The sequence below is a fragment of the Megascapheus bottae genome, chromosome 2 (genome assembly GCF_031878675.1).
Source record: "Megascapheus bottae isolate mThoBot1 chromosome 2, mThoBot2.hap1, whole genome shotgun sequence".
In the NCBI taxonomy this organism is placed as follows: Eukaryota; Metazoa; Chordata; class Mammalia; order Rodentia; family Geomyidae; genus Megascapheus; species Megascapheus bottae.
In genome coordinates this window covers 45,460,589-45,599,725 of record NC_143510.1, presented here as the reverse complement: position 1 = coordinate 45,599,725, position 139,137 = coordinate 45,460,589, and the positions used below count along the sequence as shown (strand labels likewise).

General features: G+C 47.2%; 5 protein-coding genes and 1 pseudogene across 10 annotated transcripts in view; 4 read left to right on the top strand and 2 right to left on the bottom strand.

The window, feature by feature from the left end:
- The window catches only part of Hdac7 (histone deacetylase 7), a 43,335-nt gene extending 16,872 nt beyond the window's left edge, over positions 1–26,463 (top strand). Inside the window, exons 2-26 of one of the 4 annotated variants that reach the window (XM_090324747.1) lie at positions 2,365–2,415; positions 6,685–6,893; positions 7,024–7,111; positions 7,325–7,436; positions 8,522–8,637; positions 8,863–8,988; positions 9,258–9,349; positions 9,540–9,650; positions 9,776–9,956; positions 10,120–10,310; positions 10,532–10,705; positions 11,581–11,716; positions 13,768–13,901; positions 14,052–14,172; positions 14,384–14,433; positions 15,747–15,854; positions 16,886–16,941; positions 17,094–17,181; positions 19,284–19,403; positions 19,624–19,721; positions 21,407–21,525; positions 22,134–22,267; positions 22,572–22,656; positions 25,146–25,281; positions 25,441–26,463. In XM_090324747.1, coding sequence (XP_090180873.1) covers positions 2,365–2,415; positions 6,685–6,893; positions 7,024–7,111; positions 7,325–7,436; positions 8,522–8,637; positions 8,863–8,988; positions 9,258–9,349; positions 9,540–9,650; positions 9,776–9,956; positions 10,120–10,310; positions 10,532–10,705; positions 11,581–11,716; positions 13,768–13,901; positions 14,052–14,172; positions 14,384–14,433; positions 15,747–15,854; positions 16,886–16,941; positions 17,094–17,181; positions 19,284–19,403; positions 19,624–19,721; positions 21,407–21,525; positions 22,134–22,267; positions 22,572–22,656; positions 25,146–25,281; positions 25,441–25,486 — 2,882 coding nt within the window. In that variant the 3' untranslated portion in view covers positions 25,487–26,463. Of the gene's footprint in view, positions 1–2,364; positions 2,416–6,684; positions 6,894–7,023; positions 7,112–7,324; positions 7,437–8,521; positions 8,638–8,862; positions 8,989–9,257; positions 9,350–9,539; positions 9,651–9,775; positions 9,957–10,119; positions 10,311–10,531; positions 10,706–11,496; positions 11,717–13,767; positions 13,902–14,051; positions 14,173–14,383; positions 14,434–15,746; positions 15,855–16,885; positions 16,942–17,093; positions 17,182–19,283; positions 19,404–19,623; positions 19,722–21,406; positions 21,526–22,133; positions 22,268–22,571; positions 22,657–25,145; positions 25,282–25,440 lie in introns of all 4 variants that reach the window. The other 3 variants (XM_090324733.1, XM_090324741.1, XM_090324754.1) reach the window with 3 other exon arrangements.
- Positions 26,464–27,598: 1,135 nt separating this feature from the next.
- On the bottom strand, positions 27,599–37,376 carry Slc48a1 (solute carrier family 48 member 1). The gene is made up of 3 exons (XM_090324720.1): positions 37,160–37,376; positions 29,460–29,627; positions 27,599–28,611 (listed from the first exon to the last, which is right to left on the bottom strand). Exons 1-3 carry the CDS (start codon positions 37,293–37,295, stop codon positions 28,475–28,477), a joined length of 441 nt encoding a protein of 146 aa, XP_090180846.1. The 5' UTR covers positions 37,296–37,376; the 3' UTR covers positions 27,599–28,474.
- A 15,107-nt stretch (positions 37,377–52,483) lies between these two features.
- On the top strand, positions 52,484–78,715 carry Rapgef3 (Rap guanine nucleotide exchange factor 3). Of its 3 annotated transcripts, none has more exons than XM_090324687.1 (28): positions 52,484–52,886; positions 53,367–53,579; positions 60,680–60,733; positions 60,841–60,947; positions 62,270–62,391; positions 62,542–62,713; positions 63,194–63,278; positions 63,784–63,844; positions 63,941–64,017; positions 64,186–64,332; positions 64,943–65,055; positions 65,380–65,468; positions 66,357–66,435; positions 66,629–66,788; positions 66,873–66,955; positions 67,841–67,880; positions 70,581–70,665; positions 70,963–71,109; positions 72,997–73,094; positions 73,541–73,666; positions 73,757–73,938; positions 74,202–74,292; positions 74,416–74,466; positions 75,974–76,061; positions 76,734–76,798; positions 77,391–77,445; positions 77,560–77,631; positions 78,305–78,715. In XM_090324687.1, the coding sequence occupies exons 1-28, from the start codon at positions 52,881–52,883 to the stop codon at positions 78,421–78,423; spliced, it is 2,787 nt and encodes a 928-aa protein (XP_090180813.1). In that variant the 5' UTR covers positions 52,484–52,880; the 3' UTR covers positions 78,424–78,715. The 3 variants fall into 3 exon arrangements, with proteins under 3 accessions (XP_090180813.1, XP_090180821.1, XP_090180808.1); XM_090324695.1 differs by lacking the exon at positions 52,484–52,886 and adding an exon at positions 53,215–53,233; XM_090324682.1 differs by lacking the exons at positions 52,484–52,886; positions 53,367–53,579 and adding an exon at positions 58,287–58,505.
- Positions 66,057–66,251, bottom strand: LOC150066743 (translation machinery-associated protein 7 pseudogene; annotated as a pseudogene).
- A 4,479-nt stretch (positions 78,716–83,194) lies between the features above and the next one.
- Positions 83,195–103,750, top strand: Endou (endonuclease, poly(U) specific). The gene is made up of 10 exons (XM_090324670.1): positions 83,195–85,049; positions 90,244–90,366; positions 91,559–91,618; positions 91,993–92,130; positions 92,550–92,721; positions 93,286–93,485; positions 98,574–98,687; positions 99,298–99,404; positions 100,746–100,888; positions 102,348–103,750. The coding sequence occupies exons 1-10, from the start codon at positions 84,995–84,997 to the stop codon at positions 102,466–102,468; spliced, it is 1,233 nt and encodes a 410-aa protein (XP_090180796.1). The 5' UTR covers positions 83,195–84,994; the 3' UTR covers positions 102,469–103,750.
- Positions 103,751–110,027: 6,277 nt separating this feature from the next.
- Positions 110,028–137,900, top strand: Rpap3 (RNA polymerase II associated protein 3). The gene is made up of 17 exons (XM_090324659.1): positions 110,028–110,111; positions 113,713–113,889; positions 115,873–116,013; positions 118,041–118,163; positions 119,177–119,304; positions 123,340–123,461; positions 124,799–124,869; positions 126,522–126,647; positions 127,778–127,905; positions 130,093–130,214; positions 131,616–131,686; positions 131,794–131,895; positions 132,602–132,834; positions 134,473–134,659; positions 135,719–135,816; positions 136,262–136,362; positions 137,231–137,900. The coding sequence occupies exons 2-17, from the start codon at positions 113,740–113,742 to the stop codon at positions 137,314–137,316; spliced, it is 1,989 nt and encodes a 662-aa protein (XP_090180785.1). The 5' UTR covers positions 110,028–110,111; positions 113,713–113,739; the 3' UTR covers positions 137,317–137,900.
- The last annotated feature ends 1,237 nt before the right edge of the window (positions 137,901–139,137 follow it).

The following is a 139,137-nucleotide window of genomic DNA, read 5'->3' as shown; positions in this document are numbered from 1 at the left end:
ACCAGGAGACTAAGGAGGTTTTTCCCAGCCTGGCAAAGAGAGGGGTGGGTGAGGGAAGGGAGGGGAGGGGGAGAGAGGGAAGAGGGAGAGAAAGAGGGAGAGAGAAAGAAGAGAGAGGGAGAAGGAGGAAGAGAGAGTTGTGTGGAGGTTTCCAATCTTGGGCAGTATTCTAAGTTCCTCAGGGTCCATGTATTACTCATTTTATTTGGGTTTGACCACACATTAGTGGTCACAGCCCTCTGAAAGACACAGGGAGTTTGATGAGAAGAGGGATTCCCCACATTCATGTAGGATGGTCACTGTTTCCATTCAGCCACTGACTGAGTGCCAGGAAATAAATACCTTTCTGCTTCCTTATACCTAGGAGGTACAAAGAGAGCTGTTCCCAAAGTCTGATTGCCTTAGGCTACTCTAAACTCCACCATCCTCACTCAGCACACAGCCAGGGGGGAGAAGGAGAAGCCAGTTTTTTTTTGTTGTTGTTGGTTTTTTTAATAGGAAGTACTTTTGGAAGTAGCATCTTTGTGAACATACACATGTACATGCACCTGTGTATCTCAAATCATCACCACAGAACATCGCTTTGGGACCTAATAACAAATTATCACAGAGTCCAGGGACATTAATTTTCCTCTCCAGAGGGTGCATGGTGTCCAGACTCTGTGGTTACCACAAGAGCCCGACACAGAGAACCTGGCGATGCTCCCAAGCATGAAATCTGTTGACCAAGCCTTGGGCAGGGACTGAGAGGAGGTGGGAAAGAATTCTCGGGAGGCAGAGGAATAGAGGCCTGACATGGTCACTGGGAATACATCTGGAACCAGTTCCAGAAACTTCTTTGGGGGGGAGGGGAACCAGGTCCCACCAAAGAAAGAAACAGTCCTTAAGACTATCTTCAACACCCCGAGTTTCAGTATCCTCAGGAAAGGAACCCTTCCTCTGTCATTGAGGGTTCTTGGGGCTCACAGATCTTGCTGTATCTTGTGTTTGGTTTACAGAGTCTACTATGTGCAGGGTGTCAGGTGGGGTTGACTGACAAAAGGATAATCTTGGAGACCTGACTGATTTGGTGTTGAGGTGGTTGGCAGAAGCACTGGAGACTAGAGGACAGGAGGGGTCGTGCGAGGATCCACTGGGGGCTGACCACAGATTATGAGTAGAATGAACAGGGCCATCTCTGGTGACTTTCATCACCCAAAGCTTTGGGGTGCTACTGTTTAAAAGCCATCCATGGTGGAGGGGTGGGGGAAAGGGGTGTCCCCAAGTGCTTGGGGCTGAGCCCTCTTTATTCAGTGACCACTAGTAGGGATTTTTCTCCCCTCAGCTTCTGGAAGAGAAACGGTTTCAGGGTCCTGAAGCCCAAGGTTACAGAACAGTGCCTGCTACTTGTCTTTTAGAAGATCCCTTCTGTCCCTAGGTGTGGCCTGAGGACTTCTATGTGTCTGCCAAATGCCCCTTTCCAGTTCCTTTCTGGCCTCCTGTGCTTTGGCTTGGATTTGGGATGGCAGGTTGGGGAAGACATCCTATTTGGATCGGTGGCCTCAAGACTCACCTCCCACCCAGCCTTGCTATCAACCTCCCACCCCCACTCCCTTGCCCCAGGCCTTGCTGTAGGCGGATCAGCCTGGGGCCCTACTGAAGTTTGATGGTTTCTGAGTGCAATATGAGGCCAGCCAGCCTGAGTTTTATGAGTTTTATGTTGAGAAAGATGGCCTTTTTTTTTTTTTCAAGAGATTTAGGGGGGCCTGAGGCTGAGTGGCTTTCTTCTTTGGGGCCACCGAGGGAGGAGTTGGAGGAGAGGGGCCGTTCTAAGATGGGCTTCTCAGGCTGTGCATTCCAGATCTCCTGGCCATTTCACAGTCCCTACCAGATCTAGCCTGACCTCCAGGCTGTGACCCAACCCTTTCTCATGAGAAATTTCTCCATTCCTTTCTGCTCTTTTCTCTCTCACCCCTCTCCAAGCCTGCTCTCCTCAGCTCCCTCCTGACCTCCCTAGCCTAGGACTCCCACCTCTGGCCCCACCTCCCCTCCTTACCTGCTTCTTTCCCTTCCGGCTATGGGAGCCTGGTTTGGCTGCCCACGGAAGATTGTATCTGATCACATCAGGGAGGGCTGAGGGTATTGGTGGGTGAGCTGGGGCCTCCTTAGGTTTTTGCCAGTGACTTTGTCCAAGGCCTGAGTCACAGAAAAGGGAGCCAGGGATTCTTCTGGGCCAGCAGGGAGCCTGGGATTCCTCTCAGCCAGTAGGGAGCTTTTTCTGCTTGTTCGGTGGTGTAGGTGTAGCCTGGTAGCCGCTCTCCTCCCTTACCTCCTGCCCTGTCCTAGCTCTGCAGCTCCGTCACTCTACCTCTCTTCTCTCTACAGATGGGATCCAGGTGAGCCCACGTGCTCACTGCCCTAGTCCTCTTGGCACAGGTAAGATTCAAACTGGAGGCCGACCACAGTGGAGGAAAGGTGGCAGAGTGCGAGGGATGGAAGGAGCATAGGAAAGGCAATCTAAAGGGTTGGAGAAACAGTGAACTGGCTGGGCCAGAGATGAGAGGTTATTTCTGTTTCAGGAGAGGGAAAATCTTTGGGTTTCCTGGGGCGAGGGGAATAAAGAGAGACACCTCTGGATCCAAGGCCATCCCCCCATGCTAGAAAGCACTACAGAGAAAGGAAAACTAGCATGCTTTTCTTGTCCTGGCTGTGTTTAGTCAAGCAGGACAGAAAGGAGGATGCTAATATTTATGCTCAGACCCCTACCCGTGATAGACATTGAGTCAGTGTTTGATCAGTGTTCTTGTTTTTGATGAATCCAATTCCTTTTTTTTTTTTTTTTTTTTTGCTGGGGTGCTGAGGGGGAAGGGGGGCGGTCCTGGGCCTTGAACTCAGGGCCTGGGCACTGACTCAGCCTCTTTGTACTCAAGGCTAGTGCTGTACTCTTGGAGCCACAGCACCATTTCTACTTTTCTGGTGGTTCACTGGAGATAAGCATCTCACTGTCTTTCCTGCCTGGGTTGGCTTCAAACCATGATCCTCAGACCCCAGCCTCCTGAGTAGATAGGCCACTGGCTCCCAGCCTTTATCTAATTCTGATAGTTACTCTGTAGGGTGGAAAAATGTCTCTTGGTGCTTTCATAAAAAGGTTGGAGAGGACCTTCCTGCTGCTGTTTAGGTTGCAACATGATGTAGGACTAGACTTGGGAACTAGACTTGGGACTAGATCTGAGGGTTTTTTTTTTTTTTTTTTTTTTTTTTTGCTGGTCCTGGGCCTTGAACTTAGGGCCTAGATATTCTCCCTTGAGCTTTTGTGCTCAAGGTTAGTCCTCTACCACTTGAGCTACACTTCAGCCCCCCCTTTTTTTTTTGGTGTCAGTTCTTGTCCTGGGACTAGAGCTCAAAGCCTAGGCACTGTTCCTGAGCTTCTTTTGCTCAAGGCTGGTGTTCAGCTACTTGAGCTACAGCTCCACTTTGGCTCTTTTGGTGATTAATTAGAAACTAGAATCTCACAAAACTCTCCTTCATGGGCTGACTCTGGTTCTCAGATCTCAGCCTCCTGAATAGCTAGGATTACAGATGTCTGGCAGCTTACACTTTCAGTTTTTTGGGTGGTTAATTGGATATAAGAGTCCTATGGACTTCTCTACCCACACTGTCTTTGAATCACAATCCTCAGTTCTCAGTCTCCTGAGTAGCTAGGACTATAGGTATTAGCCATTGGTGCCCGGTCTTCTCCTTTCTCCATCCAGTGCCCCCGTGAGAACTGCTGAGTACAAGACACCCAACCTAACGGCCTAGAGATTCCATGTGCAAGGGGGAAATGGAAGGCCAAGTGTCTCTGTTGCAGACAGCTGTCCAAAAGTTGGAGAAACAGGACATATTAGGAAGTGAGGACACTCAAACAAGAGAAAAACCAATAGGATGAATATGTGACCAATGCTAAATAAGAGGGACCTGATTGATGAGGTTTTGTTTTTTTTTTGCCAGTCCTGGGCTTAAACTCAGGGCCTGAGCACTGTCCTTGGATTTTCTCAAGGCTAGAGCTCTACCACTTGAGCCTCAGCACCACTTCCGGCTTTTTTCTGTGTATGTGGTACCAAGGAATCGAACCCTGGTCTTCATGCATGCTAGGCAAGCACTTTAACCACTAGGCCAAACTCCCGGCCCCCTGATTGATGAGTTTTATCCCAATATTCAAGGAATGATTTTCTGTGCTAGGACACTTTTGTAGGCATTTTAGGAGGGAAATGGAGATTTGTCCACTGATCCCATGTTTGTGTGGAGTATCTGTCATGTGCTAGGTGGTATTCTAGGTCTGGAGACAATGAACAATGGACAAACTAATCCCGACCTATATAGACATTGTCGGCATGTCCAGGTGTGGTGCTTCTTCACGCAAAGTACTTGTCATACCTTGGAATGTGAAGTCTACTAGGAAGGGATGGTGGGTGCTGGGTGCTGGCCTGCATCTGGCTAGGCTTGGGGCAATGAGTACAACTTGGAAAAGTAGAATGGTAGAAACAAGGGCAAAGTACAAAAGGTACTTGAACCTGTGCTAGGGCATAGGAAGCTGATGGTTGGGGTTAGTGAGGTTGTGTTCGGATGTAGGAGACCAAGTTGAGGGGAGCCAAGTTACCACCAGCTTGTTGGAGCACATCACCTCATTTCCCCCATCTACAAACGTCAGGTCACTCTGATGGACCTTCCTGGGGTTTCTGGTAGAGCCTCTCTTTTGGTCCCTATGGCTCTAGACATGGCGTCCATGCTGAGAGGGAGAGAGGGATCCACTGATAAGGAACTGTTCCCAGTCTGTGTGTGGCTAAAGCTGCTGGTTGTAGGTGTGGTGACTCACTTTGAGTTCCACTGGATGTATATGATCTGAGGAAGGACCGAAGGAATCTAGTTATTAGGGAAGACAGAGGCCTTTCATGGGCCAGAAGTGTGTGGGCATCGGAGGCCTACACTAAGAGCAAGGGCATGAAGACCATGCAGGGTGTCTCTGTGGCTGCATGTGAATGGACAACCATCTCCTCAGGTCCCTTGACATTGAAGGTTTAGTATGCACCAGTGTGTGTGTGTGTGTGCGCGCGTGCGCGCACGCACACACCAATCCTGAGGCTTGAACTCAGAGCCTGGATACTGTTCTTGGACTTCTATGTCCATGTTTTGTTTTGGGGTAATTCATCAGAGATAGAGTCTCTCGGACTTTTTTGCCTAGGCTGACTTTGAACCATGAGCTTCCAATCTTGGCTTTCTGAGTAGCTAGGATTATAGGTATTGGTCTACCATTACCCAGCTTGGTATTCTTCTTATGGTCAGTGTTGGAGTGATGCTCCGTAGCATCAAGCCTATTGTCAAGTCCAGCCTCCTTTACACAGTGAAGAAATCCCTTCCCGGGAGGTGACCTCCTGAGGTTAATAGGAAAATAACACAGGCCTCAGTGGGATTGGAACTCATGCTCCCTCTGCCCTTTCACCTTTGAGCTTTGTGTCCTCATTTAGGATAATGGAATAATAATGACCACTTCCTAGGGCCAGTAAAAGTGATGAGATGAACGGGCTTTGCAGTCTCCTGTGCACATGTGCTACAGATGTTAAGATTATGATTGGTAGTGATTGCACTGGGCCTGGAGGCTACATTCCCTGACTTCCTCTCTGGTATTCTGTCAGGATACCTTTCCAGTCACCCTCAGGACCCAAAGGATAATAATGGCTGATCCATTGAGAGAGGCTTCAAGGAGGCCTTGAAGCTTTCCCTACTGTGTCTCCTTTTGTGGGGGCCAGCTTCTTCTCACTCCCCTCTTGCTCCCCCTTCTGAAGGGTAATCTCCCCCCACTCCTATCCTTGAACATCTCAGTATCTCTGTCTGCTCAGTTCAGCCTGGCCAGCTGGCTGTACTAGCATAGCCCCTGGTCTGATGGTGAGCTATAAATAGCTCCTGCACCCACGATCTTGGCAGGGTGCTTCTGGCGTGGGTGCAATGGACACTGGAGAAGAGACAGCTGAGCCTGCTGGGCTCACTAGGCCAGGTCCAGAGCTGGCTGGGAGGGAAACTGGGAACTGGGAGCAGGCTGCCAGGAGCACCTGGGCTCTGGGTTCTGGTGAACTGAGGATCCTGACAACCTCCCCCCCGCCCCCCCCCCCCTCACCGCCCCAGGAACAAAACAAAGTTCTGCAGGCTCAGGGGTGGCCAGCTAAGAAGGCTGTGCGTTTAAAGAATCATTTCTAAATCCCAGGCTTGGATGGGACAGAGCCTGGGACCAAGGGCTGGAGGTTGAACAGAGTGAGTTTATTTACCTGTCTGATCACTTGCCTTTGAGCCTGGCTCATCTCATTCTGAGGGGTAGGGGGAGGGGGGAGGGTGGAACCTGGAATGTACCAACATAGATAGGATACGGTTACTCTGTAGTCCTCAGCCCCAGGCATGGGGAGGAGTGTATTTAAGGGAAAGATTCTATTCTATGAACTGTCAAGCAGCTGGCTGGGTTTGAGCCACTAGCAATGCAGAGTGCAACTGACAATTTTGTGACCTCCTTTCTCACAGGTAAAACAGAAACACTGGGACTTATTTGCAGGACTATGGCTAGGCTTAAGTGAGGCAAAGGCCCCTTGAGGGAGTTTTGCTGTTGTTGAGTCAGCCTGAAGAGGCTGATTAGGTTGTGACCAAGCTTTCCGCCTGACCATCTTCCTTCTGTGTCCTCAGGCTGCCCTGCTCTCCGTGCAGACGTGCCCGGCCCTCAGCTGCAGCCCATGGACCTGAGGGTGGGCCAGAGGCCCCCAGTGGAGCCCCCTTCTGAGCCCACACTGCTGGCCCTGCAGCATCCCCAGCGCCTACATCACCACCTCTTCCTAGCAGGCCTTCAACAGCAGCAGCAACAGCAGCAGCAGCAGCGATCGGCAGAGTCCATGAGGGTAAAAACAGAGCTCCTGGACCACACCCAGTCTCCCTCCCTACTGCCTCTCCAGACTCTTGCCCCAGCCCTCCACTCTTGCCCCGTTTTTGTATTTGTATTTTCCCCTGAGCTAATGGCCCTGCCCACAGCTCTCCATGGACCCTCCGGTGTCTGAGCTGCAAGGACAGCAAGAACAAGAACTACGACAGCTTCTCAATAAGGACAAGAGCAAGCGAAGTAAGGATGGAGGTCTTGCTGGGTGTCCCGCTGGGTCTACCTGGGCTCAGAGGAGGGTGTGAGGCTTCACAGGAGGGGTGGGGCCACGGGCTTGGTGCTAGCCTGAGGGAGTCCTTAGGACATTGTGTGCTGGAGATGTGGACGGGGCAATGGGCAGAGAATGTGCCCAGGAGGCCATCTATCCAGCCTACTCTTGGCTTTCTGACCCTGCAGGCGCCGTGGCCAGTAGTGTGGTCAAGCAGAAGCTGGCCGAGGTGATCTTGAAGAAACAGCAGGCAGCCCTGGGGAGGACAGGCCATTCTAATAATTCCAGCATTCCCTACAGGTAGCTCCCTGTCCCTTGTATGTCCACAGTGTCCCCTTCTCTCTGGACACTAACCTGCAGTTGCCTGTGTACTGATCCCTTTCCTTCCTATTGGTGGTCCCTTAGTCTATTTACCCTTTATCTAGACCTAGTCCACCACCCCCTTTCAATGTCTCGCTTTTATTTTTATTTATTTATTTTTGTGCTAGTATTATGACTTGGACTCAGGGTATGTGTGCTACCCCATAACTTCGTGTGTGTGTGTGTGTGTGTGTGTGTGTGTGTGTGTGTGTGTGTGTGTGTTATTGGGCTTAAACTCATAGTCTGGGTGCTCTCTTAGCTTTTTTTTTTTCTGCCAGTCCTGGGGCTTGAACTCAGGGCCTGAGCACTGTCCTTGGGTTTTCTCAAGGCTAGAGCTCGACCACTTGAGCCACAGCACCATTTCTGGCTTTTTCTATGTATGTGTTACTGAGGAATCAAACCCAGGTCTTTGTGCATGCTAGGCAAGCGCGCTACCACTAGGCTAAACTCCCGGCCTTCTCTTAGCTTTTTAAATCAAGGCTAGCACTCCACCAGTTGGACCACAGCTCCATTCAAGTTTTTGGTGATTAATTGGAGATGAAAGTCTCAGACTTTCCTGCCCAGGCTGGCTTTGCACCCTAATCCTCAGATCTCAGCCTCCTGAGTAGCTAGGATTATAGGCCTTGAACCACCATAGCTTGGCTGTCTTTTAGCTTTTTTTGCTCAAGGTTATTATTGTTCTACCATTTGAGCCACAGCTTCACTTCTTCACCTTCTCTTTCACTTGAGGTACTTCCTGTGTCCTTCCTACACACACACACACACACACACACACACCACAAAGCAGGTTCCTACAGTGGGAAACAAAGTTCCCAGTGGGCTCCAAGACCTGCTTACATTAGATCTCATTATGGCTGCTGGTAGCATGGCTGGCTCACTGCTGCCCCCTAGAGAGCGCTTCTGCTCCTGCCTAGCCCCACCTGGGACTGCCTTCCTTCTCAGGAAGATGCCTGCCCAGAATGTGGTTTCTCAGGGCTTCCAGGCTTCCCACCCATCTCGAAGCAAACCTGACCTTCACCCCACAGAACCCTGGAGCCCTTGGACAGGGAAGGAGCTGCTCGCTCCATGCTCAATAGCGTTCTGCATCCTGCTTCCAGCCTGCCCAGTGAACCCCCAGAACACTTTCCCCTGCGTAAGACAGGTGAGCTGGACAAACAGGTTGGGGAACCTCCTGTGGGGATTAGGCACTGACATGGCCTCAAATTTGGGTGAGGATGAGAAGAGCTGGACTTGGGCTCCTCCGTCTTTCACCTTTGACTACTGAATGAAGGGGGTGTGGTGGGGGAGGTGGTTTGGAGACGAGAGAGGGCAGAGAAGACAAGAGAGACTGGCATGGAGCCTGAGTCACCCTAGAGCCTCCCCACAGTGTCTGAGCCCAATCTGAAGCTGCGCTACAAGCCTAAGAAGTCTCTGGAACGACGAAAGAACCCACTGCTCCGGAAGGAGAGCGCTCCCCCGACCCTTCGGAGGAGACCTGCAGAAACCCTTGGAGGTGAGGTCAGCCTGGCAGATGGCACCCTGGGCAGGGTAGCTCTCCTGGAGCCAGAGTGCCCACCAGGGGGGTAAATGAAGGCTACAACCTAATCCCTGCTCAGTTGGTTATGCTGATATTTGCCCAGAAAAGAAAAGAAACAAACCTTAAAAATCCCTGAAGAGGTGCTGTGGGCCATACCTGACATCCTGCACCTGGGGGAGTTGGCTACACCTCCTGGCCACCCATGACCCCCCTAACTATGCCTTCCTTTCTCCCCCAACCTTCAGACTCCTCCCCCAGTAGCAGCAGCACGCCTGCATCGGGGTGTAGCTCCCCTAATGACAGCGAGCATGGCCCCACCCCCGTCTTGGGCTCAGAGGTAAGGCCTTTCAGGGCCTGGGTTCTCCCTGGGGCTTAGCCTTTTTATTCCAGCAAATGGCCACCCTAGACTGAGGCTGACTATAGGGCTTGGGTTGCCCCCTCCTGGGGCCTTCTGGGTCTTCTGAGGATGGGGCTCCAGGGGTTCCAGTTCTGGGACCGGTGACTCGTCACCCTGCTCCCCATGGCAGGCGCTCTTGGGCCAGCGGCTGCGGCTGCAGGAGACTTCTCTGGCCCCGTTCGCCTTGCCGACAGTGTCCTTGTTGCCTGCAATCACGCTGGGGCTGCCCGCCCCTGCCAGGGTGAGTGGCCGGGGCACCTCTCCCCGACTTCAAGCTCCTCCAGCCTCTGTCATGTCCCATCACCTCCCCTTGTCTTCTGACACAATCTTCTTCCTGCTGCTGATTTGTCCCTGCCTCTCTCCCAGGTGGATGGTGACCGCAGGACCCATTCGACTCTGGGACCTCGAGGTCCAGTCTTGGGGAGCCCCCATGCTCCCCTCTTCCTGCACCATAGTCTGGAGCCCAAGGCTGGGGGCACCCTGCCCTCTTGCCTGCAGCCCATTCTCCTCCTGGATCCTTCAGTCTCTCACACCCATCTGCTAACCAGTGAGTCCTACTGTGGCCCCCAGAAAGGGGCTGGATTTCTACACCCTGGCAAGTGCCGGGGAAGGATCTGCCCTGCCAGCCCCACCTTTGCCTTCCTCCTATGCCCTTGTCCTTGTGTGGCTTGCTATGGCCTCTTCCTCATGCCCTGCTCCATTCTTTCCAGTGCCCGGACTTGGGCCCCTGCCCTTCCACTTTGCCCAGTCCTTACTGACAACGGAACGGCTTTCTGGCTCAGGCCTCCACCGGCCACTGGGCCGGACCCGCTCAGAACCTCTGCCCCCTAGTGCTCACCCATTGTTGGGGCCTCTGCAGCCACATCCAGAACGGCTCAAACCTGAAGTCCAGGTGATCAAGGTGAGGGGAATTGGGGAGATATACCAGAGGTGATTCCCTGGGCCCCTGTGGCCTGAAAGAAGAACGGTAGAGCGTCTTAGGATGGCTAGATTCTGGAGGACACGATAGAGGAGGTGGTTGCTGGAGTCCTGGCAAGATGAAGGCCTTCTTGCCCAGACCCACCTCTCTCCCACTGCGCTCTCTCCACTTGGGCTTCTTAGCCAGGTATGTCCTCTCCCTAGAGACCAGCCAAGCCCAGCGAGAAGCCCCGACTGCGACAGATTCCCTCAGCTGAGGACCTAGAGACCGATGGTGGGGGAATGGGGCAGGTGGTGGATGACAGCCTGGAATTCAGGGATCCAAGCCATGGGCAGTCTGAGGGCAGAGGCCCTGTTCCTCTTCAGCAGCATCAGCAGGTATGACTATACCCAGGGGCCCCTCAGCAAGTACAGTCAGAAGACCTGAGGCTTGGCATTAGGTGGGAAGGGAGGAAGATAGGCCCTCAGTGCAGCGGGTAACTCGCCCTGGTGGCAGACCCCGGGCAGGGTGGAACCAGTGTGTTTGCCCAGTCATGAGGTTGGTTTTTCACAGAGCAGGGCACACTCCCTAGACTGTACAGATAGGAGGCCATTGAATGCATTGAATGACAGAACCTCTGGAATCTGAGATCTCTAGTTAAGTTGTTGTAAGGGATGTTGCTTCTGAGGGCTGTAAGGGAAGGCACCAGCCTATTTCCCATGCTTATAAGTTGACATCTCTCCCCTCTCTGTGTCTAAATAGACCCAGAGCTCTAACTAGAGCTCAGGCTAGCTAGCCTCCGTTTTTCTGCCTCAGCCTTCCAAGAGCTGGGGAATCTTTTTTTTTGGTGGGGGTGGGGGTTGGGAGGTTGCTGTGGGTTTTTTGTTTTGTTTTGGTTAGTCCTGGGGCTTGAACTGTGGGCCTGGGCGCTGTCTCTTAGCTCTTCAGCTCAAGGCTAGCACTCTACCACAGTCTGGATGTCCATCTGCAAGGGGGCCACTGGGCTCAGGGGAATTCAGGATCAAAGAACCAGAGCCCAGATAGAAAGCAAAAAAAAAAAAAAAAAAATACTAGGCACATCCTCAAATCTCTCCAGAAAAGGGAACTACCTAGAGGCTTTCAAGACCTTGGACAGAAGCAGGTAGAGCAGATCAGAGAACCTTGAGACAAAAGCCCCTGTTTCCTGTAGGCATTGCTCTGGGAGCGTCAGCGACTGCCTGGGAAACCCTCCCAGGGAAGCACTGGAGACTCAGTGCTTCTTCCTCTGGGTCAGGGAGGACACCGGCTCCTATCCAGGACTCAGTCTTCCCCAGCTGCACCTGCTTCACTGCTGACCCCAGAGCCCACTGGTCAGGCTGGAGTTCTCACCAGCTCAGAGACCCCCACCAGGACCCTGCCCTTCACCACAGGTGAGACGGGAGCAGAGGCAGGGGGAAGGGGCTGGAAGCCTGGGTCTATGTCTGTGCATGGTGGAGTTCAGGACAGCTCCAAGTGGATGAAGACACCGAGGCTTTGAACAAAGCATGGGCCAAGCATGTGGCTAAATGACAAGCTGACAATCCGACCAGGATAGGAATTCAAGTCTCCTGTCTCTATGGTCAGCCCTTTTTTTGGGGGGGGGGGCGGGGGGAGGAAAAGTATGTCAGCTACCGTGCTTGTAAAAGTTTAGAAGCACTTCAGACACTTTGAAAACATGAAAAATGAGAATCCAACAAAAATTCCCCATCCATATCCCATCATCCAGAAGTTTCTATCTCAAATTCTACTCTCATTTTCCCTTTCTTCCTTTCACCTTTCTTCTCTCCTTCTTTTCATCCACTGTTCTTCCTCCCTCCTTCCCTTCCTTCTTTTTCCCATTTCCTTTTATGTGCCAGTATCAGGGCTTGAACTCAAAGCCTCTCTCTCTGCTTGGCCTTTTTCATTCACAACTAGTACTCTACCACTTCAGCCATACCTCCAATTCAGCTAATTTATTTATTTTTCCAGCCCTGGGCACTCTCAGGGCCTGGGCACTCTCTCTGAGCCTCTTTATGCTCAACAGCAGTGCTCTACCACTTCAGCCACAGCTCCACTTTGGGCTTTTTCTGAGTAGTTTATTGGAGATAAGAATCTCACAGACTTTTCTGCCTGCTCTGGCTTTGAACCACACTCCTCAGATCTCGGCCTCCTGAATAGTTAGGATTATAGGTGTTAGCCACTGGCACTGGCTTAATTTATCTTTTTGCTGGTTAATGAGAGATAAAGTCTCATGGACTTTTCTGCCCCAGCTGACTGCAAAGTTTGATCCTCAGAGCTCAGCCTCCTGAGCAGCTGGAATTAGCAGTGTTCAGCCACCTTGCCTGGCTGAATTATTGTATTTCATTACAATATTTTGGTTTTTTTTATTATTTGGATGTTAAGATTGTTAGTTTCTTTCCCTTATTTTAATTTCCTTATGCAGAAGCCTTTATTTGTATCTAGTATTATTTTCCAAGGCAATAGCTGGCTGCAGTGGTTCATGCCTGTAATTCTAGCTGCAAAGAGGCTGGGAGCTAAGGTTGTGGTTCGAAGCCATCTTGGGCAGGGAAACCTGTGAGACTCTTATCTATAGTTAATCACAGCCCTGGAAACAGGGCTGTGCTTTAAGCAGTAGAAAGCTAACTGGGAGCACAAAAGCTTAGGGACAGTGTTCAGGTCCTGAGTTCAAGCCCCAGGACTGGTACCAAACAACAACAACAACAAAATGTGTGAGAGAGAGGCATTAGATACAAGTATGAGTCTTTTGAAAGCCCTCAGTGTTGGAGGGCCAGCACAGGGTTGGTTTCAGGAACCCATTCCTACCTCACAAGGGTACCCAAATCCACACTCAAGCCCCTGTGTAAAATGCCATAGTATTTGCATATAGCCTGTGCACTCACTTCTGTATCCTTTAAATCATCTCTAGATATGGTTCCTAATACAATGCAAATGCTATGTAAAGAGCTGCTTTTTTTTTTTTTTTAACATATAGTTTAGGGAATAATGGCAAGGGAAAGAAGGAAACAAATGAATTTTTCTTGAGTAAGTTTCGTGTGCAGTTGGGAAGCCAGCTCTATTTGTCTTATCATACTATCCAGTAGCATCGTGGGGCTTCACATCTCCCTGGAATTGTTTCTCCTTGCACTTCCCTCTGGATTGGTGACACCCAGAAAGGCATACCAGGAGTTGGACCTTGTTGTATTTAGGCTCTGAGTCCTGGCGCATACAGGAGATTTGCTGGGCCTGTGTGTCAGGAAGGTGGCCAGGTGCTACCTAATGCCATCTGGGCAAGCATGTGGGCATGCACAGGACTGGGGCTCTGCAGTGTAGTCGGGGAATTACAGGCCTATTTGGGCAAGAGGAGTGTGGGCCGTGTCATACCTGGCTCTAGGTGGGTCTCTGTGGGTATTAGCCAGGTCAGGGGTCTCCCTGGGTTCCCAGTTGTAACCTCTGCTCCTGACAGGGCTAGTCTATGACTCAGTAATGCTAAAGCACCAGTGTTCCTGTGGAGAAAATAGCAGACATCCAGAGCATGCGGGCCGCATCCAGAGCATCTGGTCCCGGCTGCAGGAGCGAGGTCTCCGAAGCCAGTGTGAGGTGAGATGACAGGGTAGGGGCTGTGGGAGCCAAGGTGGTTAAAGTGATGAGATGGCGGCCCTGTGCCAGGGAGAGGCGAGAAGGAAGGAGGAGGTAATGGTAGGGCAGGTGTGATCATGGGCTCAGGAGCTCTGTGGGCCTCTTTCTCAGTGTCTCCGAGGTCGCAAGGCCTCCTTGGAGGAGCTACAGTCAGTGCACTCGGAACGGCATGTGCTCCTCTATGGCACCAACCCACTCAGCCGCCTCAAACTGGACAACAGGAAGCTGTCAGGTAGGGGATGGATGATGCTTGCCTCCAAATCTCCACTGATAGGCATTTCAGCCATGCCCTGCCAGCCTCACTCGGGCTTGCTGCCTTCATCCCTGTGCTCCCCTCCTCCACTTCTCCCTGCACCCCTACTTCAGTTCTTTCTCAGGGATCTACCCTGGTCAGGCTGAGCCAAGAGCCTCCCCATTCATTCAGGCTTGGCGTCTCTCCTCAGGGCTCCTCGCACAGCAGATGTTTGTGATGCTGCCCTGTGGTGCGGTTGGGGTAAGTGTGCCCAGGGATTCCCCCAGTGGGCATTGCCAAGGGCTCTTGGCTTTCTTCCCTTTGATTCTCCCAGGCTCGGCCCCTTTCTGCCTATGCTTTGTTCTGCCAGACCAAGTGGGCTAGGGATTTTTCCCAGGATGCCTCTCTGCTGGCTAAAAGTTGTGAGGGGGAGCAGGTGTATGCTAGGCCCTGCAGTATCCCCTTACCAGTGTGGATCCCAGGGCCTCACACTTAGAAGGTGTTTAGTACGTGTTAAGTGAGGCTCAAAGAGGCTTCTGCTTATCTCCCTTCCTAAGACTCCAGTGGCCAGGCCATTTTATGATGGCCCCCAGGCTTCTATGCCTGCCCAAGAGTGGATTCTCACACATTCTGGCTCCCAGACTGTGTACTGCCTGGCATGGGGGCTGTGGTGTGACCTTGAAGAATGAAGATTTTCCTTCCCTGGACATAGCAACCCCTTCTCCCGAGCAGTTTTCTCCCTGCAGTTTTTCCTCACCCCCTTCTCTGTCCGGGTGGGTTTCTTGCCCCCTCTGACATGGCAGCTCTCTGCCTCAGAGGTCCCTGTAATGGTTTCAAGCAAGGTGAACACCAGGGATGGAGGCGAGTTCACGAGGGAAAATACGAGCTCTAGTGGGGTACGGGGGACTGTGGGAGCCAGGCAATGCCCAGTTCACAACCCCCCATTTTCTTGCCACTTTCTGGTTTTCCAACTGTGTTGCTTCTGTTTTCTCCTCCCTCTTCTCCCTCCTCTGTCCTTTTCTCCTTCTCTCTCTCTCTCCAGCCTCTTGAGACTCTCTCTGCCTTCCTCGCCTCTCTCGGTTCGCCTCGCCCTTCCCATCTCCCCATCATGCCCCCCGGCCCCTCCCTAGCCTTGAGGCCCAGGGACTGGGTTTGGGGGGCCTCCCAGCCTGGGCTAGGGGCCCCGAGTGGAAGACAGTGGTGCAGACGGCCCCTCCAGCTCCGACCGTCCCGCAGGGCCTGAGCAGAGTCAGCTGGGGCTTAACACCCCTCTCCCGGCCCAAACCCCAATCCCGCCCAGGTAACGCCATGCCCCCTCCCCTGACTGGGGAGGCAGGTGTGATGCTGCCGGCAGAGTGCTGGCCACAAATGGGCTGGTACTGGGAAGGAAAAGTCCTGCTGGGATTGGGGGCACAGGAGGCCTTGCCTTTGGGCGGTGGGGCACTGGGGAGGCAGCATTGTCTGCCCAGCTCCCTGCCCCTGGGGTCCTGGCCATAGGGTGGGTCCCGCTGCTCTGGGCCCTGGCTCCTGTGCAAAGCCCTGGATGATGCCGGCCTTGGCTCTGGCCCCCACAGGTGGACACGGACACCATTTGGAACGAGCTGCATTCTTCCAATGCAGCCCGCTGGGCGGCGGGCAGCGTCACCGACCTCGCCTTCAAAGTGGCTTCTCGAGAGCTGAAGGTACACAGGGCAAAGGCTTTCTCTCATGCGTGGAAAGTTAGATGGAAATTAGAACTATGTGTGAGCAGGTACAGAGTCCTGTGCACATATACACAAGCATGTTGTTAGCCTAAGTGTAGTAAATGCAAGGGGGAATTCCTATTATTATTATTATTATTATTATTGCCAGTCTTGGGGCTTGAACTCAGAGCCTGAGCACTCAAGGCTAGCTCTTGAGTTCAGTACAAGGCCAGCAATATGTGTGTGTGGTTTTTGTTTCTTTTTTAATTTTTAACGTAGCAACCAGTACTTGTCATCACTGTCAAGTGATTACAGCCAGACACACCAGCAGAGAACACCTAGCCTGGAGACAGGCCTAGACATGGGCATGCATAGGTACTGGTCTTGACCTTAGTACCTGGGTGCTGGCTCAGCTTTTATTTTTATTTATTATTTTTTATTATTGTTATAAAGGTGATATATAAGGCCAGGAGCATGGCCTAGTGGTAGAGTGCTTGCCAAGCATGTATGATACCCTGGGTTCGATTCCTTGGTACTGCATACATAGAAATAAACAGAAGTGGTGCTGGGCTCCAGTGGTAGCTCTAGCCTTGAGAAAGTCCAAGGACAGTGCCCAGGCCCTGAGCTCAAGCCCCATGACTGACAAAAAAAACCCCAAAACCAAAACCAAAAAAACAAGGTGCTATACAGTTACACTAGTCAGATAACAAGTACTTCTTTTTGGATAATGTCATCCCTGCCCCCCCTCTCTCCCAGTTTTTCCCTCCCATCCCCACCCATGAATTCTCTAGTTCATTTTGCACATAGGGACTAGTGAGTACCACTGTTATATTTGTTTCCCTTAGGCTTTTTGGCTCGAGACTAACATTCTACCATTTGAGCCAGAGTCTCACCTCTGGCTTTTTGGTGGTTAATTTAGAGAGAAGAGGCTCATGAACTCTTCTGCTCAGGCTGGCTTTGAATCTCGATCCTCAGATCTCAGCCTCCTGAGTACCTAGGATTATAGAGATTTTTTTTTTTTTCCTTTCCAGAATGGTTTTGCTGTGGTGCGGCCCCCAGGACACCATGCAGATCATTCCACGGCCATGTAAGACCTAAAGGGTTGAGGGGATGGAGGAGAGGAACCCCCAGCGCCTTCCTGTAGGCCAAGGAGCCTTCTGGGTGGAGGAGTAAGGGACTGGAGAGGTGGAACATGGAGTCAGGGTGGATAGGCAGAGCCTTCTCTCCTCCTTCTCTCAGGGGCTTTTGCTTCTTCAACTCGGTGGCCATCGCCTGCCGGCAGCTGCAACAGCAAGGCAAAGCCCGAAGGATCCTCATTGTAGACTGGGTAGGTCCTCCTTCCTGGTATCTTGGGAAATGTAGAAAGAGCCAAGCACTGGTGACTCATGCCTATAATCCTAGCTACTCCGGAGGCTGAGATCTGAGGATCACAGTTTGAAGACAGCCCAGGAAGGAATGGCTGAGAGACTCTTACCTCCAATTAGCCATTAGAAAAGTGGGAGTTGGAGTTGTGGCTCAAGTGGTAGAGAGCTAGCCTTGAGCAAAATAGCTCAAGGACAGTGCCCAGCACACAACACAACACACACACACACACACACACACACAATGCATAAAGAGCCAGGTGTAATCCTAGCTACTCAAGAGGCTGTGATCTGAGGATCGAGGTTCAAAGTCATCCTGCACACTAAAGTCCATGAGACTCTTTTCTCCAGTTAACCACTAGAAAATTGGAAGTGGTGCTGTGGCTCAAGGGGGTAGGGTGGTAGCCTTGAGCTGGAGAGCTCAGGGACAATGCTCAGGCTCTGAGCTGGTCTTAGAGACGTGCCTCCATGTATTGGGGCTGTGCCTCAGTTTTCTATTGTGCATCACAGAGCTTTTGGGAGGCCAAGAGGATATGGGGTATGGGAAATGGTTTGCCAGAACAGATTCCTGCAGTAAGTAGGAGCTCTCATTGTCTCAGGCTCTTCTTTGAGCAATTCTAATAATTTCTACATTTCCCATATGTATAGTAACAATCTAGATAGAGGCAGTTGTATGTCTAATCCTGACTGTAGCCCACTTCATAGGTAAGCAGAGAGATTAAATAATGAATAACCTAGAGATTAAATAACATGGACACTCACTTTGAGAGTGAGACTGGGATTTGAATTCAGACTGTTAGGTCTAGAGTATAAACATTTAGCTACTAAACAGTATCTGATCAGCATTGACAGCTATGGAAAAGACTCATTCGTGTGTGTGTGTGTGTGTGTGTGTGTGTGTGTGTGTGTGTGTGTCAGTACAAGAGCTTAAACTCAGAGCCTGAACGTTGTCTCTTACTCAAAGCTGACATTCTAATACTTGAATCACAGCTCCATGTTAGGCTTTTTGCTAGCGAAACTGGAGATTAAGACTCTTGTGGACTTTTCTGCCTGGGTTGGCTTTAGACTGCAATCATTAAATGTCAGCTTCCTGAGTAGCTAGGTTTACTAGCATGAGCCACCAGAAAAAAAGGATATTTCTAAGGACAAACTGAGATCAGTGAGGAACATTTGCACATATGAACCCATGCATGGTCCTTCATATCCGGAGGGGTCAGGAGGAGGGGAGTGTGGCAGGGTCTCATATACCCCATGGTCCTCTGTGGCCAAGCTTGGTTTCCTGACCACCTGAATGACTTCACGTTGAGGATGTAGTAGAAGTGCCCCTGACTTGTATGAGTTTGGACACTGCATGGTTCTGGCCACCCACCCGTGCTCTCTGTGACCTGAACGACTGTGGCTCACCTCTTCATAGATTGGGGGTGCCTCATGTTACAGTCATCTCCATGTGCTATGGCACTTGTATTTATCATAAATAGATCAGTAGATAAAAATACTCAGATGGTCATATGATAGGTAGATGGCAGATAGATAGATAGATAGATAGATAGAATCTAGATATGAGAAGAAACTGCATCTTCCCATGAGGCTCAGAGCAAGGCAATAGATTATTCAGGGCCACTCAACCATGTGGCTCTAGGAAGCCCAGTTTCCTGACCTTTTGTGTAGTATCTTAACATACATAATAGTTATTGACCTTGACGCCCCCACTCCTCTGTGGCTTTGTGTGTGTGTGTGTGTGTGTGTGTGTGTGTGTGTGTGTGTGTGTGTGTGTGTGTGTATGCCAGTGCTAGGACTTGAACTCAGTACTTAGGGGCTATACCTGAGCTTTTTTGCTCAAGGCTGGTACACTGCCACTTGTGCCACTTCTGGCTTTTGGGTGGTTCATTGGATACAAGAGTCTCCCCGATTTTCCTGCCCAGTCTAGCTTCGAAGCAGGATCCTCGGATCTCAACTTTCTGAATAGCTAGGATTACACACATGAGCCAATGGAGCCTGGCTTTGAAACCCTTCTAATATGTCCTGACTTCTATCTGTGTTCTCTGGACCTGCTCACCATCTGGCATAGGATGTTCACCATGGCAACGGCACCCAACAGACCTTCTACCAGGACCCCAACGTGCTCTACATCTCCCTGCACCGCCACGACGACGGCAACTTCTTCCCGGGAAGCGGGGCTGTAGATGAGGTAACAGCAAGCAGAACCTGCATCTGCCAGCCCCACTGACTCTCCTGGGGCATACACTCTGACCTGTCACAATGAGATGTGTGGTCATGGGCAGAGTAATTAGCCCCTGTGCTCCTCAGTTTCCCTATTGGAACTGTAGAAGGGTGGATTTACTGATCCTGTAGTGCTGGCATCTGGAGACTCTGCTGTTCGCATGTTCTTTTTGCACCCTGTTTTCCAGGTGGGGACTGGCAGTGGTGAGGGCTTCAATGTCAATGTGGCCTGGGCCGGGGGCCTGGACCCCCCTATGGGGGACCCTGAGTACCTAGCTGCCTTCAGGTAAGTGCTCTTGGGGCCCAGAGGAGGCCATCTCAGTAAGGCTACACTCTCATGCCCTGTCTCTCACCCCAAGTTGGAGATGGTTACTGGACTTGGCAGGCCAGCCTTAGTGGGAAGTCAGGACATATACAAGAATAAGAAAGTTGCCAAGTGTTGGTGGCTCACGGCTATCATCCTAGCTACTTAGGGAGGCTGAGATCTAAGGACTGTGGTTTGAAGTCAGGCTGGGAAGAAAAGTCTCAATGAGACTTTTATCTCCAGTTAATCAGAAAAAAAAAAACAAACAAACCCTGAAAGTGGAGCTATGGTTCAAGTAGTAGAGTGCCAGCTGTGAGTAAAAAAGCTAATCTAGAGTATGAAGCTCTGAGTTCAAGCCCCAGTGCCAGGGGAAAAAGAAAAACAAAAGTCAAAACGTGCTTTATAAAGTCACACGTTGTCAAGAGCCAATGCTGAAGAGACTAATGGCAGGACCAAGTGGACAGAGCTGACATATGCATTTAGTGGAAAGCAGCTTCCTGGGAGGAATTAGGCCTTAATCAAGAGAGAGGAAACTTGTCCTTAAATTAGGTCTACCATCAGCTAGATGCTGGTGGTTTCAGGCCTGCAATCCTAGCTCCTTCAGGAAGCTGAGATCTGAGGATCACAGTTTGAAGCCAGGTCAGACAGGAAAGTATAAGACTCTTGTCTCCAATTTACTGCCCCAAATAGTTGGGAATAGAGCTGTGGCTCAAGTCGTAGAATGCTAGTTTTAAGCAAAACAGCTTAGGGATAGCAATCAGATCCTCACTTAAAGCCCCAGGACTGGCACCAAAAAAGTAACAACAAAAAAGATGTCTATGGGCCAGGAGCATGGCCTAGTGGTAGAGTGCTTGCCTAGCATACATGAAGACCTGGGTTTGATTCCTCAGTACCACATACATAGAAAAGGCTGGAAGTGGTGCTGTGACTCAGGTGGTAGAGCTCTAGCTTTGAGAAAGCCCAAGGACAGTGCTCAGACCCTGAGTTCAAGCTCCAGGACTGGCAAAAAAAAAATAAAAATAAAAATAAAAAAAGGAAAAAGAAAAGACCAGGTTCTGATGCCTAGGCCCTGAGTCATAAAAAGAAAAAAAAAAAAAAAGATGTCTGTGGTTACTTCAAAAGCCACTCTAGGAGTTCCAGGCTGTGCTCAGGAGCCCTTTCCTCCTTTTATCCCCATTCCCTGCATTCCATCTGGGGACTAGGAACCCTAGAATCTGATCTGCAAACCATGGTCTCCACAAGTGCTAATTGTGCAAGAGCCCTGAATGATCATTCAGTTGTCACTGGCATCTGTACCTCTCGCCCAGGACTTTGAAGAATGGCAAAATGGGCCTCAGCTCTAGCAGGAGGAAGAGAATGAGAGGGTGGAGCTTGGTGGCTCAGGCCACCTGCTTTGGTCAGCTCTCAGGTAGCGCATAGTAGGGCCAACTCAGTGCAAAGTACCCAGTATTTTTTATCTCTGAGGAGAGCACCCAGTGGGTGGGCAGTCAGAGGTCAAGGGGGTGGGTCAAAGGATCTTCTCACCTGCTGGGAGATTGGGTCCTGAGAATGAGTCTCTACCCCTCCCCCAAGCAAGTTGACTGGGAAGGGCTGGCATAGGTCCTTGACCACCCCCTGCTATGTACTGGACCCTATGTGGTGACCTCTTTTTCTTCTGGAAACCTCAGGTTAGTGGTGATGCCCATCGCACGAGAGTTTTCTCCCGATCTGGTCCTGGTGTCTGCTGGGTTTGATGCTGCTGAGGGCCACCCAGCCCCACTGGGAGGCTACCATGTTTCTGCCAAATGTAAGGGGACCCCGTGGGAGGGGAGGTATCAGGAATGACAGCTAACCTGTAGAAGGAGGAGGTGGAGGAGGAGGCTTGACCAAATCCAGTAGGGGAAGGTGACAGTAGCTAGACCACTGCTGAATGTGAGGCCGGAAGTGTGGCAGAGACAATCCCCTGGGATTCCCAGCCTGGCACAGTTCAGGCCTTCTCCCTATCAATCGGTTGACCAGGAAAGGCTGATCTGGCCCCCAGGACGTAGCTAGAAGCTTTGTTCTAGAATTTCCCACCCTGTCATGTGGTTTCCAGACTGGGCTGACAGCTCTTGAAGGAGGAGGGGCCAGAGGGCAACTTTCTCAGAACAGAGGATGCCCAAAACTCCCAGGGCCACAGGGGAACAGACAAAGAAGAGGTGGGGTGGCCCCAATGGGAAAGACTTAGACTAGAGTCGATGCCTGGGTTTGAGTCTCCCCTAGCCCTGCCACTTGGGCATGACCCTTCATTTCCCTGAGCCTGGAATAAGCAGGAGACAGGTTTACATGGGATCGAGTCACTTGTTTCCAAGGAGGAAGCAACAGGGCTAGGAATCAATCTGCTTCTTCCCCCTGACCCCCCTCCTATTTGTTTAGGCTTTGGGTACATGACGCAGCAGCTGATGAACTTGGCAGGGGGTGCGCTGGTGCTGGCCTTAGAGGGCGGCCATGACCTCACAGCCATCTGCGATGCCTCCGAGGCCTGTGTGGCTGCCCTTCTGGGCAACAAGGTGAGCTCCCTGCCCCAGGCATCTATGGCAACAGGTGAACCTGGCTCTGACAGATCTGCTCCATAGAGCAGGCATATATTGGCTTAGCCTGAGTGGAAGAAGGGAAGGTAGGACATGGAAACTGGAATGAGGCGGGCACCAGAGATCCCTTCCTAGGTCAAGGTTATTATGGCTAATATCTCCTGAGCTCACAGAGCCGGTAGCTCTTGCCTGTTTATGCTTGAAGGGCTGTGGCCTTTTTGGGGGAGAAAATGAAACCTGTGGGTACCTGAGAGACTAGGGGCTGCTGGGTTGTTTTCTGTAGGTGGATCCCCTTTCAGAAGAAGGCTGGAAACAGAAACCCAACCTCAATGCCATCCGCTCTCTGGAAGCTGTGATCCGAGTGCACAGTGAGTTCTGGACCCACACTGGTGGTGGGGGCGGGGTGGGGGGAGAGGGGGAGGGAGAGGAGGGCAGAGGGAGGGGAGCGGGGACAGGGGGCAACCTCAGGAGCTCACTGACTGGTTCCTAGGGGCTAAGGGTTAGCTGCTGGCTTGTCAGATTCCATGAGTCACCCCAGCAGTAATGAGCCAACCCCATCCCAAAGTGTAACCTCTGAACCCTCCCGATGGTCGCCACACAGAGATCAGGAGACAGGGGCCTTCTTGATTGTAAGGACTGGAGGCAGAGCACGATGCTCAGGTCTTTTGGCAAACAAGAACAGCTTTGCATCGCTCTCTTCAATACTGGTCCCAGGCAGAGCTCAGTTAAGAGCCCAAATTCCAGCAGGGCACTGGTGGCTCACGCCTGTAATCCTAGCTGCTCAGGAGGCTGAACTCTGAGGATTGTGGTTTGAAGCCAGCCTGGGCAGGAAAGTCAGTAAGATTCTCATCTCCAATGAACCACCAGAAAACCAGAAATGGCACTGTGACTCAAAGTGGTAGAGCACTAGCATTGAGCAAAATAGGTCGGAGATAGCGCCCCGGCCTTGAGTTCAAGCCCCATGCCAAATTCCACATGTGAAAAGCACACCGAAGTCTTAACTTGAACTTAGCATTTGTTGAGTGCTCTATGTAAAGACTCGTGATGTATTCTGCAGATATGGAAAGAGGTAAAGTAGGTCATTCCATCAATTCGGTGTAGCAAACTAGATCCATGACTCCTGCTGGTGGGGGATGGGCTGGTTGGTAACCCCTGTTTTCTCCCTATGGTGTTCCCATGGTCCAGGTGGGCTGTGGGAATGTTCATACCCCTCCCTCTACCCCCCCTTTCTTCTAATTATTTTTGTGCTGGGGCTTGAACCCAAGGCCTTGTGCTTGGGTGAATCACCTCACTATTGAGCCATACTCTCAGCCCCTGCTGTGGCTGTTGGTTGTGGTGATTTCTAGAATATGAACTCAGGGTCCTAAGCTTGTTAGACAAGGACTCTACCACTTTAGCCATGTCACCAGTCTAGTCATGGAGCTTGAACTCAGGGCCTGGGTACTGTCCTGAACTGTTTTTGCTCAAGACTAGTGCTCTACTACTTTGAGCCACAACTCCACTTCCAGATTGTTAATTGGAGAATGGCAGGTTTTCCTGCCATCCTCAGATCTCAACTTCCTGAGTAGCTAGGATTACAGACATGAGACCCTAGCATCCAGCCCAAGTTTTAGGTTTTCTGTTTTTACTCAGGTTCTAGGTGCTGTCCCTTAGGTTTTGTTTTGCTTTGGTGCCAGTCCTGGGGCTTAAACTCAGAGGCAGGGCACTATATCTCTGAGCTTTTTTTGCTCAAGCCACAACTATATTTCCAGCATTTTGTTGTTTCTGATAGTTGACTGGAGATAAGAGTCTTATGGACTCTCTTGCCTGGGCTGGCTTTAAACCCCTATTCTCAGGTCTCAGCCTTCAGAGTAGCTAGAATTACAGGCGAGAGCCACCGGTGCTCAGCTGGTCCCTTAGCATTTTTGCTTAAGGCTGACACTAGACCATGTAATCCAATCTTCACTTCCAGCTCTTTGCTGGTTAATTAGAGATGAGAGTCTTACAGACTTTCCTGCCCAGGCTGGCTTCGAACCATGAGTTTCAGATCTAAGCCTTCTGAGTAGCAAGGATTCAAGCATGAATCACCAGTGCCTAGCCAATTGTTTCTATTTTATTTCATTTATTTTTTTGTTGGTCATGGGGCCTGAACTCTGGGCCTGGGCACTGTCCCTGAGCACTTCAACTCAAGGCTAGCACTCTACCTTGATCCACAATGCCACTCCCACTTCCGGTATTCTGGTGGTTCATTGGAGATGAGTCTCATGGACTTTTGTGCCTAGGCTGGCTTTGAACTTCGATCCTCAAATCTCCGCCTCCTGAGTAGATAGGATTACAGGAGTGAGCCACTGGTACCTGGACCGAGATCTTGCTCCAGCTTCCCAAACAGTAGGATTATAGCATGTACAACCATGCCTGCCTTGAATTCTCCTTTGAGTACTGTGAGAGACTACATGAGTGGATGCCTGTGTTCCAGGAGGCCGGAGCTCAGGAATGTGTGAGCAAGTTGGATCCAGACTCAGTGCAGGGGCAAAAGAGTTCCCCCTCCTGTTCCATCCCCATACCTACAGGAGTGGCCAGAGTTAGTCTTTCATCCAGATGAGATAGCAGAAAGGCTGAGCACCCCCCCACACCCCACCCCCACCCCCTCCGCTTCTCCCAAACCTGTTCTGCCAGCTGTTCAGGGCTGTGGGCAGGGAGGGACAGGCTGAGAGAGGGTGCTGGGTTAAGGGAAGGTGAGGAGAGCTGACCCACAAGCTGAGGATACACCCACTGTTCTTGGACTCGGGGCCTGAATCTCCAGCTTCACTACAGGTATAGGATGCAGGGCCAAAGGGCTTGTTTTTTCTAACCTTTCTGACCTGGCTTCTTACCCTAGGTAAATATTGGGTTTGCATGCAACGCTTGGCTTCCTGTCCAGATTCCTGGTGGCCCAGGGTGCCAGGGGCTGATGCAGAAGTGGAGGCTGTGACTGCATTGGCATCGCTGTCTGTGGGCATCCTGGCTAAGGACAGGTAATGCCAGAGTCTTAGACTTGGGGGGCAGGGGTCTGTGAGCTTCCCTAACCCCCCAGATCCCAGAGTCAGACTCTGTGAAGCCACACCTAGTTCTCTCAGGCTTCCTAACCAGGGGTGAGCGGGGGGACCCCACTGAGACCCTTGTGCACCCCCCAGGCCCGCAGAGCAGCTGGTGGAGGAGGAAGAACCTATGAATCTCTAGGCTTCAGAGTTGTCAGCCTGCTCTTCTGATTCGGCTGTCCTAACGTCTGCTACCAGCCCTGCGTCCAGGTCTTCAGAGATCTTGTGGGCAGGTAGTCAGGACCAGAGACCAGCCTGCTTTGATGGTCACCCAGGGAGCTTGAGGAGGCCCTTAGCTCTGGGATGGGAGTCAGAAAGGACCTGGAGAGGAGGTAGGCTGGGCAGCAGGTCCCAGCAGGGCCCTCCCCAGAACAGATTGCCCCCTCCCATGTCGAGGCCCTTAGCTGTGACCTCCATCCCTCAGGACTACACCGAGAATGGCCCAGGTTGGCTCACCTTTAACCACTATTCTTGGCTCTGCAGATCCATAGACTTTGCACACCGCCCCAAGCTCCATGCACAAATGTGAACTTGGCCACAGCCAGGGTGGCCCTTCTTGGGTTTGGGGGAGTGGGGGGGCAGGGGAGAAGCCAAGGGGGCCCCCTGAGTGCAGGTGAGTTCCTCCTGTCACCTGCTTCCTCAGATGCCTCTAGAAGCTTCCTTGCACCACTGGGCTCTGAGAGCTGCTCTGAGCCGCTCTGTCACTGTGAGAACAGTCACCTGCAGGCCTCTGATCTGGTCACTGACTGCTGGGGACCCCCTTCGCGGACCATCTCAGTGCCCTGGTGTAGACAGGTGCTTCCTGACCCCAAGGTGCCAAACCTTCATCTCCCCTTCAGAAGCACAGCATGACCCTCCTGGGGATCCCTGGTCACTGCCTATCCCCCCTCCACGAGCCTTCTGGTTTCTGGGGTCTCCCCCATCCCAGCTCTGACTTCTGCCCCACATAGGACTAGCTTGGCTGAAGGGAAGAGGGTGGGTGAGGAGACACATGTGGGTGGGGGTGGGAGGCTACCCCCACAAAGTCTTCAAGGGTTCTGGAGTCCAGAACCTGGGGCCAAGAAGAGGGAGGAGAGAGAGAGAGAGAGAGAGAGAGAGAGAGAGAGAGAGAGAGAGAGAGAGAGAGAAATGAGCCTGTGTGTGTGAGAATGTGTGTGTGTGTGGACCCACAATACCTTGTGTACGTATGCATGTTTTTGTAAAAAAGAAAAAAGTGGAAAAAAATCTGAACAATAAATGTTTTATTTGCTTTAATGTCTCTGTGAAATTTAATGTCTCACACTCTCTTGGGTGTGAAGCTGCATTGTGTGACATGTGGCTTTGGACTGGGGACGTGGCTGGGCTTGGCTCCGGCCCTCCTGAACCCACTGCTGGCACACAGCCATGCCACCCCTGCCCCAGCCTTCCTCTCCACTAGTAACAAAGGGAGTCCCAGGAGGCTGATGGGAACATAATGCTTATTCAACAGAGCACCCCAAAAGGTCATGAAATTGCCACACCTGGACTTGTTCCAGCTGGGAGCTGAGTTTGGTCTCATCACCTCTTGGGGGGCCTCTGTTATCAACAGAAGTTTCTAGAAGTGGACATTATTTCTGCTTCCTTTCTGCTTTCAAGTGGTACCGCTTTTTAAGCATGTACTGAGGCAAGAAGACTGTGTGAGGCAAGCTGGGACAAGTATGCCCAGCGTGAACAGCCAGGTGCCAGCGCCTGCTTTGCTGGTTCCATCCGTCAGGTTTTCCCAGTCTCATTCCCATAGTCCTGGCTCTGAGCCCTGAGCAGCATGGCAGGGGTGGAGGGAAGAAGGGCTTGGGACACTGAATCCTTTGGGCATGGTTAGGGTGGTACTTGTGGGTATCCCAACTCTGGCTAGGCAGAGGTGGGAGAGAGCCCAGGAGCTGGGGCCACCAAATTCTTGGTGCCGATAACCCAGAGAAGCTGTAGTCCTGGTGGACAGACCTTGTCCCTGCTCTCCAGACTGTTTCAGGGAAATGGTTTATTGCGATAGCTGAAGGACTCGCCCTCCCCTGCCCGTCACTCCTACAGTTTGCTCGCAAGATCCCCACTCCCCTAAGAAACATCCTAAAGGCTGTCTGATATAAATGCCTGCTGCATTTCTGTTAAGGTGACAGGGACACAGATAAGGCAGAGCTGGGGGGCAGGACAAGTGGAAAAGGAGTACATATGCAAAATGGCAGCCTGAAGTAAAGAGATACAGGGGAGTGGTGGGACTGGGGAAGAAAAAAACAAGCTATACTTCATGAGGAAAAAAATTGTTTTAAAGATCAAGCTCTAGTTGAAGGCTTGTAGCAGGGCTAGTGTGTGTGTGTGTGTGTGTGTGTAAGGCAGGTGTCCATAAGTGAGGGTGGAAATGCAAGATTGGAAGAAGAGCAAACTCAGCCTCCAGGGTGTTGGCCCCTTCTCTCAAAGCCCTTCTGGGGGAAAGAATGTCCTCCCCATGGGCCTTAGGTTAGGCTCATTTGGAATCTGCTCAGGTGTGTGGACTTGTGACACACAGATAGACTGGCCCTAGCATACTCATAGGAGATCAGATCTGGGTGGAAGAGCAGGAGAAGGGCTACAGGTTCTCTCCAGTCAACTCTTCTTCCTTGGGGACAGAGCCAAATGTTACCTTTCTGAGACATGACTAACTAGATGGCCTGTGGGGATACCAGAATGGGGAAGAGGAGGCTGGGAGGCCTTTATTACAGGTTCCTCACTTGATCTGAACACCCCAGCTTCTCACTCCAGCCTCAGTGAGAGTGCCTGGGGCAGCAGGGATCAAACCTGTCCATGCCAACCAGCCAGAGGTGAAGACTTCAGTCTTAGCCCTTCCTTCCTCACTCCATTGCTCTATCGTGACTTACAAAGTGCTGACAGAGCCATAGAAATAGGTCTGAGCTGCCTTTCTGCTAGGCTGAGGAGTTACTTGTGAGGACCCCTCCACTATACCAGGTCTCCCCCCAAAAGGAGATACATAGAGTTTCCTGGGAAACTGTGCTGGTCCTGCTGCATGTCTTCTGCCACAGTTCTAGGGTCTCCAGGGCATGGGGTCAGGCCCACTTGATATCTCAGAGAATGAGTTCAGGTCCTCAGGCCCACCCACCAGGCCGCAGTGACCTCACTCCCTGGGTCAGAAATCACTGAGGATGCTGATGTCGGCAAAGTCAGCCCGGTAGCGGTGGGCGTAGAGGCTGAGCAGGAAAGCCCACTTGAAGGAAATGAAGCTCCAGATACAGGAGAGGTAGTAGCTGCTGGGATCCAGGAGGCCTGCAAAGGGAAAGAGGCCCAGTGGTTATTCAAGGGGCCCAGTGATTATTCAAGAGGCCCGTCCTTGACCCAAGAGCAGGGCACAAAGCCCCAGGGCCACCCTCTTGACTCAATATCCCTACAATCTCCTGGCTGCTGAGGCATTCCTACAGAGACTGGAGCAGGACATGAGTTTTAGCATATCCCAGAGTTTGCAAGCAGGAAACCATGGGAGATAAGGGAAAGTTAGGGCTGGCCAGACACAAGTCTGGACCATCCCTTCCTTTTCTGTTTTGTTTGTGGCTGTCATGGGGCTTGAGTTCAGGGCCTGGCACTTTTTTTCTTTTTATACCCAAGATTAGTGCTCTACCACTTGGTCACAGCTCCACTTCCAGCTTTTTTTTGGTACTTAATGGAGATGAGAATCTCACAGACTTTCCTGCCTGGGCTAACTTTGAACTGTGATCTTCAGATCCCAGCCTTCTGAGTGGCTAAGATTACAGGTATGAGTCACCAGGACCCAGCCCATTCTAGCTTTGTGACTTCAATTTGCATCAGACTCCAGGGGGCCAGAAGGGCCTCTGGGTACTTCCTGTTATAGCCACCAGAGGGCACTCTCAGAGCTAGGCAGAAACTACAAAACACCAATCACTCTTGGGGGTACTGACCTGGACCACTCACTGTGCCCAGCACATCATACCAGTCACACAGAAACCTCCACCTTAGGGGGGTGGAGCCTGATTCTCCCTGTTTGGGCAGCAAGAAATTCCAGGCCCAAAGGGATCAAATAGTTTCTCCAGTCCCTTGGACATAAGCTGGAGTCCTAGGGAATGCTCCCTCTCCATAACTTCACTCCCCAGTGCTCTTACTCTGGTGTTGGGTGATGGCCAACGTGAGGAAGGTGCAGAAGGCAGCAATGGAGACTGCGGAGAAGAGAACGCCCACGAGGAAGAAGCCACGAAGCCCCTTGAGCCAGGTCCTCCAGTAATCCTGCATGTACATCACGTGGGTGACCAGGACCCACAGCGCCAGTACACCTGTGGGAACAGACATGGTCAGCAGGCCCTCGCCACCCCCTGCCAGTCATGCTGCAGTCCCTCCTCCTCCTCACCCTGCCAGGGACTGCAGGGTCCTTTCAAGTCCACATGAAAACACTGAAGAGACTGTCCCTCATCACTCCCCCACCTCATGACTCAAATGAAACACGTGAGGCTCAAGACAAATGAGATTTGTGAAAAACATGCCACTCTTCTCCTTAATGTGTGTGTGTGTGCGCGCGCGCGCGCGCACACATACTGGGGCTTGAACTCAGGGCCTTGCCCTCTTGCGTGCCCTTTTCTGCTCAAACCTGGTGCTCTATTAGTTGAGCCACACCTACACTGCAGCTTTTTGTTGCTGTTCATTCTTTTGGTTGGAGGCTGGCGCTTGAACTCAGTACCTGGCACTTTTCCCTCATTGGCTATCATTCTGCCAACCGAGCCATGCCTCCAACCCCTACTTAAGTGTTTTGTTGAGTAGCCAGATAGGAATCTCACAGATTTGTCCATCCCAGATGACTTCAAACCTCCATTCTCCGATTTCAGCCTTCTGAGTAGCTAGGATGATAGGAATGAGCCACCAGCACTGCTCCTAATCTATTTATTTATTAAACATGGGCATCTTTTCTAAAATTACTTTTAATATGCCTTTAAAATGCTTAAAATGTCCTTGGTTTTCATTTTGAATCTGCCTGTCCTCGGGGACAACTATCTAAGTTTTGGGGTGTGTGGCTGAGCTCTGGCAGCAGAGCTCTTCAGGACGAGAGGCCCAGCCCCGGTGCTCCAGGTATCAGGCAGCACCAAGTAGCCTCCGTGTTCTTTGCTACACCTTATGCCCTTCCCTCTAGCTGGTGACAAAGGGCAAGCAGCATCTCCAAGGTTCTATGCCTTGTGGGTCTGGTGGGCACTTCCTTAGGCTAACAGCTGCTCTCTGCCAATACAATAGAACAGAATTCAACTCTTGGTGCCAGGCACTGCCTGCTCTCACAGCTCAAGCAGTGAAACAAATATGAGTGCCGTTGGCAAGGGCTGGAGCAGGGGCCATGGGAAGAACAAGGAGAAAAGAGGCAGAGGCAGCTGCAGACTCTTGGCTGCAAAAGCATGGGGTGTGGGCTCTACAAGCTGCCACGACTGGGGGGAGGTGTTGGGGAGGGAGGCAAGGGGATTTTCCAAAAAGCTGCTGTGTCCCCAATGTACACAGGGGCCTGTTACCATGCCAGGAAGGACACATATCTGGCTGGAAGGAGAGTTAAGTATTGGAAGCTTCCACGAGAATCCAGCAGATAATGATATTTCTTAGGCCTGGTGGAAAATCTTCCATTATCTGCTGGGTTCTTGTGGCTCATGCCTGCAATCCTGGCTACTCTGGGGATCTCAGTTCAAAGCAACTCTGAGTAGGAAAGCCTATGACTTTTTTTTTTTTTTTTTTGCCAGTACTGGGCTTGAGCTCAGGGCCTGAGCACTGCCCTTGGGCTTTCCTCAAGGCTAGAATTCTACCCTGAGCCACCGCACTACTTCTGGCTTTTTCTATGTATGTGGTACCAAGGAATTGAACCTGGGTCTTCGTGCATGCTAGGCAGGCACTCTACCACTAGGCCAAACTCCCGGCCCCTAAGAGACTTTTAACTACCCCAAATGCCAGAAGTGGAGTTATGGCTCAGAGGTAGGGCACTAGCCTTAAGCAAAACAGCTCAGGGGCAGCACCTAGACCCCGAGTATAAGCCTCAGTACTCGCACTAACTAGTCTATTTTTTCATATCTGAAATGTCCCTTTTTTTTTTTTTTTTTAAGGAAAAACATGGCGGGGCGGGAGGAGGGAGTTTCGTGGACCAGCTCAGCTGTCACAGTTGAGGGACAAAACCCCAACAGATTTTAAGCTGGGAAATCTGAGGCACAGCACTGCTATGGGCCCTTGGTGTTTCTACATCAAAAAAAGGCGTGAGGTCACTGAGGTACTACCAGATTGCATAACCAGGAAGCCCGGAGCCGAGCTGAGCCCATCAACTCTGCACTGGGTGTCCTCTCCACCCTCTGTGGCACTCCCCACCGCCCCACTCTCTAACATTTTACTGTCTATCCTCAACCTTTTTCTAGTTTTGAAGGCCTGGAACACAGACTTCCTGAGATCATGGTGGGCCAAGACAAGCCTGTCTCCAACTCTGCCTGGCAGGACAGTGAGGCAGACCCATGGTGGGTAGAATAATAAGCTGGGGCTTCTGCTTTGTCCGGCATGGCCTGGATTTTGTGCCAGCCACTCTCCTCAGAAGTTTTTCCAACTTCCTCCCCAGGCACTGTAAGTTTTAATTTGGGGGTTCTGTTTAGTGTTTTAGTTTCTTTTGAAGAGGGAACTAAGGCTGAAGGTTGAAGCTGGGGATCTAGTACATGTCTGGCTTTTGCACTGCCCCAGATCCCTGTCTGATTTTTTTCCCCTTCCTTCTTTTTGGAGTGGTGGTGGTGGTGGTGGTGGTTTATGCTAGTTTCAGGGCTTGAGCACTGATGCTGAGATTTTTCTGTTATTTTTTGCCCAAGGCTACTGCTCTGCCACTTGATTTATTTTCCTCACTTCTGTATATTTTTTTTGAACTCTGGGCCTGGACACTGTCCCTGAACTTCTTTGGCTCAAGACTAGCACTCTGTCACTTGAGCCACAGCATCATTCCAGCTTTTTCTGCTTATGTGGTAATGAAGAATGGAATCCAGGGCTTTATGCATGCTAGGCAAACATGCTATCACTAAGCCACATCTCCAGCCCCTTTTTTTCCCCACTTCTAGGGGTTTTTTGGAGGTTAACTGAAGATAAGAATCTCATAGACTTTTCTGCCTGAGCTGGCTTTGAATAGTGACCCTCAGATCTCTGTCTCCTAAGTAGCTAGGATTACAGGCCTGAGCCCTGGGGGCCTGCTTGATTTCCTAACAGGCCCTTGCCTGTAGTCAGGAGACACCTGTTGGTGACAGGTCCATTTGCGTTCTTTCTGCCTGCCATGTGGGGATTGGAGTTGATGAGCTGTAAGATCTTTCTCACTTGAAGATTCTAGAAGCCAGCTTAGGAGAAAAGTAAGTCCCTCTGTGACTCAGCAGTTTGTGGATTAGGAAATGCTTAAAATGGAGCCCTGTGAGGGCATCAGCTCAGACCACGGCCTGTGGATCCCTGAAACTTCCGCTCCCACATATACCAAAAGGGCTGAGAACAGGAGGAGGCAAAGATGCCTCCCCCACCCCACCCCTTTTTTTTGTTCTGATCCTGGGACTTGAAGACATGGCTTGAGCTTTTCTACTCAAGGCTAGCACTCTACCACTTGAGCCACAGCTCTACTTCTGCCTTTTTGGTGATTAATTGGAGATAAAAGTCTCACAGACTTTGCCGCCCAGGCTAGCTTTGAACCATAATCTTCAGACCTTAGCCTCCTGAGTAGTTAGGGTTGCAAGCACGAACCACCAGTGCCCTGCAAGATGCCCGTTTTGAGGGTAAATAAGTCTTCGTTCTTTGTTGATATGCAAGCACACCTTTACACACCTGTCACCTCCCCTGGGCTGTGGTCCAGCCTCTGCACACAGGCCTCCTCCAGATATACACAGCCAGGTTCGGAAGCCTTGCACCTACTCACCCTGGCCATTCCCTCAAAACCCCTAGGTAGTCACTGAGCCACCCCTTCCCAGTACCCTCCCACACCACCGGCAGGAGGCAGCCACCCTTATTTATCCAGTACCCTTCCTTAGGATACTGTGGAGCCCCAGAGAACCTGATCTGCATCAACTGGTGTAGAATAGGCATGTCCGAAGCCCTACCTGGATGCAGCCGTGACAGACCTCACCCTGGCTCTATCCACCTGCCCTCTGCACCCACAGTGTTGGTCAGCGGAAATGCCAGCATTGAGTCTGGATGGAGCCAGGAAGTTTCCAGAGGAGCCCAGAGGGGAAAAGCAGATATGGAGGACATGTCCTGGGCCCTAATGTGTATGCACCCCAGTATTTTCTCTCCTTACACTTGGGGGTAAGAAAGGTTGGGAGACGCAGGGAAATGGATGGCCCAGAACAAATCATGTTAAGACAAGCTCAGAGAGACAGCATGTGTTTGCTCCCATATGCAGAAGCTAGACCTAAAATACAATGCGGGAGGATAAATCATACAGGACTCTAGGCATTCACACATAGTGAGACCAAAGGAAGATATTCTTAGGGGAGGAACATAAAGGCACATGTGCCTATGTGCCTCGGATCACATAAGATATTTATCAAAATGAACTCCAGGAAATGGAAACAAGACATTTTCTCCCCTTTGCTGCTGTTTTCAGAAATGGAGGGACAGCTGGGTCACTCTATTTGCTCATGCTTGTAATCCTAGTTACTCAGGAGGCTGAGATCTGAGGATCACAGTTTGACACCAGCCTGGGCAGAAAGTCTGAGATACTCATCTCCAATTAATCACAAAAAAAAGCTACAAGTGGTGCTGAGGCTATAATGGTAGAGGGCTAGCCTTGAGCAAAAGGAACTCAAGGATATGCCCAAGCCCAGAGTTCAAGCCCCAGGACTGGCAAAATAATAATAGAGGAATAAGGGGTGAACAAATGCAGCAGTGGTACCCACTAGACATTATGTTGAAAATGTGTGTCGGGATTGGGGGGAAGGACTGGAAGGGAGCGGGGTAAGAGGTGACATTGTCCAAAAAGCAATGTACGTTTACCATGTAACCGTAACCTCTGCACATCACTTCCATAACAACACAAATTTTAAAATTTTATAAGGTGGGGGGCTCCTCTTCTCAGCTCAGGCGAGAAGAACACAGCACTGTGTGTGTGGGGGGGGGGTGTGCCAGTCCTGGGCCTTGAGCTCAGGGCCTGAGCACTGTCCTTGGGCTTTCTCAAGGCTAGAGCTCTACCACTTGAGCCTCAGCATCACATCTGTCTTTTTCTATGCATGTGGTACCAAGGAAATCAAACCTGGGTCTCTGTGCATGTTAGGCGAGCACTCTAACACTAAGCCCCACGGTTGGGTCTTAGAAGACAACTGTACTCTTCTTTCATTGGTCTTCTAGACCCAAAGCAAGACTGTTGCACAAAGCAAAGCCAGAGTTGGGATTCAACATGATCTCTCCAGGAAACAGTCTGTCCTCTACCACTGCCTTTCTGCACAGCCACTTCTTCCCTTCTCACAGATTTATGTCCCCCTTTCCCCCCTCCATCTCATCCGGGGATAGAGCATGTGCCATCACGCAAGGTGCCTGGCCTCCGGGGCTCAGAAGTTCCATGGCTGACCCAGCTCAGAGGCCAGCATGTCCAGCAGTCCCACATGGCCTGGCACAGGAGCAGAACAGCCCCTGGGGTTGCCTTGCAGTGACTCAGCAGCTTCTAGGCTGCAAAATGCAGAGTCAGAAGTAGCGTGCTCACAAGATACACACGTGCTGACACGGCACCCAGAAGAGGAAGAAGGAAGGCAGGCAGGCTGCAGACCCCTGGGACTTCTCAGAACTGGATAAGAGTTAAGACACACATTCCAGTGGCCTCACTGCCCACTCCTTCTGGGAAACTGAGGCCCCAGAGGCACTGACATGCCTAGGGTGATGTGTGGTTAGGGAGAGTTCACCCCTAGCAAGCCCTGCCAGTCTTTGAACAGACACAAGCTCAAGGCTTTCTCACCAGCCCTCTTATCTGTGGTCTCAACAACTGTAAACCCTAGGAGGTGTTTTGTTGTTGTTTTTGGGACTTGCAGGGCCTGAGCTTCTCTGTGCTCAAGGCTAATGCTCTACCACTTCAGCCACAGTGCCACTTCTGCTTTTTCTGAGCAATTTGTTGGAGATAACAGTCTCACACACTTCCCTGTCTGGGCTGGCTTCAAACCGTGATCCTTATATCTCAGCTCTGAGTTGTTAGGATACAAGGTGTAAGCCACCGATTCCCAGCTAGAAGTAATCATCAAAGGGGAAAGCCGATAGAGCCAATAGAAAGCAAGGGAAGGGGTGGTGCAGGGAGAATGGAGCCAAAGCTATGTCCTATGTCCACAGGTGTGGTGGGGCCCCCAGGAAAACCTGAGAAATTCCCAACCAGGAGCTCTGCCTGCTCTTTCTTGATGACCCCCAGTGCCTTACTTGACGTTGCTTAGGCTAGGGTTATATCTTTTTTTTTTTTTGCCAGTCCTGGGCTTGAACTCAGGGCCTGAGCACTGTCCTTGGACTTTCTCAAGGCTAGAGTTCTACCACTTGAGCCTCAGCACCATTTCCAGCTTTTTTCTATATATATGGTACTGAGGAATCCAACCTGGGTCTTCGTGCATGTTAGGCAAGCACTTTTACCACTAGGTCAAACTCCCAGCCTTATATGTCTTTCTTATAAGGCACAAAGCCCACCTGATGCTCCTCTACACAAGTAAGGATGGGACAATGGGTAAATTAGTTTTAGTTATTCTAGTTAAGCATCTTTTAGGAACGGAATAAGATCATGCCAAAGTATTATCCTTACATGTACTTTCTCCCGCGTCCTATCCCTACATATATTAAATGCTGCACAAGTTACTTCCTGTAAAGCCTGGTTTTCATGTCTGGAAACTTGGCATCGTAATAATACTTACTCCTAGAACTAAAAAAGGACTAGATGAAATAACTGAAGCTGTCTCCTTAACACAGTGGCTGACATTAAAAGAAAAAAGAAAAGAAAGTTAGACTGGGCATCCATGACTTACTCCTGTAATCTTATTTAGGAGCCTGAGATCTGAGAACGATGGTTCAAAGCCAGCCTGGGCTTTGAAAGTCCATGAGATCTTTCTCTCCAATTAACCACTAAAAGGTAGAAGTGGAGCTGTGGGTCAGGTGGTTGATCAAAACAAGGGAACAACAAAAACCTCAAATAACTCATGGGCAGTGCCTAGCTCTGAGTTCAATCTCCAGGACCGACACACACACTCACACACACACCAAACACAAATCCTATTTTCCCCCTTTACACCAATTTTTTGGCACAGAGATGAAACCATGGACCCAAAGTCACCCAGCGAGTACTGAAAGAGAGTTCTGGCATTCCAGGGAGCCACAGCAGCCAGGCAACAACGTGAATGAGAAGTAAATACATGTCCAGTTAACAGCTGATCCTCTGGTCTTGGCTGAGGCTTGCTGGGGTCGGGGGAGCCACACCAGTGGCCAGCCAGGTCGCCCTATCCCCATCCCAGCTCTCTTCCTTTCCTGCTTGTTATCCAGGACGCTTGGGCAATCCTCTCCCCAACAACCCCGCAAACAAGAGTGAGTTAGGAGAGCAGGGGCGCCCAGCAAAGCCGGGCGCAGCGGGGTGGGCAGGGTGCGGGCAGCAGACAACCCCGGGCGGTGGACCAGAGTTGCTCAGAGAGGGGGGGGCGCTGACACCCCAGGTCAAGGTTCATCAGGGTCCCGGAGGCCCCGGACGCCTACCGTGGCCTGCGCTGCCGCCCCGAGGTGTTGGGATAAACACCGGAGCAGCTCCGCGGGGGACGCCGCCGCCGCGGGGAGCCGCGCGCAGCAACTGCCGGCCCCGCGCGCCCCGCGCCCCGCGCCCCGCGCCCCCCCCGCCTACCTGCGAGACCCCCCATAGCCGCAGTCCCCGGCTGTCTGTACACCACCGTCCAGACGAAGAAGATGGAGAAGCCCGCCGCCGAGCTGATCCCAGAATAGGCGGCGCGGAGGCCGAGCTGCATCCGGGACGGGGCCATGGGGGCTGCGGGGCGGGCGCCCGGCGGGCGGAGGACGAGCGCGGACGGGAGTCACAGGTGCAGGGCCCGAGTGGGAAGCCCGAGCCCAGCCCCAGCCGCCGGCCCCGCCCCCCGCCCCGCCCCGCCCCGCCCCCACCCGCGCCGCCGGTGCAGCGCCCTCTCCGGCCGGAGGCCGCCGGCGCAGCGAACGGGCTGGCACCGCGCCCAGCCGTGCCAGGCAAAACAGGCCCAGGCCTTGGGAAGGGCCGGCGGCTTGGGCTGGCATCTGGTAGAACTGCAGCAGGTTCCTGTGCTCTTCCCCAGGCGGATGCACCTGCCACTTGTGGCGATGGCTCCTCAAATGTAAATTTTAACTTTGAATAGGAAATATTAAGTATATTCATATGTATGTGTATATATACACACATATATAAACACATATGCACATGTATACATATATGTGTATACACAAATATATGCACATGCACATATAAATATAGCATATATTGTAATATATGTCATATATTGTAATATTATTTCTAGCGTATATTGTGAATCTATTATTGTAATTCTTTCCATCCTTACCAACAATTCTCTTTTTTATTTTTATTTATTTTTTGCCAGTCCTGGGCTTGAGCTCAGGGCCTGAGCACTGTCCTTGGACTTTCTCAAGGCTAGAGCTCTACCACTTGAGCCTCAGCACCACTTCCGGCTTTTTTCTATGTATGTGGTACCAAGGAATCGAACCCGGGTCTTCATGCATGCTAGGCAAGCGCTTTAACCACTAGGCCAAACTCCCGGCCCCAAGTCTCTTTTTTTAATTTTAATGTTTTTAAGTAGCATAAACTCATTTTCTAAGGTTTCACTGTGATATTTACATTTCAGCATTTATTTTTAAATAAATCCTGGGGGTTTGAACTCAGAGTTTCTTGCTTATTATGCTGGCCGTGTATTCCTTGAACTCCACTCCACTCAGTTGTTGGTTTTTAGTGGTTATTTTGAAGAGGGAATCTCGAGGACTTTCCTGCTCAGGCTGGCTTTGAGCAGTGATGCCCCGAATCTCAGCCTCCCGAGTATGGGGGGTTACAGGTGTGAGCCACGGGCACGTTCCTCTCTTGCACTTTCTTTATGTACACTTCAGAAGTTTTCCCTACACTCTAGTCACTTGCAAAGCACAAAACACTTTGTCCTGAAAGTTCCCCCTTCCTTTCCTCTTCATGAACAGGCCCCATCCCTACCACACACACCCCAAACCTCAGAAAAGACTTGAATCTGTAAGCAGGAATATATGGAACTCTGGGCACCCAGCCTCACTGGGGAGCTGGAAAGAAACTTCAAGTGGGGCTGTGCCCTCAAGAGGGCAGAATGGGGCTTGTGGACACAGCTGCAGCAGTATTGGTAAGGAACAATACTCCTACTCATTTTCTCTTACTGCTGTAACACATCCTCATGCATTTTAAACAATATATATATATATGTTATCATACAGTTATGTAGGTCATGAGGATAAACATAAGATCTCTGGGCTAAAATCAAGGGGCCATCAGGGCTACCCTAGTCTAGGAGGAAAACCTGTTCGCTTGTCTTCTCAGAGGCTCTCCACAGGCCTGGACTTGGGGTTCTCTTCTTCTCCCACTTCTCTTAGAAGAGCATCTGTCATTAGGGACACTGGTAAGGACAGGGAGATAATCTCCCCATCTCTAGCTCCTTGACTGTATTCTATCAGAGAAAGCTCTTAGCTCAGCAAGGTCCTATATCGGTAATTTATGCAGTCAGGATAATGCATGGAATGGCGCCAATTTTGCCATTTTGTCTGATGCCTACAAGAGTGTCTGGCACCTAGAAACACAAACATCTTATGCAAAGATAACTGTGAGTACACTGAAGTAAGAATTAAATAAGAATACAGAGGGTTAGACACAAGGAACTTTGGTAGCACATGCTAAGTTACCAAACGTCTGATGTAAACTATATTTCTCTTGCTTCAAAATATTCTGAGGAACTTCTTTTAAAAAAATGTGGTGAGTGGTGAGTGCCTAGCTACTCAGAAGGCTGAGACCTGAAGATCCCAGTCCCAAGATAATCCAGACAGAAAAGTCTAAGAGCCTCTTATTTTCAGTTAACCACCATAAAACCAGATGTGAAGGTATGGCTTAAGAGGTAGAGTACTAGTATTCAGCAACAAAATTTAGGAACAGTACTCAGGCCTTGAGTTCAAGCCCCAGTACCAGATAGCAAGAATACCTATTTCAAAGGGTAGTAATGAGAAGTGGGTGCTTCAAAACCTGCATAGCCTAATGTAGGTGAACTGGAAAATGTGTAATTAGGAGCAACAGAAGGTAGCCACAACAAGAAATGCTTCAGGCAACTGTGAAATGGGAGTGATGGGCAGGGCAGTGAGGGAGTAGATTCCAGAGATATTTAAGCCATTTAAACCTAAGGGCCAGGTACAAGTTCATTAGCAGGGCAGACCAGAGGAGGAGAAGAAAAATATTATGAATATTGGAAGGTGATGAGCAAAGTCCTACTGAGAGAGATTGGGCAAGAAAAATAATGAGACACAATTATGTAACAGGCACTTAGGCCCAGGTTGTACTAGAAGATCAACACTAACACTGTTATTTTTTTTTCCTTAAGATTTTTCGATAGCATATATAAGTTGTACAAAGGTGTTTCATTGTGACATTTCTGCTCCTGTATACAATGTATCCTGATCAAGCTCACCACTCTTATCACTCTCCCTTATCCTCCTCTGCCTTTTAAAAACAATCTCAACAGCTTTCATTGTTCTAGTTTCATGCATTTGTATAAAGTAGTGGTTCATTCCTATAATCCTAGCTACTCAGGGGCTGACACTTGACAATTCAGGTTCAAAGCCAGCCAAGCAGACAAATCTAGAAGACCCTTATTTTCAGTTAACCAGCAAAAAACCAGAAGCAGAGCTGTGGTTCTAAAGTAGAGTGCCAGCTTTGAATGGAAAAAGCCAAGAGTGCAAGATCCTGAACGTGCGCACGCACACACGCACACACACACACACACACACACACACACACACAGGCACACACACGTCCTCACACCACTGCTAGGATTTGAACTCAGGGCCTGAGTGCTATCTCTGAGCTTTTTCGCTCAAGGCTGGTACTCTACCATTTGAGCTACAGCTTCACTTCTGGCTTTTTGTGGTTAACTGGAGATGAGTTTCAAGGACTTTCCTAATCCAGTTGACTTTGAGCCACCATCCTCAGATCTCAGCCTCTTGAGTAGCTAGGATTATAGACATGAGCCACCAAGGCCCAGCTAACTTTTGTTTTAAAATAATTATAGAAAAAAAAGGCTACTAAAGGGCTCTCTACTGGGATGGAAGTCCAGTTTCACTATTTATTCAGTGTACTTTATATCACAAGGGAAGAACTTTATATCACAAGGGAAGTTGTCTATATCTGTGCTAGTCCATGTGAGTTCTGGGTGCTCGCTGTGTCCCGAGCATGAAACTGAATTTTTGTGTGTATTTAACTTTAATTTAATTTAATTAATTCATTTTTTTCCAGTCCTGAGCTTGAGCTCAGGCTCTGAGCACTGTCCTTGGACTTTCTCAAGGCTAGAGCTCTACCACTGGAGCCTCAGCAACACTCCTGGCTTTTTTTCTATGTATGTGGTACAGAGGACTCAAACTCTGGTCTTCGTGCATGCTAGGCAAGCACTCTACCACTAGGCCAAACTCCTGGCCCTAATTAATTTTAATTTAAATAGCTACATGGGACTGAGTGGCTGGCTATCGTATTAGCCAACACAATTTGGAACTCTCTGGTCTACAGGGAAGAATACCTATCAGCTCAACATAACAACTGAGAAGCCCTCAGAGAAAATACTCAGCAGAGTAATTCCACAAATTATTAACGCTGCTGTCAAAACTGTTCATTGTGATAACTGAGCAGGACTAGCACAAGATACTCTGTGTCTTAGGAAGATTAATTGATTGTAGCAGTCAGGTTAGATCTGGTGGGAAAAGAAACATGTAGAAGAGAAATAATTCATAAGACTTCTTTTTCTTTGTGCTAAGCCTAGGGCTTGAAGCCTGGGCACTGTCCCTGAGCTTTTTAACTCAAGGCTAGCACTCTACCACTTGAATCAAAGCTCTACTTTTGACTGCTTGGTGATTCATTAGAAGTAACATTCTCCCAGACTTAACCATCAGGGCTGTCTTTGAACCACTATCCTCAGATCTCAGGCTCCCGAGTGACTAGGATTACAAGTACCTGTCTGTCATTGGTACCCAGCTGAAGTCATTTTTGAACTAGGTCTCACCAGGTCAGAACTCCCATCAGCAGATGTCCAGACTCTGAAATTCCTTCCTCATTCCCCCAAAAGGCACATCCTAGGGCTCTTTCTCCTGTGGTTCTAGGTCAAAGCTCTACCAACTGACCTATCTCCCAACAGATTGGGGCGTGTCAAGACTTCTTGACTTAATCTGAACTGGAATGACTTCTACTGTCCTCTGGGCCATGTCTTCATTTATTTTGAATTGTGATTCCAGATCCAAACCTACAAGGTGTTTGTTATTCCTGAATTTTCACTTCCCTTTACCTCTTCCCCATTCATGTGGTTCCTTCACAAATCCAACTGGACTTGCCCTGTCCCCTCTCTCTATTGCCAGTGCCATCCTTATCCAATCCCCACTGTCACCCCCTTGCTCCTAAGTGGTCCCCCTAGGCTCATTCCTTCCTCTCTGGTCCCTTCACCATCCACGAGCTGACCTGGGCCTCATTGTTTCTAGACAGGTGCTTTACCATTTGAGCCAGAGCTCTAACCCCATTTTGTTTTGATTATATTTGCTGTAGGGTATTGCTTTATGCCCAGGTGGGCCTGGGCTTTGATTCTCCTACTTGTGATAATTCTCTGTGACAATAGCAATGGAAGGCAGTCATCACATTGCAGTCAGCCATTGTGCTTTCCCTATGGCTGGGACAACAGGCATGCATCACCACGTTCAGTCATTGATTGAGATGGAGTCTCACAAACATCTTTGTGCCCAGGTTGGCCTTGAACCATGATCTCCCAATATCAACTGCCCATGTAATTAGGATTACAGGATTGAGCCCCTGTACCTGACTGGCCTGATCTTTTTATTATTATTATTTTTAATGTTGATACTAGGGCATGAAAGTAGGGCCTGGACATTGCCCCTTAGCTTTTTTGCTCAAGGTTGATACTGTAACACTTGGTCCACAGCTCACTTCCAGCTGCTTTTGTTCTGTTGGTTTGTTTGTTGATGGTTACTTAGCAATGAATCTCAAGGACTTTTCTGCCTAAGCTGGCTTCATCCTCAGATCTCAGCCCCCTGAGTAGCTAGAATTAGAAGTGTGAATAACCAGCACCTAGCTTGATCTGGGTATCCTTAGGCCATGGTACACCCACAGTCAATCCTTACAGAGCTGTCCATAGGTCTTTGGGTAAACTGATGAGAGTCTTTCTTGCCAACTGTAGCTAGCATCTTCAGGTGCCATGTTTATTCCTGGCTCAGAGTCTTTGCACTCTGTGTCTGGAAAGCTCTTTAATCCTCCATCAGATTCCTCAGCTCAGATATTTCTTCCTTGGAGAGTCAATCTCTATCCTCAGTATCTGAGGTAGGAACCCTTTGGATGTCAGTGGCTCACGCCTATAATCCTAGCTACTCAGAAGGCTGAGATCTGAGAGTAGCAATTTGAAGTCAGCCTGGCCAGGAAATTCTACAAGACTCTTTTCTCCAATTAACCACCAAAAAGCCAAATTGGAGGTATGGTTCAAGTGATGGAGTGCCAGCCTTGAGCAATAAAGCTAAGTGCCAGTGCCCAGGCCCTGAGTTTAAACCCTAGTATTAGCACAAAATAAGCAAACAAATAGATAAAAAGTAAGATTTCTACATAACTGTTACCATGCTGAAATGGACTCACAAATATATATTCTGCACATGGCTGTGCTGTTCTATCAGAATGAAGCTTTCAGTAGGACAAGGGCTTTATCTCTTGTCCTGACTTGTCTAGTATGTCCTGTCACATCTCCCTCTAGCCCAGAGCAGACCATAGTGGCTCGTCTCCTTGCTATCTGCCTCTGTCACTTCTGTCTTTCTAGGACCCAGGTCATGTCAAATGTCTAGGTAGGAACTACACTGGATAAAGAATGGCTGAATGTCCATAAAGAAGCCACCTGCTGAACGCTACTGGCTCACACCTATAATCCTAGCAACTTAGGAGACTGAGATAGGAGGATTGTGGTTCAAAGCCAGTCTGGGCAGAAAGATAAAAGAGACTCCTCTCCAATTAACCTTAAGAAAAAGAGCTGTAGCTCAAGTGGTAGAGTGCTAGCCTTGAGCACAAAAGCTCAAAGAAACAGAGAGAGCTCTGAGTTCAAGTGCCAGGACTGGTATAAAAAGAAAGGAAGAGGAAGAAAAAGGAAAGAAGGAAGGGAGGAAGGAAAGAAGGGCAAGATGGAAGGAAGGAAAGAAGGAGGGGAGGTAAAAATAATATTCTGCTCTTGGCTCTAGGGGGCAGCCTTCCCCAACTTTGTGCCTTTAGCCTCAGCTGTGCTGGTATTGGATAATGAATTCTGTAAGATTCTTTTTCTAGACCTTTATTATCCAGAAGCCCAATTCTCTCTCAGATCTTATACAATTCAAAGCTGAGGACCCTGAATATGACATCCTAAGGCTGTGCCTGAGACAGAGGCTCATTTGTTTCCCTTGCCCTTTTCTCTTCTATCTTCCTTCTAAAGCCAAGCCTGTAAGACCCCAGAGCATTCAGGGCTGACCTAGGTGGGAGCAGCAGGATTCCAATGGCAGGAAGATCTCATCAGTGCACACCCCCCAGCTTCTGAGGTTGCAGGAAGGACTCTCATATAGAGGCAACTTGGCCTCAGAATGTTGTTCCTTAGGTCCGGGGTTTCCTTCTACCCCCAGAAGGGGATCTAGTCACTTCTCAGAGCTAGAGTAGAACTGCTTGAACTCTGTATTCTCACTAAGCCTCCATATCCTCTGACTTGCCCCTGACTGCCTAGATGAACCCCATCCCCAGCTCTGAGGACAGGATGGCTAGGATAAGACTCTGAGTACAAGCAACAGGCCTTTGAGTAGGGAATAAGCAGCATCAGAGGGAGAGGATGCCATCTTCTGGGGCTCTGTGCCTAGCTAGAACAGCACAGGCCAGCTCCCTTTTCCTTAATGTCCTCTGGAGACTTCTATCTCCTGGACTGAGCTTTCAATGACAAGTATTTCTTTCCCTTTTCTTTCAGTGTAGGTTCTGAGGCTTAAACTCAGGGCCTAAATGCAGTCCCTGAGCTTCTTTTGCTCAAGGTTAGTACTCTACCACTTGAGCGCTACTTCCGGTTTCTTGGCAGTTTATTGGAGATAAAAGTCTCATGAACTTTCCTGCCAGGGGTGACTTTGAACCACAATTCTCAGATTTCAGGTTCCTGAATAGCAAGGATTATAGGTATAAGCCACCAACACCCAGCTTGCGTCTGAAGTTTTCATGTGGAACCTGGGGCCTCGATTCTCCACTTGCAATGAAGATGAAGAGTCTCGAGAAAGATCCTGAGCCTGGGGAGTAGGACAAACTTCCTGTGTCCCTGGGGTGGGAAGTCTGAGTAGCTGGGGCTGTCTTGTCCAGCCCAGGTGAAGATGATAGGGCAAGAATGTATTTCTTTTTTCTGGTAGAGATTCCAGAATTCATCTCCCATCACTCCTTTCTTCTCTGGACCAGCCCACCCTGCCCCTTTTCATTTTATTCCTGGCTCCCCAGCTTTGTTCTCTCCCCTAGTCTTGGATTAGGTTCTTTCCAAAGGAGGAAATGGGCAGTGCATTTAATGCCAGGAAGTCTTTGGACTATGCAGCTTCCTCTCTGGCCCCAGCACTTCCGGAGTGAAGGGGTGGGGCTGGGGGCTGCTCTGATTCTGGGAAGGGGCTCTTCTTCCTGGCTTGATTGCTTGGTTGCAGGTCCTCAAACCTCATCCCACCCAGGGCTCTACATACAGCTTGAGCATGCAGGTCAGAACTGGGTGTCTCATGAACTAGGAGCCAGGACACTGCCAGGACCCTTTCCTTAGGCTTTACAGCCACACTTGACAAAGTCAGTTCAAGATCTGGGAGGACACAGGGTTTGAGGGTTCAACAAACATCATGGACAGCCCAGTGCTGGTGGCTCACACCTGTAATCCTAGCTACTCAGAAAGCTGAGATCTGAGGATTGAGGTTTGACCTCTTCCCTGGGGAGGAAGATCCATGAGTACAGCGGAGGCTCAAATGGTAGAGTGACAGCCTTTAGGAAAAAAACGAAGGGACAGCATCCAGGTCCTTAGTTCAAGTCCTAGTACTGGTACACACATACACACACACACACACACACACACACACACACACACACACACACACACAGCCATGGACTTGAGTCTAGGAAGGGCATGAGATATATGACAGAAGGGAAAGAGAGTCTGAAGGAAGTAATCATAACTGATACTGAGCAGCCATTTCTGAGCACTGAGAACTCAAGGTCATAGGCAGAATCTCCTGGGTATTTGGTACAAACAGACAGAGAGACAAATAGATACACAGACAGACCCACATACACACACATTCCTTGGGAAGGAGAAGCTGCTGGGGGAGGTCATGACTAATTTCTATGCATTCATGTGACCCTAAATTTGCAAGGTGGAATACAACAGGTTCTCTACCTCTCGAGCACTTCCAGATCTGGCCCTGTGTCTTCTGCTTTCCAGTCTTCTCCCACCTTCTCCCTGCACTCTAAACACCACCCTCACCACCACAGACCTGTTTAGTGATTACTTCCCTGCCCCCGTCATACATGAGGAGCCTGTGCCTCTGCCAAGAGAATGTTTCCTTAGGTAAGTACAATGTCCCTACTCTTTTCTCCTCCTCCCCCTCCTCCTCCTCCTCTTCCTCCTCTTCCTTCTCCTCTTTCTCCTCCTCCTCTCTTCTTTTTTGGTGCCGGTACTGAACTCAGAGCCTGGGCACTGTCACTGAACTTTTTTTTTTTTTTTTTGCTCAAGGCTAGTGCTCTACCACTTGAGCCACAGCTCCACTTCTGGATTTTTGCTGGTTAATTGGAAAGAGTGTTGTGGATTTTCTTGCCCAGGCTGATTTTGAACCAGAATCCTCAGCTCTCATCCTCTTGAGTAGCTGGGATTAATGGTACGAGTCACCGGTACACAGTTAATGTCCCTAGCTCTTGTCCAAGAAAGCTCCTTGCTGATCTTCAGACCTATTAGCCACAGGAAGCCCCTATGTGGAAAAGGCAAGAGCTTGCTGGGCTCAGTGGCTCACGCCTATAATCCTAGCTACTCAGGAGGCTGAGATCTGAGGATCAAGGTTCAAAGCCAGCCTGGGCACTAAAGACAAGGAGACTCTTATCTCCAATTAATCACTAGTAAAGATGAAGTGGGGCTGTGGCTCAAGGAGTAGGGTGGTAGGCTTGAGCTGAAGAGCTCAGGGACAGCACCTGGGCCCAGAGTTCAAGCCCCATGACCCACAAAAAGAAAAAGAAGGAGAAGGAGAAGGAGAAGGAGAAGGAGGAGAAGAAAAGGCAAGAGCCTAGCTTGCTTCTACCCCCATCAATGTCATAAATGGCTCACGAGTGACTGGATGAGACCTGTTAGTCCTAGGAAGGCTTGGCTTGGTGCCTAGCAGCATTCCAGTGCCCTACCTCCGGCCCCCACCCCAGGAATGGGCAGGGGAGGAGACAGGGAACTGAACTGGAACCACCACTGGGAGAAGGACCATGGAAGGGCAAAGTTGAGGGACTCTGACCTCCTTGCTCCAAGAGGTAGAATGCAGATGAGGAGAGCTGGGGTCTCATCTCAGTCTCTCCCCATTCCAGATCGGCCATGGCCAAGGTAAAAGTTTCCCTGCCTTATTTCAGGTTCTGCCCCTAGGTAGGCTCTTTTCTACTGTCCTATTGAAGACCTATTAGTTACAAACTTCCTACGATGTCCAACAACATGGCTGTTTTTTTCCGAGGATCACCCTGTAAATGAACTGATCTGATAAATCCCTGTAAATCCTAGCACTTGGGAGACTTAATGCAGGAGGGTCTCAAGTTTGAGGCTAGGCTGGCTTACATACAGACTGTCTAAAAAAAGGGGGAGGTAGAGAGGGGTTGGAGCATGACGGTACACCTCTATAATCCTTTTGGAGGCACAGATAAGAGGGTCTGAGTCAAAGGGGAAAAATGGGAGACCTTAAACATGTGTTTTTGTTTTGTTTGGGGTAGTGGATTTTATTAGGGGGGTTTATGGGGGGTACAGAAAGGAAGGAAGGGTGAGCAAATGCAATCATGCAATGCTCTGTGGGAAATGAGCTCTGTAATTTGTGGGTAGGGCTGGGAGGGAGAAGCTGGGGGAAACTGAAGGATGAGGTGACATTGTCCATAAAAAAACAATATTTTCATTATCTGATTTATAAAATGATAACCCCTCTATATAATACCTTAATAGCAATAAAATTACATTAAAATGTGAGACCTTATCCAATAGAAGTTAATAGTAAATAAACACATAAATAGAAGCTAAAAAGAGCTGGCACATGGCTTAAGTAAGTGGCAAGCTCAGTCCTTGTTCAAACCCTGTACAAGCAAAAACAAAAAACTCACTGGGCACCGGTGTCTCCTGCCTGTAATCCTAGCTACTCAGGAGGCTGAGATAGGATGATCACAGTTCAAAGCCAGCCTGAGCAGAAATGTCTATGAGACTCTTATCTTCAATTAGCTAGCAGAAACCTGGAGGTAGAGGCATGGCTCCAGTGGTAGAGTACTAACCTTGAGTGAAAAATCCAAGGAGGAGATCGAGGCTCTTTGAGTTCTAGCCCTAGTATAATAAAGGAAAGAAGTGGAAAACGAATCCTTTTCAACCTACTCTTTCCTGCTCCCTGCAGGAAGTAGGCCCATAGCTGGCCCCAGCTCATTTCTACACTTATTCATTATATCACCAAGCATCTGCTTTATGCTGGGTTGAGAGACCCAGGCAGATTAGTGTTTTGGGGAGATAATTAGTGTGTCTGAGAGGTGATTCCTTAGGCTCTATATTCCTGCCACTTTGGGACATCATCTGCTGCCCAAGATTTCCAGTGGAGTGCTTGCTACCTACAGTTGATGGCTTGGGATGAAGCTGAGACTCTTTGGAGATGCCCGTGACATCACATGGGAAGGACAGAGTGACAGGAGGGAAAGTTGTAATAGGAGGCAGCACTTGGGTCTATGCACTCTGTAGTTCCACTGTCTGAGCCTAAATCTTACCGCTATGCTAGCAGGATAAGTTTAGGCAGCCAGTTGACTTCACCTTTCTGGGCCTCAGTTTCCTTACTTGCAATTAAGAGTCCTTGGGAGCATAAAGGATAACTATGAGCCACTGTTGGCTCACGCCTGTAAGGCCTAGCTACTCAGAAGGCTGAGATCTGAGGATCCAGGTCCAAAGCCAGCCCAGCAGCAAAGTCTATGAGGCTCTTATCGTCAATTAACCAGCAAAAAAAAATCAGAAATGGAGGTATGGCTTAAGTGGTAGAGTGCCAGCCTTGAGGAGAAAAGCTAAAGGATAGTACCCAGGCCCTGGGTTCAAGCCCCAGTACTGGCACAATAAACAAACAAAAATGAATGAGTAACATCAATGCAGTCATGTTGAGCACAGTAAGTGCTAGAGATCATGCTAGGGCTCTAGTATTTGGGGGTGGGTGGGGGGAGAGGGGATAGAGGGACACAAGAGATAATACCATTAACTGAACCAACTAGGCTTGATGCCTGATTGGATGTGAGAGAAGGGACCTACCACACAGGTGTCTTCCCTCCTTCCCTCCTTCCCTTCCACCTTCCTTCATTCTATTTTTTTCATAAAACAAAGTTCACACTTCTTTCTTTCTTTCTTTCTTTCTTTCTTTCTTTCTTTCTTTCTTTCTTTCTTTCTTTTGTGGAACTGAGGGCTGAACCGAATACTTCAACACCTTAGACAAGTGTTGTTCCTCTGGGCTATAGCCTCTTCCCCTTCCTTTCTTTCTGTGCCGTTACTGGGACTTGAACTTGGGGCCTCAGTATTGAGTTCCTTTAGCTGTTTTTCTCAAGGCTGATGCTCAAACCACTTGAGCCACAGCTCACTTGCAGCTTTTTCGTGGTTAATTGGAGATAAAGAGTCTTATGGGCTTTGCTTCTCAGGATGGCTTCAAACTGCAGTCCTCAAATGTCAGCCTCCTGAGTGGCTAGGATACAGGCCTAAACCACTGGTACCCTGCTTTCCTTCTTAGTGTCCTTGTTTAGGCAATGGGTCTCCTCCATTATGGAGGCAATGCTCTCCATGAGAGCAATCACAATCGCAGTACAGTCTGACATTAAGTGGAGCCAGACAACTTGGGGAGTCCAGCAGCCCAAACTCTATCATTTACTTAAATACTTCTGAGCCTCGGTTTCCCCCTGTGCAATGAGAAGATCACAGAAGTGCCTATTTCATAGGCTTATGGTGGGGATGGAAACATGGAAAGCACTTGGCAAAAGTGCTAGACAGAGGATTAGCCCTTGTGGCTCTACAAAAATATCCCCAGGTAAGGAAATATTCATGATCACTTTGCCAGTATTTCCCCCATCTGCTTACCTGCTTTCTCCAAGAGAAGGCAACAGGAACAGGAAGTAAGAGACACTTCCCATCCCACAGCCCTTCCCAGGAAATTCTCCTGAGAGACTTTCTAGGTCAAGTCACTGTCTCCCACAACCTGAAACTTCACTGCTCCATCCTATACACCCTCCAAGCATACCCAAGACTCCCCACTTATCTTTATATTCTTCCCTACCAGTAATCACAACTATTCTTCTACATGTTAGGAACTTGGACCAGGCTCCCCTCCTTCTCTGGACCCTCTAAACACCCTACTCAGTGTTACTTCAAATGTTGACTCAGCCCGTAACCTGGATGGTCATTCAAAGTACAAAGTTTTGCTGTGCACTGGTGACTCATGACTGTGGTCTTAGCTAGTCAAGAGGCTAAGATATGAGGATTGAGGTTGAAAGCCAGCCCAAGCAGGAAAAGCCCTAAGATTCTTATCTCCAATGAACTAAGAGCCTTGAGTAAAAAATCTGAGAGACAATGCTCGGGTCCTGAGTTCAAAGCTCCAGGATTGGTGCATGCACATGAGCATGAGTGTGTGCAAGCAAGCATGTACGAATGCATGCATGCTCGCACTCGCTCATGTGCACACACACAGAGTATAGAGTCTCCCTTTTGTGGCAGTAAGATGGAATTTGGGGAGTTGGAGCATGTATTTGTGTGTGTGTGTGTGTGTGAGAGAGAGAGAGAGAGAGAGAGAGAGAGAGAGGGCTGATAACTGGGACTTGAACTGAACTCAGGGCCTGGGTGCTGTCCCTGAGCTTTTATGCTCAAAGCTGGGGGTCCACTTGAGCCACAGCTTCACTTCTGGGTTTTTGATGGGTAATTAGAGATAAGTGTCTCAGGGACTTTCCATCCCAGGCTACCCTTGACTCACAATCCTCAGCTCTCCGACTCTTCAGTAGCTAGGATTACAGGTGTGGTGAGTTACTAGTGCTGGATTTTAATAAGCTCCTGGCAGGGGCTGGGAGTTTGGTCTAGTGGTAGGGTAGAATGCTTGCCTAGCACGCATGAAGACATGAGTATGATTTCTCGGTACCACATACATAGGAAAAGCCGGAAGTGATGCTGTGGCTCAAGTGGTAGAGCTTTAGCCTACCAGTGCTAAGGCCAGTGCTAAAGCCCTGAGTTTAAGCCCCAGGACTGGCAAAAAACCCAAACAACAACAACAAAAAACTCCTCGGGGAAGAGGAAATTTAGATACATAGATACTAAAACTAGGATTCTAATGACAATATTCTCCTCCCCCTTCCAAAAAATACTCGTAGATGGAACAGGATGGGGGCCTAATGTTCAAAGTGGAAGGAATCTTCCCATTAGTGAGATATTTTCTTCCCTAACCAAGCAGGCTTAAACAGCAATGGGTAAACAAAAGAGGAGGGGAAAAAATGAGTCAGTCCTACGGTGCTGGGGAAGCCTGGTGCCTTCTTTTAAGCCCTCGTTATCATTCTGAGAAATTATGGGGTGCCAGGAAAGTTGCTGTCCATCGGTCACAGTCTCTGACCTGTTGGAAGAAGGAGTGGGAAGAAGAGGGCTGCACTGGCCTGACTGTGATGGAGTCTGAGGCCCAGAGAGTGGTACTGGGCCTGAAAGCAGGATGCTAGAATCCAGGCCTCGGCTGCACCTATTCTTGGGGGTAAGGGTCATGGCCTTCTAGCATCGTGTCTGTCCTCCAAGGGTCACAACTCTGGCCTTCATCCTCATCCATCCATCCATCCATCCATTCCTTCACCCAAATGTTCATCCATCCATCCATCCATCCATCCTTTCACCCAAATGTCTGTCCATCCATCCATCCATCCATCCATCCATCCATTCATCCCTTCACTCACCTGTCCATCCATCCATCCATCCACAAACCTACCTGTCCACTCTTCTATCTATCCATCCATCCACCATCCATCTTTCTCTTCCTTCCTTTCTTTCTTTCTTTTCTTTTCCTTCCTTCCTTCCTTCCTTCCTTCCTTCCTTCATTCCTTCCTTTCTTTCTCTCTTTCTTTTTCTTTCCTCCCCTCCCCACCAGAGCTGAGGACCAAAGGCAGGGCCTTGAACTTGTCAGGCAAGTGCTCTTTCACTGGGCCAAATCCCCAACCCCCTCCATACTTGTATTGGCACATCCATCCATCCATTCATCCACTCACCCATCAGTCCTATCCATTTACCTATCTGTCCACCAGGTCCTCCCCTCCTGCCTCAATCTCCCCTCCCTGGGAAGGCTACAGTGGGGAGGCTCAGCAGCGGGATTCCCCTCGGGAAAGCTGCCCAGTCCCTCCCTCAGGCTGCTGGAGAGACCCTGAACTGAAACAGGAGGCTGGACGTCCCTGGCCGGGAAGTGGCCCCAGCCCGGATTTCCCTCCCGGGTGCGGCCCCCACAATGACTCACCCCCTCCCCGCTTTCCCCTGATTTCCTTGTTTGCACTTCTCTTCCCGGCCACGTGGCGCCCCTCGCCGCCCCTACCCTGGGCACCCCAGCTGCTGCAAGCACCCTAGGGCCGCTCCCACCCACTGGGGTTTCTCGGAGATGCGGGGTCGTACGCACTCGACGTACCCGGGACTCTGGGATCCCAGCCCGTGCCAGTCCTTCCCTTCCGCCCTCCTCCTCTGTAATGCCGGGCGCTTCCTCCCCGCCCCCTCGCTGGTCCGGGGAGGGGCGCGGGGCGGGCAGGGCAGGGGGTGTGACAGCTCCCGCCCGGACCGGTGCCAGCTGCAGCCTCGCTTGGGCGCCTGATGCCAGCTGGCTCTTTCGTCTGGGCCAAAGGCGGAGGCTTGGGGCTCCTAGTTACTGGGGAGTGTGTGTGGGGGTCCCCCCCACGTCCCCCCAAGCCCTCCACTCATCCACCACGGGCCTCCTCCACCCAGCCCTGCAGCTTGCTTTGTGGAATTCAGAACTGGTTCTGTTTGCTGCCCCCCTGGATGTAGGCGACACCCCTCCAGTGTCCCCTAGTGGAGCGGCTTACCAGGCTGTGAAGCTTAAGAAGAACCATGAAGGTGGGTATGGTGGGGGTGTGGGGGAGGGGGAGCAGGGGAGGAGAAGCCTCCCTAGTGAGGAGTTTGGGTGAGTGTGGGAGAGGCAGGAGGGGAGGGAAGTTAGAGGCAAAGCTGAATATCTTGGGCATCCAGGGAGCCCACAGCCTCCTGTGGATGGGGGAGGGAGGTGTGCAAATTCTTGCCAGAGACTTGAGCAATGGAAAGAGGCAGAATTCTAGAGAAGTCTGAGGAAAAGGCCTGGTCTTCTCCTCTGGAAGTCGGCTGGAGACCCCCCCTAATTGCACCAGGCCTGCGGGCTCCACTCCAGCAAAGGTCTTCCTGTCCCTCCTCCTTGGACTGCTGGAAGGGTTTGTAGCACCTCCGCCTGACCAGCCTGGAGGCTTCTAAGGAAATCTATCTGCCCCAGACAGCTGCGAGGAGATCCTGCTCTCCCCAATCCCCTATCTATGGCTGTTCACCGTCATTCTCTCCATACTGCAGGTGGGCTGGCCAGGTGAGAGCCGCTGGCAGGTGGGCCTGGCTGTGGAGGACAGTCCAGCGCTAGGAGCACTGCAAGTCGGGAGTCTTCCTGACGTGGTGCCGGAGGGGTCACTGCTGGAAATGGTGTTGAAAAGAATGCACCGGCCCAGGAGCTGCTCCTATCAGCTGCTACTCCAGCATCGTCGCCCCAGCCGCATCCAGGGGCTTCGCTGGGTGAGTGCCCCACCCCACAGTGCTAGGCCAGACTGAAGCTAGAGGAGTCTGGGTGGTGGTGGGCCAGCTTGTTCTGGCAGCACTGAAATGCGTGTGTGTGTGTGTGTGTGTGTGTGTGTGTGTGTGTGTGTGTGTGCTCCTATTCTAGTATTGGGGAAGAAGAAAGGGCTATTGTGCCCATCCTAGGGATTTGAACTCAGGACACGGTTGCTGTTGCTGAGATTCTTGGCTCAAGGCTAATGCTCAACTACATTGAGCCCCACTTTTGGCTTTTGGGAGGTTAATTGGAGATAAGGAGATAAAAATCTCACAGACTTTCCTGCCCAAGCTGGCTTTGAACTCTGATCCTCAGATCTCAGCTTCCTGAGTAGCTGGGATTATAGGGGTTATTGGCTCGTTGCCTCTGTGTGCTAGGCACTGAGTTAGGGGATTATGTGTTCTTTCTGGGTGGAGGTAGGTGATGGGGGGGGCGTCAGGGCAAGTAAAGAGGGAAGTAGAGCTTAGTTACTGTTCTTGACACGTCACCGTGGCAACGTCCACTTTTCATAACAATTGAACAGAGCTGAATCTGCTTGTGAGTCTTGGGGTGAGGTGATCACGTGGATATTTCTTGTCCTCTGACTTTGTGGTGGGGTGTGGGGACTCGGAGGGTTCTGATATGTTTACAGAAGGGATCATGACATGGACTCCCTTTGCCTAGAACTGAAAAATGGAGATGGGGGCAGCAAGAATGGGGGTGCTAGGAGGGAAGAGGACTCTTATCACAGGGCTGTAGATACGAATCAGCAAGAGCCTCTTCCGGTCCCAGTCAGCAGGCTTAAGAGTTGCTTTCCCTGGAGTCAGGTATGCTCTGTGCCCACCCATGTGCATTTAGGGGATGAGGGCACAGAAGGGGAGGCAGGAGCAGGTGACAAACTTGAGAATTCATAATTCAAGGAACAAGTCGTGTGTGTGTGTGTGTGTGTGTGTGTGTGTGTACGCACACCCTCGTGCACACAGGCCAGGACTGAGGCTTGAATTCAGGGCCTGGGTGCTGTCCTTTATTATTATTATATTTTCCTCAAGGATAGCACTTTACCACTTGAGCTGCAGCTCTACTTCTGGCTTTTTGCTGGTTCATTGGAGAGAAGAATCTCATAGACTTTCCTGCCAGGGCTGGCTTTGAACCTGGGATCTCAGCTTCCATGAGTAGCTGGGATTATAGATGTGAGCCACCAGCAGCACCCAGCTAGGCAAGTCTCTTTGAATAGGAAACCTTCCTCCTTCCTCGTCCTCCTCCTCCTCCTCCCCATGGCTGCAGCAAACAGAGCCTTTCAGGAGGAAGACCTTTGTGGTGGGAATTGAGGGGGAATCTAGGTGTGTGTCTCGCCTCTCTGCAGTCTTCTTCTCTAGCGTCTTCCTGACCAGAGCCTCTGTAGCCTGGTCCTGCTCCCCAGTTGAGGCTCAGGGTCATGGCTCTAACCACTGCTAGAAGCCAATCGGTTGGAACCCTCCCTCCCATCTTCCCTCTCAGGCTATAATTACTTGTGCACTTCCTGTCCTCTTCCCAGCCTGGGGAGGCAAGGTAGCTGGAGGGAGGGGGAAGGTCAGGTACCAGGACAATGAGGTCACTGGAGGATCTCCAGGGACCCAAAGTCTGGAGTGGGGAGGTGGAGGAGGCCGCCTGGCTGTCTCCTGGCTTCTCTGAGCTCTCAGAATTGAAGGGCCAATTTGGAGTAGGAAGCCGGAAGGGTGGCGGTAAAGGTTGCTGGATAGTAAATGGGGTCAAAGGCACAGAAAAGAGGCTCCTCCCCTGCCAGGTGTTGGGGAAGTAGAGGTTTTTGTGTGTGTGTGTGTGTGTGTGTGTGTGTGTGTGTGTGTGTGTGTGATTTTGGTTTTCTTTTGGGTGGGGGGGGTAAGGAGGAAAAGCTAGAGGCAAGCTGGGGCACAGGGGTAAGATTATTTCAGCCATTGCTCTTGTGTTTAATGAAAGGACTGTGGGTATCGGTGAGGCTTCACCTTTTACCTTTTTGGGGGAGGTCAGCTGTGGGGCTTGAACTCAGGGCCTGAGCTCTTTTGCTTAAGGGTAGCACTCTACCACTTGAGCTTTACTTCTGATTTTCTGGTGGTTAATTGGACAGGTGGCTCATAGACTTTCCTGCCTGGGCTGGCTTTGAACTGCAATCCTCAGATCTCAGCCTCCAGAGTAACTAGATTACAGGTATAAGCCACTGGCTCCCAGCTTACCTTTTACCTTTTGAGGCCTTTTTGTCTATAAAGGGCTCCCAGGAGAGAATGAGCATGCTAAAGGAGGTGAAACCAGAGTCCAGGAGGAGAGGGCTGGGTTGGTTTTTTTGAGACCATACCTACCCCTTAGACAACTCAGTGGTATGCTATCAGTCTTGTAGACTCCCACATCTGAAGTGTTTCTATCCTAGACCAGGATAAGAGAGATGAAAATGAAAACAAAAGCCAGAGAAAAGTGAAAACAGTACAAGAAGAAGGCTTAAAGTTAGATGTAGAAAGGGACTGAACCAAGTAGGGCCAAAATAGCCTTAGAATGGGATAAAGAGCATCTGTGGAATCTCTGAGGGGATGGGAGATCTCATTTGATGGATATTTAGGGGCAGAGGAAAGATCAAAAGGATCTCAGTGAGCACCACATGCTCAGGAGCCTAACATTCTTCGGGTGACCATTTTGAAAGAAATTGACCCTGTCCCCTAAAATGGAAGATATGTGTTCATCCAGTCTTTCAAAATAATGGCGGTAGCTAATACCATAAGACTACGTAGATCCCACATACTGTTTGTTATGAGAGCTTCACTCTAGCTTAAAGAATAATGGCTCTCAGTGGTGGGTTGGGATAGGCCCTAATATCCGACTCTCCATTTTATAGCTGTGAAAATAGAGGTTAAGTGAGGGTTGCAGAGCTGTTAAGGAGTACAGCTTGGCTTTGTCCCATCCCTGGAAGACAATCTGGCTGTGAAGTTCAAGCTTACCCTACTCCACTGTGCTCTCTGTTGTTGTTTTTGTGGGTTTGATTATTTGTTTATTTTTGCAGGCCACAGGCTTGAACTCAGGGCCTGAGAACTGTCTCTGAGCCTTTGTGCTAGAAAAGAGTGCTCTACTCCTAAGCACAGCTCCATTTCTTGCCTTTTGGTGGTTCGTTGCAGATAAGGGTCTATGGGCTTTCTGCCGAGGCTAACTTTGAACTGTCATCTTCAGATTTCAGTCTCCTAAAGAGCTAGGATTACCAGTGTGAGCCCCAGGCACATGGCTTCACTGTATCCTCTGTTGCCGACCCCCAGGGCAAGTCCGTGCAATGCCCTGCATCCTTCCTCTGTCCACCATACATAGCCTAGCCTGGGCCTTTAGCCATGACCAAGGGAACTGGTCTGACAGGTCCCCATACCATCTGGCGCTATGCCTGTCTCTCTAGCCTGGCTGTGACACTCGCTGACAGGTTGGCAAGGTGGGGCTGGCCACCTATAGCACGTCCTCTTCCACCCGGAATCCTTCTTGTCTGGAAGTAAGCCACCTTGGCCCGTACCAGTTGAGAACCTTGAAACAACCTCAGGGTTATTAGCACTTAAGTTATTTAACACGTAAGAAGCATATACTACAAAACAGGCAGGCACCACGATCTCAGCCTCCTGAGTGATTAGGATTATGTGTGAACCACAAGCATCCAGCTATTCTGACCCATTTGATCTTTACAGTAGCCCTGTGGGCTATGCACTGGAATTTTCCTTCACTCCCCTTTTACAGAAGAGGAAAGAGACGCCAGGCTGGGAACTTAAATCATCTTCTTAACGTTGCACAACTGGGCTGTAATAGGCGAATTAGAACCCAGGCTTTTGGAGCCCATTGCTGCTAAACACTGGTCTCTCTCTAGCCCATCCCCAGAGTCCCAAATGGACAGGAGCATTCTAGGGGTCCAGATAGACCAAGCCTATCTAATTCTGTTTAACCACTGGTGTTCCAACTGACCTCGCTTATGGAACATTCCTGAAAGCAGAACACCTGTGTTGACACTCTGTGTATAGGGATTGGTGGATCCTGGCGGGAAGATGCCATGGGCGTTTGGGGTAGCTAGGAGTGTGAGTTTTGGAGTCAGACAGGCATGAGTGTGAATGCTGTTTACCAATGGTCAGGACAGTTATATAACCTCTCCTTCCAGCTGTGAAATAAGATACAAACACCTATCCCGGCTCAGCATGGGTAGCAGTCAGGAAGTAGACTCTTCCATTTCTAAGCCATCCTGGGACTCTGGCAGCTACTTCAAGTCCTATGAACTTCTGCTTTCCCTGGCAAAATAAGATGACTTTAGGTCACATCCTCAGGCCCCCTTTCTCCAATACTCTCATGCCCATGCTTTGGGATGGGACAGGAAATGACCAGCTTGGCCACTTGACCCAGCACCTCCCCTTCTAGGTCACAATAATACCAGGAAGGGAGCTGGAGCTGAAAGCCTGGGGTTGTAAGGCACCAGCTGGGAGCTAGGGCAGGGACTGAGGTGACCTGGGCATTTTGACATGAGCAACAAGAAGTCATTAGCACTCACAGGCACTGTTTGTTCTGACACAGGGGGCTGGCTGGGTAGCATTCCTGCCCTTCCTCCCTTCCTGGCTCCTCCTCCTCCTCATTTCCTGTCCTCAAGTCCCCAGGGCTCTGTATCTGGCACTGAGTTGGGCCCCATGACCCGGGCAGGGATACCCTTGGGACACCTACTGATTTCCTCCCAGCCCTGGGCCAGGAGCCCATGCACACCAGACCTCAAACTTCTGCTTGGGCACGGTGGCATGATGCCTGCCATCCAGGGGCCTGCCAGCCCTAGGGGTGGAGACTCAGGCTCCAGCTCTACAATCAAGTCCATTTGCAAGGCCTTGAGTACACAGAGGAAATCAGGAAAGGAGAGAGGAGGAGAAGCTAGAAGAAACAGACAGGTAGGGTAAGAATGCCACAACTACAGGGAGAAATGTAAGGTTAATGAGGGCTCATGGCTGAATTCCCAGGACCCTTCATCTGACTTGTTTCTCTCTGTGTCACAGAGATGAGACAATACCTGCTTGGCTTATTTCAGACCTGAGTCCTGTGTGTGTGTGTGTGTGTGTGTGTGTGTGTGTGTGTGTGTGTGCATGTACACAGTACATGTACACATGCATGCTGGGGCTGGAGCTGGAACTCAGGGCTTCACACTCTTGCTTGGCATTTTCACTCAAGACTGGTGCTCTACCACTTGAGCCACCGCTCTACTTCTGGCTTTTGATTGGTTAATTGGAGGTATGTGTCTCATGGATTTGTCTGCCTGGCATTGACTTGATACCGAGATCTTCAGATCTCAGCCACTTGAGTAGCTAGGATGACAGGTGCAAGCCACCAGCTCCCAATTTTTATTTTTCAATTATGTATATATATATATATATATTATAATCTTTTAAGTAGTTGTACAAAGGAGCTGCCATTCAACAATGAAGTTGAGGCTTGAACTCTGGTCCTGGGCGTTATCCCCTGGGCTCCTTTTGCCTTCTCTAGCTAGCACTCTACCACTTTGAGCCACAGCATCACTTCTGGTTTTCTGGTGGTTAATTGGAGATAAGCGTCTCACAGACTTTCCTGCCTTGGGTTGGCTTTGAGCCTTGATCCTCAGATCTCAGACTCTTGAGTAGCTGGGATTATGAGCATAAACCACCAGCACCTGGCTTCTTCACCTCCCTGCATCATTCTCCTCCATCCCTCCCACCCCAACCCTTCTCCCAGCTTTTAAAAATATGTATTAAGCAGTTGTACCCAGGGGTTACAATACCGTAAGTCACTGATGAGTATAGTGTTTCTTGGTCAATGTCAGTTTTTTTTTTTTTTAATGCAAGTTGGTGAACATGTTTTACAAACTGTGAAGTGCTCTGCCTTTCCTAGGCCTGTGGAGGACAGGTTGTTCTCTGGAACTGTCACCAAACTCCATTATTCTCAGGTGACTGTTAAAAAGGAAGGGGGGGGACTTTTATGGATCTCTGGTGGCTGGTGCTCTCCCTCTCCCCTAAACCTAACCAAGTTGTTACTGTAATAAACTCTGTCTTCCTAAGTCCATCCTGTAGGCTGTCAAGGCCTTACTCACGCTTTCAAGGTTATGGACTTGCAGCATCTTGCAGAAGAATTAAGTTTCCAGCAAGTAGCCCCACCCCATGCTTCCCTGATGAATAATAATAGCCACATGTATACACAGCCATACATCAGGCAATGGTTTAAATAGTCAATATGTATTGACTCATGTGCCTCCCTTCCAGAAGCTTATGGGTTGACATTGTTAGAGCTTTACAGGTCTTCTACATGAGGAAACTGAGGTCGGGATAGGGTAAATTACTTGTTAGGGCCATGCCATTAGAAAACAGAGGAGCAAAGATTTATATAGGAGCCTTTGAAATTTGTGCTTTAAATGACCAGACTGAACAAAGATTCAATAGGGGGCACAAAACTCTTATACGTCCATGGTTTGGTAGAGAAGCTAGCCTCCTGGGGCCTATGCCTGTATTCTCACCCTAGGAGTGGGTGTCCCAGCCTCCTCTTGTGTGGGGGTCTTTGTGTGTGTGTGTGTGTGTGTGTGTGTGTACTGTGCTTGAACCCAGGGCCTGGCCACTATCCTTTAGCTTTGTCACTCAATGCTGCCACTCTGCTTTGGGATTTTTGGTGGCTAATTGGAGCTCAGGGTCTCTCAGATTCCTGGGCTGGCTGTGAACTGTGATCTCCTGATCTCAGTCACCTGAGTAGCTACGATTATAGGCATGACCCTCCAGAACTAGCTGGGTATTCTTATCTTTCATCCTCATACTCTTTCCTATGTTGCCATTCCTTCCTCTACATTGGGGCATTTCTCTGGCAGCATGGGCACCTCGGTGCTGTCACCTGAAGGGACAGCGTATGTAGGCATTGAAGGAAGGGAAGGGTCAGCTGAAAGGGGTAGAGAAGAGGGGATGCCTGCCACACAGCATACACAGCAAGTCTCTATTTGTCACATGGTGGGGGGCAGGAATTGGGCAAGGGTGGGGGTGAGTGGGGCAGGGAGAAGTTCTGAAGCTATATTGGGAGGATTGGAACTGACCTAAACCTTCTCCCTGCTGCCTAGACACCACTCACCAGCAGTGAGGAGTCCCTGGATTTCAGTGTGAGCTTGGAGCAGGTAGGGGTGAGCAGAGGTGGAATGGGGGGAGGGGGTGGGGGAAGAGGGGGAGGGCAGCAGGAAGAGGGCTTCAGGATCTGAGCCAGCATGCCCTTCCTCCTTCTAAGGCCTCCACAGAGAGGGTGCTCAGGGCTGGGAAACACCTGCACCGGCATCTCCTAGCCACCTTTCCGACACTCATCCGTGACCGGAAGTACCACCTGCGGCTCTATCGGTGAGTGGGGGAGGGTCTCCCTGCCTCTGCTCACCCTCATTATTAATTTATTAATTAGTGTGTGTGTGTGTGTGTGTGTGTGTGTGTGTGTGTGTGGGCGTGCACATGGACGTGCCTGCTAGTACTGGGACTTGGATTCAGATCCTTGCAGGCTTGCTTGGATTTTTTTTTTTTTTTGCTTTTGCTTGATTGGTGCTCTACCAAGTGGGACACATTTCCATTTCTTGCTTTTTACTGGTTAATTGGAGTCTCACAGACTTTTCTGCCTGTGCTGGCTTTGATCTGTGATCCTCAGATCTCAGGCTCTGGAGTAACTAGGATTACAGGGGTGAGCCAACTGGCCTGTCTCCACTGTTTTCTCTTCTTCGTACTATTCCAAGTACCTATACTTAGCCTTCTCCTGGACTTAGATCTGACATTTGCCTTTTTTAAAAAAAATTAAGTTTCTATCATTATAAAGGTAATATACTAGCCAGGCACGGTGGCTCATACCTGTAATCCTAGCTACTCAGGAGGCTGAGATCTGAGGATCATGGTTCAAAGCCAGCCTGGACACTAAAGACTGTGAGACTCTTATCTCCAATTAACCACCAGAAAATAGGAAGTGGGGCTGAGGCTCAAGGGGTAGCTGAAGAGCTCAGGGACAGTGCCCAGGCCCAGAGTTCAAGCCCCATGACCAATGGAAAAAAAAAAAAAAAAAAAGGTGATGTCCTGATGTCCTGATGGGTTAGTTACATAATCCAGGTAAAGAGTACATTTCTTTTTGGACAGTGTCACCTCTTTCTTTAGCTTCTTCCAGATTTCCTCTCCCTTCCCCACCCACAAGTTTTGAGTTCATTTTCCACCTAGTGTCCAGTGAGTACCACTGCTGCATTCGTTCACCCTTTTCCCTCCATTTCTGTGACTGCCTTTACACTCCCAAAGACAGATAAACAAACAAACAAGAGGAAATGAAAACGAACCAAATCAGCAACAAAGGAAAAGCCTCCTGTTTCCATTTCTAGGAGTTCATTTCGATGCGCGTTATTTTATATGGTCAGAGGCACAGAGGCATTGCCCCTTTGCGTTCCTGTCCTGGTAGAGAGTTATCCTCCTTTGGTCTCACCCTGTGTGAATGTCTAGAGTCCTGTATAATTTATCATGTCCTGATGTATTTCAGGTTTAGCTTTCACACATGAGAGAAAACATGGTGCTGTTTGTCTCTCTGAGCTTGGCTTATTCCCACTCGACATAATTTGTTCTAGGTCCTTCCATTTCCCTGACATTTGTCTTTCTGATGGTGTTTGTCCTACACCTCTCTTTCCTCTTCCCCTTTTCTCCAGGCAGTGCTGCTCTGGCCGGGAGCTAGTGGATGGGATCTTGGCACTGGGGCTTGGTGTCCATTCACGAAGCCAAGCTGTGGGCATCTGCCAGGTGCTGCTGGATGAAGGCGCCCTATGCCATGGTAAGCCTGAGTCCCGATAGGGCAGCAAGGCCAGGGCAGACCAGGGGAGCGGGCCTCCCTGGGGTCTGGGGAGGGAGTAAGAATCACCAGGAGGACCATATTACATGGCTTCAATTTCTTCTTCATCACACCTGGGCCTCCATCCCCCAGTGAAACACGACTGGACCTTCCAGGACAGAGAAGCCCAGTTTTATCGCTTTTCTGGGCCAGAGCCGGAGCCTGCAGCCAGAGCCCACGAACTGGAGGAGGAGTTGATGGAGGCAATGGCTCTGCTGTCCCAGCGGGGACCTGATGCCCTGCTCACGGTGGCACTTCGAAAGTCGTGAGTCAGGTTTCCTGAAACCCCACAACCCAGGTCCCTTGTGAAGTTCAGATCCCATCTCTGAGAGGAAAGAAGACAGCAGGAGCAGGAGCTTGGAGCGCTGGTGTGATAATCCAGACTCGTGATGGGTCCATGTAGTCGTGGAAGGGCTGTGGAAATGGCAGGCAGATTGGGGTTCAAATTCTAGCCTGAGCAGCTACTTGTTGAATGACCTTGGGCCTCTCCATGCTAGCTTCCGCGTCTATGAAGCCAGAATAATAGCGCTCACGTCACAGGGCTGGTGTGAGGGCAGAGGGAAACCATGCGTGAATGGTATCTGGCAGCAGGGCCCACGCCACAAAGGTTAGCCCATTATTGATAACGATCAATAGCAGTCACAGGCACCATCTGGCCCCAGGCCCAAGGCAGGAAGGGAGGTGGCACCGGCTACCTGGGCCTGGCCCTGCACCACAGTCAGTTTCTGTGCCCCTGTGCCCGCAGCCCAGGTCAACGCACAGATGAGGAGCTGGACCTTATCTTTGAGGAACTGCTACACATCAAGGCCGTGGCTCACCTCTCCAACTCGGTCAGTGTGTTTTGCCTTCTCTGCTGGCCAGGCCTGTCCTGTCCCCTCGACCTCCTCTTCTGGTGGTTCCCCGGGGGACTCGTTGGTGGGCTTTCCTCCCCTCATCTAAGTCTTGAACTTGAACTCAGGGCCTGAGCACTTATCACTGAGCTTTGTTCTTTGCTCAAGACTGGCATTCTACCGCTCAAGACACAGCTCCACTTCAGCTTCTTGCTGGATCTTGGAAGATAAGAGTCTCACAGACTTTTCCTGCCTGAGCTGGCTTTGGACTGTGATCCTTAGCTCTCAGCTTCCTGAGAAGCCAGGCTTCCAGCTGTGAGCCACCAGCTCCCAATTCATTTCCTCCTCTAGAAATGTCTCTGCCCTATGCCAGGAACGCCTGGCCCGGCCACCTCTCTGTTCCCTGGTGCTCTTATCTTTGAACTTGTCCAACCTGGGCCTTTGTGACTGGAACTCACTGCCACTGACTCCTTCCCTGCTCCCCTCCCCCACTTCTCATCCACAGGTGAAGCGGGAATTAGCAGCGGTTCTGCTTTTTGAATCACACAGCAAAGCAGGCACCGTGTGTAAGTCAGGCTGGGCAGAGGGGCCTGGATAGGGCAGGGACCGTGGAGGCGAGGTGGGTGACAGTAAGGACCTTGTCTCATCTGGACTTCTGTCAGTGTTTAGCCAGGGGGACAAGGGCACCTCATGGTACATTATCTGGAAGGGGTCGGTCAACGTGGTGACGCATGGCAAGGTGAGTTCTCCCTCCAGTCCACCCCTCCTCCCCAACTAAGTGTCGTCTGTGTCCCAGCAGGCAATGCCTTAGCCAGTTCCTGGCTGCTGATCCTCTGGCCTCTCCTGGCAAGGGTTGGGTGGTGGTGGAGGGGGAAGGGGGCTGGCCCTGACTAAGCCCTGGCTGCAGGGTTTGGTGACCACGCTGCACGAGGGAGATGACTTTGGACAGTTGGCTCTGGTGAATGATGCTCCCCGGGCAGCCACCATCATCCTTCGAGAAGATAACTGTCATTTCCTGAGAGTGGACAAGCAGGATTTTAACCGCATCATCAAGGTGCCATTGTTGGGGGAGGGGGTGCAGGGAAGAGGAGGGCAGGAGCCATGGCCCAGAGAAGTGGGTAGGAGGGCAAACAGCAGTTACCAGAGAGAGCCTACAAGGTGCAGCTGAGATGTGTGGGAGTAAGGGCCGCAGATGAGTGTAAAGAGATGAGATCCTGTAACAAGCTGAGGGTTCAGAGAGGTCTCAGGTCTGGTGTGGGCTACCAGAGGGATTGATGGGTGTGCAGAGGTGAGAGCTAGGGCTGGGCTTTGGGGGCTCATACTTATAATTTCTAGCTACCCAGGAGGCTTGTGATCTAAGGGTCACAGTTGAAAGCTATTCCAGGCAGGAATGTCGGGGGCCGGGGGGAGAAGGAGGAGTAGAGCTGTGGCTCAAATGGTAGAGTGCTAACTTTGAGCAAAAAGTACAAGAACAGCACCCAGGTCCTGAGCTCAGGCCCACAAAAGGAGGTTCAGGCTAGGGAATATGGGGAAGGGGTTAGGGTAGAGAAAGTGCCGAATGTCCTTGGAAAGATTGTGTGCTGTGAGTCTAGAAGGGAGGGGATGGGGAATGGGGGTCTGAGGAGTCCTGGCTATATCAAGCCTCCATGTGACTTATTCCTCAGGATGTAGAAGCAAAGACCATGAGGCTGGAAGAACATGGCAAAGTGGTACTGGTGCTGGAGAGAGCCTCTCAAGGGGCTGGATCTTCTCGCCCTCCAACCCCAGGAAAGAACCGGTAAGGCACTTCCTATCCACATCTCTACTTCGTCTTCATGGTCTTTTGGCCCTTTTCTATGCCATGTCCCTGGCCTCTGGCCTCCTGGGAGTAGAGACATCAAAGGAACATGATGCACTCTCTGAGTCAGCTCCCCACCTTGCCACACCAAGATGGAACAAGGTTGACAAATCGGGAAGTGATATGATTGATTATTGATGTCTGTCCTGGTGTGGGAATGGTCAAAAAAGAGCGAATCATGAAGGGCTATGATTGATTATTGATGTCTCCCCAGTGTGGGGAGAAAGATCAGCCTACATGCTATGCGTTTGCTGTTTCTGCTAGGTACACAGTGATGTCTGGAACCCCAGAGAAGATCCTAGAACTTTTGTTGGAGGCTATGCGGGCAGATTCCAATGCTCATGACCCAACAGGTAGGGGCAGGAGAGACACCCTGCCTGTTCTCTGACTCATTGGGTGGTCAGTGCCTTGGGAGAGGCCAGACATGCTGACCTCATTGGGTGCTGGATTGGTCCAGGTAGGCACTTGACAGCGACTGTTCTTACCTGTACTTTTGGCTTGAGTGAAGATCACTGTAGCAGGGGCTGGATGCTGTTGATGCTTTTCCTCTAGCAGATGTGGAAATGACACACTCCAGCTGGGCACAGACATGCGTTCTGTAGACTTGTATTTTTAAGTGCGTTGGTTTAATTTCAAGATGATATAGAATGTAAGAGTAGAACAAAGAGCAGACTCTGGCAGGAATCTAGGCTTGGTTTACTTTAAATTTACAGTTGAGGTAGGAATGGCTGACACAATGGCTGACACACTAGAGACTGAGCCACTGTAGGAGAGTTTTTTCTTTTCTTTTTCTTTTTTTTTTTTTTGTTTTAGGTTGTTCTTACTGTCCAGACAGAACTTCATTCTACCTATAGGTGGCAGAGATGTTACAACAGGAAATCCAGATGTTTAAATAGGAATGGATGGTCGCCATCCTCTCAAGCAACAGCTTATTTATTTATTTATTTATTGCCAGATTTCTTAATTCCACCTGTGGCCAGGGGTCCCTTCCCCTCGGCCTTCACTTTCAGTTCCTCGAGTTTCTTCTGCTCTTCTTTCTGTTTCTGCTTGAAGGCCTTGTCTTCCTCATCCATCTCCTTGGCCTGCCTCTTGGGCTGCTTCTGGGGCTTCTTCTTGCCATCTTCATGGCCAGACATGATGCCAGCCGCACCTTCACCCAAACCTTGATCTGAAACTGGAAGCAGGGCTCCCTCTAGACTTGGCTTCTGAGGTCCTCTCCCATCCCTCACTTTGCCCAACAGAGACATTCCTCAGTGACTTCCTGCTGACCCATAGCGTCTTCATGCCCAGCGCCCAGCTGTGTGCTGCCCTGCTGCACCAATATCCTTCCAGCCCCAGGGCCCTGTGCATCGGGGGTGGGGAGGACATGTTTGGATGACTGTCATGAACCTTCTCTGGCATCAGTCTTGGCTGATCAGTGGGCCTTGGGCCCCCCGATCCTCCTCTGCCCTGATATGATGGCTGGGTGGACCCTGTTTGTATGTCATGGCTCCCTTGACCAGTTAGTCCCCACTTTTCATGCGGAGCCTGCAGAGCCCGTTGGAGGCAGTGAGCAGGAACGCAGCACCTACATCTGCAACAAGAGGCAGCAGATCCTGCGCCTGGTCAGCCAGTGGGTGGCACTGTACAGCCCCATGCTCCACAAGGACCCCGTGGTTGCCAGCTTCCTCCAGGTACCCAGGATGGATGAAGGCAGGGCTTCCAGGGGCTGCCCAGGGAGGATGCAAAGAATGTCAGCGGATCTTTGCTGTTCCCAGAAACTCTCAGACCTGGTGAAGACGGATACTCGACTTAGCAACCTACTGAAGGAGCAGTGGCCAGAGAGGCGGCGACACCACAGGTGCTGATGATGCTTTCAGGGAAGTCCCTTGGTCCTCTTCACACCTGGCATTCCAGCAGGGGCCAAGTGAGCGTGCACTCAGCTCATGTACCTGGCATTAGAAATTCAAGTGAGAGTCGGGTGCTGCTGGCTATAATCCTAGCGACTCAGGAGGCTGGGATAGGAGGATGTGGTTCCAAGCCAGCTGGACAGAAAAGTCTGTGAGACTCTTAGCTCCAATGAAGCACCCTTCCCCTCCCTCCGAAAACAAAAACCCACAAGTAGAGGTGTGGCTTAAGTGGTAGAGTGCTAGCTTTGAGGAAAAACGAAGCTAAGGGGACAGTTCCATGCCCGATTTGAGCTCAAGCCCCAGTAATGGCACATGTGCCTGCGTGTGTGTGTGTGTGTGTGTGTGCGCGCGCGCACACACACACACACACACACACACACACACAAAGAGAAGCAGGATTTGGGGAGGGGACAAGATGAGCTTGAGATGAGGACCTGGGCAGTGTGTGTGTGTGTGTGTGTGTGTGTGTGTGTGTGTGTGTGTGTGTGTGTTAGGCTTGAATTCAGGTCCTGGGTCATGCCCCTTAGCTTTTTCACTCAAGGCTGGTGCTCTGCTTCTTGAGTTATAGCTCTATCTCTGGCTTTTTGTTGGTTAACTGGAGATAAGTCTTGAGGACTTTTCTGTCTGCTCTGGCCTTGAACTACAAACCTCAGATCTCAGCCTCCTGAGCAGAAAGGGTTATAGGTTGTGGGCCACCGGCCCCTATCTGCTGCTTCCTGTTGAGCAGCTGGGGAGGAAAGGCCAGGACCCAGCCAGGACTGCTGCTCCCTCTGCCTGGCTTCCTGCCTGCTTAGTTGCTGGGTGGCCCTTTCACTAACCTTTCTTCTTGTTCACAGGTTGGAAAATGGCTGCGGGAATGCTTCTCCTCAGATCAAGGTGCCTGCCCTGCCCCGTGTCCTCCTGGTATCCAAGCCTGCCTCCTTCCCTCTACCTATCCAGCCCATGCCTACTGGAGAAGCCCTATAAAGGAAGGTTTCTCCAGGCACAGTATGCCTAGGGACTGTGATGGATGGTTTAGGCCACTGAAGCCTCAACCATCCCATCCCAAGGAGCATGCATTCCCTCAGGAGGTAACTCACCATTAGAGTTGGGAGCTGAGGCTCCCCTGGCTAGGCTTGCTCCTGGGGCCTGGAGGTTCCAGGTGACCAACTTTGGGATATCCCAGAGGAAGATGAGTCCTCTCTCTTGGAAGTCTGGGTAGCCAGCACCATTCCTGGTCAGAGCTAAGTAAGGGTGGGGAAGACAAAAGGTACCTGGAGCTGAGATTTGACTGAAGAATGGAGAGAGAAGAGGACTGGGGGGAAAGCAAGGTAAATTTGGTTCCTTGTAGGGAATGTTAAGAATAAAATCCAAATATTTATCCAGAAGCCTGTCTCACCTCATCCCATGTCATCTCACCCTCCAGTTTGTTGGCATTTCCATGACCTGCTTCTCTTGGCCTGACCTCAGGACCGTTGTGCGTGTTCTACAGCGTAGACCTTGCTTTCTTAGGCTCTTTGACTGGATCCTTCTCATTCCAACCTCCAAATATTATATTCCCACTTCCAGATTCTTTTTTGATGGTGGTTAATTGGAGATAAGAGCCTGAGCTGGTTTCAAATCGTGATCCTCAGATCTCAGCTTCCTGAATAGCTAGGATTACAGGTGTGAGCACCAGCTTCCAGCCCTTCCCCTGTGTTTAAAGTCAGATCAAGTCAGAAAGGGAGGAAGGAAGTGTTGACTGGACATGTGGATTTAGGGAAGAATATCTTAGAGCTGAGATTTGCAGAATCTGAGGGTTGACGATAAAAAGGACCCAGAAGGCAGCCCTGGAGAAGGGAGGGCAAAAAGCATACCAGACAGACTGAGGAGGCTGGCGGGAGCCTGTGAAATGGGGCATGGCCTTTGTCCTAGGATCAGCACACACCATGGAGCTGTTTGAGTTAAGGGTTGGTAGGATTGGATTTGAGGTTCCAATAGGTCAGCTGAAGAGCCCTACTTCATCTCCCAGCCCCGTTGGCTCTGCGTTGAACATTGGAAGAGGAGGGATGGCCACCTGAGTGAGAGGATGGGGGAAAGCACTGGCCCTGGCCATGAGGAGTGAGGCCACCAGCCAGGGACAGGAGGGGACCCCAGGAAGCCTCCAAACAAGGTGACAGCCAGAGAGGAAGTGGTTTGGGGTGAGGAGAAGCATACAGGGTCGGGACCAGGGAGAGTCTAGCAAGTTAACACTTGTTTGAGATAGGTCCTCTCTCCATTGTCCAGGCTGGCCTTCCTCTGTTGATCCTCCTTTCTTGGCCTCCTGATTGCTGAGATCACAGGCATGTGTCACTGTACTAACAGTGGTAGTATTGTAGGGGGGAGGGGGACCTATGTGTTTTCTGAGATTTGTTGAAGCCTGGTGCTCTACCACTTGAACCACGGCTCCATTTCTGGGTTTTTTGGTGATTAATTGGAGCTAAGAGTCTCATGGGCTTTCCTACCTGGGATAGCTTTGAACTCTGATCCTCAGATCTCAGCTCCTGGAGTAGCTAGGATTACAGGCATGAGCCATGGACTCCTGATGGCATTTTAAGTCCAGCAAGGACTGTGGAGGATGCTCATAGACCCCTCTGGAAATCTAGGGGGTGCAGGAGAGTGAGGGCTGGGTCTGGAAATCCACCACCCTTGGAGCCAAAGCAGGGAAGTCAGTACTAGAGCCAAGAAGGGAGTCTGCGTGGAAACAGGAGCCTGTCAGGATAGTCCATAAACAGAGGTTCTGTCCTGCACAGAGCCTGCTGTGTGGGAGCTGCAGGCCCAGCGGACATGGTCATGTTGGTAGACAGGAAAAAGGACAGGCTTGGAGTTCCAGCCTGCCACGTAGCTGCTGTGTGGCCTTGGTAATTATTCTACTCCTCTGAGCTACATTTGTCTCATCCACTAAAGGAGAATAATAACACGTGTGTGTGTGTGTGTGTGTGTGTGCGTGTGCGCGCGCGCGTGTGAATATTTTAGATCCCTAGAACAATGCCTGGTTTACAGAAAGGATTAGCTGAGGAGGGAAAGGAGAAAGTTTTCATCTTAGAATAGCTGGGTGCCTCATAGTTACAGAGGGATGAGCCTCAGAAGAAGACATAGACTTGCCTACCCCTCTCATTTTTCCTTTCCTTTCCTTTTTTCCTTCCTTTCTTCCTTCCCCCCTTCCTCCATTCCTTCCCTCCTTCTTTCTTTCTTTCCTTTCTTTTTTTTTAAAATGCAAGTCCTAGGGCTTGAACTCAGGGCCTCTGAGCTGCTTTTGCTCAAGGCTAGTGCTCTACCACTTGAGCCACAGCTCCGCTTCACTTATGGCTTTTTTTTTTTTGGTAGACTTTCCTTGTTCAGGTGGGCCTCAAACTTCCATCCTCCGATCTCAGCCTCCCTTGTAGCTAGCATTATAAGCACAAACCACTGGTACCCGGCAGCTTTCTCATCTTTCCTGTCTCCTCTCTAGCTTCTTGCTTGGAGTGATTTACCTGTCTTAGACTAAGCAGGTGAAGTGACCATGTGACGAGCCTGCTGTGCCTCCTGGCCTGCCCACCTCCCCTGGGTTCCTGGGGCCTTACACTCCCTCCCTTCCAGGCCCGGACCCCACCTGTGTGGCTCCCCAGCCAGGAGGATTCCTTCTCCAACAACAGCAACAGTGCCATCCGAGCTGGGGACAAAGGTGAATGGCTAGAGCCGCTAAGCTTGGCTTTACATCGGTCCCTCGCTGTCTGCCTCGTTTTTCCTGCTATGGCGACTTTGACCTCAGAGTGTCTAGGCTTGGGGGGTGGGGTGGGGGAGGGTACAGTGTTCTCTCTGAGGTCTCTGCTTCAGGCTGTCAGGCCATCCTATTGCCAGGGTGGTTCACATAGCCTCGAGGCCTTCCACGGCCCTCTCTCGCCATGCTTTCTATCCCTCTCGGGTAGAGGGAAGGAGATCACATGGCCCCTCCCACAGCTCAGTTCCATTCCCTCCACAGTCCCCTATGAAATCTGCCGGCCTGACCACTCAGTGTTGACCCTGCAGCTGCCTGTGACGGCCTCTGTGAGAGAGGTGATGGCTGCCTTGGCCAGGGAGGATGGCTGGACCAAAGGCCAGGTGCTGGTGAAGGTCAATTCTGCAGGAGGTAAGTTGGGGACCCCTGGGAGGGGCAGTCAGATGCAGGCCCAGAGCTGTGAATGAAGGTCCTGACATCCTCTATCACCACCAGAGCCACCCACGGCCAGCCCTGATGGGAGGTTATCATGTCTCTACAAACTACTGTACACATGGTGTATATGTGTATGCGGCCTGCTGCCCGCATTCAACACCAGCCCTCTAGCTCACTGGTTGTGTGTTCCTGGGCAGAACACTTCATCTCTCTAGGCTCCATTTCATCCCTGGAAAATAGGGTTAAGAGCCAGGCATGGGTGACTCACACCTGGTAAAGCATATTTACTCCGGAGGCTGAGATCCAATGATCATGGTTCCCAACCAGCCTGAGCAAAAAAGTGTGTGAGATTCTTATCTTCAGTTAGCCAGCAAAAAGCCAGAAGTACAGGCACAGCTCAAAGTGAACAAGCCAGGTAGGAGTATGAGGCTCTGAGTTCAAGCCTCAGTGTCAGGCACATGCACACACACACACACACACACACACACACACACACACTCCTAGGCTAGCCATGACTTTGCTATATTATATTTACCTTCTCTGGGTCTCCCTTTCCTCATTCTATATGTGACATTAATGGGTATCAAGTGCAGAGCAGAGGTCTTGAGTCAAAGCCAACACCTGGAATAAGTTGCAAGAGTATTATTATCAAGACCTTTTTTTCCCATTACAACCCACTGTTGTCTGTGAAATTTTCAGCCCAAAACATTCAGGAATTGGGAATAATTAGGGAAAATTGACAAGGGTAGAGAAGAGAAAATCCTCTCCCTTCAGGAAAGTGAGCGAAGGCCAGTGAGGTGTTTCTGGTTTGCTCTGCTCTGGGAAGCACTGCCCTCTGATGGCTACCTGGTGGGTTGCAGTGGCCTAGAGTTTATTTTTCTTGAGACCTGACTACATAACTGGTCTTGTTTTTTTTTTGTTTTTTTTTTTTTTTTTTACATCCCTTATTTCTAGATCACTGACTGATGCCCATGTCAGTATCCAGTGTTTTACTACAGATTCCCCTGTAAGTGTATATTTCATCTACAAATCATATATTTATTACACAGCTAGTAGTATTTTATTATAGAGTTAACATAAAATGAAAGGTGAAAGATTTGAGAGCACTAACAACAAGTAGTAGAGCTAAACTCTATTTTTTCCTGGATACACGGATTGTCTTGAATGCTTTATTTTGAAATCCATTGGTCTAGAGATCGGGCACTCAAACATGACTAAACATCAACACCAAGATTTAGACATGACATTTTCAAACGTTTTTATTTTGTTTTGAACTCAGGGTCTAGGTACTGATCCTGAGCTTTTTTTTTTTTTTGCTCAGTCTTGGTACTGTACCACTTGAGCCATTGCTCCACTTCTGGCTTTTTGCTGGTTAATTGGAGATCAGAGTCTCAGATTTCCCTGTTCAGGCTGGCTTCAAACCACAATCCTCAGATCTTAGCCACCCAAGTAGCTAGGTTTACAGGCGTGAGCCATATGTGCCAAGTTTCAGAGGCTTTAAAAATTATGATTCGTTATTATTTTATAAGCATTACATAATTACAGCCACATTTCCTTATGTGAACTCATTTGACTCATTTGTGGAGTAGTCAGGGCAAGTCCTATTGTCTCCATTTTACAAAGAAGGAAACTGAGGCTCAGGGAAGTTGAAGGTCAGAAAAGATCTGCCTGTCTCATGAAGAGTCCCTTTTTCTGTCCCCCTGAGCAGTGTGGTGTGGTGGCCTGTGCGCCTGTGCATTTAGAACCACTGCACAACTGTTCCAGCTTTGAGAGGAAGGAGCCTCCCAGACTAGTCCTCCGCCCAGGGCTCCAGCTGGCCTCCCTCCCTGCCCTGACCCAGCATGGCCTCTTCTCTCTTTGCAGATGCCATTGGCCTGAAGCCAGAGGCGCGTGGTGTGGCCACATCCCTGGGGCTCAACGAGCGGCTCTTTGTTGTAAACCCACAGGATGTACATGAGCTGGTAGGAACAAACCGCAGTGCCAGAGCCTAGGATGAGCTCTGGGCCTCAGGGGTGGCATCTAGGGGAGGAGCCTGGCTGTTGCTGTGTCTGCCAGAAAGAGGAGGGAGTGGGCTTCAGCAGGTGGGCCCAGAGCTGATGGGACACACCCCCAAGAGAAAGAGGACCCACCCTAGCTAGCGCTGAACCCCCATAAGCAGCCCCACAAAGAGGCAGTGGAGAGGTGGCAGCAAAAGAGAACCTCCATATAGAAGCCCCTTTGGCCCTTGGGGGTACCTGCACTCCAGGTACACACACATACACACACACACACACACACACACACACACACACACGCACGCACGCACGCACGCAGGCACACACACACACCTGCCATAGCACCCCTCCTGTTCCTATCCCCTGGATTCCTCAGGCTCCCCCACCCCTCCTAAGCATTCTCCCACCTGCAGACCCCACACCCGGAACAGCTGGGGCCCACGGTGGGCTCTGCAGAAGTGCTGGAGCTGGTGAGCGCCAAGGACCTGGCAGGTCAGCTGACAGACCACGATTGGAACCTGTTTAATAGCATCCACCAGGTATGGAAAGCAGAGCTGTGGGGAGGACAGCAGGCCTGATGCCAGGCCTCACAGGCCTAGCACACCTGCCTTGCCCTCTGCCCTGTCTAGGTAGAGCTGATCCACTACGTGCTGGGCCCCCAGCACCTGCGAGACGTTACCACGGCCAACCTGGAGCGATTCATGCGTCGTTTCAACGAGTTGCAGTACTGGGTGGCCACGGAGCTGTGTCTCTGCCCTGTGCCCGGTCCACGGGCCCAGCTGCTCCGGAAGTTCATCAAGCTGGCAGCCCAGTGAGTGTCCATGGCGGGGGGGGGGGTGGAGAGTGGCACAGGCCCCAGGCCATCTTGTCTCAAATCTGTATTGCCAGATCCCCCTTCTCCTTTTATTCTTGGATCTCCCCACCCCCACCCCTTGCAATCCAGCTCACTGTACAGAGGCAGCATGGACCTTTGGGGTCCTGAGGCCAGGCTGGACAGCTATCTCTCGATGGTGGGGGTGGCAGGTGCTGGGCACATGGTGACTTCCTCTGAAGGCCCTTTGGGTTTTCTCACAGCCTCAAAGAACAGAAGAACCTCAACTCCTTCTTTGCTGTCATGTTTGGCCTAAGCAACTCAGCCATCAGCCGTCTGGCTCACACCTGGGAGGTAGGTGTTGCTGGAGGAACCAATTCTGTGGCCAGGCTCCAGACATCCTGGGCAGGGGCTTGGGTGGGTCTCCCATGGGGCCCCATGGTGGCAGCTCACCCCCCTCTCTCCTCATATTCACAGCGGCTGCCCCACAAAGTCCGGAAGCTGTATTCAGCCCTGGAGAGGCTGCTGGTGAGTGTGTGCGGGAATCCACGCCTCCTTCAGGAAACCTGCTCCTACTCAGGAGGCTGAGATCTGAGGATCTCTGTTCAAAGCTAGCCAGAGTAGAGAAGTCGGTGAGACTCTTATCTCTAGTTAGCCAGCAAAAAGCTGGAAGTGGAAGTGTGGCTCAAGTGGTAGAGCACTAGCCTTGAGTGAGAAAGCCAAGTGTAAGGCCCTAAGTGCCAACCCCAGGAACTGAAAAAAAAACCTTACTCTTGGCTTTCCAGAAAGCCTTTGGATGTGGGGAGCTGGCTGAGGGAAGAGATGTGTAGAATGATAGCAGGGCACATTGTTCTAGATAGTAGTGCCTCTAGGAAGACTAAGTATGCCTTAGAGTAATAGGCATTAGACTCCAGCCACCCTACCCTGTGACTGGGCTAGCTGCCTGGCACAAAGCACCCATCATATGCCAAGGTTGTTCAGTAGCTCCCTCCAGAACCTTCCACAGACTTATGAACAGGACTAGGACAAAGATGAGGCAAGAAGCCGGGTATCTATGGCTCAGGCCTGTAATCTTAACTACTCAGGAGGCTGAGATCTGAGGATCAAAGCCAACCCTGGGCAGAAAAGCCTGTGAGATTCTTATCACCAACGAAATATGGAAAAGCCAAGAAAGTGGAGCTAAGGCTCAAGTGATAGAGCACTAGCCTTGAGTGCAAAAGATAAGGATGGGTACCCAGCTCCTGAGTTCCATCCCCAGCACCAGCGAAAGAAAGAAAGAAAGAAAGAAAGAAAGAAAGAAAGAAAGAAAGAAAGAAAGAAAAGAAGAGAAAAGAAAATGAAAGAAATATGGGGCATGAGTTGACGTCTTCACATCCAGGAATGTTTGAGGATTTTGAAGTATTTGGGAGAGAATAAGAGCTCTTGAGAAAACAGTTTGCTTTGTGGGTCTCAAGAAGTTCGGAGGAATTTCCCCACAAGAGAGATAAGAGACACAGTTTCCAGAAACCTCAAGGACCTGTGACTAATGCTCATTAAGCCTGCCTGCCTGCCTGCCTTCCTCCCTCCATTCCTCCGTTCCTCCCTCCATTCCTCCCTCCCCCCAACACACACTTTCTTTCCAGGGATTTGAACTCAGGGCCTGGGCACTGAGCTCAAGGCTAGCACGCTCCCACTTGATCCACATCTCAATTCTGTTTTTTGCTAGTTAACTAAAGATCAGTGTCTTATGGACTTTATTGCTGAGGTAGGCTTTGAACCATGATCCTTAGTTCTCAGCCTCCTAGGTAGTTAGGATTACAGGTGTTAGCCACCGGCACCTGGCTTGTGAAGCTTTCTTGAGGGCTGTGGTTGCTCAGGAAGCCACCTGCTTATGGCTTCCTCTGTCCCACTGTGGTGAGATCTGAGGCTTGGAAGAGATTTGGCTCAGAACCTCTTTGCTGTGGCCCTGGGGATAGAATTCCAGGGTTCCTAGGTGAGGTGGCCATTTGGCTGTGGTGTGCAGGACCCTCCCTCAATGTGGCTTCTTCCTCCTCAGGACCCTTCATGGAACCACCGGGTGTACCGATTGGCCCTCACCAAGCTCTCTCCTCCTGTCATCCCCTTCATGCCCCTCCTTCTCAAAGGTAGGGGGACACACCCTCCCCTCTCCACTCCCATCTCATTCCCCCCTCATCATGCCTCTGACTCTGGGCCCATGTAGACATCACCCAGTACCATCTGATGATTTTACCTCAAGCACTCTGACCCGGGGAACACAGCTCAGTTAGAAGTTTGTAAATGAGCCGGGCACTGGTGGCTTATGCCTGTAATCCTAGCTACTCAGGAGGCTGAGATCTGAGAATCATGGTTAGAAGTCAACCCAAGCAGAGAAATTCATGAGATTTCTATTTCCAATCAACCAGCAAACAAACAAACAGCAAACAAAGCAGCAGAAAGTGGAGGCATGGCTTTAGTGGTAGAGCATCAACCGTGAGTGAAGAACCAAGTAAGAATGCAAGACCCTGATTTGAAGCCTCATTGTTGGCACAGAAAAAAATAATTTAAAATGTTTAAAAATTTTAAAAACTGTTGTCTAGAAGATGTTGGCACAGGGAGGGTACAGGGTTAATGTTAAGGGTCTTTGCTCTAAGGCCCATGGGATACCAGGGATTGGCTACAGGTTGCAAAGACTGGGGTGGCAGACAGTGGCAGGCTGGATACAGGCCTGGGCCCTCTGCTATTGGATTTTCACTTCCAGCTGGGCTGCGAGAGGTGAAGGAATTTGGGGATCCCTGAGCCCAGTCACCCTTTTGCAGATATGACCTTCATCCACGAGGGAAACCACACGCTAGTGGAGAACCTCATCAACTTTGAAAAAATGGTAAGGTCAGGGATTAGAGAGCATCCCTAGAGGTGTGGGTCAGGAAGGTGAGGGCTCAGGTAGAGGGGGTCTAGGCTGTTACAAGTAATAGAAGTATAAATGGGGGAGAACGATGAAAGGGGAGACACATGTCAAGATGTATTATACTCACAGACAGGTTAAATCAAAATGCTTCTGTATGACTACTTCAGGATAATTCAAAATTACACACACACACACACACACACACACACACACTAATAGAAGAGGAATTGTTAGGTGCCTCTGTACCTACCCCTCCCACACACACTCATAGGTTGGAGGTTCTGCCTTATATTGGAGGTATTAGGTTGACCTCTATGGGGTAACCTGGGGTGACTGCCTCAACTGTTTCTCCATTCAACAAGTGCCCACTTCTTCCAGCCCTCTTGACCTCTGTCTGCATCCACTACCTGGCTCCTGATGGATCTCTGGGTGTGCGTGGGTGAAGCGACTGTGAACCCCCTAGTTCCTAGTAGAATGGGGATCAAAGGAAACTTGAACCTGCAGCCACCCCACAGGCAGGCCAAGCTTCCATCCCCAGGCCAGATCTCACATTCTGTGTTGTCCTCAGCGTATGATGGCCAGAGCCGTACGGATGCTGCACCATTGCCGAAGCCACAGCACTGGTGAGAGAGGGCTGGTCCTGCCTCTCCTTTCCCCCTCCACCCCCCCCATCTGTGTCTCCTGGGAAGCCCAGGTGTGACCCCACCTCCCTGACTCTTCCCCTCCCACTCCCCCAGTGCCTCTCTCACCACTCAGAAGCCGAGTTTCCCATCTCCATGAGGATAGCCAAGGGTCCAGGATTTCCACATGTGAGTAGTTGGCCGGGGTGGGGCCTGTGGGAGCTGTCAATCATAACTGTCAATCATTTGTTACATGGCCAGCATTTCCTGGTGCTAGCCAGGTGCTGGGTGAAGCCAGGCCCTAAGTGCATGAGCTGGCTCTCTTTTTGTATTTCTGCCAGGCAGGCAGAGCTGTCAGTTCAACTTAAAGAGGAGGAAAGGCCTGGAGCCTTAAAGCTACTTGCAAAAGGCCACACAACTACTTAGTAGTAGAGCTGGAAATTGAGCAGTATTTTTCCTCCAGTACTAGAGTTTAAACTCTTGGTTTACTTGCCCAGTTGGCACTCTACCATTTGCATCATACCTCCAACTTGGCAGTTTTACTTGTTAGTCCTGGGGCTTGAACTCAGTGCCTAGACTCTGGCCCTGAGTCTCTCTGTGCTCAAAGCTGTGCTCTGCCCCTTGAGCCACAGTGGTTTATCAGAAGTCTGAAAATGAAATCTTAGTGTCTTTTCCTCCCCTGTTCTGCTCTTACCCATAGTGTTCTCCTGTTCCTGTAATCTATGAGGCAGATGAGTTGTTGGGCCGGGACTGGAAGTACAGGGTGGGTGGTATGGAAAGAGAGCTTGGAGAGGGAAGAGTGAGGTTGAGCTATAGGGTGAAGTAGCCTGGGGACCTCCCTGTTTTCTCCTCTCCCTTCCAGGCTCGGAGCAGTCCCTGAGCACCCGGAGTCCAGCCAGCACCTGGGCTTACGTCCAGCAGTTGAAGGTCATCGACAACCAGCGGGAACTCTCTCGCCTGTCTCGAGAGCTGGAGCCATGAGGGTTGGAGCTGCAGCAAGCACTTCCCACCCAGAAAGCCAGGGCAGGCTGTGGTGGGGGAACCAAGAGGCCCAGAGGCCAGCCACAGCTGGGCAGGGCTCTTCCCTGAGACAACTCAAGGACCTGGAGTGGGCAGCGTGGAGACAGCTGTCCCCTGTGATGATTTGGTGGCTGAGGAGTGGAATTGAGCAGGGGCCTAAAGCCAAGGAATGGGGGACAGTGAGGCCCTGACTCTGGTGGGAGAGCGGAGCAGGCTGGGAGAAGCAGTGTTCAATAGATAACTCTCCATACCAGGTTTTCTCCATCTCTGTGCCTGTGTGGCTTGGATAGCCAGCTGTATCTGGGCGCCTTGGACTGCTGAAGGAACTGGCATTATGTGTGGCATGTGTGCCACAGCGTGGTGTGGGGAAGGGAATGGGGAGGCCTGATCTTCCCACACATCTGAGATAAACACGTGGGTGTGGACAGGGTTGTTTGGTGGGGAGTGGCTCTCCCAGAGGAGCTGACGTTTCCATAAATTCACAAAAATAGGTGTGTTCTGGGGTCAGCTGTGTGTGGTGGGTGGGGTGAGGGTGGCAGAGAAAGCCAAGACCCTGTGCTCTGGCATGCAGATAGAGAGGAGCTGCTTGCTGCCAGAGCAACCCTGCCCAACCACTAAAGTTGAGGGACCCCTCCTCCCCAGGCAGAGGTGTGACTGTAGACCAGCAGAATCTTTTCCCCCAGCAGGGGAGGGGAGCACTGAAAAACTGTCCACAATGCAGATGGGACTATAGCACCTTCTGTCTTTTTCTTGTTAACCCCAGATATCTGTTCTGAACCCCTTGATCCTATTGGGTGGAGTTTGCACTGAATGGAGGCCCCTGGAGGGAGCCGAGAGTCCAGGGGGAGGCAGACAGGAATAGCTGACTCCTGCTGCCTAACCACTTTCCAGGCTTTCCCTGCAAGCCGCGTGTGTGTGTGTGTGTGTGTGTGTGTGTGTGTGTGTGTGTGTGTGTGTGTGTGTGTGTGTGTTGGGTGGGGATAGGGCAGGGTGGTTGGGTTACAGGTCTCTTCACTGCCCAGGTCAGTATTTACCCCTTAGGAACCTACCTGTGGGCCCAGGCAGGGTCCTGCCTTCTCTGATTTTCTCACCCTGAGGCCTGGCAACACTCTAGCAAGAGAGAGAGAAAGGGCGGGGTGCAGGGGAGGGGGGGGTCACAGCCTCCAGGATGGACCTAAGTGGACTCTGAAGCAATGGTCCTCTCAGCATATGGAAGAAATTGGTGTTCCCTGAAGGACTAGGTACTGTCCCTGAAGGCTAACATTGAGCCATAGCTTCACTTTTGACTTTTTCAGCAGTTTCCTGGAGGTAAGCGTCTCCTGGACTTTCCTAACGGGGCTGGCTTTAAACTATGATCCTCAGATCTCAGCCTCCTGTGTAGCTAGGATGACAGGTGTGAGCCACCAGCATGGCCAGCACTAGCTCAGGCTTGACTCACCCAACCTGCCGCCGCCTATTACTAACAAGCAAGTAAAACTGCAGCTCCTGCCTCTGGCAGAGGTGACTGTCCCCTCAGGTGAAGGTCAAGGTGAGTCAGTGACTGGGGCGCTGAACACAGTTCTCTTGCCCATAGGCAGGGATGGAGGCTCAAGGGCACAGAAGCATCTGGAGCTGAGCCACGGTGAGTCAAGGAGTCATGGAAGCTTGCATCTCTTTAAGCCTATTCAGTGTCTGTGGGTGTTTCAGTCAAGAGCAAACTAGCCAGACAGCAACAGCCCTTTGCCATTGTCTCAGATTCCAGAGCCAGACCACCTGATGACATGTACAACTAGATTTTTAAACTTCAGGGCTCAAAGCCCACGAACAGACATGATGAGGGGGAGAGAAAGGAGATTTATTCCACGGTGCCACAGGAAGGGGAGCACTTCAGTGCATCTTCAGAGGGACAGACACTGGCTTCTGGTTAATTGGGGAACATTAGGGGGAAAGGGAGGAAGATATGCTTAGGTAATGCAGTCTCAAGCCAGGTGCTGGTGGCTCACTCAGATCTTGGATTCTTGAAGGCCTGAGCTGTAGCTATCCTGAAGCCCAGGCTGGTGGTGCCTCGGGGCGAAGGGTCTGGAATAGGCAGCTTCCATTCCTCCCACTGACAGAACTCAGCCTCTCAGAAGCCAAGTCTGACTCACCAACTCCAGAGCATCCTCTCCCGTGCCTGGGGGCCTTCCTGATGTGTGTGTGTGTGTGTGTGTGTGTGTGTGTGTGTGTGTGTGCGTGTGTGTGTTGGGGGTGGGGTGTTCCAAAGCAGGAAGCAGTGCTCTGGGAGGTGTGGAGGGTTGTGGTTGTTAATGTCTATGGAGACCAGCCAGTGTGGACCCTGGATTGGGCATCTGGACACCAAAGTCTTTGCTAAAGTGCCTGCCCTGCTCTTGGCTCTGGGGAGAATGCTCAGGCTCTGCTTTCTCATTGGAGTGGGAGTCACGAACAGCTAAAGCTGTTTCTGGGTCATAAAGCTGTTTCTGGAGGTCATATTAGGGCCTCTAGCCACAGACAGGTAGAGAGAGGGTGACTTCTTTTTTAATGGGGCCCTGACAGAACTCCCTTCCTCCCACCCTTACTCCCTCCCTCCCTTTTGATTTTCACCCTGGGGATGGAACCCAGGGCTTCTGGTATAGTAGACATGTGCTCACTATTGAGCTACAAGTTGAATTTTATTCAAGGATTCTCAGACCTCTTAAACATTTTCTATGGCAGCCTGCCTGAGTGCACCACTGCTTGTTTTCTATTCCTTCAGTTCTACAGACTTCTCTAATGATCCTTTCTAAATGTATCCCTTTGTAGTTTCACACACACACACTTACCTGGATTGGTTATGTGTTAGGTGACAAGTGTTAATCACCTAACCACTAGGAATTAGTTTTATGAGAATTCCTCTGTCCTCACAATATCCTTATTTTATTTTGTCCTTTGGTGTCAGTACTAGGGCTTAAACTCAGGGCCTAGGCATTATCCTTTAGCTTTTTCTTCTCAAGACTGGAGTTCTACTACTTGAGCCACACTTTTTTTCTTTTTCTTTTGGTGGGTCATGGGGCTTGAATTCTGGGCCTAGGTGCTGTCCCTGAACTCTTCGGCTCAAGGCTACCACCCTACCCCTGGGCCTGGGCACTGTCCCTGAGCTCTTCAGCTCAAGGCTACCACCCTACCCCTGGGCCTGGGTGCTGTCCCTGAGCTCTTCAGCTCAAGGCTACCATCCTACCCTTGAGCCAAGCCCCACTTCCCATTTTCTAGAGGTTAATTGGAGATGAGAGTCTCAGGTCCTTTAGTGCCCAGGCTGTCTTTGAACCTTGATTCTCAGCTCTCAGCCTCCTGAGTAACTTGGATTACAGCCGTGAGCCACCAGCACTGGGAATGACAGCCTAGTTTAGTATGACTACATCAATAGGGGAAACTGAAGCATTGTGGGTCAGGTGACTTGTCAAGAGTTGAATGTCTGGTGAGTGGCAGAGTTGGGGTGGGGCTGGCAGGTCAAAGTTTTTTGTTTTTGTTTTCTTTCCCCCTGCCAGTCCCGGGGTTTGAAATCAGAGCCTGGGCACTGTTCTTGAGCCTACTCAAGAAAAGAGCTCTCAGCCGGGCAGTGGCTCACGCCTGTAATCCTAGCTACTCAGGAGCCTGAGATCTGAGGATCAAGGTTCAAAGCCAGCCTGGACACTAAAGGACCTGAGACTTTTATCTCCAATTAACCTCTAGAAAACAGGAAGTGGGGCTTGGCTCAAGGATAGGGTGGTAGTCTTGAGCTGAAGAGCTCAGGGACAGTGCCCAGGCAGAGTTCCAGCCCCATGACCCCCCCTCCCCCCCACACAAATAGAGCTCTACCACTTGAGCAGTGCAGCACCACTTATGGCTTTTTCTATGTATGTGGTACCAAGGAATTGAACCCAGATCTTTGTGCATGGAGGGAAAAAGCTAAGTGAGAGCACAGGCCCTGAGTTCAAACTGCAGGACCAGCAAAATAAATAAATGAATGAATACATGAATGAGGGAAAGAGAGAACTGAACTCCAGAGATGAGCAGATGACAGGCAGTGAATGGAGAGGGAGGGAGGAGAGAGGGAGAGAAGGAGCAAAGGAGGGAGGATGGGGAACAGCATAGGGCAGGGCCAGAAGAACCAGATACACAGCTGGAGGCACTCTGTGGGGAGCTCTGGGGGAAGCCAGGCCCAGCTGGCAGACCCGACAAATGTGACCAGGCAGACTGGGCAGAGAGGCTGATGCTGGATGTTGAAGCTTGCCTGCAAGCTTTAAAAGAAAAAGCCTACAGCCAGGTGTTGGCAGCTCATGCCTGAAACTCTAGCTACTCCGGAGGGTGAGACATGAGGTTCGAAGCTAGCCTGAGCAGAAAAGCCCATGAGACTCTGCAATTGATCATACACACATGCACACACACACACACACACACACACACACACACACACACACACACACTCAACCTGAAAGTGGAAATATGGCTCAAAGGGTCAGCTTTGAGGATAAGAGCTAAGCAAAAGTGCAAAGTCCTAAGTACTGGCACACACACACACACACACACACACACACACACACACACACTGCCTGGACTCACAAATGTGGAATGCAGTGTTCATACCAATGGGGGAAAGAAATCACACATGGGGCCATTACTAACACCACACATTTAGTAAGATAATTTGGACTGGCCCCAGGGGCCAGCAAACCCTTCCCAAGTCATACCAGGACAGACACTAGAGACCCAACCTCTGCAGGTGTCAGGAGATGAGAAATCCTTAGCCGCAAAGAATCAGCCTTGGTTACATCAGACAAGCGTGGTGGGGTAGGCTGGTCTGGGCACATGTTCCCCCTTAGTCATCCCTCAGCCTCCTGCTCCTGAAAGCCCCTGACCATCAGTCATAGCCCAGCCACGAGCAGCTTCACCTCTTCCTGACCTACTACAATCGCACCACGTCCACTGTTCAGAAGAGGAAGAGGCATTGCAAGCTAGCCTATCCCATCGCCCCTGGCTCCCCACCATCTATCATGTATTTCTCTCCCCCCACTCCAGGTCTCCAGGTCTTCCTGGGACTTCCACTTGCTGACTGGTCCCCACTGGGGCTCCCTGGAAACAGCTCCTAAGCCCTAGGTGGAGAATAGGCATAGGAACCTTGTGTTTTCTTTGTGCCAATATTGAGGCTTGAACTCAGGACCTGGGCCATATCTCTTAACTTTTTTGTTCAAGGCTGCTGCTCTACCACCTGAGCTACAGTTCCACTTCCAGCTTTTTGGTGGTTAATTGTAGCTAAGAGTCTCTGGTTCGTCTGCCCAGGTTTGCTTTGAAATATGATCCTCAGTTCTCAGTCTCCTGAGTTGTTAGGTTTATAGACACAAGCCACAGTCGTTCCAGCTAGCCTCATGGATTTTTCTCCTATTGTCTTATCTATTTTGTCCTTTTCAGTATGTCTGTGGGTGAAACCTCCTAAGGGTTGAAAATGAGACCTGTGCAGGGGAAATGAGCAGCTCTGATAGGGTGTACCTCAACTTTCTTCAGCCTCAGAGGCAGTCAGTGGAGGCAGGGACAGCCATGGAGATGTATGCAGGATTTTCCCATCATGTGAGGGTCAGGCTAATTTGGCTACTGTTCTCTGTTTATTCTCAGTGACTCTGAATATAGATATGCTGTCATTTGTCAGATTAGATCTGTGACAACATATAGGTGGCTGATTAGAGAAGATCACTCAAAAATAAGCAGATGCACAAGGTGCTGTAGCTCATACTTGAAATCCTGGCTACTCAGAAGACTGAGATCTGAGAATCATGGTTCAAAGCCAGCCTGGGCACTAAAAAGTCCATGAGACTCTTATCTCCAATTAACCACCAAAAAAACCTGTGGTGCTGTTGCTCAAGAGGTAAGGGCAGTATTCTTGAGCTGAAGAGCTCAGGGGAAACGTCCAGACCCAGAGTTCAAGTCCTACAATGGACCAAAAAAAAGAAAAAAAAAGATAGCAGATGCTGATGGGAAAGTGGCTTCATTGTAGAGTGCATGCCTAGCATGCACGAAGCCCTGGGTTTGATTCCTCAGTACCACAAACGCAGAAAAAAGCAGGACGTGGCACTGTGACTCAAGTGGTAGGGTGCTAGCCTTGAGCAAAAGAAGCTTAGGGATAGCACTCAGACCCTGAGTTCAAGCCCCAGGACTGGAAATAAAAAAGATAAGCAGAGGCATGTCCTTAATTTGGATAAAGAACCTGCCAGACTAGGTTCATCTTGCTACATCTGCTGGCATGGCCTAATTTTTTTTTTGTAGCTATAAATGCCTAGCATTACCTGTTCTGCACATCTGGCATGACCTGCCAGTTTAGTCATCTGCTCTTCAGCTTCAAACAGCTGTAGGGGCCCCGCCTCCACTCCACCTCCTGTCCATCTGGGGTCCCCTCCCCTTTTTTTCCTTCCTGGAAGCACCTGGATACACCAGATCCACAAGTCCTGATGTCTTTAAAAGGATTACTCTCTGAAATAAAGCTCAGTTGAGAGTGGAGCTATTTGACTCCAGTGGAAATCCAAAGGCCAATATCTTCCATCTGGACATCATGAGGGTCAGAGTGGCCCTCGTACTCATCATGCTCTGTGGCCTGGCATGGGCTGGTAAGTTTCTCTGTGGTTAACATGGCGTGGGGAGAGGTCTTGCCTAAAGAACAGAGGGGATGGGCCATCTGGCAGAGAATGAGGTCAGTGGGATGAGGGAAAGTGACCTCTATCCTCTAGCCATGGGGAGCTTTGGGCCTGGCTGCAGGCCTGGTCTCTGCAGGATAGGCTGGGTGGGATGGAGGAGTTGTAAGGATGATGGACTAGTTTTATGGAAGCCCTTGACATCTTGGAGGGCCAGCTCCAGATATCACTGGTCCACACTTCTTACCTCCACAACGTGTTTTCTTGGAATACTGTAGGGTGTGGAGCTGGGTTTGGGGTCTACTGGTTGTGCTGGATTGGTTATTTTTGGTCACTCTCCTCTCTGCTCCTAGAGATGGGTGAGGTTGTCTGAAGTGTGTCACTTTGATCTAGATAAGGCCTTGGAACACAGGCAAGCACAGGAGGAAAGGAGACAAGCCTGTGATCAGAGGTGGGCCATGTCTCATGTGGGGCTGTGAGAGTGGCCAAAGGAATGGGTCTTTATCCCAGTGTTAGGGGTACTAAAGAGTACAGAGGTGAAGACAGGCACCAGTGGCTTATGCCTAGAATGCTAGCTACTCAGAGGCTGAGACCTGAGGATCACAGTTTGAAGTCAACTTGGGCAGGGAAGTCCTTGAGACTCCTTTAACTACCAAAAAACCCCCAGAGGAATAGAACTGTGGTTCAAGTAGTAGAGCCCCAGCCTGGAGTGAAGATGCTAAGGGACAGTGTCTAGGCCTTAAGCTTGAGCCCCAGTACTGGCATGAGAGAGAGAGAGAAAGGGACAGAAAGGGGGGGGGCACAGAGACAGAGAGACAGAGGCAAGAGATAGAGACAGACAGACAGCAACAGAGTGAGAGAAGGGAAGGCATAGGGAAAGAAGGAAGAGAGAAAGGGACACTTGGCTGGGTCCATAATCTCAGGGGTTCTGGGAATGGCCAGGACAGAGGAAAGGAACACCTTTCTGTTTTGTAACTGTACAAAATGCTGATGCTGAAATGTTGATTGGTGGTTAGTGGGTTGGGAGGCAGGAGTGCCAAGGGAGGGGGCCCAAGCTGAAGGGTGTGGGCAGAGTCCTCCTCTGCCTCCAGAGAGAGTCAGAGCTTGATGTGATTTTTACCCTCCCAGGCTGATCCTGCCTGAGATTGTTACAAAGAGCAAACATGATTATTCTGGTGGCTGGGTGTTGGTGGCTCACACCTATAATCCTAGATCCTCAGATCTGAGGACACTGAGATCTGAGGATAGCAATTTGAAGCCACTATGGACAGAAAAGACTATGAGATTCTTATCTACACTTAACCACCAAAAAAGCTAGGAGTGGAGCTGTGGTTTAAGTGGTAGAGCACTAGCCTTGAGCACACAAGCTTAGGGACGATGCCAGAGCTTAGAGGAGTGAAATCTCAGGACCTGGGGAGTTTGGTTAGGATTGTGATCAGTATTTGGCGGGGGTGGGGGTGGTGGTGGTGGCTGTCTCTTGGGGATCATTTCCAGTCAGCCTGTTGATAAAGAGAACCCTAATGGAATTTCTAAATGAAAAATTCTGGTAGGAAAACCTCACTCCTAGGTCTTTCCTGTACCTCTGCCCTGTACTTCTCTGTAGGCCCTGGGAGTAGGGAAAAAGCATTAGAGAGACAAGAGAGTACAGGGCCTTAGACTCAGACTTCCCTGTTGCTTACGGGATGTGGAGTAGATGGTCTTGCATGAAGGGGAGGCCAGTGGAGTTGAACTATCCTCATCTCCTTTTGAGAGGAAATACCTGATTCTTAGGGACTTCCCTGAGATGCCGCGGGTGAGGGCTGCCATCAGACCTGGCTGTGAGCCTGACACAGACAGCAGAAAAGAAAGGCCATAGAAGGCAAGAGGAACGTGCCGGGCGCAGTGGCTCACGCCTGTAATCCTAGCTACTCAGGAGGCTGAGATCTGAGGATCATGGTTCAAATCGAGCCCGGGCACCAAAGGACCTGAGGTTCTTTTTTTTTTTGCCAGTCCTGGGCCTCAGCTCAGGGCCTGAGCACTGTCCTTGGACTTTCTCAAGGCTAGAGCTCTACCACTTAGCCTCAGCACCACTTCTGGCTTTTTTCTATGTATGTGGTACCGAGGAATCGAACCCGGGTCTTCGTGCATGCTAGGCAAGCACTTTAACCACTAGGCCAAACTCCCGGCCAGGACCTGAGGTTCTTATCTCCAATTAACCTCTAGGAAAATGGAAGTGGGGCTTGGCTCAAGGATAAGGTGGTAGCCTTGAGCTAAAGAGCTCAGGGGCAACACCCAGGCCCAGGGGTAGGGTGATAGCCTTGAGCTGAAGAGCTCAGGGACAGCATCCAGGCCAAGGTCAAGTCCCATGATACCCTCCAAAAAAAAAAAAAAAAAAAAAAAAAAAAAAAAAAAAGAAGGCAAGAGGAACTAGACTAGTGTCTGTCCTAGTCCAGCAGACAGAATATGAAACATAAGGAGGTGTGTCATGGCCACGCCCAGATCACCTTTTACGAGATGGCTGCTGCCTAGACTGTCCCAAGTCAACAGAGGCAGGAAGCTGGTCTTGGGGATGAAGCTTTTTGGTTGATGAGGTCTCCATGGAAACAGACATACGGAGAGAAAAAGAGAGATAGATAGAGACAGAGAAGGAAGAAAGAGAGAGAGAGGAGGGAAGGAAGGAAGGAAGGAAGGAAGGAAGGAAGGAAGGTAAGGAAGAGACAGCAGAAGGCATGCCAGAGAGATGAGACAAAGGACAGAAGGTTGCTGGAGCAGTGATCCAGGCTTTGGCCCCTGAGCAAGACTTCAACAAAGCCTCTGTGTTCATGGGAGGCGTGAGGTGGGGGCAACAGCGTGAGTAGCCAGGATGACTGGTCATCTGAGTGTCCCCAGCACAACACAGCAAGGCGCCTGTGAGGAAAACATTCTTCCTACTCCTGCCCACCATCCTCATGTCTCAAGGTCCCTGAGATATGTGAAAATTCTGGGCATGGGGCTCTGACTAGGAGACAAAGCTTTGGAGCAGTGTGCAGTCCACTTGGGTCAGTGGAGTGTCCTCCCGGACTTCACAGCCAACCTTGTACTTGTGGTGCTGGTCTGGTCCATTAAAAACAGGGTGATGACTCGCCCACATTCTCTCCCTGTGGATACAGTGTACTGCCAAGCTGGCAGAGCCAGCAGCTGACCGGGGTTCCTCTCAGGCTGAACAGTTTCCCTTCAAACCTTGGCATTCAGGTGCCAAGGGAGGTTGTTTAAGATTCACGATGAGTTCCTGTGAGCTTGAAGGACACGGTGGCCTCTGGCATTGTAGCCTGTGGGGACAATCCACTGGACTACAACCCTTTCCTCTCGGAGGCTAGGCACAGAATGTCAAGTTGCCTCAGGACGCAAGTTAACTATCACCTGACATCTCTCTTACACAGTGACAATAGATTTAAAACTGGGTGCTGGTGGCTCACACCTGTTATCTTAGCTATTCAGAAGACTGAGATATGGAGGATCCAAGTTTAAAGCCAACCTCAGGAAGAAAAGTTGAAGAGATGCTGTCTCTGAAAATAACCAACCCAGAGCTAGGCTGGAGATGTGGTTCAAATGGTAGAGTGCCAGCTGAGTAAGTAAGCTAAACAAACAAACAAACAGGGAAAGTTGTGAGTTCAAATGAATTGTATTCTCAGTTCCACCCCCAAAATGACAACCACAACCACACAGATAGAAAACAGAACTACAATTCTAGCCCCAAACATTCTGGACCAGAGTCTTAGTTCTCCGCAGTGCTCAGCCATCCCTTACAAGACTGGGTATAAATCTCAGTTCCCAATCCAAACCAGTTAGTAACTCCTCCCTAAAATCTGCCTTTAACTGGTCAGGTCTAAGTGGACCTAGAGACTTGGGTCCCACACAACTGGAGCCAAGCTCCATATTTAGCCAAAGACAAAGCTAGAATTATCTCTCTTCTTCTGCTATCTTCCACCTAACCCATGTAAAGTTGTAATTTCATCAACCAAGTTGATGCTAGCCCAGATTCCTTGCCATAGCTCTCAGTTGAAAGCCTTACTCTACACCTGGTCCATTTTGGGTTTCTGTTTCCTTCTTGGTCCGATGCAGATGCTCATAATGACCTTGACTCTGACCTTGACATTCTGTGCAACCTTCTGCCAGACCCCAAACCCAGCATTCACCACAAGTAAACCTCTGGAACCACAAATGGAAACAAAAGCTCTGTTATTGTCCCTCAAGTCCAGAGTGGGCGGAAATAGCCTCCTGGCTCTGGCCCCACACTGCCTTTGCTGTGGGAGGCATGGTGAAGCCTGTTTGTTTATTTTCTTCCACAATGGTACTGGGTTTGCACTGTTCCTTTTAAAGTTTCTTGTTTTATGTTCCTGTGGTTCAACGCTTGCTTCTTCATACCATGTGGTTGGAGTGAGGGATGCGGTCTGTGGTTACATAACGGAATCTTGTCCCTAAGTCCAATTCTCACCCACACCCACCTCATCCTCTACCCCAGTCCAGACCAGCAAGCAGAAACTCATCTGAATGCATTTCAGAGGCAGGAAAGGAGAGAAAGCTATGACATTGTGGGGAGGGGGCGGGGGTTAGGGGCAGAAGAAAGAGAAGGCAGGTGGCATAATTGAAACAGCATCCACAGATGTGTGACTGTCGATGGTGGCCTGTGACCCATACCCAGCACACATATTTCTTTCTTTAGATGGCCTGAAGTGTGTGTGTGTGTGTGTGTGTGTGTGTGTGGCCACTAGTTCTAGGACTTCAGGTCCTGGCTGCTGTCTCTGAGCCTTTTTGCTCAAGGCTGGTGCTCTACCACTTAAGCCATACCTCCACTTCTGAACTTTTTGCTTGTGATTATTTGGAAACGAGTCTCATAGACTTTTGTGCCCAAACTGGCTTTGAACCAAGATGATCAGCTTTCAGCTTCCTGAGTAGCTAAGATTACAGGCATGTGCTACCAGTTCCCAGCTTCTCTTCCTACTGTCTCATTCTTCTTTGTTCATGTCTTTGACTTCGCCCAATAGGTGATTGAATCTAACACCCTGGTCAGGGCTGAGTTTGGGAATAGTGGTAATAGAAGGTGGTGATGGTATAGGCTTGCCTGCCCATCTAAAGACCTTCCTGGAATGGGTGCTGTAAGGAGTGTTGAGAATCACTAGAGAGCTTAGTTTTGGACTTTCCCCACCTATAGGAAATATGGAGTCGTGCGCCTCTCGCTGTCATGAGAAATTTGACCGGGATGCTAACTGCCAGTGTGACCGCCGCTGTTCCCATCATGGAGACTGCTGTGAGGACTATGAGCACCTGTGTACTGGTGAGGCTTCTTGGAGGGGGAAAGTATCTGGAGGCCTGCTTGGCCTCCAGATACAAGTCCAGGCTACCTAAGGTGTGTCCCACAGTCCAGTAGAGGCCTGAGGGCTCAGTGCAGGCCTTCTGGCTGGGAGAGTCTTTAGGGACAGAGGCAGAGGTCTGATATCTGGCTACCACTAGCCTCAAGTTTTCTAGGAAGTCACTGATTTTTTGTGTTGGTACTGGGATTTGAACTCAGGGCATGTACATTGTCCCCAAATGGAATCACAGCTCCTCTTCTGGGTTTTTGGTTGTCAATAGGAGATAAGAGTCTCATGGACTTTGCTGCCTGGGTTAGCTTCAAACCCAGATTCTCACATCCCAGCCTTCTGAGTAGCTAGGACCACAGGTATAGCCACCAGCATCTGAAAGTTTAAGTATGATAGATATCACTCAGTTGCAAGATCTATTTTAAATGGTCAAGGTGAACAATATCCTGACATTTTAAGTACCTAATTCCACAAAAGAGCAAAACAATGAGCAATAGGTGAAAATGTAGAACATCACCAATTGTTTTTTCTTTTGTCGTTCCCTCCCTCCCTTCTCTCTTTCCTTCTTTCCATCCTTTGTGTGTGTGTGTGTGTGTGTGTGTGTGTGTGTGTGTGTGTGTGTGTGTGTGTGCTGGTCCTTTTTTGGATTTGAACTCAACTCAGGCCCTGGACACCACCCTTGAGCCACAGGTCCACTTCCAGTTTTTTTTTCTGGTGGTTAATTGGAGATAAGAGATAAGCCATGGACTTTCCTACCCAGACTGGCTGGAACTGCAATCCTCAAATCAACTTCTTGAGTAGCTAGGATTATAGACAGGAGTCACCAGCCTCCTGCAGAATAATTTTTTTATTTGCCCAGAATTGTTCTATTCTTCTACAATCCTGCAAACACGAATTGATCTGTAGCAATGACTTCTTGGGTGGAGGCAGGCTGTTATTTTTCTACTTGACAAGAAGGAACCTCAGATTTCCCAGGATCCTTCCCTCCTCTTCTTCCTCACCTTCATCCTGCACCCTTGTTCAGTTTTTATTCTTCAGCATTCGGAACTTGTCCTCTGTACCTCATATCTGTTAATACCTTGTTCTGAAGTTGGGGAACAGAGGACCAGGAGAAAATGGGAAGAGAAATCTTGGAGATGGTTGATGAGTTTATTTCTCTACTTGTAGCTGAAGAAGACCCCACAGAACCCGATGCACACCTGGAGCTAGAAGAAGCCCCTGCCAGCTGTAAGTCTACTCCCCAGATGGGAATGGGGGACAATGGGTGGGTCACCATTTTCGCTGACAGCAGGCTCAGGGAGCTAATGGAAAGGAGAGTGAACAGGAAAGAGAGCCTGAGGCCTGGGGAGGGAAGTGGAAGAACTTTATTTTTAGAGTGGGAAGATTGTGAAAACAACAGACCAAAACGTAAAGTTAGGCAAACTGAAGGAACTTCCTGACTGCAGGGTGTGCAGGAATGGAGTGTTTGTTTCCCTTCCCTGGAGACCTTCAGTGGGAAGGACAGGGAGCTCGGGGAAGGAATGCAGACAGGGCCTGTGGGAGTCTGGTGCGCCCCCTGGTGGTCGCTGGGACCTGGTCTCACGCCTCCTTGTTCTTGGTAGACCTGTACTCAGCACCCAACTCCTGCCAGGGCCGCTGCCAAGAAGCCTTTGACAAACACCACCCCTGCCACTGTAATGACCGCTGCCAGGAATTTGGCAACTGCTGTGAAGACTTTGAGAGCTTGTGTGGTGGCCACGGTCAGTCTGCTCCCTGTGGAGATGCCCAGAGACACAAGGGGTTCTCCAGAAAAGCCATTGTCCAGGTGTGACGCCTGCTGGGCAGCAGCCTGGGCTGAGATTCTGTAAACGATGGTAGCCCAGGCCATCACCCCACACTGATGAGAAACTCGGGGCTGGCTGAACACTCTGTCTGAACACAAGCCCTCCAGGGCACTCTGAGAATCTCCATAGAGGGAAGGGACAAGGGTGGACATTCTGTGGCCATCATGGAATTACCTGTGCTGATGTTCAGAATCTGTTGGGCCCCTGACCTCCAATTACCAGGCCCCTCTTTCCCATATGGCTTCCAGAAAGATCTCACAAGGGGGTGGACACAAAGGCCCATCACACCCCATTCCTTCTGGCTCTGAGACAATTTTCCCCCCTATGTCTCCCAGAGGGTTTCTCCCACAGCAGTGACACCATTACGAAAGAAGAGCTTCGGAGTATCTCTGAGAAGATCTACAAGGCAGACACCAACAAGGCCAGGAAGGAAGACATCATCCTCAACAGTCAGAACCGCATTTCCCCAGCCGAGACCCCAAACCAAGTGGATCACTGCCCAGAGCCGTGAGTTCCCTTCCTACCTCTTGCTTCCCAGGTCCTTCCTTCCTTTGATACTTCAGCTGTTAACATCTCAGGCCAGGCAGGATCAAAGGATGGTCAGAGACAAAGAAGACTCTTTGAAAGGCTGTTGGTGACCCTAGGTGGGGTAGGGTTTCTGTGACTGCTAAAGCTGAAATAGTCCTGATCTTCCTGGAGGGACCTCATGTGTGGAATTTTTGGGAGCACCTGAGCATGGTAGCTCATACCTGCAATCCCAGCTGCTCATGAGATTGAGATCTGAGGATCCTAGTTCAAAGCAGTCTTGGGCAGAAAAATCCCCAAGAGTCTTGTTTTCAGTGAATCATCAAAAGGCTGAAAAAGTGGTAGAGTACTAGCCTTGAGCAAGCACTCACTGCCCTGAGTTTAAGCCCCACTACTAGAACCAAAAGAAAAAAGAAAAAGCAGCTGGAATCGTGTCTGCTTCTGAACCCATCTCTCTGGGGAAGCACCTAAACGGTGGAAGTTTCTAGAGAAGGTTTTTGGCTACATGTGGAGGATTCTCAGTGAGTCTCCATCCATCTGTCCCAGGCTCTTCACCTATGTCAATGAGCAGCTGTTCTCTAAACCCACCTATGCCGCGTTCATCAACCTGCTCAACAACTACCAGAGAGCCACTGGCCACGGAGAGCACTTCAGCGCCCAGCAGCTGGAAGAACAGGCTACCTTCCTCAGAGAGATCATGAAGACAGCCGTCATGAAAGAACTCTATGGCTTCCTCCACAGCCAGAGTGAGTAAGCTGGCCCCAGGCCTCGGGAGGCCGTAGCAACGTGGTAGATTGTCTATGAGAGAGTCAGGCACTGCTGAGATCTCCTTAGTGGGGTGACTGGAAGGGTGGGTGAGGGGATGATAGGGCCCACAGAGAGACATCCGGGAAGGATCACAGACAAAGCAAAGGAAGCCATAGAGAAACTAGGGACCCCATAGGACCTGAAGATTCTCTGTGTGCTGTCTTGGAAACCATTCTCTTTTGGTTATTAGCCAGCTGTGGCTCCCCTATTTTCTGCTTGCATCTCAAGTTCCCCTGAAGGATATCCCTTCTCCCACCCCAAGACAACTGTCTATCACCTTTCCATCCTGAGTTACCATACTTCAGGCAGGCCGTATCCCTGCCTCCTCTCTCTCACGCCTGCACCGGAAGGGAGCGGCCAGTTGTACATTTTTGCAACCCAACAAAGGTTCAGAAAATGCTTTACCCAGAAGAGCTCTGGCTGGAATGTCTCAAGATACAAACCCAATCAAATCCGACCAAAAAAGGTCTTGGCTGTGGGATTTCTTGGCTTTGAGTTCTGGTTGTTTGTTGTCCTTCCTCCAGATTCCTTTCCTGAACTCTGAGCAGCTGGGCTTTGTCTCAGGGGTGGCTTTGTCAAGGTCTCTCCTCAACTGATTGTGGGACTCTCAGAACTAATAATCCCTTCTATCAACTGCCAAGGCTGAGAAAGTGACACCGATTTTTAGGTGAAAGCAGTGGCAGGAACCCATGAGGTTATGCAATCCTGCAGCGACCCCTGGTGTCTTCTCTGTGCTAATACATGAACGAAACTGAAAGCCCAGCCAGGCTGGACTTGAACTAGGTCACAAAGGAGCTCTCGAGACCAGGTTGTTCATTTCACCCCTCTTTCCCTGTCCAGATACCACTGTCCTTCAAAGTTCTAACTCATATCATCTCACACTTATAAAAAAAAAGTTTCAATGGCTTCAGCTTCTGTTGGCTTTGGGTATCACTTGAGAGATCGTAGTAGGGCCCAACTGTGGGCCAGAGAGACGTGTTTGTTTATTTATCTTTTTTTTTTTTTTTTGCCAGTCCTCGGGCTTGAACTCAGCACCTGAGTACTGTCCTTGGGCTTTCTCAAGGCTAGCGCTCTACCACTTGAGCCATGGCACCAATTCCAGCTTTTTCTATGTATGTGGCACTGAGGAATAGAACCTGGACTAGGCTGGCACTGTACCACTAGGCCAAACTCCCAACCCCAGACTTGGTTTGATTCATGGTTCTGTAATTTACTAATGGTGCAATCCTGGTGCTGTGGTTTGGATATGTTTCCCCATATTTCATGTGTTAGAAATTTAATCTTTAACACTGAATGTGAAATTGAGATTTGGAGCTGAGCTCTGTTGAGAGATGAATTCATTCCTAGATGAGTGGATGATCAAAGGAGTAGTAGCTTGGTTATGAAAAGCAAGCTCTCTCTGACATGCTTGCTCTGTCTTGCCGTGAGATACCATGATTCCATTAGAAGATCCTCACTGTGTGTCAACACCTTGATATTAGATTTCCCAGACCGTAGTATTGCGAGCCTAACTTCTATTCTTTGGAAATTACTTGGTCTCAGGTGTTTTGTTACAGCCACAGAAAGTGCAGTAAGACCTTTGACCAAGTTGTTTTACTCCTTTGAGTATTATCTGTGAAATAAGCTGCTTTTTTTTTTTGGTGGGGGGAGTAATGTTTTAAAGAGACCCAGTAGAAATCCTGGCAGCTATTTAAATGCTAGTTAGGGTAACTATTTACCTTGGGGAACCATTCTGTTATCACATGCAGATTACGTCTTGTTTTCTTACTGTGTTTTAATCCTTGAAAGGAGCACAGTATTTCTGGTATCTCTTTTGGATCCTCCCCACACAGTTCTGGGAAGTGAACAGTCCGTATTTGACAGTTTTATGATTTAAAACCTCAGCCTGGGCCTTTCTCGTGGGCCCAAAAGGCTTTATGAACATCATGTGACTATCTAATTGGTACCTACATAAAACTTAGTGTAAAGAGAACGCACAGTTCCTTCTTATACCCCCACCCCATCTCTTCCTGTCTTCCCATCTCATAACATCACCACAACCCAGTCCATTTCTCAAGCCAAAAGCCAGAGTCAAATTTAATTTTCTTATTTATTTCATGTTCCCCACCCCATCTCCTCTGCCAGTTAACCTCTTCCACCTTTAAAATACATCCTGGATCTTCCTCAACTGCCAAGCTGCCTCCTCCTCCTTCCTCCTCTTCTCCATTTTCTTCTTTCTCTTCCTTCTCATTCACCTCCTTTTTCTATTTCTCCTCCTTAATCTTTGCCTCCATCTCTTTTTCTTCCTTCTTTCCTCCACCATCCCTTTTCCTTCTTCCTCTCCCTCTTCCTTTCTCCTCTTCCTCCTTCTCCTTTTCCTTCTCCCTCTTCCTTCTCACTCTCCTCTTGTTTTTTTCTCCTCTTTCCTTCTCTTTATTCATCTTATTCTCTTTCATCTCTTTTTTCTCATTCTCTTCCTTTTCCATCTTTGTGTGTGTGTGTGTGTGTGTGTGTGTGTGTGTGTGTGTGTGTGTGTGTGTGTGTTATGGGGCTTGAACTCCGAGCCTGGGTGCTGTCCCTGAGCTGTTCAGCTCAAGGCTACCGCTCTACCCCTTGAGACACAGCACCACCTCCCATTTTCTAGTGGTTAATTAGAGATAAGAGCCTCATGTTCTTTCATGCCTGGGCTGGCTTTGAAAGTGAACCTCAGATCTCAGCCTCCTAAGTAGCTGGGATTATAGGAGTGAACCCTGGCTCTTCCCTCTTTTTCTTTCTCCTCCTTCCTCCTAATCCTTAATCTTCTCTCCCACTTCTTCCTCTTTCCCTTTCTCTCTTCCATCCCTTCTCCTTCTTTTCTTCCTCCTTTTCTCCTTCCTCCTCTTCTCTTCATATTCTTCTTTTTGTCTTCTCTATTTTCTCCTCCTTGTGATTGTTCTCCTCCTCTTCTTTTTCTTTCTTCTATTACATTTGACACAAGGTCTCACAATATAGCCCAGGCTTATCTTAAACTCTTAATTTTCCTGCCTCAATTTCCCAAATGCTGGGATTGTAAGCATGTGCCACCACACACAGCTCTACCACTGACTGCACAAAACATTCGCCCCTAGGCTGGCCTCTTTGCTTTTATGCATATTTTACTTTACTTTTTATTTTTGCCAGTCCTGGAGCTCACTGTCTTGAGCTTTCTTAAATCTAGCATTCTACCACTTTGAGCCAGAGGACCACTTCCCATGTGGTACCGAGGAATTGAACCCAGGATTTTGTGCATGGTAGACAAGTACTCTACCACTAAGCCATATTCCCGGCCCCTACTTTTTTTTTTAAATATCCACAGCCACAGTAATCATTTAGAAACAAAGCCCTTGTCACATACTTTCCTTGCTTAAAATCTTTGTGTCTGATGACCATCAAGAAGTTGCATGCTGGGCCTTCTGGTGCCCGACTTACATGTGTGTGTTTTTTTGTTTTTGTTTTTGTTTTTAATCATCTTTGTTAGTCTTGGATTCCTTATCTGTCACTTGGAAAACCTCACAGGGTCTGTTATTGTCACTACATAGCAGCACTCTCAGAACAGAGCTGGACACACAGGAAGCATCCACACATCTAAAATATGTTTGTATTATTACTGTTGGGTTGAGATCTGGGCTTCCTGGCATGGCTTGCAGGCTCTAAGGTCCATTACTTTCAGACCTTCTCTCCAGCACTCTTTCCTCTCACTGTCCCTCAGACATAGAAGCATCCTCTCCCCAGATCTCTTGGAGATGTTGAGATCTTTGATTACTGCTACCCTCTGGAATATTCCTTTTTGATCTTCCCTTTTGGAAGAGTACATGTCTTAGTTTGTTGTATGTTGTTATAACAGAAAAGTAGAGGGAGGGATTTATAGCATACACAAACACATTGGTTCACAGTTCTAGAGAATGGGACATTTAAGATTGAAAATTAGCATCTGACTGGGTGCTGGTAACTCAGGCCTGTGACCCTAGCTACTCAGGGGGCTGAGATCTGAGGCATAGCTCAAGGCCAGTCTTGGCAGGAAATCCCTGAGACTTCTAATAAAATTAGCTACCAAAAACAGAAAGTAGAGGTGTAGCTCCAGTGGTAGAATGCCAGCCTTGAGAAAAAAAAAAAAAGCCAAGCAAGATCACAAGATCCTTCAAGGCCAGGACTGGAGAAAAAAAGAGAGAGTGAGAGCATCTGGTAAGGGTCTTCATGCCCTATCATGCTTGGTAGAGGGAGAGAAAAGAAAGAGAAAAGGGGGCCAAGCACATTCTTTTAATGAAGATCACCTCCTTGATAAGGGACCCACCCTCACAAAATAGGATTCATTGATTCCCTCATTCATTTGTTCATAATGACAGAGACTCATGGCCTAATCATCTCTTAAAGATTCTACCTGTTAATTCTGATATATAGTATATTAAGTTCCCAATCCAACTTAAGCTTTGGTGCAGGGGAGACACATTCAAAACATAGCACCTCAAACCCATCTTCATCTATAGTCAGTATGAATTAAGTTTTTTTTATTGTCTTCTCAGCACTTTCATTTCCCTTGTGATCTCTTGGCCTTGCATTTTTATTTGGCTTTTTTGCTTTGTTTTTGGTCAAGGTTGACATTCTACCACTTGAACCAGAGCTCCACTTCTAGCTTTTTGATATTTGACTGGAGTTAAGAATCTCAAGGACTTCCCTACCTGGGCTTGTTTTCAACCATGATCCTCAGATATCAACTTCCTGAGCAGCTAGGATAACAGGCATGAGTGACTAGAATTCAGCTCTTAACACTTGATGAAATGATGTTATTCATTTAGTGTTTCCCTGTTTATATTTTCCCTTTTCCTGGAATGTAAATTGTAGGGACAGAGATCCTGCCCTTATTTTTCCCTGCCCACTCTGCAGCCTTCAAACCTGGCCCTGGTACACAATGTGGGGTGGGCAGCTGATTGTGTTTGTTGTTTGAATCCCTCTTTGTCTAGTTGTTCTGGAACAGATAGCCTTTCCTGGTTTTCCAAGTCCTAGCCCAGAATCCTTTGTACGCTTTTCCACAGATCGCTACAGCTCAGAACAAGAGTTTGTTGAAGACTTGAAGCACATGTGGTTTGGGTTGTATTCAAGAGGCAGCGAAGAGGGAGACTCCAGTGGCTTTGAACATGTCTTTTCAGGTGGGATAATTCTGCTTGGAAAGGAAAAATGGGAGGGGTGAAGAGGCTTGGCTTTGGTCTGAGCACTGATGAAAGAGCCTATGCCAGCTAGCCACAGGACTTGTGCATGCCCCACCCCGCAGGCTAGAAGAGTGGAAAGTGATTGGCCGTGGTGACAGTCTCTCATAGAGTATCTGGGGGAGGGGAGTGAAAGATCAGATACTGGATCTTGCAAGGGGCTAATATCTAGGATGAGTGACTGTTTAGAGGCAAGGTTGGTCTACCTTGGAGCCACCTTCTGCTTCCTTCCACAGAGCCAGAGTCTCTGCTCTTGCCTGTCCCACAGGCTCCCACCAAGGCTGGCTTGTTCCTGGAGAAATCCTGGAGAGGAGAATGCGGCAGCATGGACCAGAGAAAGGATTGTTCTTAGGACCTCAGCTGAAAGGAGAGATTGAGAATGTGAAGGGTTCTAGGCCATCAGACAAGTGGCTAAGCCAGTGGATATTCTAGAAACTGAGCCTGCAGAAAAGAGAGAGACAGCCTGGGATCAGGGTAGTGGAAAGATGACAGGACAGGAAGGAAGTGCCGGGCACTTACCTTGCTCTTTGCTTTTTTCCTTTGATCTTTGTAGGTGAAGTCAAAAAGGGCAAAGTCACTGGCTTCCATAATTGGATTCGCTTCTACCTACAGGAGAAGGAGGGTCTGGTTGACTACTACAGCCACATCTATGATGGGCCGGTGAGTCCTTGGGCTAGGAATCAAGCCTTACAGTGCCTCACTTCCCGCCCTCACTCTCCTCATCCTTGCTTCTCACCCTGGTGTGAAGCAGCAGTGCAATGGAAACTGGGAATCTGGTGATCTTATTTGGTGGCTTAAACCAGCCCAGAGATGGAATATCTTCTAAACAGTGAGCTTGTAGAAAATGCAGGGGCCTGGAGAGAAAAGATTCCATGTATAGGCAGGATACAAAGGTCAGAAGAGGATTCTCAGAGGGGAAAGCCAGAGATCTGCATGTACCTTCTATGCCACTGCTCTGAGAATGTAACTGAAAGAAGCCAAGTGTTGAAGCCTCACACTTCAGATTACAAATTCTAGCTACTCAGCAAGCTGAGATCTGAGGATTTGTGGTTTGAAGCCAGTCTGGGCAGGAAATTCCATGAGATTCTTAATTCCAGTTAACCACAAAGCTGCCAGAAGTAGAACTATGTCTCAAGTGGTAGATCACTAGCTTTGAGCAAAAATGCCCAGGGACAGTGCCCAAGACCTCAGTTCAAACACCAGGACTACCACAGAAAAAGAAAGGAAGGAAGGATGAATGGAAGAAAGGAATGAAAGAAGGAAGCAAAGAAAGAAAGAATGAAGGAAGGAAGAAAAAGAAGAGAAAGAAAAATAATATAGCTGGGGCCAGGAGTTTGGTGCCTAGTGGTAGAGTGCTTGTCTAGCATACACCAAGACCCGGGTTCGATTCCTTGGTACCACATACACAGAAAAAAGCTGGAAGTGGTGCTGAGGCTCAAGTGGTAGAGCTCTGGCCTTGAGAAAGTCCAAGGACAGTGCTTAGATGCTGAACTCAAGCCCAGGACTGGCAAAAAAAAAAAGATTAATATAGCTGTAAGTTTCAGCCTGACTTTTCAGAGCTAAACTCTGTGTGCATGTGCATGTGCTGGTCCTGAGGTTTGAACTTGGGGCTTGGACGCTGTCCCTAAGTTCTTTTGCTCAAGATTAGCACTCTACCACTTTGAACCACAGCACCACTTCTGGTTTCCTAGTGGTTGGACATAAGAGTCTCACAGACTCATCTGCCCACAGGCTTCCAATGTCAACTCTCAGAGCTCAGCCTTCTGTGCAGCTAGGAATGCAGGTATGAGCCACCAGAACCCAGCTTTGCTATTTTATAAGAAACCTCTGGTGCCTTACATCATGGTATTACTTGAGCACAATGCCCTCTCTCTTCCAAGTACAAGGCCTGCAGGGAACAGTCACATCCCTGTGACTGTGGGGTAAATGATACGGCCACTGACCGTGACTTCTTTGTCAGTGGCCTTCAACAGATCCCCTCTGCCACTCTTTCCTCTGCAGTGGGATTCCTATCCTGATGTGTTAGCACTACAGTTCAATTGGGACGGCTACTACAAGGAAGTGGGCTCCGCTTTCATTGGCAGCAGCCCTGAGTTCGAGTTTGCCCTCTACTCCCTGTGCTTCATCGCTAGACCAGGCAAAACGTAAGTATTCAGGCAGCTAGCGTACCAGGAAAGTGACTTGGGCCTCACACTGTCTTTGGCTGGGGTAAGAGTGGGAGGGCTGGAGTCTTCACTCAGTAGCTGAGAAGGCTAAGAAAACTCACTAGACTGGACCTCAGTTTGATCTCTTGGATAATGAGGTTATTAAATTAAATTAATTTAGTGATCACCGAACTTCATCCTAGCAGTGGAATCATCTTCCAGTGTCTTAGCCCCCAGCTGTTTTGTTTTGTTTTGGGTTTGTTTGTGTGTGTATATGTGCTGATGCTAGAGCTTGTCCTCAGGGCCTGGGTGAGTTCCCCTCCCCTTCATTTTTTTTTTTTCCTCAAGGCTGGCACTGTACACTTGAGCCATAGCTCTACTTCCTACTTTTTGCTGACTAATTGGAGATAAGAGTCTCTCAAAGTTTCCAACCTGGGCTGGTCTTGAATTGTGATTCTCAGATCTCAGACTCCTGAGTAGCTAGGATTAAGGTGTGAGTTACCAACACTTACTCTAACTGAAGTTTTATGCAGTAACTTAATATATAAGGATATTGCAAATGGAGTTGTCCTGGGGCTCTGATCCTCTCAATTTGGCTCTGTGTGTGGTAGGGAGAAACCTACAGCCTCAGAGAGAACAGGAGGTAACAACTGGTTCTTCTATTCTCCATCACTTGGGGACTTTTGACCTTCTGACTTCTGAGACAGGAAGCAAACATAGACTTTCTGAGGACTTCTGCTCTAGGGCCTGGAAGTTTGGATTATGCTTAAAAAGATGAGGCATTCTGTTCTTGTTTTGTTTGTTTGCTTTTTAATATAATTTTTGTGCCAGTATTGGGGCTTGACCTTAAGGTCTGCATGCTTCCCTTATTTTGTGTTGTTTTTTTTTTTTGTCAGTTGTGGGACTTGAACTCTGGGCCTGGGCATTGTCCCTGAGCTCTTCAGCTCAAAGCTACCACTGTATTCCTAGAGCCACAGAGCCACTTCTGGTTTTCTGGTGGTTTATTGGAGATAAGAGTCTTTCTGTTTTTAGTGCCTGGGCTGGCTTTGAACCACTATCTTCAGATCTCAGCCTCCTGAGTAGGTAGGATTATAGGCATGAGCCTCGGCACCCAGTGACTTCCCTTACTGTTTTCCACTCAAGGCTGGTACTCTATCTCTTGAGCCATGGCTCTACTTCAGGCTTGCTACTGGTTGATTAGAGATAAGAATCTCATGGACTTTCCTGCTTGGGCTGGCTTCAAACTGTGTTCCTCCGAGCTCAGCCTCCTCTGTGAGAAGTTCTGTTCTTTAAGTGTATGGTAAACAGGGTGTGGGTGGCAAAAGCTGACTCTGATTCTGCAGGACCCACCATCTTGGAGGCTGAAACCTTCTGTAGGGTATGCCTGGAGCCTCTCCTTGGTGCAGACAGAGAAGGGGCAAAGTGGTGGGCACCTCTGATGTAGGCTCTTCCTCCACAGGTGCCAGTTAAGCTTGGGTGGATATCCCCTTGCCATCCAGACCTACATCTGGAACAAGACCACCTACGGGAATGGCAGAAGGTACATCGCCACAGCCTATGTGGTGTCTTCCACCCGATAGAGCTTCAAGCCAGAAGAAGGCAGGAAGAGCTCATTCAGAACTGAGGTGCTGTCTGCTGTGGACCAAAGAGGGGAGAGAGGACCCTGAGAACCTCACATCCCAAATCTACAAAAGGATTCCCCCTCATCCCAAATCTACAAAAGGATCCCCCCCAAAAAAAATCCAGAGGGGAAAAATACCAATTAGGAAAATATAGAGAACTGGTCAACCCTTTATTTTAAGGAACATAACCTAAAAAATAGACTGCTTGAGGGAGAAAGTGGAGCTACAAGCATGCCTTGACCCTGACTTTGATTTAAAGGGCGAGGGGCTACCTCCTTTGCTCCTTTTAGGGTAGGTGAGAGGATAAACCTGATGATATTATTGCTGTGAAAGTGTTTTTAATTGTTCTTAGGAAGATCTACTGAGCAAAATTCAAGGTTTCTATAATGGCTGTTATTATACACAGCTCATGTGGAAGGGGTCCGGGGGAGTGCGATTCATCCCTGCGTTGGGCTGGCCTTTTCTAGAATTAAATCTCAGAGTAGAGTCTGGGAAAATTTGACTTGGGCCAACAGGGTAATTGCTGGAACAGTGAATGGGATGGGGCCTATGGTTTCCTCCAGGAGTGTGTGTGTGTGTGTGTGTGTGTGTGTGTGTGCATGCTGGTCCTGGGGCTTGAACTCAGGCCTTCACATGCTCACTTAGCTTTTTCACTCAAGGCTGATTCTCCACCACTTGAGCTATATACCTCAACTTCTATTTTTTTTATTTTATTTTGTTTTGCTGGTTAATTGGTGATAAAAGTCTAATGAATGTGTCTCCCTTAGTTGGTTTCAAACCTAGATATGATCCTCACATCTCAGCCTCCTGAGTAGCTAACATTGTAGAGATGGATACCCAGGATTGCCTGGCACCTAGCTAGGCTTGAGTGTTTTTGTAGCCAACTCACTATGTGCTTCTAGAAGCTTTCCACTGTATAGATGTTAGGTGCAGCCACAGATTTGTACCTTGGTTTCAAATAGTTTCCTTTTGCTCATTTTTGGAGAGAAAAAAAAATCCTCTGATAAGAGGAAGATTTGGCTATGAGGAGAAAGGAATCCATAGCTTGGTGTCATCCATACTTACATGAAACATCCAGATGTCATCATTTGATCATTTGAATAACAGTAGGGAGGTCAGAGATTCCCTAATGAATCCTCAGTGTTGCCTACAGAAGCCAGGGCTGCCCTGCAGAGCCAGGCTTCTACTGAGGCTCAGGGTGATCATGTTTCCAAATAAAAGTACCTGAAGACCCTGCAAATGGTCTCTTCTTTCTCTATGGCCCTGGACAGCTGGTGTCTCTGTCTTTGTCCTGGAGTAGAGGGTTGGGTATACAGGGTATAGATGGTTGGGAATATAGGCTTTTATTCAGAATGGAGATTTTGTGGTATCTGGGTGAAATCCCCGAATGAATCACCAAGTCTCTCTAGGGAAGACAGGGAGACAATTCGTCTGAGTTCATCTGTCAGGTGAGACCTGAAAAGAACAGTGGAGATTTACAGGGAAATAAGTAGAGATTGGGAGGCCCCAATCCTGCCAAACAATCACCTCAGGCACACCCACAAAGAGCAGCAGGAGCCTGGGTATATAGCCAGTGTGCCTGCACAGGTTGAGTAGAGGGAGGAGGGGATGGTGAGAGGAAGAGACCTCTTATCTGTGCACAGATGATCTAGTCCACAATGCTAGCAAACTGTTAAGGGCAACATGAGAATATCTGGGCAAGCTACAGAGTAGAGAGGAGGTGCCTCTGGTCATATAGTACTCATCAAGATGAAGTCCAAGAAATGGACATGAGGGTTTTTTTTCCTCTTTTCTTTTTAGTTTGTGTGTTTATCTGTCTAAGGGGGGGGAGGCACAAAAATGGATAAAGGGTGAATAAATGCAGCAGTGGTACTCACTGGACACTTTGTTGAAAATGAACTGCACAACTTGTAGGCAGGGATAGAAGGGAAAAACGGAGAGTAAAGAAAGGGGTGGCGTTGTCTGAAAGAAATGCACTCCTTGTTTACTCCAAATAAATCTGATATTTCAAGTTCAAAAAAAAGCAATGCACTCTTTACCTGACTTATGTAACTGTTGCTCCTCTGTATATCATCTTTACAATAACAATTAAAATATTTAATTAGGAAAAGAGGAGTAAAGCAGGGCTTTGTCTTGCTCTTCCTCAGAGGTGTTCCTAATCCAGTAGGAAAGCTAGGAAGTCAGTTGGGCACCAGTGGCTCACATCTATAATCCTAGCTACTCTGGAGGCTGGGATCTGAAGATCACATTTCAAAACTGGTTCAGGCAAGAAAGTCCACAAAACTCTTATCTCCAATTAACCACTCAAAAGCTGGAAGTGGTGCTATGGCTCAAGTGGTAGAGTTCTAGCCTTGAGCACAAAAGCTCAGGGATAGTACCTAGGCCATGAGTTCAAGTTCAAGGTCTAGGACTGGCACGCACACACACACACACACACACACACACACACACACACACACACACACACGATGTCAGTAGGCTTACAGGGGTCAAGGCTGAGATTCTGAAATCAGGTTGCCCAGGGCCTAGCTGTGCTCTGTCACTGATGGGAAAAATTTCTGATTCAGATCAGCGTTCTCCAACATTAGCTGGAGACAGTATTATCACTGTGGAATAAGCAAAAGTAGATGACGTGCTCGCTGTTCTGCTCATCCTTCTTATTTGTCTCACTTACCATGTAGACTTTATTTATTATTTATTTCTGATACTGGGGTTTGAACTCAGAAACTGGGTGCTGTCCCTTATTTGCTCCAGGCTAGTGCTCTCCTACAGAGCCACACCTCCATTTTCAAGTTTTGGTGGTTCGTTGGAAATAAGAGTCTTGTGGACTTCCTTTCCCCTGGACTGGCTTCCCACTGTGAGCCTCCAATCTTAGCCTCCCACGTAGCCAGAATCCCAGGCTTGAGTCACAAGCACCAGACTTATCAATGTCCTTTTGTACAAGGAAGCAATTCACCTTTGCTTGAGCAGACTTAACTGTCATCTAATGATGCCCACACCTTGTGCTTCTGACAGACCTCTCCTGAAGCCTTTCGGTGGACAAGTGGGAGATGGTGACAAATGGGCTTGAGGCACATCATTATGGCCTCAGTGTTGCAAGGCATTTGGTAAGCTCTTACCATTGGCTCATGCAGTAGGTATTTTTACCTTTACTTAAATTTGATTTAGACATCTGAGACCCACTCAGATTAAGCTATATTCTTCGTAAGTAACAGAATCAGATTTACAAACTTCCATCCTCTTCTTCTTTGAGCCTGAATTTCAATATTCATTTATAATAGTGTGTGTGTGTGTGTGTGTGTGTGTGTGTGTGTGTGTGTGTGTGTACATGCTGGTCCTGAGACTTAAACTCAGGGCCTGTATGTTGTCTCTGAGCTTCTTTTGCTCAGGCTGGTACACTACCATTTTCTCCACAGCTCTATTTCAGGTTTTTTTCTGTGATTACTTAGAGATAAGAGTCTCATGGACTTTCCTGCCAGGGCTGGTTTTGAACCACAATCCTCAGATCACAGCCTCCTAATCAACTAGGATTATAGGTATGAGCCAGCAGTACCCAGCATTCACTTGGCTTTTTTTTTTTTTTTGCTAGTCATTGAGCTTGAATTCAGGGTATGAGAACTGTCTGTGGGCTTTCTCAAGGATAGCACTCTACCTCTTGAGCCACAACACCGTTTCTGGCTTTTTCTGTGTATGTGGTACTGAGGAATTGAACCCAGGGCTTCGTGCATGCTAAGCAAGCACTCTACCACTAGATCACACTCCTGGCCCTGACTTGGCTTTTCTGATTAAAATGGGGCTCTACTATTTAAGACACAGTTCTACTTTTGGCTTTTCACTGGTTAACTGGAGATAAGATTCTTTCAGATTTGTCTGCCTGGGTTTGGTTTGAACTGAGATCTTCCCATCTCAGCCTCCTGATTACAGGTGTGAGCCACCAGTACCTGGGTTATTATGCTGTTTTATTTTTCTTGGGCCAGGGTGGGGGAGGCTCAGAGTTTTGCTATGTAGCTCTAGCTGGTTTCAAACTCACATTGTTCATGTCTCAGTCTCAGGGGTGCTAGGCTTTGCCAACATATTTAAAACAATACTTATTAAGGTATCTGGGCACTGTGTCACATGCCTGTAATCCCAAGAAGAAAGAAGGAGGAGGGTTGAGAGTTTGAGGCTACAAAGTAAGACTTTGTCTACAATCAAACAAACAACAAAATATCTTCTAGAACTCAAGTGCATTTATTAAGGCCTAAGATAGAGGCTTGCTGAGACCTGGCTCTGCCTGTAATCCTAGCTATTCAGGAGGCTGAGATCTGAGGATCAAGGTTCAAATCCAGCGTGGGCACAAAAGGATCTGAGTCTCTTATCTCCAATTAATCTCTAGAAAACTGGAAGTGGGGCTTGGCTCAAGGGCAGAGTGGTAGCCTAGAGCTGAAGAGATCAGGGACAATGCCCAGGTAAAGTTCAATCCCCATGACCCACAAAAAAAGAAAAAAAAAGTCAGAAGCTGCTTGTTGCTCCTCCTCAATATTTACATTCCTCATTTCCTTCCTTAATTCATTGAATCCTCTATTTTTAGATAGGGACATGACTGCTAAGAATAAGAAGTCTCACCCAGGTGTAGTGGCTCACGCCTGTAATCCTAGCTACTTTGGAGGCTGAGATCTGGGGATCTTGGTTCAAAGCCAGCCTGTGAGACTCCTATCTCCAATTAATCCTTAGGAAACGGGAAGTTGCACTGTGAGTAGGGTGGTAGCCTTGAGCTTAAGAGCTCAGGGACAATGCCCAGGCTCAGAGTTCAAGTCCCATGACTGACAAAAAAAAATCTCAACTTCCTTTCTAGTGATGAGTGATCATGTGCCTAGATCCAAGCCAATGGGTAATGGATAATTAAGATGGAGAATTCTGTTTAAGCCCAGGACTTGAATTTGGTACGTAATGCTTTCACTCATTGACTAATATTCTCTAGCCAAGATAAAGCATTCTAAAAGTGCTTGAGGTACCATTATCTCCACTCTTGCTCTTCCTTGCTGACTTAAGTCCAGACATGATTGCTGCTGGAGCTTGAGCAGCCATATTGTATCATGAGTGTATCATTGCTGGAGATGGGAGATCAGTAGTAGCAGGGCCTCCCACTAGGACTGTCCTAGATTGTTTATACTTGGAGGTACAGATGATAGAAACACCTTCTTTCATGTTTAAGCTAATTTTACTTTAGGTTTTCTGTCACACATCTCTATTACAGTATCTGTGCTGGCACACAGTGTCTGTGTAAAAGCAAGTATCCAGGTTCATGCATTTTCATCCTAAAATTACTTACTAACACCTTCTTTACTGAGAGTCCTATTAACTATCAGAATGTTTCCATACTTAACTGTCTGAAAGAGCTCCATGTTTGTTTAGACATGAAATCAACAGCTTTCACAATCATTCATTGTATCCACTTACAACAGATACTCATGTTTATTTCCTTGGACGGTTACAATGTCAGCATCTAAACCACTTAAATATTGTCTCTTTGGAAATTAATTTATTGTTAATCCCTAGTAACAATAAGTTCAAATGAGAGGGCAGATGTTTATTTTTGGTAAAAATTAAGAAGTGAAAAAAGAGACACAAAAGAAGCTTACTTTAAGGCAATTGCCAACAGATGTGTAGAAGCCTGAATCATAGTATCTAGCAGAGAAGATGGTTGCATTTTTAGCTCAAATGGAAAAAGGCTGGCTTGACAGGAGAAATCAGAGGGGCAAATTAGATGGGGCTGTTAAGACATTCACTTAAGTGTTTTTTTCTTTGTTTCTATATTCACTAACCTGTCTTCTACTATTTACATGGGGAAGGGAAAAAGAAATAGAGCAAAGTGAGAGAGTGAGAAGATTTACCCTTTAGAGGTTTATGAAGTTTTACTGGAGCAGTCAGCCCTATTTTTAGTCAACTCTGCCAGTATTAATACAAACAAATACAGTTGCTTTGTTAAAATCGCCAATAAATCAATAGTTTTAAACTGACTATTAATTTAAAAATACATCAGGATCCCTTAAAAAGCAGTTTGATTTCTCCTCAACACTAACAAAAAATCATTTCATTGATAAATATTTTGCACTTAAGGATTTGATTACTAGGACTTTAAAATTCAAAGCTGTCCAACTATAAAACAATAGGGTAAAGGAAGTAATGGCATGACTTTGTGACAGAGCACCCTGAGGTAACTTTTTATGTACCACCTTCTGGGTGGTTGGTGGTTTCTAGCCTACCCTTAAAAAGTCTGATACTGAGACTGCACTTCAGACTAGTTAAATCAGAACTTCTCAGACAGGATTCACAAACCAGCTTGTATGCAAATGTGTATATAGTTCTATCTATCACCCTCGCTGATTCCAGGGTTCATTCAAGCTTGAGAATCACTCATCTGAGTTTGGGGGATAATATTTGAGACTATAAAGTTGATCTAATTTGGAATTTGGCTATTCATGTTTATGGACTTCTAAAGTTATTTTTATTTTACAGTTGTTATGGTAATGAAAGTTTTGCTTACAAAGAATGCAGAAATTTAAAGTGTTAAAAGCTTCATATTCATTTATTTCTTGTAGATACGCCAAAGTTAGAGCTCCGAGCTAGGCAAACATAGTCTGTGCCTATAAGTTTAGCTACTCAAGAGGCTGGATTCTGAAGGCGGTTCAAGGTAGCCTGGGCAGAGAAGTCTTTGAGGTTCTTATACCCAAGTAACTATCAAAATGATGGACTGGAAGTGTGGAAGGATGGCTCAAATCCTAAAGGGACAGCAAGTTCAGGGAAAAACAAAACAAACCTGAGAGCGAATATCCCTGAGTTCAAGCCCAGGTAAACACACACACACACATCAGATCTTAATATGGGCACACATTAGACTCAGAGATAGATACACTTATAGAGAAAAAAGAAGGTGCGAGGCAGGCACACAGGCAAGTATTACAGAGGGAGAAAAAAAGAAAGCCCATAACATTCCCTGGGTCATAGGTTCACATTAGTCCAGTTGATAGAGGAAAAGCAACTTTCTGATACCATTATCATTTATCAGGACAAAAACAATGCAAGTAGTAAGGATAAAAGTGCTGAGAGCCGGCCCGCTGGCTCACACCTGTAATCCTAGCTACTCAGGAGGCTGAGATCTGAGGATCGCGGTTCAAAGCCAGCTCGGGCACTAAAGTCTGTGAAACTCTAACCTCCAATTAACCACTAATTAGAAAATGGGAAGTGGCGCTGTGGCTCAAGGGGTAGGGTGGTAGCCTTGAGCTGAAGAGCTCAGGGGCAACGCCCAGGCCCAGAGTTCAAGCCCCACGACGCACACACAAAAAACAAAAGTGCTGAGAATTCAGGCAAATGTTCCCGGCCTCATTGCCCGGAGTTCTGGGGAGTGTGCAGCGGCCCAGGGTCGGATTTCACTTTGACACTGCCAGCCCCGCCCCCTCCAGCTGTGACCAACCAGAGCCGCCGGACTCACTAGCCGGCCCTTCTGCGCATGCTCCAGACTGGCTCCCGGAGGTGCGGCGCGCGGGGCCTTGTGGGAAAGGCCGGCGTGGGTGGCCGCGGCTCTGAGGCGCTGAGGGGAGAGCCGCGTCGGCCCAGAGCAGGTGGGTGGATGCTGCCGTTGTCACCCGCCGCAGGGGACCGTTTTTGGGGGGAGGATCTCCCAGCGGGGAGAGGGGGTCGCGTCGAGGGTCTGTGTGAGGCGCTGAGGGCCGGGGCGGACTGCGCAGGCTCCGTGTCCTGGGTAGCGGCGTCCCTGGAGCGCATCCCCGGGGAGGCGCTCGGCGCGCGCCCCCGGGCCTTTCGGCCTTGCTGAGGTGGGGGCGTGGGGGGTAGAGGTGAAGGGAGGTGGGGGGATTGGAGGGCGGCCCTCCACCCCTGAGGAGGGGCGTCCCGGAGCCATGCGAGGGACCCGCCCCCTCTGGGCCTTAGTGCACCCCAAGTCCTCCCGCGTATCCGGGGGGTGAGACTGGTGCCCGAGCGCCCCACGTTTCTGGTAGCCTGTGGGGGAGACCGCGGGGTTTGACGCCTCTGGATTAGCTAGACGGACGCAGGACTACGGACTGAGCCGCGAGTCCAGCCGAGCCTTCTGCTGATTATTCTTTGGGAAAGAAATCTAGCCGAATGCTGACCGGGCTGGCGTTGAACCTCTGGACCTTAGCCTCCCCAGCACCTAAGATGATAGGTCTGAGCCACCAGCGCCCAGGCAGGACTGAACCATCTTGGTTAATTGAAGATAAGGAATGTTTCCGATTTGTCTACCAGGACTGGCTTGGACCCCAGAGTCTCAGTTTCCCGAGTAGCTAGGATTACTGGAGGGCGCCGTTGGCACCAGCTTTGAATAATCGTTATACAACTAAATGCAATGCGCTTTGTGCCCTTTAAACACCTTGTATGCCAGTCCTGGGGCTTGAACTCTGAATGTTATGTCAAGCTACACCGTTCCACTTGAGCCACAATCCCACTTCTGGCTTTTTTGGTGGTTAATTGGAGCTAAGACATTCCTGCCTGGGTTGTCTTCAAACCACAGTGCGCAGATCTCAGTCTCCTGAGTAACTAGTAATACAGGCCATGAGCCACCAGTGAGTGCCTGGCTACAATGTGTCTTCTTTACCTCTTCATGCCCTTTCTGTTGACATTGCTAATCTGTCCCACTTGATAAGCTATTGCCTGTGGTCACCTGTGGCGTACTCTTTAATTCCTCTCAGCACTCTAGTGGTGCTGTCTGGTTTTCCCAGTGTTGGCCTATTTTCCTGTTCCTTAATTATTAGTGTTCTTCAGTCTCCCCCAAACCCTCAGTCATCATAAAGGTTAAACATATTCAAATCCATGACTCTTCTGTCTTCATGCTGGTGACAGTCATTTATCTCCAGTCCTTTAGAGCTACCTTCTGGATATCTCCTCCTGGTGTATTTCTTTTTTCTTTTTCTTTTTCATTGTTGGGGTGATGTACAGAGGGGCTGCATTTACATTCATCAGATAGTGGACTGTTGAACACTGTTACCCCTTCCCATGTGTTTCTTCCACTTTCTCTTCCCCACCTTCTCCTACTCATCTTATTTTTCCCTTCCCTTCCCTTTTTCAAATAAACAAATAAAGGCATATACAATATACCAGGTACCACATTCAGATACAGTCCCAACATGAGATAAACCATAAGGGGAAAAGAAGAGAAAAGGAATAGCTTCACATAGTATATTAAGAACAACAATCACAAAGATAAACCTCTTGTTTCTTAAGCAGTCAAATTCTGCCAAAGGAATTAATACTGCTATCCATATGTCACTCCTCTAACCATGAAACCTCTTTTCCTTTATTAATTGTATTTTCTGAATCAAAATGACATTACCACTCTTACCAGGCTCCCAAGCCAGAAGTCTAGGACATCATTCAAGTCTTTCTCTACACTTCTAAGTTTTCAATCTAGTCAACCATCACATCTTTTTTATTTTACCATTTAAAGACCTTCATATGGCCTTTAGATTATAGGTCAAAACTCATGGTCTGACATTTCCAGTTTGTCCCATGTCTATCTTAACCTCTTTCTACTCCCCTAAGTTTTCAATTCTGCTTCTGTTGGTCAGGTCACTTGATTGGCCTTTTTTTTTTTTAATTGGTCATGGGGTGCTGTCCTCACTTTGAGCCACAGCATCACTTCTGGTTTTCTGGTAGTTAATTGGTGATAAGTCTCAAGGACTTTCCTGCCCAGGCAGGCTTTGAACTGCAATCCTCAGGTCTCAGCTTCCTGACTAGCTAAAATTATAGGTGTGAGCCACCAGCACCTGGTTTGACTGGCCCTTATTGAAACCTGGCTGAAATCCTGCCACCCTGTCTACCTGATTTATACTCCCTTGTGGTCAGCTTCTGTAGGGTTCAACTTGGGCTACTTTGCCTCTCCTGGCATCTGGCACTGAGCAGTTTTGGCTTCTCACAACATCCAGTGCAAAGGGATGATACTAGTCACCAGCCTATAGAGGATAGCACTATTGCCAGCCATCTTACAGTGCTCAAGGAATCTTCCAACCCAAATGTCCATAGTCCCAAGGTTGAGAAATCTTGATTGACGGAGTACTCTGTCACTAAGTACTTTGTCTTGTTTTCTTCTTCAGTAGACAGGAGGTTTTGTCTTTTTTGTTTTTGCCTCCATGTGTCTTGATAGATGGTATCTGTCAACTACAAGTTCAGTATGTGGTAGGAAAAAAAAAAAGGAGTAAAGAAATGAATTGAGTACCAGTGGCTTAGGCCTGTCATCCTAGCTACTTCAAAGGACTGGAGTTTGAAGCCCTGGCAGGAAAGTCTATGAGACTCTTATCTCCAGGGTAACCACCAAATAGGTGAAAATGGAGTGGTGGCTCAAATGGTAGAGTGCCAGTCTTGGGTGAAAAAGCTAAGAGATAAGTTCTTTGTTCAAGCCTCAATACCAGCACCAAAGAGAACAACAACAACAAAAACCAAAAAAAAAAGGAAAGGAAAGAAAAAGAAGTTGGTATATACTTAAAACTAGAAACAAGTGCCCAATCTGCCATTACTAGCTAATTTCTGTAATCCCCCCTCCACACTTTTATATTGGCTTTGGAGGAGATCAGATTTGTTAGTAAATTACTCATTTAAAATAATACTCTGATACTTTGTTCAGCATCATATTAGTCTCCCTTCTGTCCATTATGTTTTAGCCTTTTGTAAAGTCATGAGAAAAATAAACCAAATGCTGACAGTCCCTTTTCTAATTGTGAGAAAGACATAGACATTCAATGGAGAGTATTTTGATTTTTGGTCATTTTCTGGGCTGGCAGTATATGTTATAAAAGTCTTATAATGCTGGGCAGTGACAGTGAGCAGCAGGTGACTTCATCGACACTATCACAAGAGGAAATGATTTATATTCTGTGCACTGTCTTTCTAGGCTAGGATTGGTAGGTGTATTAAATGCCTCTTTTTGAGACAGTGTCTTCTGTGTGTATTCCAGACTGAACTTCAATGGTGATCCTCCTTCCACTGCTCCCATGCCTGCAGCAGTGCTTTCTGTTTTCTTGTTTGTTTGTTGTTTTTTAGATGTGAACACAGAGCCAGGTAGATGTTCCACTACATGAGACATATTTCTAGCCCATAAAGTTCATTTTTTATTGAATCATCTTCAATTTGCAAGGGGTTTCGGGGCTGCAACTCCATTGTGAGTTGAGGAATAACTTATTTATTTCTTATCAGAGATTAACCAAAGCATTGAAGGCAACAATGACGTCAAATAAAGCAGTTGAATTACAACTACAAGTGAAACAAAATGCAGAAGAACTGCAAGACTTTATGAGGGATTTAGAACACTGGGAAAAAGATATTAAACAAAAGGACATGGAACTCAGAAGACAGAGTGGTGTTCTTGAAGAGGTAAATGGAGAATTCCTAATTTAGATCCAGTAAAACTTGCTTATTTTACAACAAAGCATGGCTTTATTTATTTACGCCTATCCTGGAGCCTGGGAACTCAGGGCCTGGGAACAGTCTTAGAGCTGTTTTGCTCAAGGGTAATGATCTACCAGTTGATTCATATCTTCACTTTCATTTGTTTTGTTTTTTGGTGCTTAATTGGAGATTAGAGTCTCAGACTTTCCTGCCTGGGCTGGCTTTGAACTGTGATCCTGAGATCTCAGCCTCCTGAGTAGCTAGGATTATGGCTGTGCCCCAGAGTATAGCTTTTTAAATGTTTTTTTGAAAAATATTGTGTGAGGCCGAGCATGGTAGCTCACGCCTGTAATCCTAGCTACTCAGGAAGCTGAGATCTGAGGATCAAGATTCAAAGCCAGCTTGGGCACAAAAGAACCTGAGACTCTTATCTCCAATTAGCCTCTAGAAAATGGGAAGTAGGCCTTGGCTCAAGGGTAGGGTGGTAGTCTTGAGCTGCAGAGCTAAGAGATAGCACCCAGGCCAAGATCAAGCAGTGTGACCCCCGCCCCCCTCAAAAAATATATATATAGTGAAAATACTGAAAATGAAGTGATTTTCTTTACTGTTAAATTTTTAGAAATTCTACATCAAATGCAGGATTTGTAACTTTTGTAATGATTATAGTAAGTATAGTAAGACATTTTAATCTTTTATATTATAAAATATGAAAAGATGTGTGTACATGCATGAACATAATATACATGTTTTTTATTTAGTAATATATAACATAACAGTATTGGCATAAGTATTGGCATGAATATTTTTCTTAATCCAGTATATTTAATTATGGCTAAGTGTTTTAGTATTATATGTAGTGATATGGGAATACTTCAGTTTGCCTTTGAAATACTTGTTCATTGTTCTGACTAAAGATTAGGTAGTTTTTAAAAGCCATATAACAAGTGATTGTTGTCCTTAATGTACTATGTTATCTCTCATCTCTTTTGCTGTCCCTTGGTAATCTCATATTGTTACACTATCTCACTTTGTTATCTCACTTTGTTATATTAGACATATTTGTATTTGGTTATTTGAAATTGGATAGGGAAGGGGGGAAAACAAGATGAGGGGTGGGGTGGGGGGAGGGAAATGGGGATCAAGACATGAGAAAGGGTATCAATGTATGTGAATTAATGTACCTCCTATCTGGCAAATATAATGTAACCTTTCTATTAATTTCAATAAAAATATATGAAAAAAAGAGTCTCACAGAAAAAAAAAGATTAGGTAGTTTTTAAAATTTGAATTTAGGATTGTAAATGAAAGGTATAATTAGGATTTATAGGTAATATTTTTATTGTGTGTGAATAGTATTCAACCTAAATAAAAGAATGGAATGTTTCAAGCATAATTACTTTTTTTTTTTTTGCTAGTCCTGGGCCTTGAACTCAGGGCTGAAGCTAGCGTTCTACTACTTGAGCCACAGCACCTCTTCCAGCTTTTTTTTCTATGTATGTGGTACTGAGGAAGTGAACCTGGGTCTTTGTTCAAGCACTCTACCACTAACTAGGCCAAACTCCCGGCCCCATAATTACTTTTTTGTGTGTGTGCTGGACCTGAGTCTTGAATTCAGGGACTGGGTGCTATTCCTTAGCTTTTTCACTCAAGGCTAGCCCTCTACCACTTAAGCTACATCTCCAGTTCTGGCTTTTTACTGTCTATTAGAGATAGAAGTTCCATAGACTTTTCTGCCTTGGCTGGCTTTGAACCAAGATCTTCAAATCTCAGCCTTCTGAGTAGGTAGAATTACTGGCTTGAGATACCAGCATCCCTTGAGGGTGAAGCTAGTAAATTGATTCTTTGAAGCACTTTCAAAGTAAATTGGCAACAATTACTACTCCTTGAAAATATCACTGTGAGAATTTTAACATTGTTAATTATTTTTAGAAAACACACAGTACTTAAACTTTGTTTTTCTCTGCCTAGAATTTACCTCCTATTCGAAATGGAAATTTTAGGAAAAAGAAGAAAAGTAAAGCTAAAGAATCTTCCAAGAAAACCAAAGAAGAAAACACAAAAAACAGGATAAAATCTTATGATTATGAGGCATGGGCAAAACTTGATGTGGTAAGCTAATAGTGACATGTGCTCCTTAATATTTGAATAAAAATTTTTTTGGAGTTAGCTAATAGTTGTAGATTAAAGAAAAATAGCAGGATTCTTATGACCTGTGTGTCTTGTTTCTCTTATTTTTGGTCTGGAGTTTCAACTCAGAGCCTTGTGCTTGGCTTTTCTTTTGTTTATTTTTTCTTCTTAAGACATAGCATGAGCTGGCTTTGAGCTCACAATTTTTTTTTTTTTTTTTTTTTGCCAGTTCTGGGCTTGAGCTCCAGGCCTTAGCACTGTCCTTGGGATTTCACAAGGTTAGCACTACTACCACTTGAGCCACAGCACCATTTCTAGCTTTTTTCTATGTATGTGATACTAAGGAATCGAACCTGGGTCTTCGTGTATGCTAAGCAAGCACTTTGCCACTAGGCCAAATGCCCAGCCCGAGCTCACAATTCTCTTATCTCAGCCTCCCTAGTCCTGGAATTATAGATGTACGCCACACTCCTGGCTCTGCATCTTCTCTTACAGACTTGGTGTGTGTGTGTAAACATTTATTTGCAAGGCTCTGTAGTTAATTATATGAGGCTATCCTGTCTCTACTCCCACCCTTGTAATCCTTTTAGTAAGTGGTATATCACTCCAAATAATATTTGGATATCTTAAGTCACCACTAAGCCATAAAGTTCACTAAAGCTCATTTAGACATAGAGTTTAATAATTATATAAACAAGATCCTGTTTGTACCTAACAATGCAATTTTGTTATCTAGGTTTTTTTTTTTTTTGAACTGGGGCTTGAACTCAGAGCCTTGTGCTTTCTTTCTTGACCTCTTACTTAAGGCTAGCACTCTTACCATTTGAACCATGCCTCCAGAGAAAAGAAGAAATCATTAATGAAGGAAAAACTTGTCACATCAACCTGTGGAAGGGTTCCAATTGGCCCATCTTATTCTGGTTTTCTTTTCTTCCTTCTTTTTTTTGTCTTTTGTTGGTCATGAGACTTGAAGTAAACTAAAGGCCTGGGTACTGTCCCTGAGCTTTTCCCCTCAAGGCTAGTGCTCTACCTCTTTAGTCAGCTTTATTTCCAGGTCTTTGATGGTTAATTGGAGATAAGAGACTTTTCTGCCTGGACTGGGTTTGAACCATGATCCTCAGATCTCAGCCTGAGTAGCTGGGATTATAGGTATAAGCCATCAGTGCCTGCCTTGTTTTTTTTAATTTATTAAGGATGCATTTTTTCCCTTAGGTAATAGCAGGTGCAAAGAGGATTTTATTGATATGATGACTAATGCTTATGTCTAGATTAGCATTATTGGACTTAAAATGTTTAAGGTAACATACACCAGTTGCCCTGACTTGAACATTACATATTGTTTACATATATTGAGAGACCATTTTACCCCATTTCTGTGCAACTGTTATACCAATTGAAAATTTAAAAAGTATCCTACTAAAAGTCTTTGATTATAGATGCTAAAATATGATTTTGAAAAATCTTGATAGGGTCTGTGAAACGGTTATCATGAAACGATTATGTATTGATTTTTCTCTTTGGTTGACTTAGCTGAATTAGTTACTAGCTGAATGACTTTGACCTAGTTTCAGTGAGTGACAATATTGCTCCTACTTACCTTATGGGTTGTTAGAATCAGAAATTAATTGTGCTCTGTAGAGCTGTTTCTGTTTTAAAATTAAGAAGAAAGAAGTGTGTTTTGCTTTTTCCTCTGAAAACCTTTCCCTAATTCTCTATTTCTCTCTTCTCATATATGTTTATTACTATTTGTAATTTAGAGGTGATCTTTAAATTCTGTTGACTTAACTTCATGAATTCAAAGTCAGTCTTTAAGAGGTTTACACCTTGGTTTTCTAAATAAGAGCATATTTTCCTTTTGGTATAGTCTTAATGATCAGAGGTTATTGGATTGCTTTTATAGATCTTTTGGTCCTTAGACTTGAACAATATAAGTTCTATTGAGTTTAATGTTGTTTTTTTTTCATAATAGTTATGTAGCTGTGAACAAGTTTCTTTTGCTAATATTTCAGGACAGTATTCTTGATGAGCTTGATAAAGAAGACAGTACTCATGATTCCATGTCTCAGGAATCAGAATCAGAAGAAGATGGGATTCGCATTGATTCACAGAAGGCTCTTGCTCTGAAAGAAAAGGTAATTTTGAGATGAACTTTAGTTTCCTTCAGGTAGTTTAGAAGATATTCAAACTTGAAACAGATATAGGCTGTTCCCTCGTTATGGAGCAGTGACTAGGAATCTGGACTCTAAAGCCAGATTAATTACCTGATTTGACACTGACAAACTCTGGGCACTGTCCCTGAGCTCTTCAGCTCAAGGCTACTGCCCGACCCTTGAGCCAAGCCTTACTTCCATTTTCTAGAAGTTAATTGGAGATAAGAGTCTCAAGTTCTTTTGTGCCCGGGCTAGCTTTGAACCTTGATCCTTGGATCTCAGGCTCCTGAGTCGCTAAGATTACAGGAAGGAGCTCCCACGCCCGTGCCCTGCTAACACTGACAAATTCTTTACATTGCCTGTGTCTCAGTTTTCTCAGCTGTAAAATGAGATTAATAATGAGAGCCTTCTCACTGACGGTGTGAGTAGTCAGTTATATGTAAAGTGCCTGAGCTGTATCTGGAGTTCTGCAGCTTTAGTAGTAGTAGATCAAAGCAACCCGAAGCACTCGGTGATTCTCAACAAACATATTATATCACAGAGTATCTTTGATTACTTTTAGGGTACCCAACATTTCTATAGAAATGCCTTATTTCTATAGAAAAGTTAAAGAAAAGGTGGGACTTTTCAGATTGAATTCATATGAATGCCTTTTTTTCCTTTTTTTTGCCAGTTGTGGGGCTTGAACTCAGGGCCTGTGCTCTGTCCTTGAGCTTTCTCAAGACCAGCTCTCTATCACTTGAGCCACAACGCCACTTCTGGCTTTTTCTATATACATGTTACAAAGGCTTTGTGCACTCTACCAATAGGCCACACTCTCGGCCCCCTGGTGCCTTTCTTTTGTTACATTTCTATGAAGCGGTATTGCCAATAAGAGTCTAATACTAAGTATTTTATTCATTTTTCTGCCAGAACTTTTGGGTTGTACCTATATGGGGACTATGTAGCATGTGTAGAAAAACAAAGGCCATTTTACTTCATCTGTTTTCTCTCAGGGAAATAAATTCTTCAAACAAGGGAAATATGATGAAGCAATTGAATGCTATACCAAAGGCATGGATGCTGACCCATATAACCCCATGCTGCCAACAAACAGAGCCTCGGCATACTTCAGGCTGAGAAAGTAAGGACTGTCTATAATATGTGGGAATGGCTTTGGGTGTGTGTGGAGACCAGTTTTCAAAAACCTTTTTGTAAAAAGCATGGAAGAGACTTACAATGCATTATTCTCTAAAAAACAACGTGTTTTTTTGGAGCTGGTTCTGGAGCTTGAACTCAGGGCCCAGGCACTGCCCTGAGCTTTTTGTGCTCAAGGGTAGCACACAAGACACAGCTTCACTTTTGGCTTTTATTTGTGGGGGGAAGGGGTAGTTGAATGGAGATGAGTGTGCCTGGGCTGGCTTTAAATCATGACCCTTAGATCTCAGCCCCCTGAGTAGCTAGGATATAGATAAGCCACTGGCACCCAGATGTATAAATTCTATGTCTTACTCCCCTTCTTTTTCTTTGTCAGTTGTGGGGCTTGAACTCTGAGCCTGGGCACTATCTCTGAGCTCTTCAGCCCAAGGCTACTGCCCTACCCCTTGGGCCATAGCACCATTTCCAGTTTTCTTTTTTTTTTTTTTTGCCAGTCCTGGGCTTGAGCTCAGGGCCTGAGCACTATCCTTGGGTTTTTTCAAACCTAGAGCTCTATCACTTGAACCACAGCACTACTTCTAGCTTTTTCCTATGTATGTGGTACCAAGGATTTGAACCCAGGTCTTCATGCATGCTAGGCAAGCTCTCTACCACTAGGCCAAACTCCTGGCCCCTATTTCCAGTTTTCTAGTGGTTATTTGGAGATAAGAGTCTCATCATCATTAGTGCCTGGGCTAGCTTTGAACCTTGATCCTCAGATCTCAGCCTCGTGAGTCGCTAGATCCTCATATTTCAGCCTCCAGAGTAGCTACGATTATAGGTGTGAGCTACCACATCTGGCTTGATCATATGTTTTAAACACAAACATTAAAAAAAAGATAATATTTTAATTATTTGAAGATACAAATTGTATTAGATAATTTTGTCTTATTTAAATAACATTTGAGGTTCCTAAAACATAATGATATACTAAAACTTAGGGAATTATTTACATTGTATAATTCATGATATCTATACTGTATGTGTCCTATATGTAAGTTATAGAGACTAATTTGAAATAAGCTCACTTCCCAACTTAAGAGCGAGAACATTACTGTTATTTTGTTATTAGTGTTATTTGATTCTATCTTGAATTGTGTAATTTTCTTTTCTTTTGATAAAAAAAGTTTAACATGTATGTACCCTTCAAAAATTTAAAGTGTCATATAGTAGGTTGGAATGTGGTTCAGATAGCACATACAAAAGCCTGGGCTTGGAGATTTCATGATGAAAGGAAAGACAAGCTGCAAACAAGCTTTGAATCACAGCCCTCAGATTTCAGCCTCCTGAGTAGCTAGTATTATAGGTATGAGTCACATTTCACACACATTTTCTTACTGTTGGAGTAGCTAGTACTATAGTTATGAGTCACATTTCATACATATTTTCTTATTGTTGGATGATAAAGGGTATTCAGCTTTATAGAGAGATGACTTATTGTTACAAAAATAGTTGTATACTTGGCATAGTTTAAGAATGCCTATTCAGGAACTTTATCAACACAGGTATAATTTGGCTTTGTAATTGCCCTCAATCTAGTGGGTGTAAAATGTTATTTCATTGTGTCTTAGTTTTCATTTTTTCAACTATTAATGAAATTGAGCATCTTTTCATATGTTTATTCATCACAGGTTGTTTTTTTTTTTTCTGTGAAAAGCCTAATTTGTGTTTTGTCAGTTTTCTACTAGACTGGGTTTCTGTTGATTTTTAAAGTTTTTTTTTCTGAACTGGACAGAAGTTGGGAGGCTGAGGCCAGAGGATTAGGAATTCAAGGGCAGTAGACTTGATAGTGAGACTTTGTTTCAAATACCAAAACCAAATGCAAACCCTTTCTACTTTCAATGCAATAGAAACACTGTCTTTTTTTTTTTTATAGATAGTGATACTTTGACACAGCTCTGAGAACCACCTCTTGCTGATTTGTATCTTCTCTTTTCTTTCATCTTGAAGTTCCACAAAGAACAGTGACTTTTTTTTTTTGTCTTTTTTTTTGTATTGGCTTCGTTTTCAATCCTAGAATCAGGTACCACTTCATCCCATAAAACAGAATAAATGTTCCTGAACAAAAATAATTGATTTTAACATATTAATTAATTTCTTTTTAGAACCTGAGCCCTTAAAAGTTAAAACTGGTTTGTTTAAAAAATTCTTTCCTTGGGGCCGGGAGTTTAGCCTAGTGGTAGAGTGCTTACCTAGAATGCACGAAGACCTGGGTTCAATTCCTCAGTACCATATAAATATAAAAAAGCCAGAAGTGGTGCTGAGGCTCAAGTGGTAGAGCTCTAGCCTTGAGAAAGTCCAAGGACAGTGCTCAAGCCCAGGACTGGCAAAAAAAAAAAAAAATTCTTTCCAGCTTGGGCACTGATAGCTCACACCTGTAATCCTAGCTACTCAGGAGGCTGAGATCTGAGAATTGTGGTTCAAAGCCAGACCAGGCAAGAAAGTCTATGAGACTCTTAGCTCCATTTCATCACAGAAAAAGCAGGAAGTAGAGCTGTGGCTCAATTGGCAGAGTGCAAGCTTTGAATAAAAAAAGCTCAGTCACAGCACACAGGCCCAGATTCAAGGCCCAAGACCAGGAAAAAAAAAGTCAAGTTTTACTTTTTATTTTATTTTTATTTTAATTTATTTTATTTTATTTTTATTTTTTCCAGTCCTGGGCTTGAGCTCAGGGCCTAACCACCATCCTTGGACTTTCTCAAGGTTAGAGCTCTACCACTTGAGCCTCAGCACCACTTCCGGCTTTTTTCTATGTCTGTGGTACTGAGGAATCAAACCTGGGTCTTTGTGCATGCTAGGCAGGCACTCTACCACTAGGCCAAACTTCTGGCCCCTAAGTTTTACTTTTGACATTGGAATCTTTTCATATATGTGGAGGTAGGCTTTCAGTTTCCTGTTGTTCAGCGTTCACATTTTGCATCCCTGTTAAAGGGGTATCTATGTATTCCCCAGGGCCCTTCCACCATGTAGATGTTGTGTGTTGGGTGTGCATGGACCATCTCTGTTACTTACATTTCCCATCCAGTCCATACCATTCTTGCTTACTGTGGCATTGGAGTTGCAAGTCTTGGTAATCACATAGGGCATATTCGCCCTCATTCTTTAGGACTGACTGTCCAATGTATTTTTAAACTTTTGCTTAGTACTATATATTGTAGGACTCTCTTCACATTCCTTGAAATGTCCTATTGGGATGTTGATTAGAATCACATTAGGTTTATAGATAAGTCTGGAGATAATTAGTGAATATCAAATCCACTTAAGTCTACTTTAACTTCTTTGAAGATAGTCTCAAAATTTTCTGAGTTGCTATCTATATAACTGTCATATTGTCAATGCTGATTTTGTTGGTCTGTAGGAAAGAAGTCACCTTGATAAGTCTTCATTATTTTTAGTACTGTTTTGAGGTTTCTATGATAATCTCATCATATCATCTGAAAAGAATGTCAGTTTTGTTTTTTTGTTTCTATCTAGGGATTAAAAAAAAACATTATTTCTACCTTTTGGCAGTGCATTAAGGAGGATCCCTATTATGCTACTATGAATCTGAGAGAAGACAGTGGTTCTGGGCCCTCAATTTGCATTAAAGGGAATGTTGCTGAGAGACTGCTTTTTATTATAATTGTTTTTTTGTGCTGGTCCTAAGGTTTGAACTCAGGGCCTCAGCACTGTCCCTGAGCATTTTGCTCAAAGTTGGCACTCTACCACTTGAACCACAGCTCCACCAATTGGAGATAAGAGTCTTACAGCTTTCCTACCCAGGCTGACTTCAAACTGTGATCTTCAGATCTCAGCCTCCTGCATAGCTAGGATTGCAGGTATGAGCCACTGGCATCTGGTGAGAGACTGGATTTAGTAGGCTCATTTAAGCAAAGGACGTTATGAATGTTTTGTTCATTTGGAAGCAAATGCCAGTTTTAGGAATTTTAGGAACACATTTTGAAGTTTTGATTGAATGATTTTTTATTAATTTTAATTGCAGATTTGCTGTTGCAGAGTCGGATTGTAATTTAGCCATCGCCTTAAATAGAAGTTATACAAAAGCTTATGCCAGACGAGGTGCTGCTCGATTTGCTTTGCAAAAATTAGAAGATGCCAAAAAAGGTATTAATGCTTTTCAGATCATTGGTATCTAAAAAATTCTTTAGTAGCTTTATAGTATACAAAGAATACTAAGTAAGAACAATAAACTACATTCAGAGAGCTTTCTGTGAAATATTTGAACAAGGCTCATTTTTTTGCAGTTTATAAAGATGTTATTTAGAATGCAATATTTACTACCAGTCAGACTTTGATTTGAATTTTACTTCTATCCTGTACTAACACACCATGTGACTGGCATATTCTCTGGTTTTCAGTCTCCCATCTATAATATATAGATGGCTTCATCAGCCATCTTTTTGACTGTTGTGAAGCAAAAGGTGGACCAAGAATACTCCATGTCCATAGGTGATAAAGGAAGTAGGAAATGTGAAATGAGTCTGGGGGAAGGAACAGACTAGATGGGAGAGAATGTTGGAAGGAGTGACTGATTAGGAAGCACTGGACACTTAGATAGACATGTTAAATAGTAACCCCATTGTGAATCATATTAAGGAATGAACCTAAGATCTTACTTGTATTGGGAGGTGCTCTGCCACTTGAGCTCTGTCAGCCTTTTGTTTTAATTATTTGTTATACAAGGTCTCTCTCTTTTTTTTTTTTTTTAAGCCAATGTCTGGTCTCAGATAGTCATTCTATTGTTTCCTCCTAATAGCTGAGATTACAAAAAAGCATGTGTCACCATGCCTGGTTATATACTGTACTTAATGTGTTTTTATTTATTGTAAGTTACAAGCCTTCTGTTATTATATAAAAATCGATACATGGCCAGTGGATCAAGCCTGTACTCCTAACTACTCAGGAAGCTGAAATCTGAGGATTGTGGTTCAAAGCTATCTTGGGCAAGAAAGTCTTTGAGACTTATCTCCAATTAACCCTTGAAAACCTGGAAGTAGAGCTGTGGCTCAACTGGTAGAGCACCAGGCTGAATCAGAAAAGGTCAGGGACAGTGCCCAGGCCATGAGTTCAAGCCCCAGAACTAGAGTGCGTGAGCATGTACTCACAGACACACACACACACACACACACACAATGGATTTATTTAGTACAAACTACAGAATGTGGATAAAGCTGACTTCTAATAGATTTGTTTAGTAGTAGCATGCATTTATGCTAGCAAATACCCCAAGAGCTGATGGAAGGTATTTATTATAGAATTTTGGTAGGATTTTGACTGGCCTAGGTGAGAATGAGTAAAGTTCAGTTTCTAATGTTAGTCTTTCTTAGGTATTCATTTTTTTATTAGGATAGTTTATATGTTGGTATATAGAAATGATTATTTCTTTTTTACAGGTTTTTAAAATACTAATCTTTTCAAAAACTGTTTTTTCTTTTACTTAGATTATGAAAAAGTATTAGAGTTGGAACCAAATAACTTTGAAGCTACAAATGAACTCAGGAAAATCAATCAGGTAAACTACAGCTATTTGATGCAGACATTTTTTTTTTTTTGGTAGGTGGTGCGTCTTGAGCTCTGGGCCTGGGCGCTGTCCCTGAGCTCTTCAGCTCAAGGCTGCCATCCTACCCCTTGAGCCACAACACCACTTCCTGTTTTCTAGTGATTAATTGGAGATAAGAGTCTCATGGTCTTTGGCCAGGAGTTTGGCTTAATGGTAGAGTGCTTGCCTAGCGTATATGAAGACCTGGGTTCGATTTCTTGGTACCACATACATAGAAAAAGCTGGAAGTGGCTCAAGTGATAGAGTGTTAGCCTTGAGGAAAGCCCAAGGACAGTGTTCAGGCCCTGAGGTCAAGCCTCAGTCCTGGCAAAACAAACAAAAAAGAGTCTCATGGTCTTTAGTGCCTGGGCTAGCCTTGAACCTCGATCCTCATATCTCACTCTCCAGAGTAGCTAGGATTACAGGTGTGAGCCACCGTTTCTGGCTGAAGACAAACATTTTTGTATAGATTCTGTATTATAGGTTTCTTGATGTAGTCTTACTAATTTTTTTGCACGAGAGTTTCACCAAATGAATTTGAAAGCTAGTGGAGTATAGTAATAATTAATTATTACTTAGGAGTTGTGGCAATCTTTAGAATTACTGTTTCTTTGCTTTTCCCAAATAAAGAACTATGTTTTCATTATTTTTTTGTTTTAATTTTGTACTGTGATTTTTGTGTTGTTTGTTATATGTTTTAATTCTGTACTGTTAAAGTTGTTCCAACTTTAAAGTCTGTTTCTTAGTAGGAATACTATTTTGTGACAGTAAAAATAAAAATTACTTAAATATAAAATTAGTTGCCCAATGATATTGAACACTTGTGTATTCCTTTCACTTTTTAATTAAAGCTAAGTGTTTTTGCCATCATTGAGAAATTGAGGGGAAAAAAATGACCACAACTGGGGGAAGATCTGCCCCTTTTTGGTGCCAGTACCAGGACTAGAATTCAGTGACTGGGTACTGTTCCTAAGCTTTGTGCTCAAGACTAGCTGATTTTTTTTTTTAAATTAGAGATAAAAGTCTCATTGGCTTTTTTTTGCCTTGGCTGACTTTGAACTGTGATCTTCTCATATCTCAGCCTTCTGAATAACTAGGGGTACATGCATGAGCTACTAGTACCTAGATAATCTACTTTTTTTTTCTTTTCTTTCTTTTTTTCTTTCTTTCTTTCTTTCTTTTTTTTTTTTTTTGCAAGTCCTGGGGCTTGAACTCAGTGCCTGAATACTCTACTTGAGCTTTCTCAAGGCTCGAGCTCTATCACTTGAACCACTTCCGGCTTTTTCTATGTATGTGGCACTGAGTAATTGAATCTGGGTCTTTGTGCATGCTAGGCAAGCACTCTACCACTAGGCCAAAACATTTTGGCTATAATATATATATATATATATATATATATTATATATATAATATATATATAATGTATATTTTTTTCATATATTTTTATTGTAATTAATAGAAGGGTTACATTATATTCACCAGATAGAAGGTGCATTACTTCACATACATTCATACATACTTCACATTGATACCCTTTCTCATGTCTTGGTCATAATATATTTTTTGAAGAAAAATATGTATCTTGCATTACTTCTTTTATTTTAGCTGAATATCTTATGTCCTAGGCTTTAACAGCCAAAGAAAATTCATGTCCAAAGGAAAATGCTACGCCAATAAAATCAACTGAAAGAGAGAAGAAACAAATAGAAGAACAGCAGAATAAACAGCAGGCCATTTCAGAGAAAGACCTGGTAATACAAAAGAATTCTGAATTGAAATGCACATGCTTTGCAGAGTGCTTACTCTTAGTTTCTGGTATATTAGTTGAGTTTTTGTCTCTTCTGCTGTTACATTGAAATTCTTCTTCACTGGGAACTAGAAATTGAATACACTAAACTCTGGTGTCTGCTGCTTCAAACATTGAATGATTAATAATTTAACATAATTAGAATTATATTCAGTAATAGAAGCATTTAAGTGTGGGGTACAAACTACATAGATGTAAAGAAGTATACTTATGATTACTTATTCACAGGAAACCATTTTGATTGAAATTCCTTTATAAATTGTGAGTTGAGATTGAATTTCACAGACCTGTAAAGGATTCCCATTAAATGTTATGGAATGATTTGGGTATATTATGTGAATGACTATAAATAAATATAACATTTCAATGAAGTGTAATTTGTTGTATATTTAGGCATATTAATGTTACTGAAAAGTGAGCTGTACTATTTCAGGGCTTTATTTTTTTTCCACAAAAACCGAGTTTAAAATTCCTGTGTATAACATACTATACATTCTAAGCTTGTGCTCTGCCATCAGACCACACCTCAACTCACTTTTAATCAGTTTCTAATGAACCTAAAGACAATATAACATTGGGTGTTTAAAAAAAAAATACCTTGAAATTTAAACCTTGTTTAAGTGGTAGAATGATGATGACTGTTGCAGATAAATGTAATAGTATGTATTTTAAACCTTTCCAGTGATAAAAAGAGAGTATCAATCTTTAAGAAATAGCTGATAGATTCTAAATGTACATGTTATGAACTAGATTTTTAACAATAAAAATGTACTATAGGCTACATGGTAGTTACATTCCTATAAAATGTCAGTACTTGGGTGGTAAATGCAAAAAGATCAGGAATTTGAAGTCAGCCTGGGCTACATAACAGGATCTAGTTTCAAGAAGTCCAGAAAACCCACTTAAGAATAATCACATAATACATCTCTGACTCTGTTTCTCTCTCTTGTAGACACACATCTGTTTATACTGTAATTACTAATATAATACTGATGTTTGGTGTGTTTTGTAAGATTTGAATTATATGTTGAATGTATATGTTTTAACTACTTATATTTGTCTCCAAAATGCTAGGGGAATGCATTTTTCAAGGAGGGGAAATATGAGAGGGCAATTGAATGCTACACCCGGGGAATAGCAGCAGATGGGGCTAATGCCCTGCTTCCTGCTAACAGAGCAATGGCCTACCTGAAGATTCAGAAGTAAGTATTGGCTATTTATTTATTTTGCCAGTCCTGGTTCTTGAACTCAGGGCCTGAGCATTGTCCTTGAGCTTTCTCTAGGCTAGCACTCTACCATTTGAACCACAGCACTGCTTCCAGCTTTTTCTATGTATGTGGAACTGAGGAATTGAACCAAGGTTTTTGTGCATGCTAGGCAAGCTCCCTACCACTAGGCCAAACTTCCAGCCCTGGTTATTTTATGCTTTGCAAGATGAGATTTACCATAAATTGATATATTAACCAGAAAATAAAATTTAATTGATTTATTTTTGAGCATTAAAGTTAAATGGGAGGGAAAAATACTATGGGGAAGGGAGTGTGTACATGTGACATAGTATATATTCAGGAAATATTGATTCTCAATATTTTTCTCCTTTTCATAATCTGAAACTCCCTAGTTCAATTTCCATACCCATATTCTTATGAATCATTGATTTAAAATTATTCTTGTTTTATGTGTGCCAGTCTTAGGGCTTGAACTTGAGGTCTGGGTGCTGTTCCTGAGCTTTTGTGTTCAAGGCTAGCACTCTAGCACATGAGCCACACACACAACCCTATTTCTGACTTACGATAATTAACTGGAGAAAAGGAATCTCATGTTTGGGCTAGTTTTGAATTGTGATCCTCAGAGCTCAGCCACTTGAATAGCTAGGATTACAGGTTTGAGCCACTAGTGCTCAGTATGCAGGGTGTTTTTTGTTTTTGTTTTTTTCTTTTGCCAGTCCTGGGGCTTAAACTTAAGGCCTGAGGACTGTCCTTGAGTTTTTTCAAGAGTAGCACCCTATCACTTGAGCCACAGCACCACTTCCAGCTTTTTCTATTTATGTGGTACTGAGGAATTGAACCTGGGTCTTCATGCATGCTAGGCAAGCACTCTACCACTAAGCCAAACTCCTGGCCCCATATGCAGGTATTTTTAAGAAGCCTGAAGTTTGGAGGGAGAGATATAAAAGGAGACCAACGCTCTAAAATACTCGAGATAATACTACGAGGGACATGGAATAAGGGCATGCAGAGTGGGATGAAATATAGAAAGCCTGAGCAAAGACTGGGATTTGAACTCAAGGTCTTGTGCTTGTTGGGAAAGCTCTCTAACATGTGAGCCACAACTCTACCCCCTTTTACTTTAGTTATTCAGTCTCTCTCTCTCTCTCTTTTTTTTTTTTTTGTTTGTTTGCCTAAGCCTTGGACTATGATCCTTCCACTTATGCCTCCAGTGTAGCTGAGACCATAAGTATGGACCTCAATATCTTGCTCTCGTTATTTCAGATAGGGTCTTACTTTTTGGGAGGGAAGGGGAGGGGCTCAGGTTGCCCTTAACATAATCCTATCTTTCTAAGTAGTAAGGATAAGGCAAGATCCAGTGCCCATGGCTTGCCAATGTTGTCTAATTAGTGGAACACTCTAAATGTTTTACGTTGTTCTTGTTACTTAGTCATGGATTCATTCCATAGTACTTAGAATCAAAGAGTAGCTATTCTTAGGTCTCCTTATCATAGAACAGCCCCATTCATTCTTTTTGACCAGCCTAGGCTTGAGCTCAGAGCCTGAGCACTGTCCTTAGACTTTCTCAAGGCTAGAGCTCTACCACTTGAGCCTTAGCACCACTTCTGGCTTTTTTACTATGTATATGGTACTGAGGAATTGAACCTGGTCTTCCTTCAGGCAAGAACTCCTCCACTAAGCCAAACACTGGGCCCCACCCATTCAATCTTAATTCATTGCTCTTTCACAGCTGAGTAGTATTTATGCCATCAGTCTATCAGTTGATACACTATCAGATTATACGGAGTTCTTCATTTTATGGGGGTAATGTTTCCTTAAATGGGGTATGCCGTGAGTATTGATGAAGTTTTACTAGGAATTGACCAACAGTAGGCTGCTGCACTTCGAGGGCTGGGGGCATGCGTGGTTCTCTCGTCTGCTCTAGTCTTGTTTTTACCATCACGAATCCCATCCTCCAGCAGACTCTTTCCTAACTTGACCTCATCTTCTCCCTCTGCTGCAGATGGTCTTAAAACTTAATGGGAAAGAAAAAGCTAAAAAGTAATCCTCACTCTCAAACTGCTGATTTGGGAATTTGTAATTGAGTTATAAACAGTGTTTTAAATTAGAAGCTCAGTTTGTATGGAGTTTTCCTGTCAGTAATTCTACCATGTTCCCTAGATATGAAGAAGCTGAAAGAGATTGCACACAAGCTATTTTGTTAGACGGCTCATATTCTAAAGCTTTTGCCAGAAGAGGAACTGCGAGAACATTTTTGGGGAAGATAAATGAGGCCAAACAAGGTAACCCTTTGTCATAGTGTCTCCTGGTGGCCCAGATGTGGGGGCAGAGATGCATGTATGCAGCTCTCCCGTGGTTCAGGGATACAGAACTTTAGTTCCACAGTCCAACATGGATGGGTTGGAAGGACTGCACTCCTATAGTGTGCCTGATCATTCTTAACTTTGCTCATCGCCAGTACAAATTCATGGAAAATCTGAACTGCACATGAGAAGGAAAAGCAAGAAGGCAAAAATGAAAGGCAGAGGGAGGGAACTGGTAGCAGGGAAGGGGAGGGCTGTGAGTGTAATGATATCTCCTTACTTTCTGTTGTCTTGTAGGACTTCATTTCACTAGTTGTTTGAGATTTGATTTCTGTTCTATTTACTTCTGTTCTTTATTATTTTTTTTTTAACCTTCAGATTTAATTCTCTTCCCTCTTTCCACTCCCTCCCCACACTTTTTTTTGTTGGTACGTTAACTGTACAGTGTAAAGACTTTCACTATGATATTGTCATCCACATATATAATTATACTGACCTTTTTTCTGACTTTGTGAGTCTACTACTTAACACAATTGATTTTTAGCCTTTTTTCTTTACTGAAATACACATTTGAATCTAGCAATTTCTCTCTAAGCATGACTTTAGCCATAGTCTGTGAGGATTTGTTGTCATTGGTTTTTGCTTTGAATTATGGCAAGATAATATGTTGTTACTTTTGTGTGTGTGTGTGTGTGTGTGTGTGTGTACTATTTTAAACAAATGTATATATGTTTAGAAGTGTTTAGTATTAGATAATCATCACTGTCTATCTCCAAAGCATAGTTAGCATCCCATTATAAAACCACACATTTGACAATTCCTTACTACTTTTGCCTATGAATTTGACTATTTTAAATACTCCCATATAAGTGGCATCTTAGCAGTCACTTGTCCTTTTATATCTGGCTGTTGTAACACTCAGCTTTTTGCAGAGCTCATCAGGGTTGCACTATGTATCAGAATTTTTTGCCTCTCTTATTTGTGTTATTACTGACCTGGATTTCAGGGTTTCAAGTAAATTGTGTGTGTGTGTGTGTGTGTGTGTGTGTCCGTGTGTCCGTCCGTCCGTCCGTCTGTCCTGGGCCCAGGTGCTGTATTTGAGCTTTTTTGCTGAAAACTAGCACTCTGCTACTGGAGTGAAAGCTCAAAGCCTTTTTGGAAGTTTATTAGAGATAAGAGTCTCACAGATTTCCCTTACTCCTTCTGGCTTCCAACAGTGATCCTCAGCTCTCTACCTTTTGAGTAACTAGGATTGCAGGCATGAGCCACCAGTGCCTGCACTGAGTAAAAATTTTGAAATAAAAATAGGATTACTTAATAGGTCTTGAACTTCATGAAGTGTTTTACTGTCTTTATGTTTTTCTTTTTAATTCATGGTAGATTTTGAAATGGTTTTACTTCTGGAACCTGGAAATAAGCAAGCAGTAACTGAGCTTTCCAAACTTAAAAAGGTAAAGAATTCTTTTCTCTGAAATGTTGTCCTAGCCCCCCAAATATATATATGTTTATTGATATATACATTTATTGATACACAATTAACTTGAGTTTTTTTTTCAAGGTATTAATTGAGAAAGGACACTGGGATGATGTCTTTCTTGATTCCACACAAAGGCAAAATGTGATAAGACCCATTGATAAGCCACCTCCCCTTAGATCAACTGTAAGTAAAGCCTTCCAGGCTGTCTCTGCTCTGCTGTCCCCTTGCAGCTACCCTGCCAAGCTACATTCCTTCTACCCTGCTATGCTACAATCCTTCCTGTGCAATCTGGGCATTCTCTGCCTGTCCTTGTTTCCTTCCTTCCTTCCTTCCTTCCTTCCTTCCTTCCTTCCTTCCTTCCTTCTTTCCTTCCTTCCTTCCTTCCTTCCTTTTTTATGCCAATGCTGGGACTTGAATTCAGGGCCCCTTGAATTCAGCATTGCCCCATGAACTCTTGTACTCAAGTGGCCACTCAAGTGGTACTCTACCACTCAAACCATAGCTCTACTTCTAGCTTTTTTTTTTTGGCAGTTATTTGGAGATAAGTGTCTTATAGAGTTGGGCTGGCTTTGAACTGTGATCCTCAGCTCTCAGCCTCCTGCATAGCTAGGGCTACAGATGTGGCTTATATTCTGTGATTTTACCTCTTATATCTATCATTGGCTTGTAGTGCCTTGTAGTTACTTCTATGTACCCCTCTCACTCTACTTAGATCTGGTTAGGAGAGATGCATAACTTTTTGTTCTTTCTACTCTCAGTATAGTTCCTTATTCTGGCTATCAAGTTGAATTTACTTACAGTTGGGATATTAGTTGTAAGAATATGGCTGTCTTTTAACTTGTGATCCTAACATAGGAAACCGTTTATTTGTTGATTTAAATTGCGTTAGAAACCACTCAAGAAGATTCTTATTGAAGAAACTGGTAATTTGATAGAGACTGTTGATGTGCAGCAGAGCTGGACAGTTGCAGAAAGCCATCCCCTTAATGTAGCGAATGTAGGAGCGGCCTCAGGCTCCATGGGTAAGAAGAGCTCAAGCCCCGAGGGCCATTTGCCCAGCAGTGATACTCCAAGGGCCAAAGTACTGAAGATAGAAGAAATCAGCGATACGTCACTCCCACAGTGAGTAGAAGCACTGTGAGTTCACCATGTTCCAAAATGACAATATTCCTCTATAAAAATTTATACTACTGAGAAGAATTCTGATTCGTACTTACCATTCTATATTTTTGTTAGCTTGTTTATTTTTGTGTCGATCCTGGGCCTTGAACTCAGGGCCTGAGTGTTGTCCCTGAACTTTTGCGCTCAAGGCTAGCACTCTACCACTTGAGCCACAGCTCTGTTTCTGGCTTTTTGCTAGTTTATTGCAGGTAAGCGTCTCTTGCCTGGGCTGGCTTTGAACCGTGATCCTCAGATCTCGGCTTCCTAAGTAGCTAGGGTTACAGACAGGTGTGAGCCACTGGTGCTCAGCTTATTTGTTTTAGCCACTCTGATTTTTTTTTTAAACTGCTGAACCACAGCTTCTAGTTTTTCTTTCATGTATACTTACTGTAGGAGAGATTTTGTTTAAATAACTACTTTTTGTCTAAGGCAATTCCCATATGATCTAGAGATGATAAAAAGTGTCTTGATCAAATGGTTTAGTTCATTTTCTTTTTTAGAACTTCAGTATGGTTTACTATGTAACAATTGAAATTTCAAAAACTAAAATTAAAGGAAGCTTCATGAACATGTGGCTTTTAAAATTAGGTGTTGGAGTTCATGCCTATGATTCTAATTGCTTAGAAAGCTGAGATCTTAGGACTGAGGTTGAAGACGCAGACTAATTAGGGTTATTGGTACATATAACCATTTATAACTTTAAGCTGCCACTCAAACCTATGAAAAGTTTTTTGTTTAAAACAATCTTAGCCAAGAAGGCTGAGATCTGAGCTTGCAATTCAAAGCCAACCCCAACAGGATGTTCTGTGAGACTCTTATTGCCAATTAACCACTAGAAAACCAAAACTGTTACTGTGGCTCAAAGTTGGTAGAATGCTCGCTAGCCTTGAGCGAAAGCACTCAGAGCCAGTGCCCAGGCCCCAAGTTCAAGCCCTGGGACCTACAAAAATCAAACAAAACTTTGTACTCTAATAGTAGTTTTATTTAAGGTGATGGTATGACATGGGCTGTAGACAAATGCTCAAAAGAAAGTTGTATTTTGTTTTTGAAAAGAGGAAGCATTTCTTCCTTCTTGAAGTATCTCAAAACTGATCGTTCAGGTTTCTGAGTCTGAGCTGCAATAGATAGAGCTGGTGTGGCTAAAGGAGAGTAACCATGTGTGACTACACAACAAACCACCATGGTCAAAACATAAAAAATCGGGGGCCGTGAGTTTGGCCTAGTTTAGAGTGCTTGCCTGGCATACACAAAGACCCCGGTTTGATTCCTGGTACCACATACATAGAAAAAAAAAAGCTAGAAGTGGTGCTGAGGCTCAAGTGGTAGAGCTCTAGCCTTGAAAGTTCAAGGACAGTGCTCAGGCCCTGAGCTCAAGCCCAAGATTGGCAAAAAAACCAAACATAAACAAACAAACAAAAAACCCATAAAAAAGGGCCCCAACATGTGTATTAGTCAAAAGAACTTAGTAGCTTTAGAATACAAATAGATAACATAATTTTGTGGAGCTAGCATGTAAAAATCTCTTCTGCTGTTTCCTTTATGGAGCTAGGACTATTTATGGTAGCTTTCTGACTTGTTGATGTTTCTGAAATATTTCAGGCCTCATGTTACTTTGAAACAGGATGTATGTCAGTCTTTCAGTGAGAAGATTTCCATAAAGGTGGAGCAAACACCTACTCAGTTTCTCACAGCTGGTCTCCCTTCAGTTCCTGCCAACTCATTCCAGCTCGAATCTGATTTCAGACAACTGAAAAGCTCTCCAGAAATGTTGTATCAGTATTTAAAGGTAAAAGAGAAAGAGCTAATAGTTCTTTTGGAAGTAAAATGTCAGCACAACTTTTGGCCACTCAATTGTATTAGTGTTGCTAGTATTTGCTCTTTGGATATAATTAATAATAGAAAATACTTTTCTCCCTTGCCTGATACTTTAAAATTTTGCCACCACAGCTGGGCGTCAGTGGCTCATGCCTGTAATCCTAGCTACTCAGAAGGATGAGATCTGAGGATCACAGTTCAAAGCCAGCCCATGCACTAAAGTCCCTGAGACTCTTATCTCTAAAACTGAAAGTGGTGCTATGGCTCAAGTGTTAGAGTGCTAGCCTTGCGCTGAAGAGCTGGGGGACACCCCCAGGCCCAGAATTCAAGCCCCACAACCAACAACAACAAAAAGAAATTGCCACCAGAAGCCTGGATGTTTTAGAAGCAGATTTTGTATTACAAGCTAGGATCTAAAGTCGTTTAAAATCTAATTCTATACTTTAGGCAATTATTTTCTTGAGCATGAACTTTTATTTGCTTTAAGAAAACAAATCATATGAAACTTAGCATATGGGTCAGCATAGTCTTTTCAGGGCTAACGATAATAGCATTGATAGTATAGTAACTGAAATGCATCATCTCATGTAATTCTACTTTATAAAAACCCTAGTAGACAGTTATTGAGGGTCCTCTCAAGTTTCCTATCTTTCTTAGGATAGTGTCCGTCTCTTCTGTCCATTAGCTTTTTTCTAACTAGAACAGAGTGATGATCTTGCAGTTCTTTTAACTTCTATTCTGTTATAACTAATTGCATTCAAAGAAATGTGTTTTTCTGGGACCGGGAGTTTGGCCTAGTGCTGAGTGCTTGCCTAGCATGTACGAAGACCTGGGTTCAATTCTTCGTAGAGCTCTGGCCTTGAGGAAACCAAGGACAGTGCTCAGGCCCTGAGTTCAAGCCCCAGGACTGGCAAAAAAAAAAAAAAAAGGAAGGAAAGAAGGAAAAGAAATGTGTTTTTCTAAAATGTACTTGGAATATTTTGTGAAATGTGAATGGCACTACAACTTCATTTTCTGTCTTTTTCCAAAGCAAATTGAACCATCCTTGTATCCCAAGTTGTTTCAGAAAAATCTAGATCCAGATGTGTTCAATCAAATCATTAAAATTCTACATGACTTTTACATTGAGTAAGTAGAATTGTTTTATTCTTGTATCGGAAAAACTAATTTTTTATTTAAATGTTAGTACTGATGTACACAGAAAATTAGCGTTCTAGCACATTTTTACTGTTGTAGAAGTTGTAAAGAAATGACAAGTACAAACAGTGAAAAGGGAAAGTTTAAACAGAAGGAAAAGGGGATTCTTGATTTTTTTTTTTTCTGTAGAGAAAAGTAAGATATGGAAATGACTAGTGATAGGACAGCAACAGTTCCACTGCTGAGCTGTCATGTAAGATGTATTCATTTCTTCAGTTGACTTGGTAGATTGATTAACTTGGGTATTTAGAATATAGACAGTATCCAGGGGAAAATATGAAGATTTTATGTGTAATTAGGAATACTTGTAGTAGTAAGTGGAACCAAATGAGCTACTTTTACCTGGTGATTTGTTTTTATATCTGCCTTATTCCAGGAAAGAAAAGCCATCACTCATCTTTGAAATCTTACAAAGGCTCTCTGAACTAAAACGGTTTGATATGGCAGTGATGTTTATGTCAGAACCTGAGAAAAAGAGTAAGTTTTAAGAAGGCATCTGCAGGCTATTTCTTCTTATATATTTTAGTCAATGAATATATTCTGACCTTCACACATTTACTGTATATAAAGAGTATACAGTTAAATATAAATTAACTACCGTTTAACTAATTGAAGTATAGTTGAATGAGAACAGTTTAAGTTGTATTTGTTAATCCTGACGGTATTATCAAGTGCAGTACTATTATGGTTCTTCTTTTACTGAGGCATAGAGAAGTACAGGAATTTGGCCATGGTCACATGAAGCCATCCCCAGGACCTAAACCCAGCTATCCTAATTCTGTGGCCTGGCAGGGTATCTTGGAAATGCAGTACGTGACCTAGTAACTGATTTCTGTTGTCACAGGACATGGTAAGGGTCCCTGTTACAGGTGCACATGCACAGTGAGACATCTCATCCATTCTGAAAGAGGCTCTCTTCTTGAGTGTACTTGATTTCAGCTGCATTCTCAAAGTGCAGGAGATCAGTGAGATGAAGGAGCGAGGGTTTTGCCTCACAGATGCTCTGTGCCAGAAGTTCTGAGGCAGTAGCAATATGAAATTTAAAAAAAAAATAGTTAATTGAAATAAAAATAAAGTAAATGAATGTATGCTTGACAGGGCAAAATCTTTAGCATTTAGAATGAATTCTGTTTAGTCTGCATAATTAATGTTACGAGGACATGGAGAAGTTTATGTTTCTAGAGAAAAATACTGTGGGTGCTGTACTTCTTTTTTCTTAGATTGGATTTTCAAATACATGGATTAGAATTTATAAATCATCCTAATTATTGCTCTTATTACCCCTTTTATATTTGCTTAGTTTTTAAAAAAAAAGTTAAAATGGAGTTTGTTTTTTCTTTTTCAGTTGCACGTGTATTATTCAATCACATAGACAAATCAGGATTAAAGGATAATTCTGTTGAAGAACTCAAGAAAAGATATGGTGGTTGATTCCATTTTTTGGATATCATTTTTGACTTTCACATATCAATTTTTTTCTACTGAAAATAAAGTGTTTTATTCTTTAAAAAGATGAAGTCATGTTAGGAAGAACTCTATTTAGATATAATAAGTTAATTGAGTATAAAATTGTGATCTAAGTAGTGAGAAATGTTTTAGTGTAACTTACTTTTCTGAAAATAAAATACTAAGGTATATTTATATGGATCGCTATCACTATTTTGTTTTAGAAATCACTTTAAGTGTTAAAGTGTTACATGAAGTCTTCAGTATCTTATAAATGTAATATTCTCTATTTTCATGAATTTTTGTAATAAAGCTGTTTCATTACAATATGGACAACATTATCTGTGGAGAGGGGATTTGGTAGACGGTGAGAGAGAATGTTTCTTTTGTTTTAAATTTTTTTCTTAGCAGTACTAGGATTTGAACTCAGAGTTTTAACCTTGTTAGGTAAGTGCTCTACCACCTGAACCAAATTCTTAACCTTCTAAGTCTTTAGTTATTCTTAGTCCGTTCTCCTTTGCCTGCCCTTCTTCTGTCTCCTTTTTGCTTAAAGAACTCCCTCATCCAGAATTCCTCAACAAGAACCAGGTTCCTTTGAGGGCTCCACCTTTTCTACCCTCCCTGTGCAAGTCCTGTTTTCTGATGCTTAGAGCTTATTAGAGTTCAAATTACAACCCAGCTCTCCCTTGGAGTCTGATCAGGAAGAGTATAGACCAGTAACTGGCCAGGAGTGCCATGATGCCCCGACCCATACCTGCTTACCAGTCCTCTGCTTGGGAGAGTCTAGGTTTGAGACAACTTGGTTGTTAGAAGTTTAAGGATTTTAGAGGTGTTACTTGACTCTAAATAAAACATCTTGTTGTGAGTAAATGGTGATACAGCCTGGCTGTAATTCTAGCTACTCAGGAAACTGAGATCTGAGGAGCACTGTTCAAAGCCAGGCCGAGCACTAAAGTCATGAGACTCTTAACTCCAATTAATCACTAGGAAGAGGGGTTGTGGCTCAAGGGGTAGGGTGGTATCCTTGAGCGGAAGAACTCAGGGACAGCACCCATGAAATAAATAAATAAATAATACCTAAGAATTACTTAGGGATGTTCCTGGATCTGGGAATAGTAACTAACAAGTGGTACCTCTGTGGCCAAGTCTTAAGGGAGATGCTTTTTCTTCTATGACCCTTAGCGCAACTGTACCCATTTCACAAATAACAAAAGTAACAGGTCAAGAAAGGAGGAAATAGTCCTGTGAGGTTACATGACATAAATGAAATTGCCAGGACTTAAACTGAAGGCAGAGTTATAACCATCAAGATGGAGGAGGAGTCTGAGCTCAGACAAGGATTAGAAAGACTAATCCAGGTGAAGGACAAAGCATGGTCCGGACAGAGAGAACCTCACAGCTGGAGTGGAGGAGTGTGGAGCCAGCCCATGCTGGGGTCTGTGGGCAGCAGGTTGGCTGTGGGGAGGTAGGTGTGGTGGTGGGAGCCAGGGTTTTCTGTGCAGTGACCAGGAGGTCAGTTTTCTGAAAGTGACCAGGAACCTAAGTTGTCCCCTCCAATCCATGCCCTGAAACCCAAAACCCCAATGTGATGGCATATGGACATTTCCATATCATCAGGATGTGACATGAAGCCCTCAGGGTGAAGTGAGGGCCCTCAGGAGAAGAGAAAGCATTCCCTTTCCCTCTTCTTGCTCTTTCTGCCAGAAGAAGAGACAAGGAATGAGTCAGAATCCTCACCTGACACAGGATTTGCCCGCATCTTGATCTTCATTTTCAGTGTCCGGAACTGTGAGGGATAAATGTTAG

Coding starts and splice junctions, on each gene's coding strand:
- Rapgef3 (XM_090324687.1), top strand. Junction 76,062..76,733: donor CATGCCCCTCCTTCTCAAAG/GTAGGGGGACAC, acceptor ACCCTTTTGCAG/ATATGACCTTCATCCACGAG. Junction 77,632..78,304: donor AGGGTCCAGGATTTCCACAT/GTGAGTAGTTGG, acceptor TCTCCCTTCCAG/GCTCGGAGCAGTCCCTGAGC.
- Endou (XM_090324670.1), top strand. CDS start 84,995: ATGAGGGTCAGAGTGGCCCTCGTACTCATCATGCTCTGTGGCCTGGCA. Junction 90,367..91,558: donor CTATGAGCACCTGTGTACTG/GTGAGGCTTCTT, acceptor CTCTACTTGTAG/CTGAAGAAGACCCCACAGAA. Junction 91,619..91,992: donor AGAAGAAGCCCCTGCCAGCT/GTAAGTCTACTC, acceptor TGTTCTTGGTAG/ACCTGTACTCAGCACCCAAC.
- Slc48a1 (XM_090324720.1), bottom strand. CDS start 37,295: ATGGCCCCGTCCCGGATGCAGCTCGGCCTCCGCGCCGCCTATTCTGGG. Junction 29,628..37,159: donor GGCTATGGGGGGTCTCGCAG/GTAGGCGGGGGG, acceptor CTGTTCCCACAG/GTGTACTGGCGCTGTGGGTC. Junction 28,612..29,459: donor GGCCATCACCCAACACCAGA/GTAAGAGCACTG, acceptor TTCCCTTTGCAG/GCCTCCTGGATCCCAGCAGC.
- Rpap3 (XM_090324659.1), top strand. CDS start 113,740: ATGACGTCAAATAAAGCAGTTGAATTACAACTACAAGTGAAACAAAAT. Junction 118,164..119,176: donor CTCTTGCTCTGAAAGAAAAG/GTAATTTTGAGA, acceptor GTTTTCTCTCAG/GGAAATAAATTCTTCAAACA. Junction 135,817..136,261: donor CTACATGACTTTTACATTGA/GTAAGTAGAATT, acceptor GCCTTATTCCAG/GAAAGAAAAGCCATCACTCA.